Here is a 143,578-nt window from a genome sequence, read left to right on the forward strand (position 1 = left end):
CTTAATTGACTTAGATTTGTCCTGTCGGTCTCGAGAACCAGACACACCACCACCACCTCCAACTTCTGAATTTATTATAATATTATTATTTTTTGACGAACATTGTTTCTGACTTATTGCTGCTTATGCTGGTGGAGTGGGAGTGGGAGTGGGAGAAGGTTGTTTTCTACTAACGGTTATATTAAAATAATTCAATGCATCTACAATTTCATTCACCAACCATTGGTGTTTATACCTCGCCATACTTTCAAATTGGAGACGCGCTCGTCTTCTCTTCGTTTTGTTTTATAGGCTACTTGGTCAACGTCATTATCTCGATTCATTAATCTGATTTATTAAAGTGCACACGTACTCTCTCTCATTTGATGTAAATGTCATTCTTTTATTTTTATTTTGTATATGTTTGTTTTCAATTTTGTCCATGAAATGACCTTGAATTTGAAAGATCAGGATGTCAACCAATCAAGTCACCGAACCTGGCTGAGAAATTTAGATTACAATGTATTTTACATCAACTTGTTCGTTGTATATTGATAAGCACCCAAAACTGTAATATTAAACCCCGAGAGACATAGCATTTTGGTCGATTATGTGTTTAATAATCATGTAATAATTATATTTTCGTACTTTTGCAGGTTTCCGCAATTAAAATGAATATAGTGATAAAACATGCATCAAAGTACAGGAATACGAGAATATTTGGAGTTTCCCACTCGACCCCATAAAGCCGAAGTTTCCAAAAGAACAGAACCAGTGCGGAATGGGCCCACATATGAAGAAGCAGCAATTTTCCGAAGCTCAAATCGGATAAATCTAGATGCCGACGTTGGCTAGTGAAGCTCGCCAAGTACAAGAATTCGAATATTTGGAATTCCCCGCCAATCCCCCGTAAAGCCCAACAAAGCCCCGACTAGAGCCGAAGTTTCCAAAAGAACGTAACCGCGAAGACAAGACGGGCCCACATATAAAGAGGCGGGGAACTTCCCAAGCTCAAATCGGATAAATCTAGGTGCCGACGTTGGCTAGTGAAGGCTGCCATAGCGAATTCGGCAAACTAACTCGCAAGAAGGACAAAAGTCGTAAAAACGCCTAATTTCAACAATTTAATCGATCTGGACACACTCAAGGGCCCGTAAGGCATGATGAAAGATAGGCAGTGTGGAGAATGGTTTCAAATTGATGCCACCTTGCAAATGAGAGAAGACGCACTGTTCAAGATGGAAATGAAATTAAGCAAAGGGACAAATATAAAATAAGCGATTAAACATTAAATAAGTTTTGTTTCAAAACAAAACTTGGTCACGCGTGAAAACAAAACCTCGACATTCAAAGTTTTGAATGTCTCAAATGGAGTAAATGTAAACCAAAACCGAATTAAATCATCCTCCAGGACATCCGCCTATATATATGAGGGTTCGCGCTTCATTATAAGGCCTTCAAAGATATTAATGCTTTTAGCTACGCTTTAGTTTTTCTTCAAGACTTACCTTCCGCCATTTTTATTTCAGCCATTTTAATACGATAAGTTATTTTACCCTTAATAATGATTTCATTTTTTTCTTGTTTAATTTATCATTCCGCATTTATTTACTTAATGTATACAAAGAAGTTTTATTATTCCTCGCTATGATGATGAAGTTAATCACCCCTTCGTGGGAGGGTTATGCCGCCAGGTGAAAATCCTGATTGACCGTTAATATTCTAGAATCACTACTTTAGAATTAGGCATAGAATTAACATCCGGTCCCAAAATGGTCGAGATCGCATAAAGTTGAGGCCGATGCTCCAGAACAGCTTCGCTACGATCTAAAATGTCTCGCTACACTCTCAGTGTCGACACGACTCTCCAATTCGGCCCGGTTGATGTGAACTTGTGCCGGGGAGCGGAGATAATATACCAGAGATGCGGTATTATTAAAACTCCTTATGCTAGTGAAATGCGACCTAGAGATGTGGGCATGCACTAGGGATCAATATCGACGCCGTCTCCTAAAATGAGACTAACTAGAGATGTAGTGATTTGGTAATAAAACTGTTGAAAAATGATTCTTGCATGAGCATGATTAACTCTCTCCCCTCGCTTATCTACATTTTGTTTACCTATATATAATCACCGTAGTAATTTATTTTATTTGCATTACCGCTATTTTAATTAGAAAAAACCAACTAAAAAAGAAACCTAAAAATCCTACTCACTTAAAGTGTAACTCCGGGGTTTGTGAACCTATCCGAGCCCTAAGGTTTGGACGATCCCTTACTCGACCTATCCTACCAATCCCTAATGAGTAAGGTAACTTGACTAAAACGCACGACTATAACGGACGTTGGACTTTGACTTTGACTTGACTGTGGACCTCGGACTTTGATCGTGGACCTCGGACTTAAGGAAATAAGTGGCGAAAACCAATAAACGTGTGTAAATTTGTGTTTTTATCAAATGTACGCCATTTGCCGGGAAGGACTCGACTTAACGTAATAACCGGAATACATCTATAAAAACCCTCCCTTACCTCATCATCTTTTTAATTTTCATTTCATTTACAATACTAACTCTTTACCGTAATTTTTCTACTAACAAATAACCGCGGAGCCAAGTTGTTTATTTTCATTAGCACAGTCTAAGTAATTCAGTGTAGAATTTGAAGTACTAAATAGACAAAAGAGTCTCGGACGAGACCTGAATTAGTAAGCAAAGTTTAAACTAACCCGAGTATCAACACTCCGGTTTTCGTGTACGTGCCACTTTCCTTTTCAAGACTCTTTTGGGCTCTTTGGTCTTTTTTTTTCTAGTAAGCATAAGCTTGGGAGTAGTCGATCGCTATACGAGGAATCGGGGACGCCGTGTTTCAAACTCTTAAACTCCTCAAACTTTGTCGAGGATATTATTTGCTATAACCTCGCTTTTTACCTCGTGATATTTGTATGTTGGCATGAGAACTCGCGGCATGTAAAGGTGGTTCGCCATCATATATTCACGTAACACAATTAATATGATTGAATATATTTTGATATATGAAGGCCAAACCACCTGCTTAGAATATTTTTGTATGTGTATGTTACATCAATTCATCGCGACGCTGTATTCAATTGCATGAGTTCGTTCTCTCGACATTCCCCTAGCTCACGATAACTTACACATAGTTGCACGATATAGGTAATATAGATTTGCATGGGTAGACTTTTTCATGAAACTAGTATATGTTAGTTAGTTTCTATTTTAGCATCTATCGCTTTTAATTGCATATTTCGTAATCACGCTCCATAATACACTAATTACGTAAATTAAAAAAAAAAAAAAAAAAATAAAAAAATAAAAAAAAAAAAAATCATAGTAATTAAAAATTTCATCTAAATCATCTTAATAACACCCCGCGATAATACACCATCATAAATCATCATCTTATTCCATCGATTGCCTAGGAAACTTGAGAAAAAAAATTGAGGTAGCCTAATTAAGGAACGCATATTTTAACAACCTCCCTCTCTCTGTAACCCGCTGCTGGAATATTCACATCGCTATCCTAGCTTCCCCGCCGAAGTTAGCAACATTTCGAAGAAGACGGCTTCAACTCCCTCCTTCCTAACTTCTAAAAACTCCGGTCATTATTCATTCCTTATGAGCACTAAATTAAAATTCATATTTGTATGAGACTACGGTCCGGTAAACATAAGGAATTAGAACTTACATATCATCGCCGAAAATACAAGAAACAACTGCTTATGTTATCTCCTAGGCATAGTTCCTCCTCCGTAGAATCAACCTCGTCAAACATCTCCGTTTCCATTATCTCCTTTAATTATGGTCAAGAAAATCTCACAAATGGAGAAACCCCTTCGATTTCTATATCGCCTTTACAGAAGGACCTCGCTTCCCGCATTAAACTCGACGCGCATTGTAGGTGATTTTCAGATTCGCCAAACATTTTCGGTTTGTTACCTGTTTACCATGGTTTGACCATGAAAACCCAGATAATCATCTTCGCCGGATGCAACAAGTAGTCACCACTTTCCGCCATCCGACCGCTACCAACTAACAAGTCTTGCTTAGGTTGTTTCCCCTTCACCTTAGTTGATAAAGCTTCAGTTTGGCTCACGGACAAGCGCCGCAATCCATTGATACATGGGCCAAACTTGTTCAAGCATTCATGATAAAGTTCTATACTTTAAGAAAACTACGTAAATGCTTCAAAAGATTCAATTCTTTTCACCAAAGACCCCGTGAATCCTTTTCGGAAGTGCGGAGCAGATTTATCGATCTACTACGAATGTCCCCATCATCAACTCGACACCGGCCAGATTAGTCCGTTTCATTCTTTAATGGTCTCTCCGACCATCTAAAGGAAACATTAGATATCATGAACGGCGGTTGTTTCATGGACAAGGGCGCCATGGAAGCATACACTTTTTTGAGAAACAGCCTCAATGGCACCTATCGGGGAAACATCGATTCTTCTAAATCTTCTAAAGACACTCCTACCAAAGTTACGCCTATGTTTGAGGTCAAACCCGATCCGAATTAAAAACTTTAATCGAGTCCCTAAACAAAAGGTTGATGCTCTTTCAAGACAAGTAAATGAACAAAACCCAAACAGTCATGGCCGCCAACGCTTCCCCATGCCCCTCTTTGCTTAAGTCCCGAAAGCACGCCGATTCTTATTGTCCCTTGGTATACGAGTGTCCTCCCCAACCTTCTGAAGAGGTTTGTGCTTTCAACATCCCTAATACACCTTGGCGACAACATCCGAATTTAGCTTGGGCACCCCCTGTCCAACAACAAGCTACTTCAGGTGGCAACAACGTTCCTGTACGACCACCCGCGAACTACAATTCCTATCGTCAAGGAAATCCTCCACAATTTCAGCAAGGGCAAAGTAATTTTCCCAACAACGCAAATATGGGATACCAAAACAACCGAAACCTTGTTCCCACTAACCAAGGATATGGCTACCAAAATCAACCCGCGGAATAACAACCGCGGAACTAGTTCCCCGCCGCTCCTTTAGTATAATCCACAGCCGATAAAACGGTGAAACTTTCCCCGACATACATGAATCAACAGAATCAAATCCTAGCTTCTATCCAACAGTCTCTTCACCGTTAGCTCGGGATAAAGTCAAAGCGGCGGTTCCCCGCCAAGCAGTTCCAAACCCTAAGCCTACAAACACGCCTTTGAACTCAACAATGCACGTGACCTAGTAATCCAAGCCGAGGGTGAGGTAAATGCCATTACGACTCTTCGCTCGGGCGAACCATTGATAAAACGCTTTTACACACGTTTATTTGGTTTTCGCCATTTATTTCTTAAGTCCGAGGTCCACAACCCAAAGTCCGAGGTCCACAGTCCAAGTCCAAAGTCCAAAGTCCAACGTCCCGTGATAGTCAGACGCTTTTAGTCAAGTTACCTTACTCACGGGATTGGTAGGATAGGTCGAAAGTAAGGGATCGCCCAAACCTTAGTGGCACGGATAGGTTCACAACCGGAGTTACAACTTTAGGTGAGTAGGATTTTTAGGTTTCTTTTAGTTGGTTTTAATTAAAATAACGGTAATGCAAATAATATAAATTACTACTACGATTATATGTAGGTAAATAAAAGTAGAGAAACAGGGGAGAGAGTTAATCATACTCATGCAAGAATCATTTTTCAACAGCTTTTATTACTAAATCACTACATCTCTAGTTCGCCTCGCTTCGAGACGACGCCGAGTATTGATCCCTAGTGCATGCCCACATCTCTAGGTCGATTTCACTAGCATAAGGAGTTTCGATAATACCTCATCTCTCGTATATTATTTCGCTTCCCCGCACAGTTCACATCACCGGACGAATTGGAGAGTCATTCGACACTGCAGAGTCGCTACAGACATTTTTGTCGCTACAGACCGGCCCCGAGCATCAAGATCTAACTTTTTGCCTCTCACCATTTTGGGACCGGATGTTAATTCTATGTCTAATTCCTAAGTAGTGATTCTAGAATATTAACGAAGTCAATCCGATTTTACACGAAGCAAAGATAACCCCCCCGGTGGGGATTAGCTCATCATCATAGAGGAATAATAAAACTTGTCAGATACATTAAGTAAATAAATGCAGGACGTAAATTAAACAAGGAAAGAAATGATGTTATTAAGGGTAAAATAACTTTATCAGATTAAGCTGCTTTGAAATAAAAATGACGTAATGTAAGCATCGAAAAGAAACTAAATCGAAGGAAGCTAAAGCATGAAAATGCCGAAGGGGGTAATAATGAAGGCTACCCCTCATATATATATAAAGCGGAAGACCCTTCACGCGGAAATCCTAACAATTAATCAGTTTGTTTGTTACCTAATTGAAAGTTCAAAACTTTGAGAATCAAAGTTTTGTTTTAACCGTGATTAAATTTTGTCCTTTTAGCTTATAAGGTTTTGTCTTTATATGTTTTATTTTCGTTTTTAGCCCAATTCAATTCAAACATCAATTGGTACGCGGTCTTTCCTCTTGCAAGGTGGCACCAAATTGAACTCATCACTTGCCACCTGCCTATGCTGACTCATCATGCCTTCTGGGCCCGCAGAGTGTGTCCACTTAGTGTGTCCAAGGTGGCTACCAAAATTGGCGCTTTTACTACTTTTGTCCTGGCGCAGAGTACGTCCGCCTCGGGTCGCCATAGCAGCCTTCACTAGCCAACGCCGGCACCTAGATTTATCCGATTTGAGCTTCGAAATTTCCCCGCCTTTTATGTGTGGGCCCTTCCTCGCGACCGGTTCTCGTTTCTTTTGGAAACTTCGGCTCTAGTCAGGCTTTTGTTGGGCTTTACGGAGATTGAGCGGGAATTCCAAATATTCCCGTATTCTTGTACTTTGTAGCTTCACTAGCCAACGCCGGCACCTAGATTTATCCGATTTGAGCATCGGAAGTTCCGCTTCTTCATATGTGGGCCCGCCCCGCGACCGGTTCTCGTTTTTTTGAAACTTCGGCTTCACGGGTCGAGTGGGAAACTCCAAATATTCCCCGATTCCTCAGACTTTGATGCACGTTTTGTCACTATATTCATTTAAATTGCGGAAACCCGCAAAAGTACGTAAAAATATAATTATTACATGATTATTAAACACATAATCGACCAAAATGCTATGTCTCTGGTTTAATATTACAGTTTTGGGTGCTTATCACACCACCCCTAAACAAAGACTTTGCTTGTCCTCAAGCAAAAAGAAGAGACATTAAAACGATAAGTGATCAAAAATGTGTTGTCCTAAGCTAAATCTCATTTCGCAGAGTGGGTCAGATCGACCGTGATGCAACAAGGCCTTGAACCGCTAGGAATTCCCTAGTGGACGAAGTTATAGCCTCGTGAGAGTTTTCAGAGAAGATACTCACAAACTTCATTTTATACTACAACGACTTAGTAACAAATGCTTGTTTCCTTTAATTAATCTCGTGTATCTAGTCATCTCTAAAGGGAAACAAGGATTTTATTCTTTTCAAATTCAAGTTAATATACATACAATAATCAAACATCTACGTATGAGCATGCATGCAAGTTGATCTAATAATGAAATGTACGAAAGTGGCCGCTTCTTCGATCCTTTTGATAGCGCCCTTAAGTAGGTTCTCATGTGTATGTGTCGTAAAACACAATTTCTCTCTTATTTTTCCACTCAAGCTTTGCTATCTCCAAAGGTAAAAATGGGTACACGCTTCCTCACATACTCAATGACAAATGAGGAGCCGAGGTCGAGAAGTCACAACTACTACTTATTATCACACTATCCTATTCCTAATTGAGCTAGAGGTCTTTATTAGGTGTTATGGGGCTTAGGTGGTAGTGTAGAAGAAAATGGAATGGAAGTTCAAAAAAAAAATGATAAGTATGAGAGAATAAGGTCTTCGAGATATTTATACTAGAGAAATCCTTTTTTTTTTTCCCCGCTTCCAACATGGTTTCCATACTTGGATTTTTCAAGCTTTTGTATTCCCTTTGATTTGATCTTTGGGGAAATTCTAACCTTGATATTTCTTTTGATTTTTGGAAACATATTTCTATTTTTATTTTATTTTTCTTTTCTTCAAAAACAGTAACCGATTTTGATTTGTGACAAGGTTTTTCTCTTCATTTTTCTCAAGACTTCATCCTATTTTCATACTCATCATCTAGGTAGGCTTATTTATTTGTGGTTACTAGATGGGTAATGATTTTATTGGTGAAGTAGAAAGGATTAATGAAAGGTTCAAATGGGCAACTAGCGTAAAAAAAAAATTTTTTACAGTGCTAATTTTTGGCTATATCGATCCAAAGAAGGCCTAAATTTCGCTAGGATTTGGGTAGTGATCAAGTAAGTAGACGGTGAACTTCTATCTATTCGAAGAACTACTCCTCTCCGTGGTCATTACTCATATATCATACATTTTGAGGCTTTTGGTTAGATTCTTACAGATATGGAAACTAAGTTGTCTAACCGTGGGTCCCGTAAACTTATCACTGTGGTACATTTAATGATAGTCGTGCATGAATGCTCATGAAAAGATGTAAAAACTATTGCATAATGATTAATTTAAGTTTCTAAGAACAAGTCCTAATTTTGATGCTAGGGTGAGATTTCTAAATATTTTTTTCATCATATAAAGAGAAACGAGAATTTGTCACTAAACACGCTTTATTTAGACATTAAGTAACCATGTACAACTATGCATGCCTAATTTTTGCAAAAGGTTCTCACCACCCCCAAACAATGGACAATCGCGGTCCTCAAAGTGTTAAGAGGAAGAAAGAGTATACCGGAGAGGCTTTGAGCAAAAATAAAGTCGACATCTTTCACGTAAATTTATTGTAACACACTATATATTATACATCATAAAAGTAGAAGCACAATCGTTAGAGTAGCACATCGTTAGGTCACTTATTTATTTCACATCAAAACATAAAACAAATATGTACAAGCATCAACTCACATTGCCCCCAACCTTGACTGGGGATAGTCCTTCCTTGCCTCGCCCTTGTAGAAATGCCATTCCTTCATCCCGCCAATCTATCATAGCTTTCAGACTTCACTCCACTTCCTCTTCTTTGCATTGTCTAGATATGCCTCCACGGTATCTTCTAAAGATATGCGAAAAAGTGGATGAAGTGTGGATGAGAAGAATGGGGCATGTGACAAGTAGTGCCCCTTTGTTTGTTTTTGTTTGTTTGTTTGTTTTTTTTTTTAACGTAAGTAGAAGGACAAGGAAAATGTAGATATACTATCACAATAGGATGTAAGAACGCATAAATGGTATGGAAACACAACATAATGATAACGATGACTTAACTACAAACCTAAATATTAGATAGAATTATATGCCACATTAACAACATGACTATAATAAAACAACCGAAAGCATGAAAACTTGAGTAGCATATTCAAGCCGCGCCGCTTCAAACTTTTCTAGTGCATCCATGAATCTTGAACTTGGAGTGATCTAAAAACGCTTTTTAGAATAAGAAGTGTAGAGGGAAGAATAAGAAATGAGTGAATATGGAGGAAGAGTTGAACTTATTTAGAAAGAAAATTGCCGCTTTTCAATCGCTTTTCCTCGACCGTTTTCTAGATGTGGTCATGACCGCTTTTCGTGGTTCAACCGCTTTTTAGATGTGGTTCATGACCGCTTTGGTTCGACCGCTTTTTAGATGCTTTCATTATTGGTTTCTGAACGTGTTAGTTACGTTAAAATTTGTTGTTTAAGTATGACATATGAAATATGTTTATATATATATGTATATAATTTATTATTACTAATATATGTTCCTACCTATATACTATAATATTAGATATAGCTAATATATATAAAAATATTTTAGGAACCATCTCTATTAAGCTAGAAAGTACAAACACGTGAAATAAAATGTCCGATATAATATTATACAAGACCGAAAAAATAAAACTAGCTACCGATGATCCTCTCCTCGTGTCAGAAAGCGTAATCCTCTGGGGCCGCAGAAGAAGAACTGTGAGTCCCGCGACGCCGCGGCAAAGACGAAGCTCCCCCGTGGAGGCTAATCGCCCCGATATCACCAAGAGTATCCATCACCGAAGCTCGAAATCGATGTCCGCTCGCCATGAACATTCGCTGAAACCGGTTCCGCGAGTAAGCATACCGCCCCGGAAATGTAGTCATGGAGGCTCTCATCTCCTCGCTGAATTCACCCATGTCGTTCGCCATCGACTCGCGTGGCGAAAGTGGTCATATCTGTCCTTAACTCGCCCAAGGTACGCCTCATCGACACCGGGCGAAAGTGTACATGTCTCTCGCATTAATCGCTTCATCGCACGTAGGGCCTCTATGGGTGGGTGATCTTACTCATGGCGCCTCATCAAAGTATGGTGGGTGAGAGGATCCTACGCTTAGCGCGTTCGGCTGCCCTAGGTGCCGTGGGTTCCCAAGGGTCTTGTATGCATTTCTTAAACACCAAAGATATTCTCATATTGTGGTATGGGAGTAGGGGTGGCGCATAAAAATCCCAGATTAATCATGACTTGGCGCTATTAGAACGGCAAGGGGGGGCAATTCCAAGAGTGGCATGTGTGATAATATCAAAAAGAAAGGTAACGATGCGGTTACCCTTTCGCCCCGGAGGATCCAAAGAAGGTGGAGGAAGGTCTTGTTGATGTCGGAAGGCTTCGAGGTGCCAATGACGCTCAGTCCCCACCCATCGAAGTTATCAAGTAGCCGGTTTCGTCGCGACCGAAAGCCGATACGCCGCGATTTTCCGCCGATGTTGTACTCTCCCTCGATAAGCGCGGTCGAAAGCATTAGGTCGAAGTCCCGGGTACACGGATCGCCGCCGAAGTCAAACCGCGGGTCGCACCGCTGGAATGCCCGCGGATCCCGAGAGCAACACCGTGTGACTTCGCGGTCGCGACACCCTCGACGGTGATCCAAAATGGTCGCCATTAAAGCTTCCATTGTCGAGAATTTCATCACCAAATCCTTAGAATAAAGCCCTCCATTGGCATATAACAAACTCTCCCATCCTCTAGAGTGAATTTCGCGGATCAAAGAATGGAGCAAACATCCCGCTTTCAAACAAATTTCCAAAATTTTTTCCACACAAACCGGCCTCGCTTTCCAGCCATTGCTGATCTAAGAGGGAGGATGGCTATGGATTATTGATGAGGGGAGAATTGGGATGATCCGGACGGAAGGAAATTTTGATCGAGCTGCTGGAGGGTCTCGCCACGAGACCGGTTTTAGTGTGGGCCTATCTCGCATGGCAGACCGATGCGAGAGGGGCAAGATCCGGTTTTTTAGGAGACGAATCGCGGAATAGTGACGCTGCGGTTATCGGGTTGGTTTGGTTTAAATGGGCCGAGAAATCGATATTTGGGTTGGGCCAAAAATTTTCGAAGCCCAAATCGCCTAAAGCCCGATTTAAACCTAAAAATCTAAATGCGCATCCATGACTCGTTTGGGGTCTCAATCGACTAATGAGATATCGAAAACGATCGGCAGACGAAAAATTCTATCCAATTGTATGAGTCATTCTTGAAAGTCATTTTTTTTTTTTTTTTTTTTTAGAAGGAAAGTGTAAGGGTTTTATTTACATACAAGGGAGATATAATGGAAAACACCGAATGTCCGTGGAGTCACCATCTTAAATCATAGACAACTGTCATGTCGGCTCGAGATTTAACCCAATCCAAATGATCGCGGGCTTCACCTCTATGTATTATGGGTTAGGGGCAGGACGGTACCATCCTCGACCGCGGCGCGCTACGGCCTATTAAAATTGCCCTTTTACATACCGGCTATCCTCAAACCGCCCCAAAAGGGACTCAAAGTAACCAATTCTAGGGTTGGTCCGGTGGAATCCATTGCCCGCTTGTGTTCCAAGTATGCAACATCCGAGGTTTGATTAATTAATCCCTTTGTGCAAAACTTAATGCAAAGGGAAAAGGTAACAAAATAAACATATTTACAAGGTGAGTCTTTTAACGCCGATCCTCAAGACGAACCGAGTCTTTTAACGCCGATTCTCAAGACAAATCGAAGTCTTTTATCGCCGATTCTCAAGACTTAATCCCAACCCGTGGGGAGAAACGGCGCCGGGCGACGAAGATTATCCCGCGAAACCGGTGTTAGACAAAAGTATACTTTAAACGGGCTAGTATCGGATAGGAAGTCGAGCCTAGACATGTAGGGTGTTTGGCAATGCATACACCAGCCCATCCATCCTTCAAGACGCCGCTTACGAAAGCAAAAGAACTACGCACCATTCCCTATTCGCGGATGAGTGAGACTTACACCAAATGATTAGCTGAAGTTCGCGAGGTAGAGAGTAGAAAAGGGAAGAAAAGGAAGGAGGTGAAATTTTAGGTACCCATCGCATCGAAAAGCACGCTTGCTCGCGGTTGCGTATCACATTTATAATTCGCTCAGAAAAGAGTTTTCGTGGACTAAGGTTCCGGCGCTTGCAACCACACACTTCAAAGAACTTTGGAGATCATAAGATAGAAGATGGCCCGGCTACCAAAATGGCGCACTTCTATAGAAACAAGATTGAGTACGCCAAACTAAAACATCTAGTCGTGTATAATCGGGATTCTCAAGAAGAGTCCGCTCAACATCCGTGAGCGAATTGTGGTAATGTTTTAGGCGCTTGTCCATCGACTTGAAATTCATCGTTATCTTTTGATTAAGCAAAGAGATTGCCCCATAATGTTTCACAACCGACACAAATGAAAGGACCGCACTCATCGTGTTTTCAATTTACCGTGAAAGATGTGTAACCGGAGTTGTACAAAGAAAACTTTTGGCCAATTTTGAAATCCTTACGCAAAATGTGCTTGTCGCGGCACTCTTTTCATATTAGCTTTGTAGGATTTCGGAGAGATCATAAGCATCAATCTCAATCTCCTCAAGCTCATTTAATTGTAGTTTTTCGCTTCTCACCGCCTCGATGATATTGTAATTGAGGCTTTGATGGCCCAAAAGGCACGATGCTCAAGTTCAACCGCGATGACAAGGTTTTCCAAAACAACGCGTAAGGAGACATCCCTATAGGTGTCTTAAATGTCGCTCGGTATGCCCACAAGGCATCCGATAAGCCGGAGAGACCAGTCCTTTCTTGACGGGTTGACAGCTTTTCCGTAATAGACTTTATCTCTCGCTTGAGACTTCCACTTGGCCACTCGCTTGTGGGTGGTATGGAGTAGCAACCTTGTGAGTAACTCCATATTTCTTCATTAAAACCCAAAAATTTTGTTACAAAATGTGTACCCCCATCACCGATGATAGCTTTGGGAACACCAAAACGAGAAAATGTTTCTTTTACAAATCTCACGACAGCCTTATGGTCATTCGAGCGACATACGCGAAAGTGCCTCAATCCATTTGGACACATAGTCTACAGCCTTAACTAAAATGTATAGAAAACCTTGAGAAATAGGGAAGGGTCCCATAAAATCAATGCCCCAAACATCAAAAATTTCCACAATCAAGATAGGATTTAGGGGCATCATATTTCGCTTTGGTAATTCGACCTAGGTGTTGATAACGAATGCAAGCTACGAATGTTCGCGGTGCATCGCGAAAAAAGGGTAGGCCAAGAAAACCACATTGTAACACCTTTGGCCGCAGTTTTTTTCCATAAAATGACCTCCGCAAGATTGTTCATGGCAAAAAGGATAATACGCCGGTGTGTTCCCAACCGGAATGCAGCCAAATTTAATGAGTTGGTCGGAACAATACTTAAAGAGGTAGGGTTCATCCCTTAAATAATATTTTACAAAGATAAGAACTTTTATGATCGACGCGACCAAAAAAGGAGGGACTTCCTCAAGAATTCAGGTAGTTAACGATATCCCGCATCATGGAGATGAGAAAATAGAGTACAAGTATTCGTCTGGGAAGGAATCACCGATAGCTTCGTAATCACTATCGATGTCACCAACCAGCCTTTGATAAATGGTCGGCTATTTACATTTTCGGTTCCTTTCTTTTGTCTTTGATTTCCGTGGTGAATTCTTGTAAGAGAAGGATCCAGCAGAATAATCGTTGTTTTAAGGCCCTTTTTTCGCGAAAGTAAGTACCGAATGCGTGCATGGTCAAGATATACTATGGTCGATGTTCCAACTAGGTAGGGCTTAAACTTATCCAAAGCATAGACAACAGCTAGGAACTCTTTCGGGCTTGTGGTATAATTACGCTGAGCGCCGTTAAGAGTTTTACTAGCTTAATAAATGACAACGGGTTTGTCGTCACGCCGCTGGCCTAGCACGCACCAATAGCAAAGTCGCTTAGCCACACATCACCAATGGTTGAGACCAATCGGGTCAATTGAATAATAGAGCCGTAGTCGAGCGTTGTTTTAGTGTATCAAAAGCTTGTTTGCAATTGAAATTGAAGTCGAATATCGTGATCCTTAAGCAGGAGATTGGTTAATGGTCGAAAGCAACTTTAGAGAAATCCTCGAATGAATCTCCTCAGAAAAATGGCCTAAAAAGGCACGGATATCCCGAATCGCGGCGCGGAAGGGTAGCTAAGAAATTTTAACAATTTTAGCTTTATCAACCTCTATCCCGCCTTTTGAAACAATATGACCTAGAACAAGTCCTTTGGTAACCATGAAATGACACTTCTCCCAATCGAGTACCAGATTTTTCCTTCGCAACGCTGCTAAGACTTTGGAAAGGTTGGATAAACAATCGTTAAAGGAATTTCCGAAATGGAAAAGTCGCCCATGAAGACTTCCATATAACGCTCCACCATATCACTAAAAATGTGAAGCATGCAGCCATTGAAAGTGCCCCGGGCATTACAAAGACCAAAAGGCATTCGCCTCAGAAGCAAAGGTTCCAAAGGGACACGGAAAGTTGTCTTTTCTTGATCGGGCGGATCGATGACAATTTGGAAGTATCCGAATAGCCATCAAGAAAAACAAGAGTAAGCATGACCGCTAAACGCTCTAGCATCCGGGTCAATGAATGGGAGAGGAAAATGATCTTTACTGGTTCCGCATTAAGTTTGGCGATAGTCAATGCAAATTCTCCATTTCAAAGGAATGCGAAAGTGGAGATGCATTCACCATTTTCATTTTGCACAACTTGAATGCCGGACTTTTTGGGAACAACGCGGGACAGACTAACCCAACCACTATCCGAGATAGGTATATGATACCCGCGATCAAGTAAACGTGAGAACTTCCTCTCTCACTACTTCCTTCATAGCGGGATTAAGCGCGCTTGTGGTTCTCGTGGATGTCTTTGTGCCGCCATCAAGATGTATAATGACGCGCATATGCTAGGGTCTATTCCCTTGATATCATCTAAGGACCATCCGATAATGGAGCGGTGTTCACTTAATGACATGAATCAAACGCGGTTCTTCGCCCTCAGAGTCAAGTGAGCAGAAATTATTATAGGGTGACTACCATCGGGATCGAGATGTAACGCATTTCAAATCAGGGGTAGAGGTTTTAAACCGAGTCGAGGATCGGGGATCAAGGATTCGCGGAGGGATCATCTCTTCAATGGAAAAGAGCTTAATCCGGTTCTTCAATTAGTTTGCACCGACGATTAGTGGTCAATAGTGGTACCGACTCTAATAATGCATGGACATCCCTTATGTACGAAGCCATCGCCAAACCCGGATTATCAAAAGAAAGAAATTGGTGTATCTCGGCCCGGGGAAAAGAGTTTTTGAAATAATCATGTTCCGCACTATCAACCAAGCTAATCTCGCCTCCATTATAGGATCGAAAACTGTTTCATTATTTTGAACACGCTGAGTTCGACGTAAAGGTTCCCGAAAAGACAATGTCATTGAACCATCCCGACAATTTATGAGAGCGTTAGCAGCGCAAGGAAAGGAAAGGACGCCCCAAGATGATAGGGATGGAGTCACAAGCTACTTCAAGATCTAGAATGACAAAATCAACCGGATAGTAAAAAATCTTGACCTTTACTATAACGCTCTCTACTATGCCTTTGGGTAATTTGATGGAGCCGATCCGCGAAGTTGCAGAGTCATATTGGTAGGTTTCAATTCATGAAGACCTAACCGCTTAAATAAGTAGTAGTGGAAGTAGGTTAACACCGCACCTAGGTCTAAAAGTGCAAGAAGTGATAATTTGTCGCCTAACGCATGGTACCTTGGTCGAATTCGGTCCTTGTCAGAATTTTACCACACCATTGGTAGTGGTAATCGAGGGAAACCGCCGCTGAGGAACGCTTTGTCGAGGTACATTTGACGCCGCTTGGTGGTGCACATGTCCTTCAAAAACTTGGCATGCTTTGGGCAAATGCTTTAGCGCATCTAGGAAAGGTAAGTTTATGGTCAAATTTTTGAAGGTTTCACGGATCTCATCAAAATGTTCGCCATGTTTGTTCTTTACCAAACGGGCAGTGGAACGGAGCTTTTGGACGGAATCGCGATAAGGATCAATGGTATCTTTTCCTAGGGACGAGGTGTAGATTTTGATGGTACAACTTCGTCCGCTATAGGTCATGGAGGTATGAGTTGGAAGGACGTTAGTCGCGGCTTCCGCCGATTCCTCGCCCGCATAATGATATTATTGTCGATGGTTCGCCGTAACTAAGAGTGGTAATGGCATTTACCCCACCCCGGGCTTGGATTACTAGGTCCCGGGTGCATTGTCGAAGTTCAAAGGCAAAGGTTTGGAGCAGAGCTTAGGGTTTGAACCGCTTTGGCCGTGGAACACGCTTTTGACTTTTATCCCGAGCTAACAAAAAGAGAGACCATTGATAGAAGCTAGGATTTGATTCTCGTTGATTCATGTATGTCAGAGTTTCACCCGCTTTATCTACCGTGGGATTGTACCAAAGGAGCAGCAGAACTAGTTCACGGTTATTATTTACGGGTTGATTTTGGTAGCCATATCCTTGGTTACCGGGAACAAGGTTGGGTTGTTTTGGTATCCCATATTTGGCGCTTGTTGGGAAAATTACTTTGCCCTTGCTGAAATTGTGGAGGATTTCCTTGACGATAGGAATTGTAATTCGGGTGGTCGACAGAACGCTGTTGCCACCGAGGAGCTTGTTGTTTGACGGGGGTGCCCAAGCTAAAATCGGATGTTGTCGCCAAGGTGCATTAGGGATGTTGAAAGCACAAGCCTCTTCGTAAGGTTGGGGAGGACACTCATGATACCAAAGGACAATAAGAATCGGGCGCGGCAGGACTTAAGCAAAGAGGGCATGGGGAAGTCGCCGCGCCATGACCCGTTTGGGTTTTTGTTCATTTACTTGTACCGAAAGAGCATCGACCTTTTTGTTTTAAGGTCTCGATTAGAGTTTTTAATTCGATCGGGTTTGACCTCAACATAGACGTAACTTTGGTAGGAGTGTCTTTAGAAGATCTAGAAGAATCGCGTTTTCCCCAACGGGTGCTTCGCGGAGGCCTCGCTTCTCAAGAAAAGTGTATGCTTCAAGAATACTTTGTCCATGAAACAACCGCCGCTCATGATGTCTAATGTTTCCTTTTGATGGTCGAGAGACCATTAAAAAATGAACTAACTAATACAAAGCGTGTCGAAGCCGATGATGGGGACATTCGAGAAGTAGATCAAGAATCCGCTCCACGCCCAAAAGGATTCCCGGGGTGCCGGGCGAAAAGAATTGAATCTTTTGAAGCATTTCTGTAGTTTTTTTCGAGTATAGAACTTTATCATGAATGCTTGAACAAGTTTGGCCCATGTGTCAATGGATTGGGGCGCTTTGTCCGGGCGAGCCAAACCGAAGCTTTATCGCCTAAGGTGAAGCGGAAACAACCTAAGCAAGACTTGTTCGTTGGTAACGGCCGGATGGCGGAAAGTGGTGACTACTTGTTGCATCCGACGAAGATGATTCAGACGGTTTTTCATGGTCTAAACCATGGTAAAAACAGGTAACAAACCGAAAAATGTTTATGGAATACTAAAATCACCTACAATCGCGATCGAAGTTTAATGCAGAAGCAGTGTCCTTCCCCAGAAGGCAAAGATAGAACCGAAAAGGGTTTCTCGACCGTGAGATTTTCTTCACCCATAATTAAAGGAGATAATGGAAACGAGATGTTTGACGAGGTTGATTTACGAGGAGGAACTATGCCTAGGAGATAACATAAACAGCTTGTTTCTTGTATTTTCGACGATGATATGTAAGTTCTAATTCCTTATGTTTACCGTGATCGTAGTCTCATACAAATATGAATTTTAATTTAGTGCTCATAAGGAACTAATAATGACCGGAGTTTTTTAGAAGTTAAGAAGGAGGAAGTTGAAACACGCCTTCCCCGAAATGTTGCTAACTCGAAAGCAGGGGAAGCTAGGATAACGGTGAATATTCCAGCCAGCCTGTGTACTCCGAGAGAATCGAGGGAGGTTGTTCGTAAGGCTAGCACGCTCCTTTAATTAGGCAACCTCAATTTTTTTTTCAAGTTTCCTAGGGCCGATGGAATAGGATGATGATTTATGATGGTGTATTACGCGGGTGTTATTAAGATGATTTAGATGAAAATTTTAATTACTATGATTTTTAATTTTTAATTTTTTTAATTTTTTAATTTTTTTTTTTTTTTTTAATTTACGGAATTAGTGTATTATGGAGACTTGATTACTTAAATATGCAATTAAAAACGATAGATGCCAAAATAGAAACTAACTAACATATACTAGTTTACGCAGAAAAAGTCTACCCATGCAAATCTATATTACCTATAATGCGCAACTATGTGTAAGTTATAATGCGGAGCTGGGAATGTCAAGAACTAACTCATGCAATTGAATACCGCGGTAATGTGAATTGATGTTACATACACATACAAAAATATTTAAGCAGGTGGTTTGATGCTACGATATATCAAAATATATTCGAATCATATTAATTGTGTTACGTGAATATGTGATGACTAACCACCTTTACATGCAATGAAGTTCTCATGTTAACATACAAATATATGAGGTAAAAAAAGTTATAGCTTAATAATATCCTCGACAAAGTTTGAGGAGTTTAAGAGTTTGAAACCCAAGGCCCCGCGATTCCTCAGATAGCGATCGACTACTCCCAAGCTTATGCTACTAGAAAAAAACAGACCAAAGAGCCCAAAAGAGTAATCGAAAAGGAAAGTGGCTCAGACTGAAAACCGGAGTGTTGATACTCCGTGTTAGTTTCGCGGTTTTATTAATTCAGCCTCGCCCGAGACTCTTTTGTCCGCTTAGTACTTCAAATTCTACGGAGTACTTAGATCGTGGTTAATGAAGATAAACAAAACTTGGCTCACGCTATTTGTTAGTAGAAAAAAAAAAATTACGTAGAAAGAGTTAGTATTGTAAACGTAAAATGAAAATTAAAAAAGATGATGAGGTAAAGGGAGGGTTTTATGGATGTATTCCAGCTTATTATGTTAAGTCCAGAGTCCTTCTGCGCAAATGGCGCCATTTGATAAAACGCTATTTTAGGCACATTTATTGGTTTCGCCATTTATTTTCTTAAGTCCGGAGGTCCACAATCAAAGTCCGAGGTCCACACCCAAGTCCAAAGTCCAAAGTCCAACGTCCGTGATAGTCGACGCTTTTAGTCAAGTTACCTTACTCACGCTGGATTGGTAGGATAGGTCGAGTAAGGGATCGCCCAAACCTTAGTGGCACGGATAGGTTCACAACCGAGTTACAACTTTAGGTGAGTAGATTTTTTAGGTTTCTTTTTAGTTGGTTTTAATTAAAATAACGGTAATGCAAATAATATAAATTACTACGGTGATTATATATAGGTAAATAAAAGTAGAGAAACAGTGGAGAGAGTTAATCATGCTCATGCAAGAATCATTTTTCAACAGCTTTTATTACTAAATCACTACATCTCTAGTTCGCCTCGCTTCGAGACGACGCCGAAAGTATTGATCCCTAGTGCATGCCCACATCTCTAGGTCGATTTCACTAGCATAAGGAGTTTCGATAATACCTCATCTCTCGTATATTATTTCGCCCCCGCACAAGTTCACATCACCGATTTAAATTGGAGAGTCGTTCGACACTGCAGAGTCGCTACAGACATTTTGTCGCTACAGAGACGCCCCGAGCATCAAAGATCTAACTTTGTACAGCCTCACCATTTTGGGACCGGATGTTAATTCTATGTCTAATTCCTAAGTAGTGATTCTAGAATATTAACGAAGTCAATCCGATTTTACACGAAGCAAAGATAACCTCCCCTCGGTGGGGATTAGCTCATCATCATAGGAGGAATAATAAAACTTGTCAGATACATTAAGTAAATAATTGCGTGACGTAAATTAAACAAGAAAAGAAATGATCGTTATTAAGGGTAAAATAACTTATCAGATTAAGTGGCCTGAAATAAAAAATGACGTAAGGTAAGCATCGAAGAAAGAAACTAAACGTGAAGCTAAAGCATGAAAATGTCAAGGGGTAATAATGAAGGCTACCCCTCATATATATATATAGGCGAATGTCCCTTCACGCGGAAATCCTAACAATTAATCGGTTTTGTTTGTTACCTAATTGAATGGTTCAAAACTTTGAGAATCAAAGTTTGTTTTAACCGATTAAATTTTGTCATTTTTGCTTATAAGGTTTTGTCTTTATATGTTTTATTTTCGTTTTATGCCCAATTCAATTCAAACATTGAATTGGTACGCGTCTTTTTCTCTTGCAAGGTGGCATCAAATTGAAACCATCATTGCCACCGCCTATGCCGACTCATCATGCCTTCGGGCCCGCAGAGTGTGTCCACTTAGTGTGTCCAGCTGGCGGCTACCGAAATTGGCGCTTTTACTATTTTTGTCCTTTAGCAGAGTTCGCCGCCCGTCGCCATATGCAGCCTTTCACTAGCCAACGCCGCACCTAGATTTACCCGATTGAGCTCGGAAATTTCCGCCTCTTTATATGTGGGCCCTTCCCGCGACCGGGTTCTCGTTTCTTTTGGAAACTTCGCCTCTAGTCGCTTTTTTGTCATTTTTTACTTGAGATTGAGCGGAATTCCAAATATTCCCAGATTCTTGTACTTGGCAGCTTTCACTAGCCAACGCCGGCACCTAGATTTATCCGATTTGAGCTTCGGAAGTTCCGCCGCTTCTTCATATGTGGGCCCGCCCCGACCGGTTCTCGTTTCTTTTGGAAACTTCGGCTTCACGGGTCGAGTGGGAAACTCCAAATATTCCCCAGATTCCTCAGACTTTGATGCACGCTTTGTCACTATATTCATTTAAATTGCGGAAAACCCGCAAAAGTATTTAAAAATATAATTATTACATGATTATTAAACACATAATCCACCAAAATGCTATGGAAACCTTCAAAAATTTGACCATAAACTTACCTTTCCAAGACGCGCTTAAAGCATTTGCCCAAGCATGCCAAGTTTTTGAAGGATGTGTACCACCAAACGACGCATTTAATGTACCTCAACAAGCGTTCTCATCGAAAGCAGTTTCCTTCGACACCACTACCAATGGTGTGGTAAAGTACAAGGACCTGTGTCGACTAACCGTATACCATGCACGTTAGGGCGACAAGTATACCGCTACGCACTTTTAGACCTAGGTGCCGGTGTTAACCTACTTCCCTACTACTTATTTAAGCAGTTAGGTCTTCATGAATTGAAACCTACCAATATGACTCTCGCGAACTCGCGGATCGCCTCCATCAAATACCCAAAAGGCATAGTAGAGAACGCTATAGTAAAGGTCCAAGATTTTTACTACCCAGTTGATTTTGTCATTCTAGATCTTTGAAGTAGCTCCGCGGACTCCATCCCTATCATCTTAGGACATCCTTTCCTTGCAACCGCCAACGCTCTTATAAATTGTCGGACGGGTTCAATGACATTGTCTTTCGAACCTTTCATCGAACTCAACGTGTTCAAATTAATGAAACAGTTTCCCGATCCTATAATGGAGGGCTTAGATTAGCTTGGTCGATAGTCCGGAACATGATTATTTCGCAAACTCTTTTCCCCCACAGATACACCAATTTCTTTCTTTTGATAATCCGAGTTTGACGATGACTCGCACATAAGGGAGGTCCATGTATTATTAGAGTCAATTACCACTATTTGACCCTAATGCTTCGTGCAAACTAATTAGAAGAACCGATTCGCTTTTTCCATTGAAGAGATGATCCTCACTTAATCCTTGATCCCCAATCCTCCAACCCGGATTTAAAACCTTTACCCCGATTTGAAGTACGCGGCATCTCGATCCCGATGGTAGTCACCCTATAATAATTTCGCTCACTTGACTACGCACGTAAGAGGCACGCTTTGATTCATGTCATTAAGGAACACCGCCCGCCTATCGGATGGTCCTTAGATGATATCAAGGAATAGACCCTAGCATATGCACGATCGTGATACATCTTGATGACGCACAAAGACATCACGAGAACCACAATGCCGCCTTTAATCTCGCCATGAAGGAAGTAGAGAGAGGAAGTTCTACGTTTACTTGATGCTGGTATCATATACCCTATCTCGATAGTGATTGGGTTAGTCCGGCCCACGTTGTTCCCAAAAAAAGTCCGCATTCAAGTTGTGCAAAATGAAAGTGGTGAGTGCATCTCCACTCGCGATTCCTTTGAAATGGAGAATTTGTATTGACTATCGCAAACTTAATGCCGTAACCCATAAAGATCACTTCCCTCTCCCATTCATTGACCAGATGCTAGAACGTTTAGCGGTCATGCCTACTACTATTTTTTCTTGATGGCTATTCCGATACTTCCAAATTGTCATCGATCCCACGATCAAGAAAAAGACAACTTTCACGGTCCCTTTGGAACCTTTGCATACGCATCTAATGCCTTTTGGTCTTTGTAATGCCCCTGCACTTTCCAACGCTGCATGCTTCACATTTTTAGTGATATGGTGGAACGTTATATGGAAGTCTTCATGGACTACTTTTCCATTTTACGGAAATTCCTTTGATCTAATCGTTTATCCAACCTTTCTAAAGTATTAACGCTGGCGTTGTAAGAGAAAAATCGATACTCAATTGGGAGAAGTGTCATTTTATGGTTACCAAAGGACTTGTTCTAGGTCATATTGTTTCAAAAAGACGGATAGAGGTTGATAAAGCTAAAATTGTTAAAATTTCTTATTTACCCTTCCCACGCATACTTCGATATCCGTGCCTTTTAGGCCACCGGGTTTTACAGAGATTCATTCAGATTTTTCTAAAGTTGCTCGATCTCTTTAACCAATCTCCTACTTAAGGATGCAAGATTCGATTTCAATTTCAATTGCAAACAAGCTTTTGATACTCTAAAACCGCCTCGACTACCGCTCCTATCATTCAACCCCGATTGGTCTCAACCATTCGAACTGATGTGTGACACTAGCGACTTTGCTATTGGTGCCGTGCTAGGCCAACGGACGACAAAACCCGTTGTCATTTACTACGCTAGTAAAACTCTTTAACGACGCTCAACGTAATTATACCACAACCGAGAAAGAGTTCCTAGCTGTTGTCTATGCTTTGATAAGTTTTGCCCCTACCTAGTTGGAACATCGACCATAGTATATACCTAATTCATGCCGCAATTCGGGTACTTACCTCTAAAAAGGGACGAAAACAACGATTGTTCATTTGGATCCTTCTCTTACAAGAATTCACCCCGAAATCAAAGACAAGAAAGGAACCAAAATGTCGTGAGCCGACCATTTATTAAGGCCGGTTGGTGACATCGATAGTGATTCTCGGGTTATCGGTGATTCCTTCCTGCATCTAATACTTGGTTTCTATTTTTCATCCCCATGGTAGCGGATATCGTTAACTACCTAGTTACTAGGAAGTCCCTCCTTTTGGTCACGCCCCGATCATAAAAAGTTCTTATCCACTGTAAAAATATTATTTCGATGAAACCTACCTCTTTAAGTATTGTTCCTAACCAACTCATTCATAGATTTGCATTCCCCGCAGGAACACACCGACGCTTTATCCTTTTGCCATGAACAATCTTCATGGAGGTCATTTCAGTGGAAAGAAAACTCGCGGCCAAGGTGTTACAATGTGGTTTTATCGCCTACCCTTTTTCGCGATGCACACCTAACATTGGGCGAGCTTTGCATTCGTTGTCAACACCTAGGTCGAATTACCAAACGAAATATGATGCCCCTAAATCCTATCTTGATTGTGGAAATTTTGATGTTTGGGGCATTGATTTTATGGGACCCTTCCCTATTTCTCAAGGTTTTCTATACATTTTAGTCATTTTGTAGACTATGTGTCCAAATGGATTGAGGCACTCGTGATGTCGCTTCAAATGACCATAAGACTGTCGCGGAGATTTGTAAAGAAAACATTTTCTCGCTTTGGTGTTCCCAAAGCTATCATCGCTGATGGGGGTACACATTTTGTAACAAAAATTTTGGGTTTTTTAATGAAGAAATATGGAGTTACTCACAAGGTTGTTACTCCATACCACCCACAAACGAAAGTGGCCAAGTGGAAGTCTCCAACAGAGAGATAAAGTCTATTCGAGAAAAACTGCCAACCCATCAAGAAAGGATGGTCTCTCCACTTATCGGATGCCTTTTGGGCATACCGAACAAAGATTTAAGACAGACTGTAGGAATGTCTCCCTTACCGCATTGTTTTGAAAACCTTGTCATCCGCCGGTTGAACTTGAGCACCGGCCTTTTGGGCCATCAAAAGCCTCAATTACAATATCATCGAGGCAGCAGAAGTTTAAAACTGCAATTAAATGAGCGGAGGAGATTCGAGTGATCCTTATGATCTCTCAAATCCTACAAAGCTAATATGAAAAGAGTGCACGACAAGCACATTTTGCGTAAGGATTTCAAAATTGGCCAAAAAGTTTTTATCAGATACTCCGTGATTACACATCTTTCCCCGTAAATTGAAAACACGATGGTCCGGTCCTTTCATTGCGGTCACCGTGAAACATTATGGGGCAATCTCTTTGCTTAATCCAAAAGATAACAGCGAATTTCAAGTCAATGGACAATGCCTAAAACATTACCACTTAATTACGCCACCGATGTTGAATGAGACTTCTTCGTAATCCAGCTTTTTAATCGACTAGATGTTTCATTTTGGCGTGCTCAATCTTGTTTCTATAGAGGGTAACGCCATTTTGGTAGCCGGGCCATCTTCTATCTTATGATCTCCAAAGTTCTTTTGAAGTGTGTGGTTGCAAGTAGGAACCTTTAGTCCACGAAAACTCTTTTTTAACCGAAGTATAAATGTCTTCTCAGAACACGAAAGCAAACGTGCTTTTCGGGTAAACGATGGGTACCTAAATTTCACCTCCTTCCTTCTCTTTCCTTTTCTACTCTCTACCTCGCGAACTTCAGCTAATCATTTGGTGTAAGTCTCACTCATCACTTAATAGGAAATGGTCGAAGTTCTTTTGCTCGTAGAACGGCGCTTGGAAGGATGGGGCGGTGTATGCATTGCAACACTTTCCCCTTCAGGCCGGACTTCTATCCGATACTAGCCGGTTTAAGGTATACTTTTGTTCTAACACCACCGCGCAGATAATCTTCGTCGCCGCCGTTTCTCCCCCACGGGATGGGATTCGCCTTGAGAATGACCGACGTTAAAAGACTCGATTCGCCTTGAGGATCGGACGTTAAAAGACTCCACCTTGTACATATGTTTATTTTGTTACCTTTTCCCTTTGCATTAAGTTTTGCACAAGGGATTCGTGGTCAAACCTCGGATGTTGCATACTTGGAACACAAACGGCAATGGATTCCACCCGCATCAACCCTAGAATTGGTTACTTTGAGTCCCTTTGGGGCGGTTTGAGGATAGCCGTATGTAAAGGGCAATATTATTAGACCATGGCCGCGACGGTCCGATGATGGTAGTACAATCCCGCCCCTAACCCCATAATACATAGAGGTGAAGCCAACCGGCTGTATTGGGTTCGCCTCCAGAGCCGACATGACAATTGTCTATGATTTAAGATGGTGACTTCGACATCCGGTTTTTTTTCACGTGATATCTCCCTTTGTATGTAAATAAAACCTTTACACTTTCCTTATCTTAAAAAAAAAAAAAAAATTGTGACTTTCAAGAATGACTCATACAATTGATAGAATTTTTTGTGCCGATCGTTTCGATATCTCATTCGTCCAATTCGGAGTCCAAACGAGTTGTGGGTACACATTTAGATTTTTAGGTTTAAATCAGGCTTTAGGCTTGATTTGGGCTTCGAGAAAATTTTAGGCCCAACCAAAATATCAATTTCTCGGCCCATTTAAACCCAAACAACCCGATAACACGCGTCACAAATCCACGATTCGTCTTCCTAAAACCGGATCTTGCCCCTCTCGAACGGGTCTCGTGACGACAGGCCATTACACTAAAACAGGTCTCGCGAGACCCGCCACCCCCTCTCGATCAAGATTTCCTTCCGTCCGATCATCCCCAATTCTCCCCTCATCAATAATCAATAGCTATCCTCCCTCTTAGATCGAAGAATGGCTGGAAACAGACGGATTTGTGTGGAAATTTTTGGAAATTTGTTTGAAAAGCGGGATGTTTGCTCCATTCTTTGATCGCGAAATTCACTCTAGAGGATGGGAGAGTTTGTTATATGCCAATGGGGCTTTTTATTCTAAGGATTTGGTGATGAAATTCTACGACAATGGAAGCTTTAATGGCGACTCATTTTGGGTCATCAGGAGGGTGTGCGCCACGGTCACACCGGTGTTGCTTTCCGGGATCACGGCATTCCACGGGGTCCATTCACGTGATCGATTTCAAAGAAGAGTCCGTCTACCCACGGACTTACGACCTAATGCTCGACACGCTTTATCGAGGAGAGTACAACATCAACGGAAATGCGCCGTATCAATGGGTAAAAAGCGACGCGAACCCACTTTAGGTGACTCAATGGCTGGGGATCGAACGCCATTGGCACCTCTCAAGCCTTCCGACATCAACAAGACCTTCCTCCACCTTCTGCGGATCCTCCAGAGCGAAAAGGGTAACTCTCGTGATTACCTTTCTTTTGATATTATCACACATGCCACTCTTAGGTCCCTTTGCCGCTCTAGTAATGCAAGTCATGATTAATCTGGGATTTAAATGCGCCACCCTTTACTCCCTATACCACAATATGAGAATATGTTGGTCTTTAAGAAATGCATACAAGACCCTTGGGGGAACCCAAAGCACCTAGGAAGGCTGCCGAAAGCACGCTTAGCGTAAGATCTCTCACCCACCATACTTTGATGAGATCGCCATGAGTAAGATCACCTAACCCATAGAGGCCCTACGTGCGTGGAACGCGGTGGTCCGAGAGGTATCGATGAGACGTAATTTTGGGCGAAGTTAAGGATGATATGACCACTCGCCACGAAGTCGATGACAGATAGCATGGGTGAATTCCAACAGAGATGAGAGCCTCCATGACTCAGATTTCAAGACAATATGCTTACTCCGCCGTAACCAGTTCAAATGAATGATCATGGCGAGCAAAGATCGGGATTTGTTCGTGATGGATACTTGGTGATATCCAGAGCAGTTAGCCTCCACGGGAGCTCGTGATGCGACGACGTCGCGGGACCTCGGTTCTTCTCGCGTGACCCGAGGACTCTACTACTCTGACACTGTGAGGATCATCGTGAGCTAGTTTTATTTTTTCTGGTCTTGTATAATATTTATATCGATATTTTATTTTACGATTTGCACTTTCTAGCTTAATAGTAGATGGTTCCTAAATATTTTTTATCTTGATATATTAGCTATATCTAATAGTATATAGGTAGGAACATATATTGCTAATAATAAATTATATACATACATATATATATAAATATATTTCATATGTCATACTTAAACAACAAATTTTAACGTAACTAATAACGCTCGTAAAACCGATAATGAAAACATAAAAAAAAAAAAAACGGTTAGGAAAATGGTCATGAACCACATTTAAAAACGGTCATGAACCACAACTAAAAAACGTTAAAACGGTCATGACCACATCTAGAAAACAATCGAAAAACGGCAATTTTTCTTTCTATAAATAAGTTCACCTCTTCCTCCATATTCACTCATTTCTTATTCTTCCCTCTACACTTCTTATTCTAAAAACGCGTTTTTAGATCACTCCAAGTTCAAGATTCATGGATGCACTAGAAAAGTTTGGAGCAAAAGAAGATTTTTGAATATGCTACTCAAGTTTTCATGCTAGGTTGTTTTGTTATAGTCATGTTGTTAATGTGGCATATTATTCTATCTAATATTTAGGTTTGTAGTTAAGTCATCGATCATTATGTTGTGTTTCCATACCATTGTGCGTTCTTACATCCTATTGTGATAGTATATCTACATTTTCCTTTGTCCTTCTACTTACGTAAAAAAAAAAAAAAAAAAAAAAAAAAAAAGGGCCTCCTTGTCACATGCCCCATTCTTCTCATCCACACTTCATCCACTTTTGCACATATCTCGGAAGATACCGCGTGGTATAACTACCCTGTGATACCTCAAAGCGTATTTTTACACCTCAAACGTATTTTTACATTTTGGATGGGTGACTATTTATACCAAGGATAGACACCTCAAAATATTTAACTTCCCTTTTCCAAAATAATTTTTTCACCACTCCATCTTTAATGGCCCTCACCGAAGTTTCAGGCTCGAGCAAAATTTTATGGAAAATTTTCAAAATGGTCTTTTTCATCCTTTTTTGACATCGAAATATTACGCTGCGAGGATGGTACCCTCTTTACACCATAAGCAAACATTTTATTCCGAGAGAATTGGTCTTGTTATTCTATAAAAGCGGTTATTTCCAAAACGGACAATTCTTTGTCCGTACTAACGGATGCAGCATGAATTGACTATGGAAATCATCTCTGAGGTACTTCAAATTCCTATTACAAAACCAAGGAGTTCACCCCGGGGATTCACCTTCGATAATATCCGCATCGATGTTTGCAACTATCCTTCACGGCGAATACAACCGAAAAACCGTATTGTTTATCGAGATCTTTACAAAAGAACCAATTATCTGCGGATCCAATGGGTAGCTCATAATGTCCTAGGCACGTCTAAGACTTCGAAATAACCAAACCCTCCTCCATTTACTCGGGTGTTGCAGACTAACTGCAATGATTTTTGCATTATTAAATTTCTGCGGAATGCGATCGCGACGCGGGAAAAAGGCAGCCCCTTTACCAACCATTGTGACACTTATCATGATACATTGGGTTTTTCTAGTACTTCTCCTCACACACCTCTTCGAATAGCTAACATTCTTACCATTCACTCAGTATGTAGGAACGGATTCTGGAACCCCGACGTTGCAAAGAACCATGTCGGTGCAGGAACCAACGAAGATTGTTCCACCGACAACATCTTTCATGAAAATGCATTATGCAAACGTATTTAATCCCATGGAAGGGCTTCGCTTAATTCAACAAGGACTGATGACATTATTCAAACGTCGAACATTATTATCACCCGGCCTTCTTGAATTTCGGGACTGCGGACAATAAACGAAGAGGAACAAGCACAATTCTTGCACAGCCACAACCAATTCTTGGCAAATCACACTCTCATAATGGAAAACCACGCCAAGATTTACCGCATTGCAAAAATGTTTGCAACATTTAATTGCGGACGGCATAGAAAAATCTTATAAACGGATCCCTCCCACAAAAGGATCCTCACCACGTTATTTGGGCCAATGAAACCATTTATATTTTGCAATTTTATATTATTTATCATTTTCTTTTTAGTTTTTAATTTTCGTGATGGTAATTTGTTTTACTTAATTATTCTCATCATGCTCTAATAGTTGTTTATCCCTTGTCTAAACAGTCACAATTTTTCACACAATGGAAGCTCCAAAGATGATTCGAACAATCTTTCCATTCTTTGCTAAATTCTAGGCATATGGACATCTTTTCAGAGACTACATCACTCAGGAGTTGGATGGAACTCTCTCATTCTACACCCGGAGCGGCATACTCCCCGGGTTTGGCAAACTTATTTTATAATAACATGGAAGATCTACCAACCTGTCCGGGGTTTCCCTTTGAATGGGTTTTACACTCACGTATTGGTAACACCCGACACGCCTTTATGAGCCAACGGTGGCTATGGCTCTAGACCTTCCTCCTCTTCAGCCAGATCTCCCCATCCAATACATGATAGAGAATGACCTTAATGACTACTCTAGGGAAGATTTTGCTGCCCGCTGTATGGCGGCCTTGCCTTACGTCAAAGAACGTGCCGGCCGGCCGATGGCCGAATTCACCATTCCACTAGCCAAGATGACCATAAATGTTGAACTTTAAATCGAAACAAACCTTAGTTTTATTTTTTAAAAAATTGCAAAAATAGGGGTGCAACACAAAGACTTCCCAATAGGTCACCCATCCTAGAACTACTCTCGCCCAAGCACACTTAACTACGGAGTTCTGATGGGATCCGGTGGTGCATTAGTGCTTTGTATGATCGCATCCCAAATATAAGGGTTTTATTTGTATTTGACCCAACTCTTTGTTTGAACTTATTCTCATTTTAAAATCAAAACAAACCTCTATTTTTCTTTTTACAAAAATAAAGAAAAAAAAATTGGAAATAAGGGGTGCAACACGATGACTTTCCAGGAGGTCACCCATCCTAGTACTACTCTCGCCCAAGCACGATTAACTGCAGAGTTTTGATGGGATCCGGTGCATTAGTCTTTGGTATGATCGCACGCGCCAAGTATTAGGGTTTTATTTGTATTTGACCTAACTCATGTTGAACTTACTTCATTTTTAAATCGAAACAAACCTGGGTTTTCATTTTACAAAAAAAAAAAAAATAAAAATAAAAAAATTGCAAAAGGGTGCAACACGAGGATTTCCTTTGGAGGTCACCCATCCTAGTACTACTCTCCCTCCAATATACTTCACTTTGCCAGTTGATGGGGATCCGTGGTGCATTAGCATCTTTAGCGGTGATATCAACCTAGCATTTTTCAATTTAATATTTTGCAACTGTATGTTGATGAAAACACAAAAAACACTAAACCAAACACCAAATCACCAATATTTGGTTCGTATTTATTCTTTTTTTTAATCACTCACGCGGTTTGCCCAAAACGCGGTCACACCTTTTTTTCCAAAATTAGAACTATGGTGCATAGAACTTGAAAAATTATGAGTTGGATGCATAGAAGTTAAGAAATTAACAATTGTATTATTGAAGAAATTAAAATTGTAATTCAAAATCAAAAAATTAAAAAAATTAAAAACCTATGATTATGATTATGCGAACAAAAATCGGCGATTATGATATAATCATATAATATCAAAAATAATCCAAAACCCGTCATATTACATCAAATTTATTTAGCTCTCTTCTTACGCCCCTTACCACTCGATCCTCAAACCTCTATTTGGGGCGCTTTCGCCTTCCTCTAAGTTCCTAATCCGAGAATTATGATCTTCTCTCATTGCCGCGGGAGGTTAACTATTAGAAGTTCCTCATATCCGATGTTGTTTGGGTGTACACTTGCCGCATATCCTCATACGCTCGAAACCATCATAATTTAACTATTTTTTATATTCCGGTGAATATGCCTCCTCTCTTTCTTGGCTATAATGATCTTAATAGTCCTCATCCCATCAAACATAAGAACACGGTTCTCATATCTTTCTAGAACCTCACTTAAAATCCAAGAAAATACAGTGTGAGTACATATTATATATATAATGAAGAAGATAAATAAAACAATTAAACTCACCATGGTATTAAATCAATACCTTTTTTCTAACTTCAAAAAAACGAAAGCATGAGGCACCTAGGAATGGAAATATAAGTAGGCTCCCCCATCCTAGTCCACACACTACAAAATATCCCGGGGATTCTTGGAGTTGATGGGATCGATGCATTGAAAGGTTGTGGGTTGTAAAATGTGGCAGATTTAATACATAGCTCACGCCTCATCCCTTCTAGGCCCAAAACTCGGGTTGCTAGCCCCACTTCGGAGGTATCAACAATCGACCCATGGAGACACGGCCTCCACCATCTATAATACTTTTATGGATTTTTATCAACAACAAAGAAGACGATCCGCCAAGGACCACCAGGGGTTTGAACTTCATGAACTTGAATTCTACCCCACAACTTTTACATCGTAACATCTGGCATGGGAGCACATGGAACTCCATAACGATCCAACATTCGCCCAACATGCGTTGCCCGCAGTTACCAAACCCGACATACGCCCGTGTGGCAAAACAACTCTGTGACGTGACAACACACAAGCATGTTGTTATAACCGGGATCATCAAAGGTAGTAGACAAACGTTTTTTTCTCCACTCGATAGATGACAATGATCTAATATCAATCGAAAGCACGAGCCATACGGATATTATTCCTAATCTGCCTCTCTACTTCAAGTGAGGCCCTGACCAACTAGCAAATCTAGGGCGCAGTATCGAGAATCATGTCTATGTTGGGACAAAGACATCGAAAGTATTATAAAACCAAATCTCTAAAAGTCCTGAATCCACGCACCGAGGACTTCTACTTCGAATGTCTATGAAGCTTTATCTAACGCCCGATATCAATGTAGCATATCTTTCGAAGCTACCAAGGTCATAATCTCATAGTATGCAAATCGGATACATAAGCATAATATCCCTAAAATACCATAGAATGACCATTTAGGGAAACAAAACATGCCCAATAAAAAACATAAAAAGCCCTAACATACCGGAGGACCCTCACTACCTCTTAGCTGGTCAAAGCTAACTCCACTTGTGTATCGGGATCAAGAGGGGTTCCATATATCTTTTTAATATGAGATAGCTTAATCCCGGAAGAATCATAAGCATTCGCGACCCAAAAGGAAAAACTCATAAGCATACTATCCATATTCTCATAATTTGTATGAAAAGGTATCGGGTTGGCCTATACCGATACTCGACCCAAAATTATAGTGAAGTCTTTGGTGTGACCCTAACTCCGCATAGCAGGAAAATGAAATGTATGAGTTCTACTCCACCATCTTTCTACTAAAGCTATGACCTTTGCCCCCAATCAGCCTTCTCATAATCCGTTCAATCAAAAATACCCAAAGGTGTATACAAAATACTTTCTCTAATATGTACAAACTCATCCAAACTCCTAATAACCTTCCACCACTCTCTAACACCAAGTAAAGCTGATCTAACTTCGGTTTTCAACAACATGCTGATATTAAAAAAAAAAATATCATTTTAAGATAAATAATTAATCGGTCCAACTCAACTAATTAATATTCAAAATATTTAATAAAAACTAATTAATTACCTGAGTATTAGCCAATCGCGACCGACATGTGTTTTTGTATCATGTGTGGAAGACACAACTCCATATCAAGTTTCTCCGGTGCCCATTGCCAATCGAAGTCGTTCATCCGATACTCCGATTACATTGTGGATGTCATCCATCGCGGCGACATCCTCGGGTTCTTCTTCCCTACCGCCTTCTCCCCACCATATTCTACTTCCTCGGGTTCTTCTCCCTCATCGCCAATGTCGCCTGTGTAATGCCAATCATCACCCGTCGAAGGTTCAAAAGGATCCATATCAAATTTTAAAGAGTTTAGGTAGGTTTTGTTTTTTTTAACTAAGGAGAGGGTTTTATAATTGTGAGGAAAGAGGTGAAAGTGAACCGAACAGCGCGGCTTTGGAGCTGTTTTATATAGAAGTAGCACGTTATTACGATAACACGCGCGATGTTTTTGGGGCCAAAAACCGCGTGGGCTTGGGCACCGCCATTTGAGCTTTAGTGGCACGGTTTGGCAAAACCGTGTGGGTTTATATGGCGGTTTTTTGGAAACCGCCTTGGTTTCTTTTTGTTTTTTTTGATGTTGTTCCTAAAGTTGCTTGGTGTTTTTTTGATGTTGTTCCTAAAGTTGGTTGGTGTTTTTTTGGTTAGGTGTTTTTTTGGTTCAAAATTTTGGTGTTTTTGGTTGCTCTCCTAAAGATGCTCTTAGTGCTGGTATGATCGCACCCATAACTATTGTGGATTTATTTGTATTTGACCCAACTCATGTTTGAACTTACTCTCATTTTTAAATTGAAACATTCATTTGTTTTATTTTTATAAAAAAATAAAAAAAAAATTGAAAAAGAGGGGTGCAACATGAGCACTTCCCAAGAGGTCACCCATCCTAGTACTACTCTCACCCAAGCAGGCTTAACTGCGGAGTTCTTATGGGATCCGATGCATTTGTGATGGTATGATTGCACCTGAAAATATTGGGGTTTTATTTGTATTTGTCATAACTCGTGTTCGAACTTACTGCCTATTTAAAATTGAAACAAACCACGGTTTTCATTTTTTAAAAATAAAAATTTATTTTTTCGGTTTAAAACGAGGACTTTTCCGAGGTCACCCAACTTAGTACTTCTCTCACCGTTCAAGCACGCCCGCTTAATCATGGAGTTCGATGGGATCCGGTCATTAGTGCTGGTATATGATCGCACCGAAAGTATTGGTGTTTTACATGTATTTGACCCAACTCATGTTCGAACTTACTCTCATTTTTAAATCGAAACAAACCTAGGTTTTTTTTTTATTTATTTTTTTAAAAAATTGCAAAAAGGGGTGCAAGGCAAGGACTTCCCAGGAGGTCACCCATCCTAGTACTACTCTACCCAAAGCATGCTTAACTACAAAGTTACGATGGGATCCGATGCATTAGTCTTTGATATGATCGCACCCGAAAATATTATGGTTTTATTTATATTTGACCCAACTCGTGTTGAACTTACTCTGATTTTAAATCGAAACAAACCTCGGCATTTTTTTTTTTTTTTTTTTAAAAAAATAAAAAAATATCAAAAGGGAGTGCAACAGCGAGGACTTCCCGGAGGTCACCCATCCTAGTACTACTCTGCCAAACGCGATTAAATACGGAGTTCTGATGGGATCCGGTGCATTAGTCTATTGGTATGATCGCACCCGAAAGTATTGCGGTTTTATTTGTATTTGACCTAACTCATGTTCGAACTTACTCCTATTTTTAAATCGAAACAAACCGGCATTTTTATTTTTACAAATTAAAAAAAAAAAATTGCAAAATAGGGTGCAACTTGAGGACTTCGAGGAGGTCACCCATCCTAGTACTACTCTCCCCAAGCGCGATTCAACTGCGGAGTTCGATGGGATCCGGTGCCTTAGTGTTGGTATGATCGCACCCATAAATAAAAGGGGTTTTATTTATATTTGGCCCAACTCATGTTTGAACTTACTCTCATTTTTAAATCGAAACAAACCTTGGTTTTATTTTTTTTTAAAATTTTTTAAAAAAAAATTGCAAAATAGGGGTGCAACAAGAGGACTTCCCAGGAGGTCACCCATCCTAGTACTACTCTCTTTGGCAGCTTAAGCTGCGGAGTTCGATGGGATCCGGTGCATTAGTGCTGGTATGATCGCACCGAAAAATATTGGCGGTTTTATTTATATTTGACCTAACTTCGTGTTCGAACTTACTCCTATTTTAAATCGAAACAAACCTCGGTTTTTATTTTTTTTTTTTTTAAAAAAAAAATTGCAAAATAGGGGTGCAACAACGAGGACTTCCCAGGAGGTCACCCATCCTAGTACTACTCTCGCCCAAAAACGCTTAACTGCGGAGTTCTGATGGGATCCGGTGCATTAGTGCTGGTATGATCGCACCGAAAATATAGCGGTTTTATTTATATTTGACCAAAAGTGTGTTCGAACTTACTTTCATTTTAAATCGAAACAAACCTCGGTTTTTTTTTTTTTTTTTTTTTTTTTAAATTGCAAAATAGGGGTGCAACACGAGGACTTCCAGGAGGTCACCCATCCTAGTACTACTCTCATTTGAAACTTAATCTGCTGAGTTTGATGGGATCCGAGTGCATTAGTCTTTGGTATGATCACACCGAAAATAAAGCGGTTTTATTTATATTTGACCCAACTCATGTTCCGAACTTACTCCTTCATTTTTTAAATCGAAACAAACCTCGGTTTTTTTTTTTTTTTTTTTTAAAAAAATTGCAAAAAAGGGGATGCAACGCGAGGAATTCCAAAATGGTCACCCATCCTAGTACTACTCTCCCCACGCACGCGGCTTAATGCGGAGTTATGATGGGATCCGGTGCATTAGTGCTATGGATGCACGCCGAAAAATAAAAGGTTTTATTTGTATTTGACTTAACTCGTATTCAAACTTACTTTCTTTTTAAATCGAAACAAACCTCGGCATTTTTTATTTTTTTTTAAAAAAAAATTGCAAAAAGATGTTCAACACGAGGACTTCCTTGGAGTTCACCTATCCTAGTACTACTCTCCCCAAAGCACGCTTAATACGGAGTTCGATGGGATCCGGTGCCTTAGTCTTTGGTATGATCGCACCCATAAATATTGGGGTTTTATTTGTATTTGACTAACTCGTGTTTTGAACTTACTCCTATTTTTAAATCGAAACAAACCTTTGTTTCATTTTTTTTCTTTTTTTTTTTTTAAAAATAAAAAAATTGCAAAATAGGGGTGCAACACGAGGACTTCCAAGGAGGTCACCCATCCTAGTACTACTTCACTTAGCCCAAACGGCGGCTTAATCTGGAGTTTTGATGGGATCCGGTGCATTATTAATGGTATGATCGCACCGAAAATATTGTGGTTTTATTTGTATTTGACCCGAACTCATGTTCGAACTTACTTTTATTTTAAATTGAAACAAACCTCGGTTTTTTTATTTTTAAAAATTTTTTAAATAAAAATTGCAAAATATGGTGTAACACGAGGACTTCCAGGAGGTCACCCATCTAGTACTACTCTCGCCCATGCACACTTAATAGCGGAGTTCGATGGGATCCGGTGCATTAGTATTTGGTATGATTGCACCCGAAAATATTGCGGTTTTATTTGTATTTGACCCTTAAACCGGTATTTGAACTTACTCTCATTTTTAAATTAAAACAAACCTTGCATTTTTATTTTTTTTTTTTTTTTTTTATAAATTGCAAAATAGGGTGCAACAACGAGGACTTCCGAGGAGGTCAACCATCCTAGTACTACTCCTCCCCAAACGCGATTAAGCTGCGGAGTTACGATGGGATCCGGTTCATTAGTCTTTGGTATGATCACACCGAAAATAAAGCGGTTTTATTTATATTTGACTTAACTTCGTTTTGAACATACTTTCAATTTTAAATCGAAACAAACCTCGGCATTTTTATTTTTTTTTTTTTTAAAAAAAAAAAATTGCAAAATAAAGGTGCAACAACGAGGACTTCGGGAGGTCACCCATCCTAGTACTACTCTCCCCCCAGCTTCGCTTTAACTCATGGAGTTCGATGGGATCCGGTGCATTAGTGTTTGGTATGATCGCTTTTTAGAAAATAAAGGGTTTTATTTGTATTTGATTAAACTCATGTTCGAACTTACTCCTATTTTTAATTCGAAATAAACCTCGGTTTATTTTTTTTCTTTATTTTTTGTTTTTTTTTAAAAAAAAAAATAATTGGCAACGAGGGGAGCAACTCGAGGACTTCCTTGGAGGTCACCCATCCTAGTACTACTCTCGCCCAAGCACGCTTAATCATGAGTTCGATGGGATCCGGTTCCTTAGTCTTTGGTATGATCCACCCAAAATATTGGGGTTTTATTTATATTTGACCTAACTCATGTTTGAACTTACTCTCATTTTTTAAATCGAAACAAACCTTGGTTTTTTTTTTTTTAAAAATTTTTTTTTTTTTTAAATTGCAAAATAGAGGTGCAACCGAGGACTTCCCAGGGAGGTCACCCATCCTAGTACTACTTACTCTACATGAAGCGGCAACCCTTAAGCTGGAGTTGATGGGATCCGTTGCATTAGTGCTTGGTATGATCGCACCCAGAAAATATTGGGGTTTTATTTATATTTGACTTAAACTCATGTTCGAACTTACTCTATTTTTTAAATCGAAACAAACCTCGGCATTTTTATTTTTTTTTTTTTTTTTTAAAAATTGCAAAATAGGGGTGCAACATGAGGACTTCGGGGAGGTCAACCATCCTAGTACTAATCTCGCCCAAGCACGGCAAAGCTGTGGAGTTCGATGGGATCCGGTGCATTAGTCTTTGGTATGATCGCTTTTCGGAAATATAAGCGGTTTTATTTATATTTGACCCAACTCATGTTTGAACTTACTCTCATATTTTTTAAATCGAAACAAACCTCGGCATTTTATTTTTTATTTTTTTTTTTTGTAAAAAATTGCAAAATAAAGGTGCAACACGAGGACTTCCCAGGAGGTCACCCATCCTAATACTACTCTCGTCCCAAGCACACTTAACTGCGGAGTTCTAATGGGATCCGGTGCATTAGTCTTTGGTATGATCGCACCGAAAATAAAGGGGTTTTATTTATATTTGAAACTTAACTCATGTTCGAACTTACTCTCATTTTTAAATCGAAACAAACCTCGGCATTTTTATTTTTATTTTTTTTTTTTTTTGCAAAATAGGGTGTGTAACCACGAGGACTTCCCAGGAGGTCCCCTATCCTAGTACTACTCCCGCCCAAGCATGTTAACTGTGGAGTTACGATGGGATCCGGTGCATTAGTCTTTGGTATGATCGCACCTTTGAAAATATTACGGTTTTATTTTTATTTGACTTAACTCATGTTCGAACTTACCCCAATTTTTAAATCGAAACAAACCTCGGCTCCCTCTATTTTTATTTTTTATTTTTTTTAAAAATTAAAATTGCAAAATAGGGGTGCAACACGAGGACTTCCCAAGAGGTCACCCATCCTAGTACTACTCTTGCCCAAAAGCACTTTAATGCGGAGTTCTGATGGGATCCGGTGCATTAGTGCTGGTATGATCGCACCCGAAAGTATTGCGGTTTTATTTGTATTTGACCCAACTCATGTTCGAACTTACTCCTATTTTTAAATCGAAACAAACCTCGGTTTTTTTTTTTTTTTTTTTTAAAAAAAAAATTGCAAAATAGGGGTGCAACCACATGGACTTCGGGAGGTCACCCATTCTAGTACTACTCTCTCCAAAACATACATAATCTGCGGAGTTTTTGATGGGATCCGTGCATTAGTCTTTGGTATGATCGCACCAAAAATATTAAGGTTTTATTTATATTTGACCAAACTCGTGTTGAACTTACTCTCATTTTTAAATCGAAACAAACCTCGGCATTTTTTTTTTTATTTTTTTAAAAAAAAATTGCAAAATAGGGGTGCAACACGAGGACTTCCCAGGAGGTCACCCATCCTAGTACTACTCTTGCCCAAACCCGCTTAACTGCGGAGTTCTGATGGGATCCGGTGCATTAGTGCTGGTATGATCGCACCCGAAAATATAGCGGTTTTATTTATATTTGGCTTAACTCATGTTCGAACTTACTTCAATTTTTAAATCGAAACAAACCTCGGCATTTTTTATTTTTTTATTTTTTTTTTTAAATAAAAAAAAAATTTGCAAAATAGGGGTGCAACACGAGGACTTCGGAGGTCCCCATCCTAGTACTACTCTCCCCAAACACACTTCAAGCTGCTGGGAGTTCGATGGGATCCGGTGCATTAGTCTTTGGTATGATCGCACCCATAAAATATTGCGGTTTATTTATATTTGACCTTAACTCGTTTTGAACTTACTCTCATTTTTTTAATCGAAACAAACCTCGGGTTTTTTTTTTTTTTATTTTTTTTTTTTAAAAAATTGCAAAATAGGGGTGCAACACGAGGACTTCCCAGGAGGTCACCCATCCTAGTACTACTCTCACACAAGCACGCTTAACTGCGGAGTTCTGATGGGATCCGGTGCATTAGTCTTTGGTATGATCGTATCCAAAATATAAAGCGGTTTTATTTGTATTTGACCCAACTCATGTTCGAACTTACTCCAATTTTTAAATCGAAACAAACCTCGGTTTTTTTTTTTTTTTTTTTTTAAAAAAAATTGCAAAATAGGGTGCAACACGAGGACTTCCCAGGAGGTCACCCATCCTAGTACTACTCTCGCCCAAGCACGCTTAACTGCGGAGTTCTGATGGGATCCGTGCATTAGTCTGGTATGATCGCACCCGAAAATAAAGCGGTTTTATTTATATTTGGCTTAACTCATGTTCGAACTTACTCTATTTTTAAATCGAAACAAACCATTTTATTTTTTTTATTTTTTTTTTTTTAAAAAAATTGCAAAAATAGGGGTGCAACACGAGGACTTCTAAGGAGGTCACCCGTCCCTCTTACTACTATAGCCCGCTTAATTAACTGCGCGGAGTTTTGATGGGATCCGGTGCATTAGTCTTTGTATGATCGCACCTCCGAAAATATAAGCGGTTTTATTTATATTTTACCCAACTCGTGTTTGAACTTACTCTTATTTTAAATCGAAACAAACCTCGGCATTTTTTATTTTTTTATTTTTTTTTTAAAAAAAAATTGCAAAATAGGGGTGCAACACGAGGACTTCCCAGGAGGTCACCCATCCTAGTACTACTCTCGCCCAAGCACGCTTAACTGCGGAGTTCTGATGGGATCCGGTGCATTAGTGCTGGTATGATCGCACCCGAAATATTTGGGTTTTATTTGTATTTGACCCAACTCATGTTCGAACTTACTCCCTATTTTTAAATCGAAACAAACCTCGGGCATTTTTTTTTTTTTTATTTAAAAAAAAAAATTGCAAAATAGGGGTGCAACACGAGGACTTCCCTGGAGGTCACCCATCCTAGTACTAGTCTGGCCCAAGCACGGCTTAACTACGGAGTTCTGATGGGATCTGGTGCATCAGTGCTGGTATGATCACACCCGAAAGTATTTCGGTTTTATTTGTATTTGACCCAACTCATGTTCGAACTTACTCCTATTTTTAAATCGAAACAAACCTCGGCATTTTTTATTTTTTTATTTTTTTTTAAAAAAAATTGCAAAATATGGTGCAACACGAGGACTTCCCAGGAGATCACCCATCCTAGTACTACTCTCGCCCAAGCACGCTTAACTGCGGTGTTCTGATGGGATCCGGTGCATTAGTGCTGGTATGATCGCACCCGAAAATATAGCGGTTTTATTTATATTTTACCAAAACCGTGTTCGAACTTACTCTCATTTTAAATCGAAACAAACCTCGGCATTTTTTTATTTTTTTTTTAATTTTTTTAAAAAAAATTGCAAAATAAAATGCAACAACGAGGACTTCCCGGAGGTCAACCATCCTAGTAGTACTACTCTGCGCGCCAAAGCACGATTAACTGCGGTGTTCTGATGGGATCCGGTGCATTAGTCTGCTATGATCACACCCGAAAATAAAGCGGTTTTATTTATATTTGGCTTAACTTCGTGTTTGAACATACTTTCAATTTTAAATCGAAACAAACCTTTATTTATTTTTTTTTTTACAAAAAAAAAAAAAATGCAAAAAGGTGCAAACGCGAGGACTTCCACCGAGGTCACCCATCCTAGTACTACTCTCCCCAAGCTCGCTTTAATCTGCGGAGTTACGATGGGATCCGGTTGCATTAGTGTTTGGTATGATCACACCCAGAAATATTAGGGTTTTATTTATATTTGATTCAACTCGTGTTCGAACTTACTTTCATTTTTAAATCGAAACAAACCTCGGTTTTACCTTTTTTTTTTTTTAAAAAAAAAAATTGCAAAATAGGGGTGCAACACGAGGATTTCCTTGGAGGTCACCCATCCTAGTACTACTCTCCCCCCAAACACGCTTCACTTCGGAGTTACGATGGGATCCGGTGCATTAGTTAGTCTTTGGTATGATCGCACCCATAAGTATTGTGGTTTTATTTATATTTGACCTAACTTCGTGTTTGAACTTACTCTCATTTTTAAATTGAAACAAACATTGGTTTTTTTTTTTTTTAAAAATAAAAAAATTTTGCACAAGAGGGGAGTAATACGAGGACTTCCCAGGAGGTCACCCATCCTAATCTTATCCTAGTACTTTCTTAAATCATGCGGAGTTCTGATGGGATCCGGTACATTAGTGCTGGTATGATCGCACCGAAAATATTGGGGTTTTATTTGTATTTGACGCAAACCATGTTCAAACTTACTCTCATTTTTAAATTGAAACAAACCTCGGTTTTTTTTTTTTTTTTTTTTTTTTAAAAATATATTGCAAAATAGGGGTGCAACCGCGAGGACTTATCGGAGGTCAACCATTCTAGTACTACTATCGCCCAAGCACGATTAAGCTGGGAGTTCGATGGGATTCGGTGCATTAGTGGTGGTATGATCACACCCGAAATATTTGCGGTTTTATTTGTATTTGACCTAACTCGTGTTTGAACTTACTCTCAGTTTTAAATCGAAACAAACCTCGGTTTTATTTTTTAAAAAATAAAATAAAAATTTCAAAAGAAGGGTGCAACACGAGGACTTCCCAATAGGTCACCCATCGTAGTACTACTCTCTCCCAAGCACACTTAATTGCGGAGTTCTGATGGGATCCTGTACATTAGTGCTGATATGATCACACCCGAAAGTATTGGGGTTTTATTTGTATTTAATCCAATTCATGTTCGAACTTACTCTCATTTTAAATCGAAAAAAATTGATTTTTTTTTTTTTTTTTTTTTTTTAAAAAAATTGCAAAATAGGGGTGTAACAGGGAGGACTTCCCAGGAGGTCACCCATCCTAGTACTACTCTCGCCCATGCATGTTTAACTACGGAGTTCTGATGGGATCCGGTGCATTAGTGTTGGTATGATCGCACCCGAAAATATTGGGGTTTTATTTTTAATTGACTTAACTTGTGTGTTAACTTTCCCTCATTTTTAAATCGAAACAAACCGCTGTTTTCTTTTTCGAAAAAAATAAAAATGAAATTGCAAAAGTGGGGTGCAACACGAGGACTTCCCAAGATGTCACCCATCCTAGTACTACTCTTGCCCAAGTACCGCCCAACTACGGAGTTACGATGGGATCCGTTGCATTAGTCTTTGGTATGATCGCACCGAAAAGTCTTAGGGGTTTATTTGTATTTGACCCAACTCATGTTCGAACTTACTCTCATTTTTAAATAGAAACAAACCTTGGTTTTTATTTTTTTTTTAAAAAAAAAAAAAAAAAAAAAAAAAAAGGGGTGCAACACGATGACTTCCCAGGAGGTCACCCATCCTAGTACTACTCTCGCCCAAGCACGATTAACTGCGGAGTTCTGATGGGATCTGGTGCATTAGTACTGGTATGATTGCTCCAAAAAGTATTAAGGTTTTATTTGTATTTGACCTAATTCGTGTTCGAATTTACTTTCATTTTTAAATCGAAACAAACCTCGGTTTTCTTTTTACAAAAAAAAATAAATAAAAATAAATAAATAAATAAATAAATAAAAAAGTTGCAAAAGAGGGATGCAACACGAGGATTTCCTTGGAGGTCACCCATCCTAGAGCGATAGAGAAAGAGCAAAAGAGATTACATGTTCCTACTATTGATAGGAATTTGGGAGAACCTGCTCTTAATGTTGTTGTTGGTTAAGGACCACCTAAGGTAATTTTTAACTTGTTTTTTTTAGCTTGGAATTTTGAAATTTCAGTGTAGGCCATTCATTGTTTGGATGATAGGTTTTGAGTTTGGGGTCTTTGAATGTAGCTCTTGTTGAAGTTACATATTTGACTATCATTTGAAATTTTGTGGAAGTTGAGAAATGGGTTTAGTTATTATGATTTTGATGATTGGTTGTAGGTTGGGAAATCACTTTTGATAAAGTCTCTTGTAAAGCATTACATGAAACAAAACCTTCCCGAAGTTTGAGGTCTAATTACAATCATGTCGTCTTCGATACTTAACCATACTCTAAATACCATAATTGAGTGACGTTTAGTTGTATTATTTAGAATTCAATATTTTTCTTTTTTAGGTCTTTGCTTGGTTGTACTTTGCTTACACATACTCTAAATAACTTGACCAACCGGGCTGGAATTACTATTTCGGGAAGCAGAGGGTTGCAGTTTGTGGAGGTCCAAATGATATTAGTGGCATGATTGTTTGCGGCAAAGTTTTCGGCTGATATCGCATTGCTACTTATTGATGGAAGTTATGGATTCAAAATGGTTAGTCACAGTTTGTGTATCATTTTGTCCCTTCAGATGTCATCATCTATCTAGGCAATACGCATAAATCCAATATTAAATCATGCCTTACCCATCAATCCAATATGCACTATCATTAGTCTACAATGTCAAATAGATAAAACAAGAAAAGACTGAACTTCGGACATAATCATGATCAAACTAGGCAAGCAGTACATAAGGCTTATGATAAAACAAAGGACAACATGGATTATTCAGTGCAAGATATCAGCTGTCATAACAAGTCCATTATTTAGTAGAGAACACATACTCGTAACTATAACATAATATATGTATATATTTTTTCATTAACTTTTATCTTCAAATGATTAAGCTAATATTGAACACCATAACTATTTTCATGTTTCCATCATTCAAAAAAATTATGAATATGGATGTATCTTTGAAGAGGAGAGACTATACAAAACAAACCTGAATTGTGGTTACATTTCCTTGCTGCATGAATTGTGATTTGAGGACCTGAAGCATGCTTTAGAACAAATTTTGTGAATAAGAAAAAGTCCAAATCAATGGAATAAAACTTAGAAAAATACCCAAAACCAAAATTAATTGGCTATCAAACTAATTATTCCAAAATCCAATAGTTAAAGACCTAATCCAGACTTTTACCCGAAAGCATAAACAACAACAAACAAATATCGGAATCAATAATTCAATGATCAATTTATCCGACTCCAAAACATTAATTGCCTGTTTTCATATGACATCGATAAATTCATGACAGAGAGAAGAACTTTTAACACTTACAGTCATAAACTAAAACACGATTTCGGATTTAATGATGAAAGACTGCTGGAGAGTTTTGTGAGCATGAGAGATGAGAGGGAGACTGCACTTGCACTTGGGTTGAGAGTTGAGACAGGATGAACAGATGGGAAGAGAGTTTAGATTAGTTCAGGAGATGAGGAGCTGCCTGCTTCGAGAGAGAGATCTCCACCCTACTACATTTACTACATTCCTTACTTACCCTATAAATATTTAGCCTAGAATGTAACTGTTTTTTATTTATGAATCAGAAAAAACCGAAAGCAAAGAAGTTTCGCAATGAAGGTTGTCCTAAGTACGAAAAGTTTGCTTTGATATTTGGAGAAACAGTGGTTGTTGATGAACATCTCCAAGGTGTAAGCAACCAAGATATGGAGGATATTACTTCTACGGATAGGGAGGACACATCTAATAATATTGCATCTAATAATGTCCATTGATAATGCACCAAGGGTTCATGAGCAAGACCAAAACCAAGTCTCTAATTAATAGTAGAAGTAGAGACACTGCATCATGTGAGAGAAGGATGTCCAATCTAGAGCAGCTTTAACAAATCAATACACGATATCAAAGTGTACACGTTTACCATTTTCTTTATCTATTACCATTTTCTTTAATATTACCATTTTCAAAATAATCCTTTTAAAGTTTAGTGTTTGTTAGAATATATTACACATCGATGAACATATATATATATATATTAGCGAAGGTTGCACAGACACTAGTTCACGGTTATTGGGATGATAGCCATAACTTGGATTGACTAGAACAAAGTCAGAGTTGTTTTGGTACTTTGGAATTGAATTGCTTGGACACTACTAGATCCAGGATGTCCGGGCTACCTTTGTTGAGGTTAGTGAAGCTTTTAACAAATTTAACAAATCAATACAATATCAAAGTGTACACGATATTACCATTTTCTTTATCTATTACCATTTTCTTTAATATTACCATTTTCAATTAATAATCCTTTTAAAGTTTAGTGTTTGTTAGAATATAATACACTCGATGAACATATATATATATATATATATATATATATATATATATATATATATATATATATATATATATATATATATATATATTATAGCGTAATGTGGTGCAACAGGAACTAGTTCACGATTATTGTTGACTGGCTGAGGATAATAGCCATAACTTAGATTGACTGGAACAAGGCTGCGGTTGTTTTGGTATTTAGGAATTGAATTGCTTGGAAACTAATGTTGACCTTGTTGGTATAGTGGATTATTCCCTTGACTTTTTTTAAAGAGTTTAGGTATGGAGTATAATTGGTAGATGGTCTAATAGGCGGATTGGCTTTTGGTATTTAGGAATTGAAACCCTTGAGGAGCCATCCCTGTTGGAGTATTTTGGTTTGTCATGCCTAATTGGTAGATGGTCTAAGTGCATTAGGGATGTTGAAAGTGCATGATTCTTCAGAGGGTTGTGAAATGGAATCATATAGCAGGGGACAATAAACATCAGGATGGTCAGGACTTAGGCAAAGAAGACATGGGGAAGTGTTAATGTTCATGACTTGTTTTGGTTTTGATCATTCACTTTCGAGGCTAGCGAGAGCATCTACCTTCTTTGTCGTGGATTTGATCAAGGTTTTTAATTCTGGATCGGGTTTTACCTCAAACATAGATGTAGCTTTGGGAACAGTGTCCTTAAATGATCTGGAAGAATTAGTGTTACCCCAATGAGTACCTCTCGTCGTTGCTTGCTTATCAAGAAAGTTGTATGCCTCGAGAGCTCCTTTGTCCATGAAACAACCGCCGCTCATGATATCAAGTGTTTCTTTTGGTGTTCGAAAGTCCATTAAAGAATGAATGAACGAGGACAAATGGTGTCGAAATGATGATGGGGTCATTCTAAAAGAAGATCGATGAATCGACTCCATACTTCCATAAAGGATTCATGAGGATGCCAAAAAAAGAATTGGATCTTCAAAGCATTTCAAGAGTTTTCTTTTGAGTGTAGAATTTGATCATGAATGATTGCACAAGTTTAACCCATGTGTTGAGAGATTGTGGCGTTTGACCTGCTAGCCAAATTGAAGCTTTATTAGCTAAGGTAAAAGGAAACAGCCTTAGCAAGACTTGTTCATTAGAGACAGATGGATGTTGGAATGTGGTGGCTACTTGCTGAATCCTATGAAGGTGATTGCACGGTTTCTCATGGTCTAAACCATAATAAACAGGTAACAATCCAAAAACGTTGGGCAGGATTCGAAAATCACCTTCAATATCCTCGAGTTTGATGCAGGAAGAAGGTCATTCTTATAAGGCAGTATAGAAGTCCAAAAGGGGCTTCTCAACTGGTGGAGTATCGTCGGCCATAGCTAATGGAGTTAATGGTGACAAAGGATTTTGATTATTTTTATTAACAGATGAAGAACTTTTCTTAGGTGAAAACTTACGCAATTGCCTATCGTATTTTCTCCTACGATAAGTATGTTCAAATTCCTTACTATGACCAGACCTTAATCTTATGTAAGCACAAAGTTGAAATTTAAGGCACAAAAAGGAACTTATTTTTACATGAATTTTATCATTTACGTAAGCATTAGAAGTGAACATCGTGGGCTCACGCTGCTTTGCTAATGTAGCAAAGATGAAGCGAGGAATATATGTGCATAAACCAATAGCCGTCACATGAGAGATATGAGAGAGGTTTTCCGTGCAAGCACGTTTTTTAATTAGAGAACCCCAATCTTCCAAGTTTCCAAGACACCAATGGAATATGTTTATTATTTATGATTTTTTTTTTAAGTGAAAATTTTATTGATAATGATAACGAGGTTTACAAATGATTAGGACAAGCGTGCAACAAGTTGCACTGCAAGTCCTTTCTGAATGGCAAATCCTATCCTCCTAAATACATACTAGTTACACCTAGTTGTTATTATTACGTTACTGTCCATAACTTTCTGCAATCTCTTAAGGAACTCAACAGACTGTTGCGCCAAGAAACCAAAAGTGTCGAAACTGAACATAATAAAACAATGCTGGTTAACCTTACAAACATCATTGTGTCTCTCAATTTTCCCTGCCGCTACTCTATTAGCTGCTTCTCCAACCTCAAAGACTCCATTCACAATCCCTACCAACGGAGAGGCTCCAGTTACATCAACACATGCATGCTTCCTTCGCATCCAACTATAGATCAATACATCCGCAGGCCGAAGTGTCGATCTTCCCTCATTCGGATCAGTGAGAAAATTGACAGGAGCCTCCTTTTTCACCTGTACCCCAGCCCTCCAAAATGCATCGCATAAAATGTCTCTGACATGATCATGTCGGTATTAGAAACCTGAAAAATATCGACAATGTGTTGCATGGTCCCCGAAAGCATCAAATCTACTCTTTTTGAAAGTAGGGCATAAACCACTGTCAGAGTACAAAGGAATCATAAGATGGTACCGGAGAATAGAACGATACTCCATCGGTGACATACGCTGTCCAAGTCCCTCCATTGGAATAGCAAGTAGAAAATCCTTTGCTTGTTCCGACTGCACACAAGCATCCCATGACTGCCTTTTGACGAACAGATAAATCAAACTCCCTCTTAAGACCAGCAACAATCCTACCATAGAACCCCTTCCGCCAAAATGTTTTGTGGTTTTAGGGGACGATAGCATTCACAACCAGGAAATTGAGGTCAAAATCGAGTAGGCATAGACTCAAGGCACTGCTAGCAACATCAAGAATCTTATCCAAAGGCACTGACCACAACTCCTAAGAATGTGGTTCTGAAGCTCAGAAGTCTGGAAATGGGATACCACAAAAGCAAATGTAGAGACATTAGTGGCACAATAAATACCTAAACCACCCAGACGTAATAGGAGTGTCGATAAACCCCACTACAAATCACCAAAGCCAGGACCATCAGAAACCACAATACCCTAGAGAACATTGCGTAGATGATGATCAAAAGTTTGAGCTGCCTATCTGAAAAAGGGTGGTGGACAAGTACGAATCACGAAGACCAACTTAGAGAGCCTAACATAAGCTCGTAAGAGCGCTGACTCACACTGTGGATCTTCTTATACAGCTAAACGGTCCATCAAAGTCACAGGCTTGTCAATACGCTTACGAGCAAGGCCCATGACAAAAGATGTGTCAGTGCTAACTGCACCTCCAAACAACCTGACCCCCCTACTGAGGATGGGACAAATCTAAAGGAAATAAACCGGGAGTAGAGCGATGTGTATCTAGTGATGGCCAAAATATCTCAATTTTAGCCACATTAAGAACCAACCCATAAGAAGGTCCTTCTTCCTGAATCATACCCAAAGTTGTCACCACCTATTTTATATCCCTGATCAGAGTCCCATTATCTAAGCACCAAGCCTGTAGCAATAACTCCACAATTGACCGATCCGTAGAATCGAGGATGCAACACCGGTGCAAATAGAAGGGGACCCAAAGGGTCGCCTTGCTGGACCCCATAGCGCACAATATGTAGCTATCCCCCACGATATAGCCTCACAAGTTGACAATACAAGTACTTGACCCAAGGGGCAATAGCGGGCATCGAATCACGAACCTCTCTCAACATGGTGGTCCGATTAACCATGTTAAAAGCATTTTGAAAATCTACCAAAGAACATAGAAAGAGAGGTATTGTCACTATTAGCATACACCATACGGTTGATAAATAAGCAAAATCACCTCTGCTCCACCGTAAAACACCCACCCCATCTTGCCGAAATCCCTGTAAGTACCCAACCACATCTCTGAAACTCCTTTCATTGCAATCTTCTAGATGAGGCGGCGCCAAAACTATGCCCACATCTATAGGATGAATATTATTATCCGGCTTAAGAAGTGGAGTAAGCGCGGCATTCGCTATGAATTCTGCTAACGATTGTGGACATCGCCCCTATAACCAATTATTCACCATAGGGGTTAATCGCCTAGTAAATCAAATGATATAGGCGCATCTGACACCACTCATGGCATCCAACAAGTGCTGAGCTCGAAAACCATCACGACCACAAGAAATACCTTTCAGAAATGACCTAATGCATGACAATAGGGTATCTCTCTCTACCAATAAAGGGGCCCAAAGAAAGGAAGTTTGGTCTCACAGGTGGTTGTCGCGTTGGGTGCTTCTCCTCTAATGTTTGAATAGTCTCCGCCAAGTTAGGGGCAACCCAACCCCGATGATGATAACACTTTTACCGTTCGGTAAAAAATGCCCATCAACAACTTTACGTAAAGCATTGACGCACATTCTAAGTTGAAACAAATCTCCGGGGTGGCCGGATTGAAGGAGGCTCTACTACTGCACTCTAAGAAAGCTTAAACAAATCCACTAGGCTCATTCTATATCGTCAAAGCATGGAGAATCTGTTTCTGCTGAAGGTTTTTCCTATTACCAGACCGACATTCCTGACGATTCTGTGGTTGAAAAACATGTAGAGTGCAACACGGAAGAAGGAGAAGATGAACCCATGACATAACTAAACTAGGATTAACCGTAATATCCCAGAGAGCAGACTTCAAAGCACCAGAAAAAGCCAAACGACTAGCACGTGGTATACTTTTCAAAGTGCGAAAGGGTATACGGAATGCCCTATCAAGTAACGTCTCATCAAGAGAGGGAACAACACCCAGAGGCCTCATGATAGCACTAGCGTCTCCTTGTAATGAGAGTGTAGGTTGCATAGTCATAGGGATGGGCGGTGGTTCTGGTATACCGACAATAAGACACCCTAACTCCCCATTATCAGTCATTTCCTGTGGTTTTGTGATGCCTCCTGAATGACGACATGGTATGGTTAATGCATGCATGCTGAGGCAATGGTCACATATCCATTTGTTCACCATTTTCAAAAAGTTAAGAAGAGATAAATATAAACTTATGTCCTCCTTAATTTTATCCCGCAGTCTATCTGTATATCCCTGGCCACTCAAGTGCTGCTTCTTAATGTGAGTTTCGATATACGAAACCGCAAAGACGCCAACACCATTCACCTCATCTTTGCACTTATCAAACTCATGAAAGGGGCAATGCACATGTTTCTTCGGAGAGAGCATGATGACGACACCTCTAACAAACCTAAAAATAGACAAAACTAAATCTAAACCACAACAAATAAGAGCGCTACCATAAATCAAACCCAAACAACAAACCTAGCATTGAAGTAAACCTAACTCCATCAAAACCAACAAATAACCATACTAGCTAATCAATTAACCAAACCAAAGTCAACAAAAACATAAACAAAACAGCCGGGAAGAAAAAACCAAACCATCATGACTTTTTTTTTTGTTGGGGGGAGGTGTCGGGGTGTTGAAGTTGTGGTTGTGAGGTCTGTTTCAGTATGGAAGGTGTCGGGGTCTGTTTTCGGTGGTTGGGGTATTTTTCTTTGTTGTGTACATGATTAGGGAAGGGGTGGGCAAATTGAGAGTATGTTATGTCGGTTAGTGGTGATGGGGGGAGATGGTGATGGCGGATTGGTGGAGAACGAATCACTGGTGGAGGCATATATATGTGGTGGTGGTGGTGGGAGGCGGTGGTTGGGGTCTGTTTTTTGGAGGAGAAGGTGTCGGGTGGTTTTGGGGGAAAAGCGTCGAAAGTGGTTTGTGGGGAAGGTGACGGGGTTTTGTAGTGGAGGTTCCGAGGTCGGGGTTTTGAAGTGATGGTTGGGGAAGGTGGTGGCGGTGGTGGTGGGGGGGTGGGGCAAAGGCGAGAAGAAAGTCACGGGTCTTGGCCGATGGTTGGGGAAATTGAGCTTTTTTTTTTTTTTTTTTTTTTTTTTTTTAATTATGGATAAGATAAATGCACAAAATATTTACTAGTATTATTATTATTATTATTATTTTATTATTTATTTATTTATTACAATTATGCATACAAAATATAAGCATGCGATATAAACATCTTGCTACACATGTGACGTATTTCATACCTAATAATGTATTATACTAATAGTATATATATACTAAACATGCAACGTGTTCCACTCATACGTATCTATATATGTTAGCAGGCAAAGATATATATATATATATATATATATATATATATATATATATATATATATATATATATATATATATATTTATTGATTAGGCAAAGACATATCACATAACGTAAAAGCTAAATATGCAACGATATTATATACATAATGATATAGTACTCTAAGCGACATATGTTTTGGATAATTATTTGATTTCTTCAATACTTCGATGAGATTAGAATGTCATATAGAGTCATAGAGAGCAGCTTTTTATCCCCGGGGGGCTTAGAAACAACTTACCCAACTCAGATTTTAACCCTTGTTAGAATGTTCTCCTCTTTCATGACAAAATCAAATTATTGAACAAAATAGTTCACTCTTGTGTAGATAGATGCTAATCATGCAACAACGCTCACCGATATGTATATATATACGCTACCATGTAATAGTAATATACAACATGGTAATATACGAGAAAAGGAGTGATAGGAGGTGAAACCCGAAGTGTCCTTGCTACGCTTTATAAATAGCGTCTTCAACAGCCTTGAAGCACATTTGTATGCTACTAGAACACGATATGAGTACTATTCCAGGTTCGAGAAATCGATTGTGAAGTCCTCAAAAAAACTAAACCTGTTCGGTATTTCTTGGAGCGCGAGAGTGCTCTGAAATAGGCAAACAATGGCGCGGGTGTGCTTGGTACTATTTGTATGCGGGCAGAAAATTTACTGGATCGAGAGCGGGAGGCGTGCTTTGGACATGCCAATCAAGGGTGCGGGGAGCGCTCTAAACTTTGAGTAGTCGGCTGCATTTTTTTCCGTCCTTTCAAAGTGGTTCCAGGAGTTGTTTTTTCAACTCTTATACAACCTGCAAGTGAAAATAAATCCACCTGCAGGGTTTACATGACAATCCTTATGAGCTCTTCAAGGGGACATCATCAACCCGACTTCTTGCGGGTCACGGATTCCTTCTATAATCAACAGCACACCTTACATATAATGTCATTACCCAATCCATCGAGTTTGTTGATTCACAAATGAATCTCAGACATTGATGATTTAAAGCAATGTACAATGCACGTAAGTGCCCGTTATTATATCCAGATTAAGAGGACAAGCATCCATAATAACAAAGGTGTTTGTTATCTTATATAGTCAGTATAAAGATAAACAACCTCACTTGGTCCTGTTCAATACACACAAAGTGTACTAGTGTAATCATGTAGTCAAGATAGACTAATACCAGATTATACTACAACCATACCAATGGTTTGTCCAAATCCATCTAGGTTGTGAACGCGTTTATTTATACTTTATAAGGTCTTCGATGATATGATCTTACGTGGTGTCACCACACACCATATCATCTACAATATAAAATATTAGACGATGCATATAACTAATAACATATATAATATGTATAACATTTGCCCATATAATTCTCATTCAAAATATAAAGAATTAGAGTTATTACAAAAGTAATGATTTTAGTATATAACCCTATCAATTTTGAGGGTCCGTACAATGGGTCTCTCATGCTTCGACCAGTGGCGGGTCCAAAATTTGACTTTTGACAAAGGGCCGCCTATGCATAGAGCTCATCGCACTGATCATTCTGATGGTTCACTTGCCGCCATTGGAATCCAGGTTCAAAAGATATGAGCTTCTGGAGTTTGATGATTTTCGGCACGTTCATCGTGGTCTGACTTGAAATTGTCCTTTTTGCTTCCCTGTGCTTTGGTTGGGCTTCATGTGGGCTAAATTGGAAAACTTCATGTAGACACCCTATTCTATACTATACTGGCTTTTATCCTTATTTTCACGTTAATTGCTCAAACCTGTAAAAGTACGAAAATACAATTAATTCATGATTATTAAAGGATTTTTTAGACTTTGGTACCACTTTTTAGACCGATATTAGGAAATAGTACCACTTTTTTTCTTGATCATCAGTTGACCAAGTTGACTACGGTCAAACTAGCAGTATTTTCAATATGGCAACATCACCCCTCCCGTGCCTCTCACGTGTATATAATTAGGTTTTGGTACCACTTTTTAAGTTGTCCTAGACAACACATGTTACAATCTTAGTGGCTAAGCCATGTATTGTAATCTTGGCCGTTATTTTGTTTTTTCGTTGATCCCGATGAATTAAGGGGGGAAATTTTATCAATAGCTTCAGTTTTTCATATTCTCTTTAGTCTCTATCGTTCAAGAAACAAACTTTGTAATAGAGTATATGAGCAAAGGGATTCAGTTAAGTTACTTAATAACTATCTAGGTGAGGGGCAAATGTTTGTGATGACATTTAAAGCAGTGCAATTTGAACGATTCTTGAGTTGGTAGATTGAGTTTAAAGTTTAAACCAAAAAAATTTGTTCCATTAATTAGATCCTCTTCCAGATAAAAGTTTTTGAGTGCTTTCAACTTTTCAATTATTCCTGGCGTGAATTCTAACTATGGATCTAGCCTGATTTTCTTTTTAGCTCCTTTCTTTTACACTGATATCACATTGGACAAGAGAATATGTTGAGACGGGGGAGTGGCTAAAATTATCAGATTGGCAATTACATCGATATCCGATATTAATTGAGATAATGTTAGGCATTTCGTCTCATGACACCATTCGACTTGTGCAGTTTAAGCTCTAATCGGGAGCAAGTCGCTCCAAGAGCTTATAACGATTAATCGGATTAATCAGAATTAATCGCCTTAGTTAACCTATAATACATATGTCATATATAAGTGATATAACAACCTAAAACAAAATAAAGTAAAAAAACTACAAGCCTGAGTGGGGGAGTGCTAGTTGGCCTAAAAGTTTTCTTTGGTGGTTTTTCACTTTTTACAGTTTTGATTATTTTTTTTCTCAATGAAGTGAAACATTTTCAATATATAGATTAAGTGGGCTTTTTCTTTTTGGGTTTTTGTGGACTTAATTTTTTTTTTTTTTTTTTAACCTGTAAACCTATTAATCGGCGCTTTTTTTATACCGATTTTCCTATTAATCGCTGATTAAGCAAAAGAAATAGCCCGCTTTATGGCACCCGCTCAAACCTCTAAATTTTTTTCTTGAGCCGGATCGGGTCGAGGGGTGCATAGCACTTATCTACCGATTAAAAGAATTAATAGGTGCTTAAACTACCCAAAGATACGACAAGCATGCCATTAACACACCGCAGTCCCCATTGAGATAACACGAAGTGGGTCAAAGAGAATGCCAACGTTCTCATCGGTTTCAACTACAAACCTATCATCATTCTTGCATAAAAGATTCTCAAATCTTCCAACTCAAACAAAAAAAGAGAACACCCAATAATAATAATACCATCTTCAAATGTAGAAAAATCACAAGTCCATCTAACCCATTTGTTAAACAATGTGTTAAACTTCGTTAAAGCTCTTCTTATCGTCACTCTCAAGCTTCTGTTCTTGTCGTTGATACTACCCCTATCAGGTACTTCAACTATTTCTCCTTTATTCTCCTTGCTTATGTGTTTTCAATGTTGTTGTAATTCGTAAAGAAGTTTCACTAAGAACAGCAATCAAGAATTTAAGCAAGATTAAGAACAAAGATTGAATTGAAATGTTTGTTTATTGATTGATAACAATGGTTGCAAGTTTTCTCTCTTTCTCTCTCTCTGCTCTGGTTTTGTTGTTTTTTTCCTAATGAACTTGGAATGAATCTTTTCTTCCCTCTTCCAATCTTTATATAGTGCTCCGATTATAGCTTTACCCAATCATTTAATGCCACATGTCCATTCTCTTCTCCTTCCTCCTTTTCCCGCTTTGGACCTGCAACATACAAACTATAGAGCGAAATATCGATAGTTACGTCGATATTTCTTATTAACAACGATATTTTGCCTGAAAATATCAGGGTGACGATATTTGCCCATGACAGTTGTAACTCAAAATGGCATGAAAATGCAAGCAGGGAAATAACAAGGTTTCAAGACTTGATAGAAGGGGCCCAATGTAATCCAATGTTTACTTCTACTTGACGGTCGTCGTTTCCCAAAGGACTAGATGATTCAACCTGCTCGTTGTTGTCCGTGTGAGCTCTATGGTTATGAAAAAACTTTGTGGGGTGCAATCAATTGATTGAATGTTTGATTTCGACGTGTTTTTGTGTTTTCCAACAATATTATTACCTACTCACGTGAAAACCACGTTGAGGGTATTGTGGACATTATAAAAATATAAAAAGATTGAAACAGTTTGACCTCGGTCAACTGACAAAAGTGGTACTATTTCCTAATTTTTTTGAAATTTGCTACTATTTCCTAAGATCGGTCTAAAAAGTGGTATCAAAGTCTAAAAAACCCATTATTAAACACATAATTAACCAAAATGCTATGTCTCTACGGAGTTTTATATTGCAGTTTTAGGTGCTTATCACAACGCTTTCAGAAAATGAAAAAACGCCGATGGTTATTCACTAATCGTGGTACTTTGGAAGACATTTTAGGTGTACTCAGTTTCCTTTTCTATTCATGAAGTTCACTTTTATTACATGTTTTTTTTCTTTTTTTTTAACAAATAAATAAACAAATAAATAAAATAAAAATAAATTGTTTCTACTTAAAACCATAAATCCATCTAACATTAACACATTCAAATTTCCAAACTTCTAAAATCCCCAAATGCACCAATTCAACAATTAATTACTCAAAATAAGCAAATGCTTAAATAATAATAAAAAATACCCGAAAAGTAGTTTTACTATCATCAACAAGAAGTCGACGAAATAGTGCAATCTCTTTTCCCACCACTACTTTTAACAAAGAGAGGAGTTATTGAGATGAAGGGTTGGAGATGGAGAATTGGAGACAAACTTTTGTTTTTGCAAGTTTTTTTTTTTTTTTTTTTTTTTTTAGAGATGGAGAATTGGAGACGAAGGGTTGGAGTTAGGATTTCAGGATATGGAGATTGAAAGGGCGTGGAGAGTGGAGAGGGAGGAGTTACTGGCAAAGAGAAGAAAGAATTGAGAAAACTGAGGACAGACAAATAGAAACCAAACAAACTACATTTTGGGTCACCCCTCCCGCCCTGGCCCAGAACGTTCGCTCCGCTCACTTGATAAGAAGTGGACATCTGCCAAGAGAATCTAGATAAGTTAAGCTTTTAAAGAGTTCCATATCTTGGAGTATAGCAAGATACTCTTTATAGAAATCACCTATGTGAGTGTAAAGTGAAGTGGAGCCGCTTCTATGAGAATTTGAGGGACAAATTTTCAAAAGCACTCGTGATACCAAGAGGTGTTCAAGGCCAAAACAAACATAGATGTGGAAACCAAATGTGTAGAGAAATTATTGTGTGGAGACAATTGTCTAGGTTTACACCAACGGCTGATAGTTCAAAGTTTTCTAATCATCAAAGTAAATCCAATTGTCTTTCATTAAGGCAAGTTCAAGGTCACCCATGATACTTGGGCTAATGTAATAACTTTTCAAGTTTACTCGAACATGTGTCTGCATATTTTCTGCATGTTGGAAAGCCAATTTTTACATTCATGTAGAGGCATGTTAGAAAAATAATTTTTCCTTATAGCCAAGTTCAACTTATGATATTCAATGCAAAAATGCCACACGGTATTCATACGGCAGGTAGGAACCAACTCTCCAATAACATTCTTAACTATCATGATACCTGACTTATAGGGAACTACCTAAACAAGACTCATCCATGCACTATCAGAGATGGGGTAAATGATACCCGCATCCAACAACTTGAGCACCTCGGATCTCACTACCTCTCTCATGTTAGGATTAAACCGTCACTGCATCTCACAATTTGGTTTTAGTTTTTACTCGAGATGAATATGATGTATACAATTAATGGGGTATATACCATTAGTATCAACAGTAGTCCCCCCCTAAAACTTTTTTATGCTCTCTAAGAACTCTTCAACACTTTACCCTCCTATTCACTATCTAGATTAGAAACAATAATAATAGGCAAGGTCTCATAAGTCCGATCCCAAAATCATTGTTCATTTTGGTTTTTGAATATTAGTGTATTGTTCATTTTTTTTGTCATGTAGAGACTTCTAAGTAATTTGCCATTTCTTCGTAATTTTCTTATGGCCGCGGGAAAAAAAAAACAGGGAGTGACTCTCAAGGACAAAACGGCCGAAAACGTAACTCTTAACACCACTTTTTGTTTTAATCCCTCACAATGATAGGGTAGATGAAAGGTCATATATACCCTTGACGCAAAATAAAAAACAGCTCGCCCAACTGAAACGACCCGGTGTATATAGTATGAACAATCATTGTTCATACCTCAACATAATGTATGATCAGTAAGAACACCTATTTGGGGTATGAATAATCACTATTCATACCTCAAATTTGAGTTATGAACAATCAATGTTCGATTGTTCATACCTATTTGGGGTATGAACAATCACTATTTATATATCAACATTGTTCGTACCTCAAACATGAGCTTTGAACAATCAATGTTGGTATGAACAATCATTGTTCGTATGAACATTAATAGTTCATACCTATTTGGGGTCATTGTTCATACCTCAACATGAGCTATAAACAATCATTATTCGTATGAACAATCACTGTTCGTATAAATAATCATTGTTCGTATTTCAACATGAGCTATATATGCACAATCACTGTTCATACCTCACCATAATGTATGATTAGTAAAAATACTTATTGGAGTATAAACAATCAATGTTTATACATATTTGGGTATGAATAATCATTGTTCATACAACAACATAGTGTATGAGGTATGTTCACCTATTTGGGTACCTAATAATTACCAAATTTCTTAGATTTATAAACATAACACGTAGGGGTGAAACCGGTATTTTAAAAAAAATAAAAATTTATATGTTTTATATCTATAATAACACGTAAAGGTAAAACTAGTATTTTTAAAAAAAAAAAACCAAACAAACTTATTTTGTTCTTGAGGGTTACTAAAATTGAAATTGTGGATTCGCTGGTTACTTAATGTTGTGAATTACTAAAAAAATCGCGGTCCTCCACAATTACTTTTTTCCAAAATTGGTCCTCTTGACTATTTTCTTGAAAAAAAAAAAAAAACCTAAAAGACCAACAAATAAAATTGAAAAGATTTGGTATAACCAAAAAAAAAAAAAAAAAATATTCTATATTTCCTAATCTCTTGTGCACTATTCCACTATTCTCTTTACAGATAATAGAAAATAATTATTACACCGCCCTAAAGCCACCGCTACTTAATTTGGTAACCCAAAAAAAAAATGAAATATCCCCATCTCTTCGTGCTCTCTCCCACTATTTTCTCTCTACAGATAATAGAATAGAATTATTACACCGCCCTCACTCCCACTGCTATGTTGTTTATCTAGTAATCATGACCTTTAATAGGATTTTTTCTACTTGGTAGCACCAACTTTTTTAGCATATTGTAATTGGCCATCTATCTATATATATAAAATCTCGCACCTGACATCTCTCTTCACCATATCGCTTTATTTTCCAAACCGAGTAATATTAGAGACTCCCAAAAAAAAAAAGGAGATGCTAATAATTAGTTAGACCTCCCTTCATTTGTTTAAATCTCCTTTCTCTATCAAGTAATTATATTTATCTCCCTTCCAAAAAAAACATTAAACCCCAAACTACTTGAGAAAAATGCAAACCCAAAAGTTAGAAACTCCAAAAAATGAAACCAAAAAGTTCCGTCTGTTAGCTGGCTGCTAACAAACCTCACCACCACTAAATCTCATCCTCCAAGAGATTATAGATTTAAGTTTTTTATTTTTTATTTTTGGGTAATACAAACGAGGTCCTTGATTTTTACGGGTAAAAGAAGATCGAAGGAGTGTTTTGTGTAATAATAACCCCAAGCGATTTTGTGAGTATTGCTATTCTTGGTACTAATTGTTACTACGGCATTTGTAATATCAAACAATGAGGAGCCAATGGAATTCATTCGGATTCCAGCTCCACAAGATGTTTTGTTTCGTTGTTTTGATTTTTCTCTTCAAAATCCACGAGTGTTGGTCCCTCAATCTTGAAGGTATGAGTCTTTGTTATGTTTTTATACTTTTACTAGTATTAGAACCTTATGGCTTTGTTTTAATGAATACAATTCACAATTCAATGGAATTGCAGGATCAGCATTGTTGGATTTTTAGGAACATGTGGATAGTGATCCATATGGTGTTTTTTCAAGTTAATTGTAGTTCACTACTTTCAGTAGGAAAATTTATTCTTTTAGATAATATAGTTTGTATAAGGATTTCTATTGAACGATATGTGTGTTTAGTGTTATGTTACACTTAGGTGCTTCAATCTTATGTTCTATAGGGATCTAAGTGGGCTGTCTTTGGGAGGAACATTATCGCCTGAGCTTGGGAAGCTTAGTCACTTGAAATCTATGTAAGTAATATAGTAGCATAGTCAACGAACTAAACGAAGTATTGACAAGAGAACTTGCTGAAGATGGTCACTCCCATGCGTACTGAAATCGAATTACCTCGATATGGTGTCTTCTAAGATTGAAACTCTTTGGATTCAGTTAGGGCCTGATACATCTGCTGGTACTTCTGGAACTGATGCATTATTGAATGGATTGGACATATTTAAGCTCGCTCAAAGAAGGGATCTTTCTTATCCATCAAAGCCGTCGTTCGGGTGGAAATGCATCGTGTGAAGGGTCGGCTCTTTGGGTGGGAATTGGATCGGGATTGCTTCCATTGCTCTTCTTGCATTTTTGTGTACTATGTTTTTCATTCGCGGGCCAAAGGGAAAAAAAAAGCTCCGCCAAAAAACAATCCACTGGATGGCCCTTTTTCACCATTGGAAATGGCACTACAAGTGCTCAAGGATCCAAATTCCCTGTTGGAACTTTAAACTTTACTAGGTCTATGACTAATAATAGAGTTGGCAAACATTTCGCATTAGCAGAATTTCGACTTGCTACAAATAACTTTGACGACTCTTTAGTGATCGGAGTTGGAGGTTTTGGTAAATTTTACAAGGGAGAGATTGACGATGGCTCCCTGGTCGCTGTCAAGCGGGCTCACCCACAATCACAGCAAGGCCTGAGAGAATTCGAGACTGAAATTGAGATGCTATCAAAACTCGATTAGACACCGCCATTTGGTCTCAATGATTAGGTTATGTGAGGAACAAAACGAGACGACCTTGGTGTACGAGTACATGGCCAATGGAACCCTCAGGGCTCACCTGTTTGGTAGTGATCTTCCTCTTTTGTCGTGGAGGCAAAGATTAGATGCATGTATAGGTGCTGCTCGGGGTCTCTATTACCTTCATACAGGGGCAAAGAGGCGGGGTTTAATTCACAGGAATGTTAAGACGACAAATATTCTATTAGATGAGAGTTTTGTTGCAAAGATGGTAGATTTCATGTGAGTACTGCAGTAAAGGGAAGCTTTGGATATCTTGATCCAGAATACTTCCGTAGGAAACAATTGACCGAGAAGTCTGATGTGTATTCATTTGGTGTGGTGCTGTTTGAAGTTATGTGGGCTTGACCTGTTATCAATCCAAGCCTACCGAAAGATTAGATAAACCTTGCAGAATGGGCATTCCGATGACAATGACAGGGAGAACTAGAAACAATTGTGGATCGATGTCTTGAAGGGTACTCACTTGATTCGTTGAAATTTTTTGGAGAAATAGCCGAGAAATGTCTTGCTGATGAGGGAAAGAATCAACCAACAATGGGTGAAATCCTGTGGCATACCCAAAACGTTCTCGGTAAATTAAATTAAAATAAAAATCTCATTTTTTCCAATATTTATATTTTGCTCATTGGGTTATTTGGTTTGTTAAATGTGAGAAGGGGAGGATTAGGAACTAACATCTATCGCTCAAAAAGGTTCAAATTTCCTAAAAACAATGTTGAGCTTTATGCTTTGAGAAGGTTAACAATAGGGTCTTTTGCTTATTGCTCAAATCTCTTCCATATAAGCTTCTCGGTGGCCTCATTGTTTGCGTGTATAATCTCATTTCTTTCATTAGAAATTAATATTGATTTTATGTCCGTGGACTTGAGTAGTATCTTGATTAGGTCATTATTACAACGCGTCTTTGTTATGTCTTTCAAAACTCAATGGAGCAAGTACCAATGAAAGCACCACCAAGTACCAAAAAAATTTACAACTTCTAATCAAAAATTTGTTGTTTAATTTTGCATGGTCTGCCTTTTCAATATCATTTTGATGACCGTGTTTTTTTATTACGCTTATTTTTATTTTCTTGCTTATTCAATATTTTATATTGGTTGTTTCTTTATTTATTTTTTTGAGTAATGAAACAATTTCAGTCAACTTGACATAATCCTTATCAAAGATATTATCATTAAGATTGTTGAATATTTATTTTTGGTATAATATATTTTACAAACTTATGTTTTTCATAACTTTTGATATAATATGATTTATTGTGGTATAATATGAGTAGAATTTCCACAATTTTTGTTGATTTCAAATGGATATCTCATTTTTCCTTTGGGTGGTCTCAAGTTCGTCTTCTATAAGTGTTTTTTTAGAAAAAAATAATAATAATAAGTGAAAGAATGTACTACTACTTAGTGAATGAACTTATTGTAAATTTTTTTATAAAGTATATGTTCAAGGTAAAATATAGATAGATTGTGAATTGTAAATAGCAAATAGATGTAGAAACCCTTCAAAGAGCATTATGTCGATCTTTAAGTGATGTGAATGATCTTAACATTTTCACGTTAAAGCTATATGAAGTCGATAAAATTAAAGGATCAAATTTTGTTACTATGTTTTTCATATTATTCTTATGTAGATGACCTATATATAGAAGAATAGCTCTCTTAGATTTTTTTTTTTTAAGAGACTAAGTTGTAAACCAGTCAGATTTAGGGAGGACATCCAATGACATACAATAGAGACTTGACAAACTTCTTATCATGCACTACTTATTGGCCGACCTACTATTTTGTCGATATTGTTATTATTGCTTGAACAGTTAAACACACTAATAGCTTTGTGACATAGTCATACCAAGAATGATGACCTTTTTTCTTTGTTCTTATAATTGGGCAACTCTTCACTTTGCCTCTGTCCACCAAGGAAATTAAGCTAATCAGAGAAATGGGATTCAAACTAAAAGTAGTGCAACTTGCTATTTGTAGTATTCTTGAATTTATGCAGTTTCACTGATCGAACGATATTTTGATACTAAGGTATTTATATTTTGTATTTGTAGTGATGCGCTCATTGAGAATTGGAAAGGTTCTCACTTTTTTTGTGATAATTTGAGATAGTTCTTCACAGTATGTTAATTCATTTTAATGCTAAGGTACTACTAAAACTTACTGATGACCTACAGGGAATGTAAACAATGAAAGATGATTTGAATGTCGCAAACTTGCACTGGAAGAACTTTCTAAGAGAAAAGGGAGTTTCTTATTGCAGGGTTTTAAGATGGTTTAGTTGATATAACACTCAAACTATTCATTACCATACTCATCTCATTGAAACTTAACTTGACTTGATTTTTTCTTTACTAAGTGTATGTTGGTATCTGTCTTGCAGATATTCCGCTAAATTAAACACCTGAATGTTTAGCTCGCGCACATTCTCTCTCCTCACCGTATCGCTCTATTTTCCAAACCCAGCAATATTAGTGCCTCCTAAAAAAAGGGAGGTGCTAATAATTAGTTAGACCTCCCCTTTGTTTGTTTAATTCTCCTTCTTTTATTTTTTTAAATTATAATCACCTCCCCATCACATCGAAATTTCACCCAATTTCAAACAATATCGGAAGAAATATTATAAGTTTTTGAAAAAATTTGGAAATAACAAAAGAAAACCCCACATTCTAATCTAATGAAAGATTATGGTCTAAACACCGAACAAGCTTCTCATTTTTGGTCGCCTCTATCTCTCACCCATATTCCAAATGATTTCTCCTTGAAGCCCTGCATATCAAAAGAAGGTATATTTTCCAACTAAGTTACTTTTATTTGTTTTAAGTTCATCAAAACCTTACTTTCTGACTTTTATCATTTTCAATTCTTTTTATGTAAACAAAACTATGTTGTGCTGATGAATTTTTTTATGTAAGTGTTATCGAATTGGTTTCTCCTCCTCAAGTGAATCTGTCTGATGTGTATTCGATGTTGCCCCTTTCTTCCGTAAAAGGTACTGCCAATTTCTTTGCAAAATCAACTGCTCCTAATGAATTGCTTCCTTTAAATCAATGTATGAGGATTAGGTTCAAATGCTTATGCGTCAAGGTATAATAACTCTCTTTCTTTCTCTTGGTGTTTGAATATTTGTCTATTTTTGGATAAAAATGATTGCCTTATGTTGTGTGTTTGAGTTGTTAGCTGCATTTGGATAGAAATGAGGAGACCCGTATTAAATCTAGATGTATTATGAGCTTTGGAACTGTTTTTAGATTGTAACGTTGATTGGGCATGTGATATTGTTACTTTGATTTTGAAGTTGTTATTATGGTAAAGCTTAAATTGGGCTTTTATATGATTTGTTGTAGATAATGGTAAATGAGATTAAGTTCCATGGTGTTTATTAGTTATACCCTTATTTGGTCATTTGTAAAGCCTCGCAAACATTTTATTGCTTCTACCTTTTGTTTCGATATGTACATGTATTTTTCATTTAGGTTCTGATGGTAATAATTATGCATCTCAATTATAGGTTCTCAATTACTTCAGCGACCATTGACACAATTAATTTGTTGCCATAAAGTTTGCGAGGCTTTACAAATGAGCAAAGAAGGGTATCCAAGGTATGCAAAAATAAGTCATAGTTCGGGCACTAAAATGAATTTTGATTTCCATGCCACTTGAACCTCTTTTGTCTATTTTCTCAATACTTGTTGAATTTTTTTTTTTTTTTCTGTTTTACCAAGTTTAATTGATGAGAGAAATTGACCTTTTTTTTTTCTTTTTTTAGGATATACTCCATGAGTGGGATGGTCATTGATACAAACCGTGAGAACTATGAAATTGGTTTACGAAAGTTGCTCATCACATTGATTTCAAAGGTGTATATATATAAATTTTTGGAGGTAAAATTTTTTTTGTCTAAGCATATAGTGTTGTGATTGTGAAAAATATGGTCAGTAACCCACTCTCCATGATATGATGAGTGGAGAAACAAAATAATGTGGTGAATGTTCTTACGAAAAAAAAATCACAAAAAAATGATATTTTAAATTATTTTTTCACAATACTCATGTTCTGCTTATTATTAGGGTAATTAACGTTAAGTTTATCATTAGAACTCTTCAATTCTTATTTGTCTTTTTTTTTCAAGCTTTTGATGTAATATGAGTTTGTTATATAATTCAAATAAAAATTCCACGGTTTTGTTAAAACTTCACCCATTATAATTGGATTGATTAAAATTCCAAAACTTTTGGTCTCTGTTGTAATAAACTTTATAAGCTGGATTTCTTTTGTAGAATAAATAGAAGAGCAGTGCTAGATCTTTATGGTGTTGGTGCTGGTGCTGATAAGCAGTCAAGACTAAGGCCAAGCATTATACCTCCTACCTCACGAAGGTTTGTGTGAAAGTAAGATGATATCCTTTGTTTACTTCCAATTTTCATTTACTCTATAACAGCTCAATTGGGTATGTACAAGGGAGTAAGTAGTAAGGGACAACACAGTAGAAAAACTATGACTCAGTATATGGGAGTCAAAGGTTTATTGTCGACTGTTATCTACTATTACTATTTTAATCCTTTATGGCATTTTCATGCACTTCTTGGAGTTCAATGAAGAATAGAGTTAGTTTTTCAGGTTATTGGAGTACCTTATAATGAGACTTCCCAAAAACCCCTAAACTAGATATTGATGGGTAAGAGCACACTATCTGCAAATTAATACTATTTGAATGTTTCCTTTTTTTTTTCTTCATGTTGGGTTGCTACTGAAATAAATCAAAAAATGAATAAACGTAGAGGCTCAAACTTTTAGAATTGTCACTTCAAAACCTTGCGGCATAATATCTCCATTGTAGTATAATGAATTTGTTTGCAAGTGAAGACAATATTTCCTTGAAGAATTTAAAAATGCATTCAACATCATGATCAAAGTACATCTGAGCATTAGAGTGAGTTACAGGGAAAAATGATGGTTCTTAATCATTTGTTTGCATTAGAGTGAGTTACAGAGAAAAAAGAGGAAACTGGCGAATGTGATAGGCCAGATTTGGATAAAGACAACAGTGGAAGGCCTTCTTTTTCTTCAATAGAGAAATCGTTTGGTTTCCTAGACAAGGAACTTGAGGCCGTGGATTTACCGTAAAAGAACCAGGGAAGAAATAGAGAAGGTTTTGACTGGAACAAATGAGATTGATAATGAGTCTGATGATAGCGAGTCTGATGTTGACACTGAGGATGAAAGATACATTGAAGTTGGCATCAAGAATATGGGTTCCTTGAATTTGGGGGATCAAGAATTAATTGTGAGTACCAAAAACAAGGAAAGGAGCGAGGATAAGCATTTATGTAATGCTAATGTCAACAATGGACCGGAGACATTGCAAGCAAGTGAGAAGGATGAAACTAGCGAGGATAAATTTGTTGAAAGCATTGGACATGAGCCATTACAAGCAAGTGAGAGGTATTACTTGAGCCGTCCTTTTATGTTACTTATTATAATATTCTTTTTTTGCTCTTGAGTGAAGACATTAATACTTTTCCATTGGGAGGGTAATCAGGACCCAAACTACTAACCGACACTAACCGACATCGCAAAGCGTTTGCACAAGCAGACGGCATGCAATTGCAAAGAACTCATGGGAGGCGGAGGCCAATTGCCTCGAGAAATACCTATAAGGACAAGGGTGGCAAGAGTTCTAATAGTTCCAAAGTTCAGAAACAAATGGGCATTTGGTGATGAAAATATTAGATTCACCTGCATTGATCCTGTTTCATTGGTGTGCATTCACGATGTTTCATTAGGTGTGCATTCACCGATGTTGAAGCTTTTTTCATATGGTTAGCAAGAGACAGTTTTTAAAAGTTGTAACCATTTATTTGATGTTGATTCTTCTTTTCAATTTAAGTTATTCCGAAAAAATTTTGAAACCCAGTTTAAATAGCGTGAAGAACCATTTATCATAAAATAAATAAATAAATAGAAAGAAAATGTGTAATCATTTTGACGGAAAACCACCAATTACGAAAGGCAGCTACTTCATGAATCAGCAATCGCCTCCCATGTTGTACTTCTTTTAGGAATGTGGATGAGCAATATTCTAGGGGTGGAATGCAATATTACAAGTTTTATGCTGGAACGCTTTTTTGTACTTTTTTCTTATTTATGCCATATTCGTAACTATGGCTTGGTTGCAAGCCGTATGGAAAAATTTAGTTTCATTTCAATATTTTATTGAGCGCTTTGCGTTTATTCTGCAAAATAGACTAATACCAAATTGTTTATTTATTCTTTTTTTTTTCTTACTATGACCAAACGCCCCAGAAAGGGGTGATGTATCTTGGATTACAAACCTACAATAAAAGGTCTGTTTTCCTTTCCTGGAAAAAAAAAAAAACAAAAAAAAAAAAACAAACGATATTCCCATGGCATCCACATTCCCCAAGTATCTCTCATTTCCATTTCTCTACAACGTCAATGGTTAGAGACAACAATTTTTTAAGGATCTTTCATATTTGTGAAACTGGATTGTGTCCGTGATTAGGGTTATGATAATTATGGGATTAGGGTTTAATAGTTTCATACTCATTTTTAATATAAAAGTTATTGTTTGTTTTTCTATTGAGCAAGGCTCAGTTCAAGTACGGTATGAAATTCAAGGACTACAACAAATTTTAAACTTTTTAGATGTGATGAGTCTTTTATAAAATATGGCTATCTATATATGGTGGTTGCATTGAAAGACTATAGAGGTGTGCAAATGGACCTAAGTATTGTCACTATTATTTCTTATAGACCATTAAGGAAATTGAATGGTTTCAATATTTTTCTACAATTCCGAGGGTTCTATCCATTTAGTATGTTATTCAAGATTATGCTCACATTTCTACCGAGGTGTACGTCTATTGTGAATGGTTTTTGTGATGAAACCTTTAGTGGTTGGTTCTATTCATTTTTCTAAAACCACGGGATTTCTATTCATCCCTCCTTCACCAAGATGAATACACAACTATTTGATCTCTTTTGTATTTGGGAAAAAGGTAGCACGTTAAAGATTAGAAGAACAATGAATCTAAGTCCTCAAGATCCCGAGTAATTAAGTAGAATGCAACATGTGCCTCATCTTAAATAGTTTAATTGTTAAGAATACGAGATGTGGATCTAAGTTTGTGGTATAATAAGAAGGAGAAGAAGAAGGATATGTGAGTTTGTGTTTCACCCTATTGTTGCTATAGGTTAGAAGTACCCATGCAATATTGAACTCCTTCTCTCTCAAAGCAATCAGGTGAAATTGGTGATTTTCAGTGTTTGCGATCATCATTGTTTTCATTGTTTGCATTTTTAGGTCGTAAGATTATGAAAAAGTTTGAAATCATCATTGTTTTCAATGTTTGCATTTTCAGGTTAAAGTAAAAGAGGAAGAATGTCGCCGAAAAACAAACAAAATGGGCAAAGGAATCTTAAGTTTACCAACGGTAAGTGCAATTTTTTAAGTGTATATTGGTACTTATATAAAGAAGTGATTTTGGGCCTAAGTGGTGGATTGATTATCTTACGACAATGAACTGATTATTATATTTGAGACAACAAGCTAAGTTCTTCAATATTACTCTGACAGTCCAGTCTATTACTATATGATTATAATGAGATTATGACATGTAAATTTCTACTAAGAGAGATGCACTGCATCATTATATGTCAAAGAATAGATGAATGTAGGGAGATATAATGTTCATAGATTAAGACTTAGAGAGTGGTGACATAGATGTTTGTTAGGACCAATAAGAGAGCTCAGTAATTAGGAGTGATTTTTTTTTCCTTCTAAAAAGCATGAATGTGTGATACGTACAAGAGAACCGTAAGGGTATTGTTGATGGTGAGCCATTTTTTTGTCTTTGATTTGAATATACTTTAGTAGTTTCTGTTACATGGGTCAAAGGGTTAACAAGTTTATGACTACAGTAAAGGTATTTTATTTCATATATATGCATCGGTGGGTTAATAATGATATGGCTTCGGTAGTGTGTAAACCTAAGTGCTTTCTTTATTGCATATGCGTGCAATAATGTGCTTAGTGACAACTTTTGCCTACGTGATTTTTTTCTTTAAAATATGAGCTAATACTGACCAAAGCAATGCATTTGCAAATAAAACTATTAACTAAGTGGGAATTGTATATGAGTTGATGAAATATATTGAACAAATAAAGACCACTAATCATGCTAGAAGTCCATATATTTCAAGCTAAATAGTTTTCGTATATAGAATTTTATCTTAATTTCCTATATAGATTCTCAATTTTCCATAAATTTTAAGAAATTCACAATAAGAAAATGGCAAGTAGTGTGTTGTGCTTGGTTATTATTTACGTGTCCTCATAGGGTTAGCAAGAAGAAAAAATGGTAGTGGCACTTTCGAGATAGTTGCTCGATTAATTTCAATTTATCCATCTATCTTTTGGTTGACATAATGCAGGTCCAAGTATAACAGTCCCTAGGACTCTTGAGTTGTTGCTCCACAAGTTATTCTTTGAACTCAACTTGGTGTTGTCAATGATTTTTCAGGCAACTGTTGAGAAAGGCATTGTAGTTGGTGGAGGGTGCACCCTATTGAGACTTGCAGCATAGATTGACGTTATCAGGGATACTCTTGATAACGAGGAGCAAAAGGTATATGTCGACATATACTTCTTTTGGACTTGAATAACTTTAGTTTACTTTTTCTTTTTCTGTGAGAGAATTATGTATTGTTTTGTTATATTACTTTGCCCGGTGTTCATTATCATGGGCGGATGGCAACTATTGTTAAAAGAGCCATGAGCTATCCACTAAAGCTAATTGCTAAAAATTCTGGTGACAATGGAAGTGTGGTCATGGAGAGGGTAAGCATTTCACCGGGTAAACTGAACAAGGATTTTATTATTGGTTTTGAATTTTAGTGGGTTTAATAAAAGCCTGCACCTGATCTCTCTCCTCATTAGATGCCTTTGTTTTCTTAACCGAGTATTTTGGGAGACTCCTAAAAAGTAGTCACTTGAAAAAATTAGAAACACCTCCCTAAATTTGTTAGTTTCTCCTTTATTTATTCTTTAATTACTATGACCTCCTTCTTTAATTCCTATGGGCTCCTAAAACTAAAATAATTCACTCGAATTACACGCTAAAAAAAAAGGGTGTTACTTAGGGGTATTATGGTATTACAAAAAAAAAAAGGAAGAAATACGAAGAAAGAGGAGAGAAAAATGGAAGTTCACTTGAGAAAAAAACACTCAAAAAATGGAAAAAAATTCCCTCCGTGCGTCCCTTCCTCTAATTTCCTATCCTTCTCTCTCACCCTCTTCAATCTCAGTTTATTACAAACAACAACAATACCCAACTCCCCATTATCCTTATCAGAAGAAGAAGAAGATGAAGAAAGGGCCTATCAGTCAAACGAGAAAGTAGTAATATCCGGAACAGACGAATTTATTATTCCCGGTGAACAATTAAGACTACACAACAACAACCCCACCATTCTCATGGAAAAAACTATGGTTATTCACAGACCCGGGTTTTCTAATGAGTATAGCTTTTTTAGATCCAGGAAATTTAGAAAGGGATTTACAATCAGGTGCAATTGCTGGATACTCTTTGTTGTGGTTATTAATGTGGGCTACTATAATGGGTTTGTTGATTCAATTGTTGTCTGCTAGATTGGGTGTTGCTACGGGGAAACACTTGGCTGAACTTTGTAGAGATGAGTATCCTAAATGGGCTAGGTATTTGTTGTGGATTATGGCTGAGTTGGCTTTAATTGGTGCTGATATTCAAGAAGTTATTGGTAGTGCAATTGCTATTCAGATTTTGAGTCATGGCTATTTGCCACTTTGGGCTGGTGTTCTCATCACTGCCATTGATTAGTAAGAATTAAAAGTTTTCATCTTTTTTTGTTTGATTTTATGCTTTTTAGTGTAATCATATATGTTTTAGCAGGATGAGTTTGAGTGCATTAGTGTGATCATAGAAAGAAATAATTTAATACTCTTTACATGTCAAACTGATAACCTTTTGTACAATTCATTGATCCCGCATTTTCTGATCGTATTTCATATTGTTATGATTCTCTAAACAAATTTTTATTTAAATGATTATCATTGCAGGAGAGGAAGTGGAGGCTGTGGTTTTATCAGTGGTGCTGGAGAAACCGATGAAGGTGTGCAACATGCTTTTATTTGAGCAATTAATCCTATAAACTCTAGCAGCTTGATGGGCATATGCCTTCCTATGTATGCTGTCAACATGAATGAAGTAATATATTGATGGTTAAATACTTCAAAGGTGTGTGAAGAAGAAGCACCCTTCAATCTTTTATTTGTCATAAAAGATTTTATATGATATCATTCGTTTGTGGTGGATGTCACCCTACTTCTCTAATCTCCTTGATAGGATCGATTTTGAGTTGGAGCTTCAGGGATCAGGAGTTGAGTACCTTTCATTGTTGCATTTATGTTAGACAAACTGAAAAGTGGTTGAATAGTACTTGAGATTGCACCCAATTCAGGTAGCCTTGCAGGTTGATTTTCCCTAGGTGGATGGTGGTGTGCATCCTATATTTTTGTCTTGACGTGATCTAAGAACAGGTGAATGCAGCTTCTTCTCCTGTTATCTAATTCTATGATAATGACTTCTAATTCTCATCCTCATCATTTAACATGATTTTGTCCCTTAATGCCTCAATGGTCAGACCTGGAAAAGAAAGATCATATCCATCTCAAGGCTGATCACTACTTACTATTAGCTCTTTTACTACTGCCACGACATCACCTTCCCCAACAATGGTTTGCAAACCCTGATCACTATCCCCCGTCTCCTGGCCTACCCCCTGTTGTCGTTTTCTGCTGTCATGGGCAAAATTCATACCAGAACTCGCTCGCCTGTCTGTGTGTTGTCTCATCCTCACCTTAGGAACCAAAACAGTATCCACCATCCATCTCCGGCCTGTAATTCCCACATTATGGGTATCCTCTTTTATTACTAGATCCACATCAAACAAGAAAGTACTCTTATTCCAAAACAGTTTCACTGCACTTGGAATCATGTCTCGGATATGCTATATGAATTTAAAGTTGAAGACCTTCTAGAAAAGGCTTTTGCTATAGTCAACTAGAACTCTACAAACACTTACGTTTTGTTATTTGCTTATGAATTTCAGCACTTAAACGCACTCTTGCAGATAAGGATATGGACAAACATGTGTAGCACTGGTACGTGAAATTGTGTTTATATATATATAAAAGCTCGCACCTGACATCTCTCCTCACCATATCACTTTATTTTCCAAACCGAGTAATATTAGAGACTCCTAAAAAAAAGGAGGTGCTAATAATTAGTTAGACCTCCCTTCATTTGTTTAAATCTCCTTTCTCTATCAAGTAATTATATTTATCTCCTTGCCAAAAAAACATTAAACCCCAAACTACTTTAGAAAAATGGAAACCCAAAAGTTAGAAACTCCGGAAAATGATCAAAGCTAAAACCTCAAAAACCCTGCGATTTAAACCAAAAAAACAAAAACAAAAAAAAACACTTTGATACATAAAAATCCTTCATACGATCCGGCCTCCCAACTTCTCTTTCTCATCGGATTCTGAATGTTATGTATTGAAATGACCAGTTTTATGCTCTAGACAATGTGGGAGCAGTTTTTGCATTTGATCTAAATCATTATCTTTTCCCCAAGGTATCAATAGTCTCACCAACACCACCTAGAAGTAGTTACTCTCTAGGGACCAAGAACCACACAAGCGCACATCTGAAGGCATGTCAACATACCTTAAACTACTTGAAAGACATAAGAAAAGTCGACGAGCTTTCAAGGAGGACGACATGGGCTTTGATAATCCTATCTGGGACAATGGAACAAACATGCGTCTGAGTTATGTTTCTGATTGCAATATCTCAAGTGACGCCGAGACTTCTTTTTTCCCTGAAATAATGTTTCCAAAGCAGATCACAGATTCCACAAAGGCACTCCCTTCTTCAAAAAGAAAGATAAGATAGAGTGCTATGGTGTTCTTGATAGCCTACCACATGTAATGACTCAAGTCCCGCAATGCATGAGAGATTCGAATAAGGCCGTAATACTTGAGAATTGGACTTGAAGTAAATATAGAGGGAAGAATGGACTTGAAGGGAATGGGAGATATCTTGGCCAAGAGCAAAGGTTCCGGATATCTCAAAGAAGTTTATTGTTCGCTTGGTCGCAAAGGTGGGGTTTGGTACGCATGTAACTTCCAGGTTGAAGTTCTTTCAAGTTTCTCAAAGTCATGTCTCAGAACCGGGGTAGTATCTTGAAAGTTCTAACTGATAACTACAGAAAGCAATGTTCAGCTATAGAAATACTGAAAATGTTCCTTCAAACAGTGGGATACGGGTTAGTGAATACTTTGAATTTCAGCTTTTAATCTTTTTTAATCATATTTTTTTCGAATTGCTTTTTTCGAAATATTTTAGATGTATCTTCTCTATATTATTATCTTCCCCTTGAGTAAATCTCGATGAGTAGAATTCTTTGGTTGAATGATTTGGCAAAATGATGTCCATGATGTAGTTCAGTACTGGTTTTGCACATCGTGACTACAACTACTTTGAGCATGTTAATATCTTATAGCGCTATCTATCGTACATGACTTTAGCAGCAGTAATAGCTTATTCCATTGATGTAGGGAGTAATGTAGGACAAGGACACTAAACATCACTTGTAGGATTTGGTGTAGGATGAAAGAAGGGCATACTAACATTACTTGATTCGAGCTTGCTGTGATACCAATTAATTACCTTATTAATTATGAATTGGCCACTTAATTTATCAATGGAACAGTATTGCTTAATTATCCCTAATCTATTCTTAATTTTCTATAACCTCCCCAAATCCCAATTTAATTACCGAATCCAAAATTACCAAAAAGAAAATTAAGAAAAGAAAAGGCACATGGCGTCTCTTCTTCAACTCCTTTCTCGCTTCCTCCATCCAATCAAAACAAGAGGAAGAAAGAAGATGTTCGTTACCCACATTTTCTCTGTCAAGCAAATTCGGCCTGGTAACAACAAGCTACAGAGAAACCACCAATAAACACCGATCAACAAACACCCACTCTTCTCCACCGATCCAAAAACCAAATCCCCAACGAAGCAACAAAGTTCCATATTGTAAACAATTATTCGTCCTTACTTACTATTGTCTTCTCAAAAACTCCAAACAAATTAATCGAAAGAAGCAAAAATAAATTACCAATAGCTACAGGTAATAAAATTGGTTCTTTAATTTCTTCTTTTGGTGTTGATGTTGATGTTGATTATTTTGTTGTTGTTGCTGTTAAATTAGTTGTTGTAGATTATTCTTTTGTTCCACAAAAAAATCGTTCTTACTTGGTTTTTGTTCTTACTACATTGATAAACCAAAATCGAAAGAAGGTAATTTTTTAAATGATAAGTGTATAGTATCAATATTCCAATATTATATTGAATTTTTTTTTCTGAAAAACTATTTCAACGTCTGCTAAACAAATTATAATGATTTAGGTTCTATGAAATAAGAAATGGGTAACATGATTTCTAATGCTGAGAAGAGGAGTTGTGTTGGTAATTTTAACATCCTCGCAGTTGCACTCATATTCCCCTGTGTTGATTTGTTCATTTGTTTTTGTGTTAGTTACTCATGACAACTTTCACACTTCGGTGTAAGTAGTTACTATGAATTCCCATTTTGGTTACTTTTATGTTTATAATCGTGTATGGTCTATAGCGTTTTGCAACAGCTTTGATCAAGTTTAGTTACAATGCTTTGTAGGAAAGGAAAACTTCATGACTCAAACTTCTTAGACACTTTCATAAAATATTTATTTTTTAGTGGACCCTTATATAAATAGTTAGCTTAATCCAAATGCACTTAATAAAGTTTTCCTACCCTACGAAATTGCTAACATCAGCATCGGCACTAGAGATTAACTTTTTCAAGCCTATCTTGCCAAACTCTGGGAAAAGTGGAGAAACCGCGAGTTGTGCTCTTAGAGAATTTGTTCTGCTTTCCCATTTTAGTACTTCCAGGTCAAGTGCTTACACCCTATAATAGAGCAAGTAAGAAATAACATTTGAATTTTTGTGTGAAAGTTTCACGGAATCAATTTTGTCTATGATCTTTACTAATTAACATTTTCCTATTTGCTGCTTTATTCAAAGAACACTATAGCGTTTTCTTAAGTCGTACACTACCTCTAGCAGCTTTCGTAGAATTAGTGGCAATTTTGGTTCTACTAATGCATTGGTTCAAGCCACCTCTTAATCCATTTTCTTCAGGCTTTAGTTCTTGGCACATAGGTCATAGCCTTCTTTTAAAGCTTTCCTTTACTAAGAATTGTTAGAATTCAACTAAGAGTGGTTGTTAAATCAATTTTCTTCCGTTTTGTGTTTTACTAATTATGTTTCCCTTATTTCACTTATTGTTTGATGTTAGGATTGCCTACTAAAGTCGTCTATTCTCGGAGATCTTTATTCCAAGAAATATGCCCAATACTTGGTATGCATGTTCCATTCTCTTTTGTAGATAAATATGCTCTTTTTATTCTTATCAAAATCGTTTAAATTTTTCAAGACATTCGATAGTTGTTTTTAAAGTTTCAGAATTATAGATTTCACCTTATAGGAATGCTTGGTCGTTAAATGGATTTTTGTTATTTCTTTCATTATTGGTATCTTTCCATGAAATATATTGTTTGTTTTAGGGCTTTAATTTGGTACCATGGTGCTTTAATGGTATTTAGGCGCAGTTACTGCTAGAGATTAGATGTCGTTTTTAAAGTTTAGCCCTTATTTCATTTTTTTTTTTCCATTTTTTCTTTTTTAAATTATTGTTTCATTTTTTCCCTGGGAATAGAACCGTTGAGCTCAATTTCAATGGGATTCGTCAAAGGGGCCACAGTTGAAGTCTTTTATAGGGAGCATAGTTTAAGCTTTTAGTTTCTCCACTCTCTAGAACCACCTAGCACAAATTCGTATTTTTTTTCCCCAACAAAAATAAACAAATTCATGATTTGGGTGTCATGAGTGGCTGTGGATACCCTATCAGTACCAATGGAAAGAAGTGTAATTTAATTGAAGGTAAGCATACGCAGGGGAGTCATTATTGTATGAGCCACTACCTAGACACATTAGAAACATGCCTCGAAAGACCTTCATTACATGCTTTCACTACTACTTTCTTTATCACATATTTTTTAAATGGCCGCTGTCAAATTGGCCTTTAAACTCTAATTGTTTAGTTGCAAATTGATTCATTTCATGCTATGGTTGCATAACTTCATTTCACCCAGCTGATGAGTTATATTCATCCCCTTTCAACGTGTTTTCTGCCTAAACCAGTCCTTTTGAAGATAGTAGTGTAAGGTCATAGAGATGATGGTGAATGTTGAGGGTGGATTTACGACTGATGCAATAGAAAAAATTATAGAGTGGTTAGATATTGTGAATAAGATTTAAACATGAGGTACCATTCTACATGAAAACATCCATATAAAGAAAAAGAAAACTAATATTATTTGTATCTCTAAAACAAGCAGTCTTACTTACATTGAGAAACAAACTGGAGGTGAAAAGCCGGAACATTTTTGCTGATTCTTCTATAGTACTTGAATTTGTTGGTGGGTAAGGGTTCTTGATTGTTACTTTATATCTATCTTTGTTCCTTCCACAAATATTATCTACTATGGATATGGAACTTATGGCTTCTGGATCAAAGAGAACCTCTAATTCCGAACGAGTTAAATCAAAATAGAATTGCCTCTCTCCTTTCAAATTGCCAAGCATGCCTTCCAAAATCTGCAAATCCATTTCAGTGCATATTCCAGATACTCCTAATATTATTTTGTCCTGCTCACTGCTTTGTACAAAAGAACCTTCAAAACCAGCATCTTCAAATGCAACAACAATCTCTTCCTTACTAATTGAAGTAGGTTCATATTCGACTTACCCCAATGATGTAGATAAGGCAACAATTGGTCTTTTGACACCGGCAAGTTTTCTCAAAATACCTTCGACAGAGTTTACACATGCTACACAGGTCGTACCCCCTTTCCTGACCTGTCCTGTTAATGTACCCTGTGATTTCGGTTGAATAGAATCGGATTCTGAAACCACCTCTGCATCAAACCATGCATCCTCAATTGCAAGTTTGATATCCTCTCCCTGCATAAAAATAGTCAAAAAAAACGAGCAATACAAAACTTTTAGCTTGAGGAAAGAAACCCTCGAATCATCGAAGGCCATTTACCACTTTAATATTACATGTTAGCTGTTTGTACTAATTAAAATATAATAAAATAGATACCGTGGTTGACAAAAATGTACAATATAGAACTTAAGCATCATATCCTTTTAGTTTGATGTTAAACCTAAGTTGCATTGACATGGACATATGTGTCCACACTTCGAATCCGTGTCGCTCTTTGAGGTTTAAAAACTTCTTATATATATATATATATATATATATATATATATATATATATATATATATATAATCGATTGTATATATATATCGATTGCCTAAAATCTTCATTGCATGATAAAACAAAGTGAATTGATTTGAACCCCGCCCAAGACAAAACTAGCTCTCCATGGTTTTTCTTTTGAGGTTTTGCTTTGGTTTGATATATTAGCACAATTGGTTAATGTGGGTTTTATCTGGCGGGTGTATTTTTCAGATCGATAAGGTAGTGCAATGTCACTTGGCGCTTGGCACCAATAACAATTGAGGCAAAGATTGACGAGACAAGTGGTCGCCATTATTGTCGATCCTTTATACTTGCTTTTTTTCATTGGTTTCGTGTATATATCGCCCTTGCTCTTTATTCCTTATGCACATTTGTCCGGTAAGAAGTCGGGTTGTAAGCGTCCTCTAAATATTGGTTCATTGTGACTTTAGACCTAAGGCTTATAGAGTATTGGTACATTTGTAAGTCGTTATTCCTTTGACTATTCGTTTCGAAATCAAAGTATCTTATTTTACAAGTATCAAATAACTGAGGTTAATTACTATCCTAATTTGATATTCATTACAAAATAAGTCATTACTATTAACTAATTTATTAGATGGTAAATAAGGTTAATTACATAAAATCAGTATAAGCAAATAGTTAATGAAACACGAAAAACTAAATATTTAGATATTTAGTATTTGCTTAAATCTGTCAGCTTTGTTTCAGATCCAAAAGAGAACACATCAATTTCTATCATTTTTAATGGTGTTGAATAACGAAGAATTGATAAGTTGTGAAGTATGCTCAGGATTGGTTTTTCTTATGAAATCTTCTTTACTTAGCTTAGATTAAAATCATCATACCAGTAAGTTCAATCAAATTAAGAAAGAATGAATGTAGTTTGTGATTCCTCTTTCTGTTCTTCGCTTATCTACACCGGTTTACAATGCCCATTTCCTTCATGGATCTAGGAGTAAGTCTTACGAATAATGGCTAGCGGGATTTTGCATTCAATCAGAGTTGCCTTAGTTGCCTTAGTTGGTTTCTGAAGGGAAGTGGAAGGTACTCAAGACTCTTTATAGCCGTTTATGCCCTTATTTGGCTTCAAGAAGCATTCCTTAATACGAGTAAAACAAGCTCACAAGCTAATTAAGTTATGAGAATGATAATGCATGATGCAACGTTTTTAGGATACAACAGCAATAGTTTTTTAGAATGCCGCCCATTGTATCTTATGACAATATTTTTTGTCTAATGCTATATGTGTCAGATGGGCATTTGAGAAGAGGTCATCTTATCGGTGAGATAGACTTTACGTTGAGATGATGGAAATACGTTCGGTTAAGTAGATTTTCACCTTATTTTCCTATTAGTTCTGCATTGTAATTCGTGACCGCCTATATGTAATAGAAGAAAAAGGATAAAGAAGCTACCTTCGATATTCGGATTGATTTAGAATTTCTCATATTTTTTGCACTGTTCTAAATATAATTTATTACTTTATTTATATGAGCTTTGTTACTTATTTTCATTATGCTCTAGGATGAATTGGTCATGAGGTTTGTTGGCCATATTGGTTCATATGACATGGACATGTAGTGAGGTCAAAATCTGTATGAAACTCACTTACTCTTTCGAAGAGTAATCGTGTTTCTAATTGGTCTATTCAATTGTGATAGCAAAACTGGTACACACATTGGTAAATAGATTTGTGATGCTCCCTATAATAATTAGCAGAGAGAAATGGGTCGTGAGAAACTAATAAAGGTCTTTTTGCATGAATGAGATGGAACTGTTTTTTATTTTTATTTTTTTATTTTTATTATTTTTTTTTTTGACAACTTTCACTAACGAGATATATCTACCAAAAGACCCATTTTGAAAGCTTAGTTGCATTTAAGTTGTTTCAGTGAACCCAACAAATAGAGCCTCTAATAACTTATAGCAAAGAGTGTGTAGTCAATTATTTATTGGTTTCTTTGTCCATCAAGGAAGTAGGAACTCGCCCTCGAGTGTAACCAATCAAGAGGTTGTTGTGAACATATTATGTGAATTGAACCACCCAATTTTTATACTTGAGAGGTATAATATTGTCAGAACTTAACAAGCCTTTTAAGACTTGCATTTTTGTATCGTAAGATTCTCACCTTCATTATTGCTCCTTAGTATCTACTGCTACCAATTGGTATAATCTTAAGACTTCTATTATTGTTATAATTTTTTTTCTTCTAACTAAGCATTTAGTGTGATCTCATTAGATGTTGTTTGCATTAGATTAAAATTATTTACAAGTACTCACTGTCAGCTTGATTGAGGCATGGATTTTGAGATCAGTTCTTGATCTAATGTTGTTCAAGTCAACAAAAAAGTTAAAATGGAGATAACTTCTTATAATATTAAGATTGGTATATAGTAAAATTGGTATTATTGTTTTCAATATGGCTTCAAGATTGACAATATACTAATATTGGTACATATCTTATAGCTTTCGCGACTTTAAGATTGATAATACATATCTTATAGTTTTCGCAACTTTAAGATTGATAATACATATCTTATAGCTTCCGCGGCTTTAAGATTGATAATACATATCTTATAGCTTTCGCAACTTTAAGATTGATAATATACTAATATTGGTACATATCTTATAGATTCCACTTCCATGGCATCCTTCTCTGTGCAAATGACAAATCTACCACATTTTTTTAGTTCAAAAGAGAAAGTCCGCAACCACGCATATAATTATTTTATTATGTTCGCAATCGCGTTGTATCCTTCCAAAAGGTTTTTGTTCAATTCTGAGGTGGCGAGATAAACATCTCTTTCGACATTTAAGGTAATGAAGAGTTGTGTGTGGATTTCTTTAATGTCATGCTAACCCAATGATTTTGCTCTTGGTCAATGATTGCAATTTTGTTTTAACCAAATGCAGGCCATGACGACAATCACAACTACATGTTTAGCTTTTCATCCTCGAGACATTACTATTGAGGTAAACATGGATAATTCTATTGTATAGATGTAAATTGTTCACATGAAAGAGGTCTTTCGTTATGCCATAAGACACATCTTAGAGACTAAATTGACACTCTTTCATGCAGGTGAAAATCTAGCTGAAAAGCATATTTCAAACAAAATGATTTTTCAACATACGTCATAAAGATGGTGTTACCGCGGTAGCAAGCTGATGTCTGCTTCAAAAACATGTGATTTCATAGTGTTTAATTTGTAATACAATTTATTTATGAAGGTTGTCACTATGTAGTCCAGCTTAAATTTGTAATACCATCCCACTCTGTTTTAAGACAGAATGACTTCGAAAGTTTGAAGACCTTGACATTTTCAGAATTTTATAGAAAAAGAACTTGGGGTTTGGCAATCAGGGTTTGGTTACTTCAATCTTTTTGGGTGGAATAAACATTTGATGTATTGCTCTAGAACATGCTAGGCAAATAATTTGCCAAATGTGACTGAATTAAGATTTGAAAGAAATCTTAATTTTTATTTGCTTGGTCGGTGGCAAATAAGAGTAGGATGGTGGGATGATGAATGAAGTTTTAGTACTTTTGGATAATTGTCATTTTGTGCGTTTTCTTTTCTTTTTGTGAATGTGGGAGAGCGTTAGTTCATATGTGTTTTCCAGTTCCAGCTCTCAAAGTGGCAATTTTTTTACTGTGTTTTACAATTCCAATTCTAAAAGTGGCAATTTTTTAAAGATTATTTAGTCATCACTTTGTGAGGCAGGTCAGGTGATCATATTTTAACGTTTTCTAAATTCATCTTCTATTTTTTGGATATCTATCTATTATTAGGGTATAGTTCCATATTGTTTTTGCAATCCGCTCTCAAAGGCTAATATGAACGGTAAGACATAATTTCATTAAACAATTTTTTTTTTTTTTAGAAATTGCAGTATTACGTTCATATAGTCTTCAATATGATTTTCTTTTGTTATCCACGTTTGATTTTCAATGTCGAGATTCTACTTTTGAGATGTATGTTTATTTATTGGTGTCTTATAGCTTTATTATAATTTTGTTAAGCTACCATTGTATCATGTAGAAAAATACAGGTTATGATTTTTTTTTTTTTTTTAGTAAGTTTAATTATTAGTATGTTGAGATTGACTTTACTTATTAATTTGTGGCATGTATTGTATATCGGTGACTGTTATTGGATTTGTGTATGTTGGATTCCAAGCTTATGATTTGGCTTATGATTTGAAAAGAATTTTAATCTACCTACGAACAGCAAAGGCAGGGTTGATATCAACAAATTAATGGGTGCGAGCTGTCTTTGCCAATTACCAAAAAGGTATATGTTAAATGATTGATGCTCCCCTACTATATATTTCCTACTATATATGTTTGGTGCTAAGTACTAGATGCATGCTTACCACATTTGTGTCTGTTGAATATAAGAGAATTGAACCAAGGTGGTCTGTCATGGGTGTTTCATGCTTGCTTATCAAAAGTTAGAATGTGTATTCAATTTTTTTCATTGTTGAATCTATTGAGAGAAGTATGTTGTAAATCAAATTATTCAATAGAACTGAGAAGAAGATAATAGTTTGGTTAATAATCTAGGTAGAACATGTGTTCACGAAAGTATCCATACTTAAGTTCTTATTTGTATAATTTCATTTTGTTGTTTGTTGAATTTTTTTTAAGACAACTGTTTAGTGGCCTATTTAATCTCATGTGCAGTCTTAGGCTGTGTTAAATTTTAGGTATTCTATATTCATGATACTTATTGTTCTATGACTTCTATCTATATGGGATTATTGGACGTGTTAAATTTTTCTTGGTTGGTAACTTGGTTCTTTAAAGTACTTTGAGCTGAATTGGTCGTGTTTACAATATGTAGCTGGTAATATATTTTTTGCTCTACTTTTCATATTTGTTTGGGCTATGTTATATTTGTTTAGCATGCTCAATTTTGGTTTTAACCACTTTATTTGTCATTTTGCCGGGGTATATAAGAATATGGGTATATCATCTGATTGGATATATGTGATAATTCATTGGCATAATGTTACTAAATAATGATACATGTTTATCCATGTTTACTTCTCACAGTCCTTGATCAAATTTCAATGGCATGGGAGCCATGTTACCATGATAATTCCACTAAACACATTCTCACAGTCCTCTGTGTTTCTTGGGGGTTTCGAAAGGATGTCACCAAATAGAAGTCAAACCAAACGGGACCAAATAAATATCGATTCCTTTTCATAATTGATTTATTTTCTTAAAACAATGTCATTTATGACCAACATTCCTCATATTGTCGTTCTAAAAGTTAAATTAAGCTTGGATATTGAATGATGATGACTCCGTTAGCAGAGCTACTAAGGGGAATATATAAATGGTTGGCTATGGATAGTTGGGAAAATACTTACGTAAGGTAATTACATCAATTAACTGGGCAACCTTATGCCTTTTTATTTTAATAGGTTTTAATTTGCAAATTAGGATGTGATTCTATGCACATTCGATCCACGATATTAACTCATTATCTTTGTTCTGATCCGGCCTTTAGTAGTAGAGTATCTTCTTCTTTGAAGCTACTATTTTAGCATATTGTTCATGATTGCTTAGAAGCTTCTTACCATTTTATTTCTATGCAATTTTAAAAGTTGGAGTTCTGTATCATAGCATATTGTTAGAAGCTTCTTACAATTTTATTTCTATGCAATTTTAAAAGTTGGGGTTTTGTTTTTTCTTTTTCTTTTTCCTTTTAAAAAAAAATTTGGTATTTGGACTCAAGTTTGTGTAGATTGTTTAATTTCGTTGGCACTCATAGGCCACGTTATTATCCATGAGCATGGTTTTCAACACGTAAAAAATTATATAATGAGACGAGATTAACAAATTATGGAGGCAACCGGAGGATATGAATATAAGCTGTTGAGGTACAGTCATGAATTATCAATGTAAGTTCTATCAATAAAATTTACCAAATATTTGTAGGGAGCCATTTATAATCTACTTTCATTGTAGTAACAACAACCTTCTTGAATTGCTATTAATAATATTTCTTTGTAGAACGCTTCCTCTAAAAATGGGCACTTCTCCTCTTTAAGTCGGAGAAAGCTTTTAGAAAACCTATCAAGAGCTGATCAACGCAATAATGAGTGCATATGATGCTTTTAATTTGTTTTGATTCCAATTGGAGGTGGAAAGAGCCTTACTTACCAAGTAACAACAATGGTTTAGAGCATCTTTATAGAATTGCTAATTAGGATTATATTCAAAGAACAGTGAATATTTTGGAAAATTTGTTTATATAGATAATTAATTAACTTGCAGTTCAATTTTCTTTTACATTTTGTTTAATAAATAATACTCTAACCAAGGACACGATTATGGGCCAAAGCTTGGACTTTCGTAAAGTACATACATAATTAGAAGACTTTGGGCTTTTCACGTTGTTCATACATTTTTTTTGCTAGATACGCTGTTCGTTTTCACTATCAACTCCACATACGTTGATAAATAGTAGCAAATAAATAATAGTTCGGTTAATACGAATTTTATCGTTCCAATTCGTTGATTCTTCTTCCATCACAACTTAACGATTCAATATGTAAGTGCAAGTTTATACATAAACAAAAAGTTCTTAATAAATACTCTGACCAAGGATACGACTATGGGCCACAATTTGGGCATTTGTAAAATACATACATAATTAAAAGACTTTGGACGCAAGTTTATACATGAACAAAAAATTCTTCATAAATAATACTCTGACTAAAGACACGACTATGGGCCAAAGTTTGGGCTTTCGTAAAATACATACATAATTAGAAGACTTTGGGCTTTTCAAGATATGCAGATTATCTTTCAGACCGTTGATCATGAAACAGCGTATGGAAAAGACAGGCTTGAAGAAGATGATAACGCGTTCGAAAACCTGGTTGAACAACTAACAAAATATCACATTTAATCATAGAATGAATGGGATTCCGTTTATTTCTTCACTTCTAATTCTAATCTCACTAATTATTCTTCTTCTTCCAGCTATTTATTATTCTTAATTCACATCCATCATATATAAAGATTATCTTCAAAGCATATTGTAGTACAAAACACTTCCTCCTCTTGCTAAAGTTTGCCTACATTGTAACATAAAATATAACACAAAATGTTGCACAATGTAGCAACTACCACGAGCATGTTAAATTTTTTTTTCTTAATAAGGTGCATTGTAACTCAAATGTGTTGTTCAAATATGTAATTTCTTTCCTTTACTAAAGTTGAAAAAGTATGTAGTTGATTTCTTCATGCCTTCACGTCTATTTTGTGTTTTGACATTAGCACTCAAGTTGAAAAAGTGTTACGTGCATTAGAAAGAATGAAGCAATAGTCCTTAATATCGAACTCTGGTATACCACATTCGGAATTCAAATGTAAATGAAGTCAACGTCCTCAATTACACGGTGGCTCGGGGAAACAAAATTAGGTAATGACCCCGAGAATTCAAAAAAAGTACTTCTTAAAATCAGACCATGCGAAGAAGGTTATAAAGCTGAGAACTCAATTTGCAGAAGTTTACAAGCCGATCAAGTTCATTATTCATAACAAGAGCTTATTCAATGGCTATATCAGATATCCAATTGCCTTATTTTTTGTCTGTAAAAAAATTATTGTTTTACTGCATAATTAATTGAATGCAAAACACTAATGTAGTGTTTTTCCTATAATCCTTGGAGTATCTAACTTCATAATACAAATTATAATAAATGAAATATATTTGAAATGCCGAGTTATAAATTATGATTTTCATATAACTGGACTTCCTAAGAAGAAACAAAACATCTCAAAAAAATTCATGGAGTTCACAATTGGAATTCATGTGATATCCCGTCACAATGTGATTACCACTATATTATTTCCAGCGCAACAACACTCCCAAACTGCAACATACTATCATACTATCAATTTTCAAATGTTTAAAATGATGGCTTATTATTCACCACATATGTTTTGAGTCATTAAGAACAATCTATTGCAACAAATGGCACACATCAATTACCAGGTTATATCTTCTTTGTTTAATTTGATGTCATATGCTCATTGCCAAATTTTAGATCAACCTATTTGTCGTTCTTTATATTAATAATTAAGTAAATGTTATGGATATTTATCTACTCATAGATAACTCCATTATTAATGCGTACATGAAAACAATCCCCGTTCGTTGAACGGGCTCAAAAACTAGTGTAAGCAAATAATTGTACCTATTCAAATTTGTAATGTAACCCGAACCCACTGCTATGTGAAAGTATCAAGAAGCGCCATGATCAAAAGTGTTTGAACACCAGATGGTTATAAATAACCCGAACACAACACATAGAAATAGATAAAAGTTCCCGATTAACTGAACATAATAAATAGAAAATATTAATTCTAGGCGGAAGCATCTCATGCATGACTTGTGGTTTTCAACTAATTAGTAGAACATGTCCCAAATTCCCCACATGCATGGTCAGATTTCCCTGCAACAAATTCCACTGAATCAGAAACTCAAGTGATCAGAAGTATACTTCAAAATCATCAAAGACAGAATTTTATGCACTTTGAAGCATAATATACTAGTGATTATCAAAGTTGGGAAATAATAGAATTACTACACAGGGACAGTATTACTAGTGGTTATAGGGGAAAAAAAAACCCAAAGCCACAATAGAAGCCTCCACTTCTTCTAAAAAAGTTCCTTTTATGGAGAGGAGCAAGAAAGGAGAATGCTTTAGAAGACTAAACAGGATTTACTAGAGTCGAGTAGTTTTGATTTAATCCGTCGGTGGACCTTTAATTGAATCAAATGGCCATGATCTGTTAGATTTATTGGAGACTTCAACTGTGTTTCTATTATAAAGAAGAAAGGAGCAGGCCGCCTAACCAACTCACAGTAAAGAATTTCATCACAATGCTATGAACGCTACCCTAGTAGAAGTTCAAAATTGTGGGACTTGGGCTGACTTGGTGTAATGAGCACTAACCAGTTAGGTGGGGGTAGATTAGCTTCAAAAATTGACAGAGCATTATCAACATTAGGAACACGAAGAATGGAAATATGGAATATAAAATTTACTAATCGAAAGTAAAAAAATTCCAGCAAGTGCTCCTTCTAGATTCAACACTTGTTGGGCATCAGATCCAACTTTCTTAGACGTGGTGAAAACAATTGGCAAAAGGAACTTGGAGCTCCTGCATAGGTTATGTTAATGAAACAGATACAAAGGCTACTAAGGCAAGACCTTAACTTTTGGAGAAGGGATCTATGGCAATATCGAGAAGGCACTCTTGTTGAAGATCTCATTAAAGCTAAGAATAATGTTGATGAAGATCCGGATAACAATGCACTGGTAACAACTGTTCTTCAGAAAGAACTAGACTTGAAGAAGGCTCTAACTACTTCCATGCAAACAAATAACTACTGAGGAGAGCTGGGAAGTGAGAGAACCACTAACTACTTCCATGAACAAAATGAAGCAAGGATTATTTCTACTTACAGAAGTGCACACCAAGGGTGGGAGTGTTCTTAATTATGAAGATGCCATTCAAGACCACATTCTTCAGTTTTATTAGAAGAGAATCCAATTTCAACAGGTCTAAACTTGTATCCCAAAGCTACTTTTCTACTGATGAAAAAAATTCAAACAACGGTATTTGAATTAAACCATGAAAGCTCACCAGGGCTTGATAGATTTATAGGGTATTCTTTCCGCATTGTTGGAATATTGTAAGTACTGATGTATGTTTTTTCATATCAGTCTTACTTTATCAAATCCTAATGTACCTACTATCTTTAACTCTGTAACTTTGAATCACTTTCAAAGAAAAAAATATTCTCATAATTCTCGTAATAAAACAATGAGCCCGCTATCCCTGGGATATCATAGCTGGGATATCCTCATAGGGATGAGCTACTGATGCTGTTAGATTTACTCGTATCCCGAGACTTCATTAACTGACCAAAACAGATGGCAAAGTGACGAAAATGTACATGCTTGTGTGCTCGTCTTCTTCCCAAGTTAACCTCTCTCTAATTCTCTTTAACATCAATCAAAATTGCTAGCATAAGATCTAGCCATCCATACCCACATATACTTCGAATATTACCAAGTTAGACTGTAGAATTGAAATATATGTTTCATTAATTTGAAGAAATTAATCACTGCTAGAGTCCTAGATCCCTGTCAAACAGTCAATATGTAATGTCAACTCCAAATCAGCAACCCACCAATCTGCTTCCTCTTCTTCCAAATGAGAGCAAGTGACCAACCACTCAACTAACCAAACCGATCATATGTTACCTGTAGCTTCATTGCACTTCCCAATTTTGATTTCTCTCTCTAATTTTGATTGATGTTAACATGGTAATTCACGTTGATACTTACTTCTCTAGCCTAAAGTTCTTGATACTTAAAAAAAGCTTCCTTGGGATTCCATAATCTATGTGAATCATAGTTTTGTTTTAATAAGAATTGGAAAAGGAAAAAGAAACAAAAAAAAAAAAAACAAAAAACCAAAACCAAAAGGGATTCCACTAGCGAGGTATGCAAAGAGCAAAAGATGAATTAGAGGACGAACAATTTTTTTTTTTTTTTTTGCTTTTGCTCATCAGTTTTTCTCTATATTTTCTACCTTTTTTTTCCGTCAGTTTTTTTTTTTTTAACTTTTTTTTAGTTGTATGATCAATGTTGAGATTTGTGGATCTTCCAGTCAGAGTAGCTCGTCCCTATGAGGATATCCCTGGGATAGCCGCGCTCTAAAACAATTATTAAAAACCAATCTCATAAGTTATCACACAGATGAAAACACACAAAAGAATCAATCAAGCTAAAGATAAAGACTCTAATAATCTTAAGCAGTTCAGAACTTACCTAATCTAGAAGCCTCAGCTACTGCCAAATCAACAATTTTTCCTTCTGTTTTCTTCACCCAAGAGTCAACCATATCACGCAAAATGTTAAATTTTTCCTCAGCACTTATCTTTTTGCCTTTCTTTCCTTTTTTTTTGATAGATTCTTTCATGCATTTCTCGGCATATGTACAAATAGCGGTAACATCTTCCACCGGGCAAACAAGAATATCAAATGCTTTCTTGACGTTCTTATAAACCACTATCCCCTCCTTAAAAGACCAATCTTCACGCTTGAGAATTTTCTTCAAAAACGCATGGAGTGTTGTTAGCAAAGCGAAATTATACTGAGCAATGATTAATGTATAACAACTTGGATCTCTTTTACATAATTGTATCAGTATCTCCTTGCGCTTTGCTAACAACTCCTCATCATTAAGCTCAAAATAAGTCAGTCGTGGGAAATAATCATCACCTGTCATAAAAAAAACTCAGAATTATAAAAAAAATTACCACTACTAAATGAAACCAACAGAAGACGATATCACATAAAACTGGAACATAGAAAGGTTCAAGTGGAGTGTAGATGTGTCCAACTAGTTATTGCATTAAGTACTAGATTAAGAAGAAAATCCTACTAAGACTGCTAGATCGGAAAGGACATCCAACAGAAACTTGGTTGATCCAATATTAAGAAAAACCAACAATATCAGTTTAGACTTTAGAGTAATGCGTATATATTATCAACTTGCAAATGGTTCTCGAAAAGTAATACCCATTAGATATTGGTTGAGTTTCAGATGTTTCTTGAAACCCAAAATGATATATGAGCTATATCGTGGTAACTTGATACTGTTAATTAAATTTTATATTACATGATTATATTGTATAATCTCACAACTACATGGCTGACATTTAATCTAGTTCGGTTCGATTACAATTGGATTGAACACATTTTGTTTTTTCTTAAAAGGTTTTGAATTAGATTGGATGCAAGTATTCTGGACTGATCCACTGGCAGAGCCTATAACAACAAACTACAGACAGAAGCTCCATTTTATTTTCAACATGGAGAATGCAACAAACATATGCTCATGCAGACTCACAAACGCATTACACAGCGCACATTTTATTACTAAAAAACCTCCATATAATAGGCCCGGTGTCATAAAGCCATGCGGCACCGTCAATCACCCAGTATATCACTAGGTTAAAAGATCCAGCAATCACCCAGTATATCACTGGCAAGTTCATTATACCAGTGAAGTGAAAATTATAACTGCATTAGTCTTTCTTTCTTTTCTTTTGGATGTTGAAAGCAATTTCCGGATTGCGTTATATAGGTGAAGGCATGGTCATGCAACATTTCACCTTCGCATTGAAAAACAAGATCCATTTGGCAATGAAAACACAAACTTTAACCCATGCAAGGCACTTTAAGGGGGAAAAAAAGATAAATAAATAAAATTGGTGTCCAACAGACACTACACACATTACACGTTGATGCAGACAAAAATATTTTTCACAAGAAGTATATAAAGTATATTGTAGTAACAAAGGTAGGTCACAATTCAATATGAATTAATCAACTAGAACGAGAAAGAACACAAGAATAAAGAATTTACTTACCAGGAAAAAAATTCATAAGTGCAGGGAAGAAAAATACATAATCTGGAAATCCATCATCCCATTCGGGGAGGTCATACGCAACACTTGCTATAATACACAGGAAAAAGAAGCAATTGTGTATACATTGGAAAAATTGAAGATATAACAAAACAAAAGACATAAAATATACAACTAGTAGAAATTTGAGTACCTGAGGAAGAATCCTCCATATGAGAATCCGAATCACCTAGATATGGAAATAAAAAATAAAAAACTCGATGGAATTAACGAATAAAAGTGATTACTTGAGGAAGAAAAGAAGTGATTACTTGAGGAGTAAGTCAAGTAGTCAAGACTTGAGGAAGACGGGTCATCTCGATTATCTGGATCTGGACATGGTGAGAGAAAAAATATAAATAAATAAAAGGAAATGGACTTTTGGTGGAAAAGAAAATAAATAAACCTCTGTGAGAAATTTGGTCTGCGATCTCCCTCAAGTGAGCTTCGTCACGAATTTCCATTGCGATCATCTTCAATTTCCTTCTTTTCTTTCCTACTTGTTCTAGGGTTTAATCAACAAACATCTTATGGATACCACTGTTAAATGTGTTGGGCTGGATTTTAAAACTTTTGGGCTTTAATTATTAGAAGCCCAAATAATAGTTGTTTTTTTTAGAAGCACATGATATCTATCACGTCTCTCTATAGTCTATGGGTCCGCCTGTTTCCAAAACTGGCCGGTGCAAATTTAGAAAAGTTTGGGTGGAAACTTTTGTTAAGCAAAATTTTGCATAATAAAGTTTTCCCCAATTTTTCAGGTGCTTGGTTCGCTCTTTGTGCAATTTTTTTTTGGCTAAATCTACCTCTTGGCCGGGGTGCGCTAATGAATTCACAGCCACTCATACCAGTGGTGTGCGTGTGTATTAGCGTGGTGAAGTCTTCAATCCAAAGGCTCACATTACTTGCGCAAGCGATCACGACTTGCGTATTGAAGACCAACTCTTTTTTATCATCGATTCAAAACGTTGAAAATAAATTGATAAGAGGAGCTCAAGAAGCTCACACGGGGAGAAATTTTAATTTCTACCCAAATAAAATCAGCCACATAAAGAGCTTGCACAAATGACATATGAGCGGCGCTTACTCTAATATCAACTTAACAAAGCAGGGTTGTTTCCTCACTTTCTTTACTCGCGGCTGGGATTCAATCTAAGGGTATATAAATCAACGATTGGGACGAGTGCCATGATGGCAGTGTAAATTAATTAGGCCATTAAACAAAAAAACCCTTCGTTTCTCCAGACTTAAACCACAATTGGAAGACTTGGAGACCGTGTTTTGTGGGATTAGAAAACCTTTTGGTTCTCTTCGTTCTCTGTCCCTCTACAACTTCATCTAACAAAAAAAAAACACTTTTCTCCTTGCACGCTCAATACAATCGCAGCTTTAGGTTCCACACCATTCATCAAAAGGGTACAATGAATTTATACATCTTTTTTGAAGAAATTAATTATATCATTTTCTTATAATTTTTTTTTCCTCTTAGGATGTGTTTGGTTCAACGAATTTTGATTCTCAAAGAAAGAGAAAATCCAGAAACTAATTTGCGAGAATCCATTTTTGAGGAATGTGTTTTCTAGTTGTTTGGTTCACAATTTTAAAACCGGGTCCAATCGGATCAAACCCCACCTAAAACTCGATAACCTCGATAACTCTATACACGAAAGTGATTTTCTAGTTCCTCTAGAGCTTAATTTAAGATGGAATAACTTCAAATCTCGGCCGACGCACAAAAGGAAAAGCAACTTCTCTCATTTTAAAAAGGATGTTGTTTTCCCCAATAGTGGCCCCTGAATGGAAAATGTTTTCTCTCGCTTATCATTTTCCGTGGTCTACCAAACACCTAATAGAATTTAGAATCCAGGAAAACATTTTCTTTTCTCCCATTTTCCGTGAACCAAACGCAGCCTTAATGTACAGAAAGAATTGGGTGGTCTCTTCTTTCTCTTCAACTTCGTTTCACATTCAAAGATGTTCAGTTATGGCACCGACCCAATCTCAATGCCCACCTTCAGTTCTCATTTTCATTTCTCATCGTTGAAGAATTCGATTCCAATTTCTTCCAGGTATATTGTTTTTTTTTCGATTATTTTAAGTTTTAATCTAATTTCGATTATTTGTTTTTTCTATGTTTTGGTACTAATGTATTTTTTTTTTTGCTCTACGTAACTTTTTTTTTGGGTATGCGTTGTTTTGTTGTTACTGCCATTTACATTTAGAATGTATTGGAAATTGTTATTGATATGCGCTAACTCATTAGCACCTTAAATTATGTTGTTAGGGAAGAGGAGCACATACCCTTCTCTTCTACCGTAGCTTAGTCGTTGGGTGTCATCATTGTGAATATAGGAGTTATGTAATGGTAGATATTTCAATCAGTAGCCGTCTTGATGGCTCTTTCACAAATGCTATCCTGGTAGCTCTTTTACAAACATGATAGATTTCAGCGTGGTGATTGATTGGCTATATATAGTCATACATGTCATTTTTAAGTACTTAATCCAGACTTTTACCCAAAGTTGTATACAATGTAATGGTACCTAATCCAGACTTTTACCCGAAAGCATAAACAACAACAACAAACAAATATCGGAATCAATAATTCAATGATCAATTTATCCGACTCCAAAACATTAATTGCCTGTTTTCAGATGACATCGATAAATTCATGACAGAGAGAAGAACTTTTAACACTTACAGTCATAAACTAAAACACGATTTCGGATTTGATGATGAAAGACTACTGGAGAGTTTAAAGAGCATGAGAGATGAGAGGGAGACTGCACTTGCACTTGGGTTGAGAGTTGAGACAGCATGAACAGATGGGAAGAGAGTTTAGATCAGTTCAGGAGATGAGGAGCTGCCTGTTGAGAGAGAGAGATCTCCACCCTACTACATTTACTACATTCCGTACTTCCCCTATAAATATTTAGCCTAGAATGTAACTGTTTTTTATTTATGAATCAGAAAAATCCGAAAGCAAAGAAGTTTCGCAATGAAGGTTGTCCTAAGTACGAAAAGTTTGCTTTGATATTTGGAGAAACAATGGTTGTTGATGAACATCTCCAAGGTGTAAGCAACCAAGATATGGAGGATATCACTTCTACGGATAGGGAGGACACTTCTAATAATATTGCATCGGGGCCTTCTCACATTGCGCAAATGAGAAGGATGTCCACTGATAATGCACCAAGGGTTCATGAGCAAGACTAACAACCAAGTCACTCGCGGAGTCCAATTAATAGTAGAAGTAGAGACACTGCTGGATCTGGGATGTCTGAAACACTGTTGAGGTTAGCTGAAGCTTCTCAAGCTAGAGCAGCTTTAACAAATCAATACACGATATCAAAGTGTACACGATATTACCATTTTCTTTATCTATTACCATTTTCTTTAATATTACCATTTTCAATTAATCATCCTTTTAAAGTTTAGTGTTTGTTAGAATATATATATATATATATAGCAGAAGGTTGTGCACAGGTGGTGCAACATGAACTAGTTCATAGTTATTGTTGACGAGCTGAGGATGATAGCCATAACTTGGATTGACTGGAACAAGGCTGCGGTTATTTTGGTAGTTAGGAATTGAATTGCTTGGAAACTGATGCTGACATTGTTGGTACTGCGTATTATTCCCTTGACGGTATGGAGTATAATTGGTAGATGGTCTAATAGGCGGATTGGCAAAACCTGGAGGAGCCATCTGTTGTGTATTTGGTTGCCAAGCGAAATTCGGGTTTTGTCTCTAAAGTGCATTAGGGGTGTTGAAAGCGCAAACTTCTTTAGAGGGTTGTGAAATGGAATCATATAGCAGGGGATGTTTCGACTCCCACCTACGTGGGGAACGTCCATTGGTAGGAATCTCCACTTTATTCGTTTAATCGACAGGGCTAATGCCCAATTTGCTACCATGGATCAATGTATAGGCCCATTAACTCATGTGTCTAAGGCTGAATCTTAGCCACATGGCTTGCCACTAATGTACATTGATTTATGTCCAAATTCATTTCTTATCAAAGAGATAATTATCAGTTAACAGTTATATTCTATCACAATTACTCAAGCAACAAGATTACTTGAGCTACAAGGACTCTCTACTCTACCTATATAAATACCACATTATTTTTTATAAGGAACTACGTTGAAACTTGATCCCTAGAGAATAGATCTTGGGTACGTAGGCAGCCATTATTTGGTTCAGTTTCATCTCCCTCAACATCAAATTCCTCTGTTTCTTAGTGTGTTCTTTACCATTGCTCTCGTTGTGTTGAAGCGGTTTATTGCCAAAACATAATTGCATGGCCTCGTGGGGAATTTAGAATTCATTATCACGTGAAACAATCAAGATGGTAAGCACAAGAAGCAGACCAAATAGTTAACATATTCCTCCTGCTAATAGGAATTGCAACCCTCGAAATTCAAATCAGCCAATGCAAGAACTGTTGAACAATCAAGTTACTCCTAGTGGTAAGATCAATTCTCAACATCCAACCGTAGCAGCGCCACCGCCACCACCACCACCACCGCCTCCGCTACCGCCACTCCTAATACGGTTGAGCGTGAGTTATGACAAGTCAAAAATTTAAAATAGGAACTTGAGAAGGAAGCTGGCAAAGAGGCAAAGGCCGGTGGACGAGGCTGCAAATTCAACAACATTAGGCGACCACGAAGGGACGCAGCCCATTCCAGTGTATGGGACCATCTTGAAGATCCACTTCATCGTCCTCAACAACGTGTTATTTCTCAAACACAATCAACCAGTGCACACTCTAAGAGTAATGACCCTATTACCCGTACTTATGGGGAGAATCGGATTGGCAGGGATAACTACTACCCTAGACATGTCCGATCTCAAATAGAAGATTTACCTTTGAGAAGCAATTTCAGGGAAGACTGCCATCCGAGATATGTGTCCGACATGACTAGAAGGCGGCATCCCGCAACAAAACAACAAAACATGGAGAAGTGGTATAATTATACCGACCACTCGGCCAAGGGTGACTATCGACCTAGACAGGCTAGTTACAGGGATAGACAAAGACAATCACCGGTCGGAGCTGATCGTGCGTACCGCTAAAGATCTTTAACTCCAATAAGAGATAATGGAAGGTATCCTTCTCCACATGGGCACGACCGGGGGCGTCCAGTTGTTCGAGCCAATACTTTAACTCTAACAGAACAATAGTTGAAAGAGTTGATTGCAAAAGAACTTAACGATAGAGAGTCAAGGGATGTAAGAATGAAAAACTTGACAGTCAATGATGGCGTACTTGATAAGTTTTAAAACCGACATTCGGGAAGCTTACCACCATCCCGACTTCAAACAACCCGATTTTGAACTTTATGATGAGTCGGAAGGAGATACTGGCTTGCATGTTCTATCGTTCAAAAATAAGTTGGTGTTATGGGGTGGAGATGATCCGCTCATATGTAAGCTCTTTCCATCAACTCTAAAGGGAGAAACATTACGCTGGTTTAGTGAGTTGCCTTCAAGATCAATTCACCAATACAATGAACTAGAAAATCAGTTTGTTAATCGTTTTCGCCACAATTGCAAGACGCCAAAGGATGTCGACTCACTTTTGAACATCAAGCAACAACGTGATGAAAAGTTACGTACTTTTGTTACTAGGTTCCGGAAAGCAGCAGCACCGCCGCCGCCGCTACCGCAAACAGCGATACAAACACCTCCGAAAGAAGGCGTCGCGGAAGAAAGTATAAGGAAAAACTTCATCCTAGATTGGACCGACCTGACAGGGAAGGCCGACCTCGCAGATTTGCGGAAAATCGCCATCCTAGACAGTCCGTCCAGACAGGGAAAAAAGGCGTCACGGAAGAAAGTATAAGGAAAAACTTCATCCCAGACTAGACCGACCTGACAGGGAAGGCCGACCTCGCAGATTTGTGGAAAATCGCCATCCTAGATAGGTCCATCCAGACAGGGAAAAAAGGTGTCACGGAAGAAAGTATAATGAAAACCTTCATCCTAGACTGGACCGACCTGACAGGGAAGGCCGACCTCGCAGATTTGAGAAAAATTGTCATCCCAGACAGGTTCGACTAGGCAGGGATGAAGGTGTCATAGAAGCAACTAGAGGGAAGACCACAATCCCAGACAAACTACCGACCTAGATAGGTTGGTTACACGCAAAGAAAAAGACAATCTCCAGTCGGACCCGAAAGTGTGTACCGCCTAAAATCTCTAACTCTTGTAAGAGGTAATGGCAGGTGTCATCTTCCACATAGGCTCGACCGGGGGCGTCTGTCTGTTTAAATCTTCTAGGTGAAATGGATTTCACTCTTTAATACAATTTTTTATGATCTGCTGGGAAAAATAATGGAGGCTTATATCGATGATATAGTCGTTAAATCGAAGGATACTGAGACTTTAAAGAGGGCGGCAACTTGGAACATTGATTGTAAGATGGCATTGCAACAACTGAAGAAATACTTGGCCAGTCCTCCTATATTGACAAGTCCTTCAACGGGTCAACCTAGTGGCATATACCTGGCAGCTACAACTCAAGCTGTTAGTGACGTTCTTTTCATTGATGGTTGTAGACCCGTCTTTTTTTATCAGAATCAAGTAGATTAGCCGAATGGGAAAGTTATCTTAATGCATATAACATTGTCTTTGAAAGTCGTACTACTGAAAAAGGACATGTTCTGGCTTCTTTGGTAGCTGATTTTCCGATTGATGATTCTCCTATTGACGATTTTTTGCGCCAGGAAGAATCTATGGAAGACATTCTGCCGCCAATAACTGGGGGCGATGAAGACCAACTTGAAAACGCAATTCCTAAACCCATTGACCTATGTATTGTTTACTCAGATGGCTCCCATAGTAAATCTGGGTCGGGAATTGGATGTGTTTTTGTTAAACCCGGCGGAGAAAAGATTGGGAAATCTGTGCGACTTGGCTTCGCCGCTTCAAATAACGAAGTCGAGTATGAGGATGCCATTTGTGCCTTGAGAACGGCTTTGATGACAGGGGCCGAAGCTCCAGTTATACACGGATTCTCGCCATGTTGCAAATCAGTTTGGTGGGTCTTTTGAAGCAAAAGATGAGCGTATGACAGCTTATCTTAGTTTGATACATAGTCTTGTTCGACAATTTGATAGCATCTCTATCACTCAAAGACCCCGAAATGACTTATGTCATGCAGATTCATTGGCTTATCTCTCTGCCGCCGTTAGAAGTGAAGGACTTGACACATCACTTTTGCAGTCATCTTTTCGTCAGTCTAAGTTTGAACGCTTTTACGTTCGCTTAGTTCATTACTATCATTATGAAAAAAATCTGACGAAGTTACCACATTTAGCTTTGTCAGTCTAAGTTTGAACGCTTTTTACGCTCGCTTACTCATTACTATCATTACGAAAAAAAAATCCGACGAAGTTACCACATTTAGCTTTGTCAGTCTAAGTTTGAACGCTTTTGACGCTCGCTTACTCATTACTATCGCTACGACAAAATCTGACGAAGTTACTACGTTTAACTTCGCTAGTCTAAGTTTGAACGCTTTTACGCCGCTTTAGTTCGTTAATATCGTTATTTACAAAATCGGCGAAGTTATCGCGATTTAACTTTGTCGGGTCCTAAGTTTGAACGCTTTTACGTTCAGCTTAGTCCATTACTATCGTTCGACAAAAATCGATAAGGTTACCACGTTTAGCTTCGTCGGCCTTAAGTTTGAACGCTTTTATGCTCGCTTTAGCCTAATTTTGCAAAGTTAAGCACGCATTGGGGCGCTTTTCTCTACATAGGGCGCCTCGTTCTATTTCATTTCAATTACATAAATCTACAACATTGTCGGTATTTCGCGGGTATGTTATCCGACACAACAACAATATTCAATAGCAAACCCATTTTATTTATTTTTCATCAAAAGAAGTTTTAGCTCTATGGTATTACATTCACACAATTACCTAATCAATTGTCTCCTCAATTATCTTACGGTCGCCGAGTAAATCTTCGTTTTCTTCTTGAAATCTGCATTCCTTTAAACAGCACTTTCGGTTAACTATCTTCCGCGATTCATTGTTTTTCTAAGGCATTGTGTTTTCTCTTTTTCTACGAAAAATTTTCCCGGCGAAAAATTTTCACAAATTTCATTATTTTTCTAAGGCATTGTGCCGATCTTTTCTACCTAAAAATTTTCCGAGTGAAAATTTTCGTCAAATTTCCATTATTTTTTAAGGCATTGTGTCGATCTTTCTCACTGAAAAAATTTCCGGCGAAAATTTTTCAAAACATTATTTTTCTATGGCATTATGTCGATCTTTCTCTTAAAAATTTTTCGAAAATTTTTAATTTTCGCACTTCATTATTTTTTTCTAAGACATTGTGCCGATCTTTTTCTACTTAAAAATTTTCCGAAATTAAAATTTTTCGTCGGCTTCATTATTTTTTCTACGGCATTGTGCCGATCTTTCTCTGAAAAATTTTCCGGCGAAAATTTTCGGCTACGGGCCATTATTTTTCTATGGCATTGTGTTGATCTTTCTCCTAAAAATTTTCCAAGCAGCGAAAATTTTCGTCAAGATCATTATTTTTCTAAGGCATTCGCGATCTTTCTACTTTTGAAATTTACCAAGTGAAATTTTTGACAGCTTTCATTATTTTTTCTAAGGCATTAAGCCGAACTTTCGAGCGAAACTTTCGAGGCTCGTATTAACCGCATTTTATCCGTCGCGGCAAAATTCGCATTACGTTAACTTTCTAAGCGAAAACTTTATTCAGCTTATTTATTTATTTCTCTACGGCATTGTGATCTTTCCGTTCAAAATTTTTCGTCAATATCTTTTGCTCGTAATTCGCCGTTTCAACCTACGAAGAAAATACGAATCTTTTCGTTAGTCTTTCAGACTTAACCAAAATTTGAAGCTAAATGTAAAAAAATACTAACATACCTGTTTCATGTTGTCGAATTTTTTTGCCACCGCTTTGTCATATTCTCCGAACTTTTCTCCATCTTCTTCGGCAGCCCAAAATAACTCAATAATTGCGCAATTTCTTTGTTTAATGGAATTGCACTCCCGCAACTTAATTGTGAGTAAGTCGTTACTACTTCATCTTCTTCGACTTTCGTTTCAAATGCATACACTTCATCCATCTCAAATTTCTCGAGTACTAGTATTTTTTGTATTTCCTTAAGCGACCATCGACGCGGTTTCAGGTAGTCGCTGTATCTGTCACCTTCTTTCCACCTCTTAAACTCTATCATCGTCATATGACTCGTGTATAACGTTTTATATACTTCGTAATATTCTTTGTTCGATTCTCTACTGTGTATTATAGATCTATCGATTTGTTCACTCTCCTTTGATATTGGTTAAGTTTAATTCCTCTTGGTTTCGGTTTATAAATGCTCAAATTCTTAACCAATTTATAGTTCGCATCCAATTCGCGATCTTCGGCTCTTAGTGCAGGTGTCTTTCTCTGACCAGCTCTTTCTCCAATACACCTCATAGACGGAACTTCTTCCTCGCTGTCGAGATGGGTCCTGCTTGTTCGAGTAGTAAGAGAAGAGGAGCTCTTTCCTTTTTGCATGCACGTATAGTGGGTATGTGGCTTTCTAGGAAGCCTGATGGTACTGAATAGATTTTACAATAAGAGTTGCAGCGCTAACAGCAACATCAAGCTTACCTTGGCAATTTTGTTCAAGTTTCAATAGCTTAGCTTCCTTTTCCTTAGCTTCGCTTTCCTTGGTCTTGATATCTGGATTTTGTACTTGTTGATCTGATGATGCAAACTTCTCCAATGGTGACGAATGTCATGATAAACAGATTGCCATAACTTCCAAACTGCACCAAACCTGATATAATCCTTGGCATCGACCAATTTACGCCCAATTTCATAGAAAATATGGTCAGGAAATCACATGGGGTATTGGGCAGGACAAGAGCCGCACTTCCAACGCATGTTGTCTCTCCATCCATCTCTTGTGATCACGAGATTCAGCTTGCTCAAGATCCAAATCGTCAGCATGAGGAATCTCTATTGCAAACCAAACCATTACACTTCGTTGTTTATTCATATACAGCCAAAACGAGTTTTTTGGTCAACGTGTTTCTTTCAATTTTCTACTTAAACAAGAACCCATGCTAACTGACTTATTGGGGCCGCCTGTTAGGGTCCGATCGACCCTAAACACTAGTCAACCAAATCGATAACAGGCTACAGTCGAATTTATCCTCAATCTTTCAGCCATGTTCACTAAACAAGTTAAATACTACTACTATTTATGGGGTGTCCATAGCTATTAAACAAATATACATGTGAAATACTGCAACCATTTGGGGTGATAATGCGATATTTGTATTTTGCACAATTGTAGTACAAACCAGAAGACATTATTTCAGTTAACTGCCTACTTGCCTTGTCTGCTGCTGTTGCTCGTCATTGTATGGCTCAATGTGCTGTGTTTGCAGTACCTCTTTCCATTCATGTACTTACTGGTACTGCTTAGTGCACCTAATTGTCAAACAGTGACATATTTTACTTGAACATCTACACCAATGTAGAGGACTTGAGTACTTGAGTCCACCACATGTCGATACCTGTTATATTAACAGTCTCCTTCTCTACATTGCATTGAGTTTTTATACGCACAACAAACTTATCATAGGACTTAAATGTTGATAAGTTTAATGTAAAACAGACAAAATTAACATTCACCATGTTTTCTTTGCAAAGCATCAATCTTCTTTACAGTGCAATAGATAGATAATTTGCCTTTTAAGCTATATATATTACACCATATTCTCTTCCTATACACCTCGATAATTAGAAAACCATAAAAAACTCTCTGCAAATTCCTCGGATATATTTTCGGAATACAATCCAAAGTTCACTAAATTGATCGTTCATCAAAGAATGGCCTAATTTAGTAATCTGGGCTTCAGCACTTAGTTCAATATACATGCTTACTGTTTGCTATCAGGAAGGTCTGAAAGGCACCCATGGAATGGTAGTGAAACATCCACGATTCCTTGGACCTCCTCTTGCCAGGCCAATTACGGACAAATAGCACCTTACTTCGTCACTTGGGGAAGCTCGCCGTCCACCGCCACCACCACCTATTGTTGCATTCTGGCTGTTATCCATCCATTCTGTATGAGGAAAAGAAATAAAACATATGACAGAAAATCGAGTACTAAAAAATAATTAAAACAATCTATAGCTGGTCTGAAACGGATTAGCTTTTACTTTGCAATCTCTAACATGCGATCTAGAAACTAGTTTTGTTTGGTCTAGCTCCATATTTTCTTCTGGAAACCATCTCTTAGCGCAGTAGGCTCTCAAACAAAGAGCTTTGAGGGCTCCTCCTAGCAGTAATTTGGACCACTGTACTAATTTTAATATCTCTTAATGAAATGTCTATTATTGAAATAAACGAAAGCAAAGAAAAAAAACATGGCCACAAAAATTATGAAATAATTAAGTTAAGAAATAACCTGATTTTGATTGGTTCTGTGGACATCTCCCAATCTTTCTTCTGCAACCTATTTTACAGATATATTATGTAGGTCAGAAAATGGAGAAATACTATATCTAATATTTTTGTGTGTGTCTGGGTGCGTTCTAAAATCCCAAGCACCAAAATAGGAATTAATAGAAGGAGAACAAACCTGTAAATATTCTGCAAGACGAGCACTATCTGGGTCCAACTGCAGAGCTGCACAAATGAGATAGCTAGTCAGCAACCGTTTGCCTTAATCATTATGTCTAAGAAGAGAGTGTAGTAGAATTGCATACATTAAATAAGAAATAGTCTACAAATGCAAGTACGCAAAACTCAACACAATGCAGTGACCACAACATTAGTTCAATCCCTTGACTTCGTCGAACTTAATCGAATGTATGATTTTTTTTCTGGGTGAAAGCAGTAAACCCAACCAGTAGCCCAAGTTACTAAACAAATGTAAGTAGTCTTAAACTGACTTTGAGCTAGTAGTACCATGAAATTTGTGTGAATAGAATGTCATGCCATTACAAACCTTTCGTAAGTCCTTTGTCAATAGCATCACGATATTTCCCTTGTGCAAAATAGCCGAAACCAAGATATGAGTATGGCCTGCTGCAATTTGGATCAATTTCAATGAATTTCTTAGTCTCTAATAGCTTCCACATATTTGTAGATCTTGTAAAACGTGATTGCCCTGATAAAAATGCATTGTAGTAAATCACATTACTGTTACAGTTCAGAAAAGTATAAGAGATGCACTATACAAGGTAATCAAAGAGAAAGCATGTGATATTCCAAGCGCAAAGCCCAACAACTTGAGTAGGATATCCAACCAACCAAGTTGGAAATTAAAGACTGCCACTTTTAGAGGCTAGTAATGCTTAAGTTGGACGGGTAAGTTCGACAGGGCATGTGCTACTCCACTCGGATGAGCTAGTGAGATAAGCGAGCTTTTGTAATTTGGGAAGAAGCAGTTTGAGTGAGGTCTAGTAGTCATTATTGCTTTCACTGTAGAACATTGTAATCTCTTTATCATTTTATATTAATAAAAGAAAGTGAATTTTACTGACAATAGTAAGTAACTTTTCTTTTTCAAAAAAGGTTAGAAATGGTTATATTAACAGAGGATACAAAAGAAAAACAATTGTATCAGCAGAACTTAAGAGTTAAAACTGTAGAACTGCAAACAATCACTTTCTATTCTTTTTTATCAATAACTGTAAACAAGAGCCAGAAGCTTAGAAACTCCAAAAGAAGTTGTACAAAAGTTTCCTAGATAATAGTTCAGCGAAAATTGATTAAGGCTCAATATGGCTATTGCTATGGAAGTTATGTTCCTTGCAACATTGGCTCCAAACATGCAACGCCAAGTTCTGGTCTTGCATCATAGCATATCAGCAATCTACACTAACACTAACCTGTTACAGTAGCAGACGCAATTTCTGTCACAAAGTTTAATAGCATAGCTATACAGTTCGATTGCATCAGAAAACAACTTAGATTGCATGGCGGTGTTACCTACGGAAAGAAAGAGAACAAATTTTTAGGATATATAACCAAAAGATGGATACAACCACTAAGGGGGTGTTTGGCAACTAATAAAAAGTCATAAGCTACCAAGCTAAAAAGTCCTTATTTGATTTTTCACTTAATGTAAAGTATAAGTACGTTTGTCAAAAACACAATTTCTAAAGCCAAAAAGATGAAATTGAAAAACCAAGAAGTTAAAAGTTTGTTTGGTGTAAACAAAATTTCAAAATGCTTCAAAATCAACATTTTTTAAAATGAATTCCGTTTGTCTTTATCCAGGTTATAGATATTATAGTATCTCATTACTAACAGATGAATTAAAGGAGTATAGTGGAGAATAGCCACTAGTTTAGGCGCTAGCATCAGTGTTGGTCCCGGGTTCGAAACTAGCTATGCACACTTTAAGTTTTTATAACCAGATTTAATCATATAAGTGGAAATTTAGGAAAAAAGAAATAAAAGAAACTTGTTAGAGGGAGGAGTCGAACATGTGACCTATGGAAGGCGGAACGGCTGGTTGATTCCCGGGTAGACAATAACACTTGTGTGCGGACCCAATTTCACAATAAAAAGCCACAAAGCCCAAAGGAAAAAGCCTAAAAAATAGGCTACATAGAAAGCAATTATTGGTCTTCTCAAAAAGCTATATTTTTGCCTTCTTAACTTGATGGTTTCTTGACTTTGGGACATTACCAAACGAACTTTTGTCTTTTATCCTCTTAGAAAGCCACAAAGTGGCTTTTAGAGGTGTTGCCAAACGCCCTCTAAGCAAGCAAATTGTAAATAATTCAATTTCCATAAGAAGATCCAAAGAGCACTAAAAAAAGAGGAATTAAGAAAATCCATAGACAGTGAATCTGTTACTCTTTTTTGTGTTCTGTTTTTGCTGCTATATAAATACATTAGGAATTATTGATCAACCATATAAGTTTCAGAAAATCTAATAAAAAGTTGTTTTCCGATAAGACATGCAGAGCCTAAAGAAAGTTTATAAAGCATTGTAATTCAGATTTCAGAGCACGGCGTACATAGATTTATTTTTCTATTCGGTATTTCGGTAAAAGTAGAACTTTATCAAAAAGCAATCAATCAAGAGAACATAGGGTGAGCTATCCTCTAATGCAAGAAACAACAAAATAAATAAATAAATAACTCTACATATCCCAACCGCACAGTTAGAACATTATGGCATCCCATCTACAAACAAGATATTCAAAGGGCTTGTAGTAGCAGTCCTTATATATCGTATTAACAATCTAAATATGGTGGAAAGAAAAGAAAAGAAAAAAATCTCTATTAGATGGGAATTCTTCCTACACCTATGAATTCCATTGGACCCAAAAATGATACATTGGAAGAATCTTTTGGGTCTTCCAATATCAATAGGTTGATTATTTCGCTCACACGTCCTTTATCTTCTCATTCACCTTCGACAGAAAGAACAAAGGGCCTTTAATCCTCAAAAACAACCTCCTCCAAATACCCTTATACTCCTGCATAACGTCTACTATTACTTTCCAACCACAAACCCCTCAAGATTTTGAAAGGAAATTTTCTCCATAGACGTAACCCTTCCAAGAATGAACATTCATATTCCAAGAAGCTAAGAATGTCTTCACCGAGCTTAGGTAAATCCACTGAACACCAGACAGAAATAAAGTATATACCAGACTCACCACAAGAAACGACATGATAGTGAGGGTATGATCCAGTGACTTGCCACCATAAACACAATGAACAGACATTAACCGACTGATAGCAAAGCACTGACGCACCCAAAAAAAACATGGTGTCTAAGTCGCCGAGCTTCATATCCACAATTTATTTTACTTGTTATGAAACTTCGACTCCAAATAATTCAAAACTTTTAGATGACTAATGGAAAAGTGTTGAAAAAAGACCAAGTTGAAAATAAAGATGGAAAGACAAGAAATATACTTTTCAAGATTTGGAGCAACAAGTTTCTTGTCGTCCCAATACAAAAGCCAAGGGAAAGTAGATTTATTCTAAAATGGGAAAAATGATGTAGGACATAGGGAGATGTAATTCAGAAAAAAAAATTTATAGTTATAATCAGAATGACTTTTGTATTATTGTCGCTACATTGTAATTAGGATTTGCTATGAAGTCCAATCAAGTTTTTGTTATGCTCCTTAGGATACAGGTAGCTTTAAATTTGGAGTTTCATGAGAGTTTAGAGAATAGTTTCTATGTCCGCATGCCTTCATATGCAATGAAATACCCACTGATAATAAAATAAATAAATAAAATATAATGTACAAGGAATGACAACAGTATCAAGAATTTAAGGCATTAAAATTTAGAATGTCATGAATCAGAGATGAATTGTGTTGTTTTTTAATCCACAACTTGAACCTTCCCCTTGGGTTATGAAGGTTTTCTTAAATTGCTTCTGCTATGTTAAGTATATCACACGGTAAATACAAGGCCCAAACAGACATTACAAAATAATATACAACAAACAAGTTGATGTAAAATACATTGTAATCTAAATTTCTCAGCCAGGTTCGGCGACTTGATTGGTTGACATCCTGATCTTTCAAATTCCTGATAAGGCCAAATTTATGTCAACCAAGGCATCTCAAAGAAAAGATGGAGAAAGAAATGGACAAAATTGAGAACGAACATATACAAATAACTCTCTCTCTCCGCAGTTCCGCTCACTCCCCACTGCATTGCAGTATTCTAGTAGTAAGTCAGGTGACAGCATATGACAACAAAATAAGTCCCAATTCCCAACAGTATTACTGGACCCAAATCAAGACTTGCAATGTACTTTCATGAGTAGCATACACCATACAGATATGATAAGCCAAAAGAAAAGTAGTGTACCTTGATAAGAGCAGCATATCTAGAGTTGAATGAGCAAGGTGGTTTTTTAGGCTGGTCATCACCAAGCCTGATAATTTTATCGAGTCAATCCCTGCTGCAATACTTTATACTCATAAGAGAACAAACCCCCTAGGGCAACCGTAGGATTGAGTAGAATATTCGATGATGAAGGTGGTGGCTTATTTTGAGTCTCCCTCCTGACCCTACACTCCACTGCCAGTCTGCCAGTGGACTAGTGTTTCTATCAACAAAGGTGACCGAAAAACGTGCTTCTTCAAAAAACCTCTCAATCATATGTTTTATTACTCTTTCCAACATATTATTGAACCATCTACCAATCATTGCGAGAATGTAATGACGTTGACAGAAACAAAATAATGAGCAGACAAGGGTGTTTTGGGTTTTGTGGAGTGAAACGGTGAAAGTTAAAAAGGGAAAATTCTGTTCCGGCTGACGTCAGGAGTTGCAAAGAGTATTGATTTTTTTTAAGGTTGACCATATAGGGACGTTGACCAAGTAGCCTATAAAACAAAGCGAAGAGAAGACGAGCGGCGTCTCCAATATATATTTGAAAGTATGGCGAGGTATAAACACCAATGGTTGGTGGTTGGTGAATGAAATTGCATATGCATTTAATTATATATTTGAAGATGCACGTTTTAATATAACCGTTAGTAGAAATCAACCTTCTCCTGCAACAGCAGAAGCAATAAGTCAGAAACAATGTTCGTCACAGAATAATAATAATATTATAATAAATTCGGCAGTTGGAGGTGGGATTGTAGCTCTGCTATTTATTGTATCTAAATTCTTCCGTAGAGGAGGTGGTGGTGGGTCTGGTTCTCGAGACCGACAGGACATATCTAAGTAAATAATTAAGTCTAGGCCTGCTGATGTTATAAAGGTTAGAAAGTTGTTTTTTTCTTCTAGATTTCATTGTTTCTATTATATCCTCTCCTTTGAGCTTGCTTGCCTGAACAATAACAGGATTTGGAAAGATCTGGATGTCAAACAATCAGTTCCTTGAACCTGGCTGAGACCTTTAATTCTCAAGGTATCTTCATCAAAAAATTTATTGTGTAATTTGTTTGGGACTTTGTAGTTTAAACTTTAAACTGCATGATATTGTCCACACAGAAGCAATCTGTATAAAAGCCCTGGTAAGCTTTTCGTCCTGAATTAGAAAATATAAATTATAATAAAATAATCTTTTCACCCTTACGGATACTCTTAAAATGCCATTGCACCCGTATCGGTCGGGTACCCATACGGGTACTGGAATCCCTGAAATAGACCTAATCCTATTCCATTGAAATGTAAATTGTTCTTGAGGCTTCAAGTTGTATTGACTTTGTCATGTGTTATAATAGTTTTTCACATGTTCCTTACTAACTTTACTCAAAGAACTACTAACATAATTTTCAGAATACACATATTTTAAAATTTTCATATTAATTAGCCGTACCTGTATCCTAATATTTCACAAAAAAACGTATCGTACCCCGTATCAGTGTCGCCGTATCGGTACCTGTACCCGTATCCATGCATCATAGTTTTCACCAATTCGGCCTGCTATGATTTGTAATGCTTTAGAACCTCTTTGTACGTGCTAAGTCTATGTGCATATCTTTTTATGTATGGGTGTAATTATTATCCATATAGTATACCAAAACAGAAATTATTTTATAAGCTCTAGTTATACACCAAATTAAAGATCAATTGCTTCCTAAGAGATTGATCGTGAAGGAAGATGGGAGAACTTGGAAATGGGACAAAAGGTGTTTTCAGTGGAATCTATATATGGGGTGCTTGACGGAAAAAATAAAAATAAATAAATAAAAATGCAGCACAAGAGGAACTAGTGTGTGGAGCATGAAATCGTAATATGGGCGACTTCTATCCCGTTCCGAGTGGCATTCTTTACTTGGATGGCATATCTAAGGCACATCCAAACGATCGATGAGTAGAAGACTAGAAGCACTAAATGAAAGAAGGAGGGCTACTCATAGTGTTTGCTCACTTTGTAAAGAGGTGGAGGAGGATCTCAATTACCTTCTAGTTCTTTGTCCGGTGGCTAAGCAAGTATTATATTTGCTTTTCCCATTTTCGAAAAAACCTTGGATTTCTCCGGATGAGATTATGGAGGCTCTTGGTGGAAATATCTTCATGGAAGCTCTTCCTCCAAGAGCCAAGTGGTTAGCAGATCATTTTTCAAAGGCTATGGTGGGGGCTTTGGTTAGAACGTAATTGAAGAGTGTTTGAGAACAAGGAGAATGAAAAGCATAAGATTGGTGAATGTCGAAGTGATATTGTATGATTGATCAATGAATGTTTCCATTTTGGGAGTTAAGATTTCAGGGGTTTATTTGTATTTGGGATGCTTTTATTTATTTGTATCTGGCCATGATGTTGGATGGTATTTAGCTGTTCTTAGAACCTTCGTAAGATTGGCTATCTTGTTTGCAACAGTTCTGCTGGAAATGGAATATAAATTTTAACGTTAAAAAATAGGAAATAATAGAAAATTATTTGGATTTAATTAGTTTTAAAAGACTACCAGTCTTTCTAATTTATTTGTATAGCAAAAACTGAATTAGTTGTTTTTATTGTATATAGTAAACGTCCATCTCTCTACTTTTCATAGGAGAATATCTCCTTATGTACTATGTCATTCTCCTTTGTAGAATAACTCATCCTCGAGTTTTGCTGGTGAATGACAAGATATTTGATAAACATATTTTCATTGTCTTTCCATATTTATATTCAAACTTCCTCTTCCAATGCTTCTCATTTCCCTTAAAAAATGTTTGAACTTTGAACAAAACTAAAGACGAAATTTCGTTACAAGAAAAGGCAATCGTGGGAGCCAAACCGTGAGAGACAACTTCCTTTTGGGTGAACACACAAAAGGGTTGTGGAAAAGTGAAGTGGTTTATGGAACTTAACATCCTTGGATTCCATTCCGATGGTAATAGGTGAGTTACTGGACAACAGCCAACTTGAGAGAGAAGATATTTTGGCCAACTTGGTCATCACTGGCTATTAGCTCTTTTTTAATGGTGCAAGTGTGGGAAGCTGGTAGAGTCGAAATAATTTGTGATGGGATTAGGGGAGACTAAGCGGAGGGAGGGGTGGAGATGGGATCTTCCATAGGAAGTGTACGTTGATACTTAATGTGGATGTGAGTGTTTGAAGAAGATTGGGTGGTTTGGAGATTGTTGATTACTACTTGAGCGCCTGAGTGGCATGTTTGGTGTTGGTAGATGCAATTTGTGTTGGAGGCCAAGCATAAGCATTGGCGATGTTTGCTGTGAGTCAAAAGACTGCATCTCCACTTTTCACCTTTTTCTCCTCATCTCCAAGATTGGGAGAGTTCGGGGATGAATTCTAATCTATTTCCATTGAAACTAGGGTCAATACGCTGCTCTGACACCATATTGACTGAATGGAAGCAAACAACACCCATTAAGTCATGCAACAGGAGTAAGTCCAGTGCTTTCACGTTGATATGGTGCACTTAAGGTGCAAAGGCTGCTATCGCCCTGCGATGCATGCAGTAAAAATGGTGTGCCCCTAGTTTGTATGGTGCAAATCTTTTACATAAAAGTTATTAATTTTAAAAAAAAAGTATCATAATTCCTAAATGAAGAATCTAAAATTAATACATATTTTTTATTGTGTGGAAGAAACTAAATAGTTAGTTAATTCAGTTGGCATAAAACTGTATTAACTACTTAACTCAGATATCAAAAACTGTACCAAAACAAAATATAACCAAGAAAATCATTAAGTTAACAGTTTAAGCAACAACATAATTTATTAAGTTACTAGTAAAGATACTGTACTGAATAACCATGCATAAGCATTAAAGTTGTCGCTGTATCCATTTGTTTGTTTGTTTATGTTAAAAGCTTGTTCTCGTTCTTTTTCTAGGTAACACCGCCATGCAATCAAAGTTGTACTCGGATGCAATCGAGCTGTATACCTACGCTATTGCACTTTGTGAAAGTAATTCGGTGTACTACTGTAGCAGATACGTATTAATTTGGAGTATTAAATATTTAAATGTTATACGCTTGGGATACTTCTTGTAGGTCATGTAGCTTCTTGTTACATGGCATATTTCTTGTATTAGTATTACTTTGATCTACTAATGAATTTATATAAACCGATAAAAAAGATGATGATTTATATGCTATGAACTTATGATGCAAATCCAAAGCTTAGGATTGCATGTATGCAGCTGATGGTGAAACATGCTTAATATGTAGAGTAAGTGAGGAACAGCATATTGAGAATTTCGCATTACTAATCTCTTAAAGTTCAGTCTTTAATATGCAACTTGTTTGTAAGGATACCCTTCTACTTAAGATGTTTTGCTTTGCAGCTTGTGATAGCACACTGTTTTCTCTTGTTAAGCTTTTCTCTTCTTTTCTCTTTAATCATAAAGCTATTGTGACTTATTGTGATACATGTTTGTCAGGGGAGTCACTTATACAGAGATCTACAAATATGCTTGGGCTATTAGAGACTATAAAAAATCCATTGAAATTGATCCAAACTATAGCAAGGCATACCCCTGTCTTGGTTTTGCATATTATTCAGAAGGGAATTATCGCAATGCTATTGATGAAGGATATGTGAAAGGTTTGTATGACTGTGTGTTATTTACGAAAAAATTATGGTAACACTAGCTCAGACTCACACATTAGAAAGTTTAATTCGGAAAACGTTCAAAAAGGTCGTACTTTTCAATGATACGGAATCATTCATTAATTCGGCAAGGAATCATTAATTCTCGAATAATTAATCCCCGCATTGATTCCATAGTTAGCAATTCGGTGAATAATTTGCGAATTATTCGCGAATTTATCGTATTTTCACTATAAGTCTGCTAAGTCTGCTGTCAAATTTTCTCGTATTTTTTTATTTTTAGCTTCGTATTATACTCGAATTACTTATGAACTGAACTTTTTTCGTTTCCGTTTTTTTAATCCGAATTGGAAAAACGAATTCTTATCGAAGCTCGAATTTTATTCGAATACTTTCCATATCGAATTTTTGCCGCATTACGAATTGCTAACTATGGCTTAGAGTCGGCAAACACAACTTACTTTGTTTTAGTGAGTTGGGCAAATATTTGGGTTTACCATTTTCATTGAACATATGAGCAGAATCACACATTAGATTAAGTCCAACAAAATTAACGGTTGAACTAAAGGTGTGGTCATTGTATTGCATTGAGTATTGCCTACTTGCGTTTGTGGAAAATTCTTGTCATTTGTGTATGCTGATGCATTATATTATTTTGTTGCAGATAATTATGATTAGAAATGCACTTGGTTGTTGACTAAAATCCCATTTTTGCAGCTCTGCAGTTGGAACCAGATAACGCGTCTCTTAAAGAAAAAATTCGGGTTTGTTCTTCGAATCCATCTATTCGTCTAGCTTAACGGTTGAGATTTTGTAACGTTTTGCTTATACATATATTGAACCTAACCTATAAGTTTTCCATATTGGTGACCTGTATATATTTTTGAAATAGGTTACAGAGCAAAAACTGAGAGACGCTCAACTATGCCAGGTTGTTTCTTAACTTGTTATGTTTCATATTTTATGGATTTGGGATTACATTTTTAAAGAAATATATTTGATCTTAAAATTGGTGATTGCACATTAAGACAAAATAAAGCACTTCACAACAATTATATATACTATATTGTGGATATGATCTTTATAGTGGTAAGATCATAGCCACAAAGTATTAGACTGTAGTTCAACTTATAAAAGGGTGTTGTATAAAAAGTGTTGTATATGGTTCTTCCCCTATATATACATATATATATTAGACGGAGACCTTCAAACATTTCCATAAGTTTTGTAAAATGTGAAGTCCTATTGAACATCCCAGATATATTGATGTGTATCTTAATGTGCACTCCCATGGGCGTGTTAAATTTGTTCTAATACAAACTTATCATCTCTTTTCTCCTTAGGGATCTAGATGTAACAAAACTTTGCTACCCTGCTCTCTCTCTTAAGATTTAGTTTGGCTAGTTTACGTCACTTCAACTGGCGATGGTGAAGTGGAAGTGGAAGTGGAAGTACTAAATTCTGTTCACCGAGGGAATTTCCTCATTCCCTTCTGGTTGTTGGCGAATGAGTTAATTTTTTTGTTGTTCAAGTCAAAGTTAGTTGGTGGAAAATCTTCGGTCAGTCTTAAAGTTGCCTGTCTTAGAGGAGAAAAGAGATACAGTGTATGGTATCAAATAGCAAATTGACAATGAAAAGTTCCTGGCCGTTGCTCAGGACGTTAGTAGGCTCGGTCAATTGAAGATATTTATACTTTTAGCTTTGTTTAAAGTGGTTCAAACACATTCCTTTAACCACGGGTACTTCCACTAACCAACAATCAGATCTTCGCCACTGAATCTTGATTGCTTAGCAGGTGCCAACTAGCAAAGTAGGTAAAACTTTTGGGTGATGATACCAGAGGTCTGGGGCTCGACCCCGCCAGCATCAAAGAGTTATTGATCTCATTTAAAACAGGCTTGCCAATAAAAAAAAATCTTGATTGCTTAGCGTTTTAAACCGTGGCTCTCATATCAAATGCCACTGGTTATGAAGCATAGGCGTATCACAGGCAAGGCTTCTAGTGTTCCTAATAGGACTCTGCCCAGCCATGACAGCTTAGTGAATCACTGATTGACCAATGCAAGAGTTACTTGGGTGTTCTTAGCCGTCGTGTTATTTTGTCATGATGAAAGGTTGATATAAAGGCACTAATTCAATCAGAAGTCAAATAAAGCTAACTGTAGTGGATGTTCATGTTATTTTCCAATACGTGTAGCTATGGATATCCTTCGGCTGGCCTCGCTGTTCATGGTAGATGCTTTTTGGGCATTTCTAGAGTATTTTGGAGAATATAATCTGTTATCTTTTTTTTTGGTAACTATATAATTTGTTTTCTTCCTTAAGTTCAAACTATACAGGAGCAGCTATATGCCTGTGTTGTTTTTATTATTCTTCTGTATGTTATTTGATTCTTCTTATATTTACGACCTTCGATTGTTCTCGCTCATGCAGAATAGGAGGATAACATTGAACGGTAATGATATAGCAAACATCCTCAGTAACGTGTTTGGCCAGCATCATCAACATTGAAGCAAAATTCAGCACCGTCCGTAAGAACTGTTTGGTGAACATCAGATGTTATCCACAGTACCGGAAACTTTGAAAGTATTTTCTGTTTTGTAGCCGTATGGCAACCATTATAAGTAAACTCAATTATGTTTTCAAAATTAGTTTTAATATAATTACTTGTACAGCTCGCCTACTACGAATCTGAATCATCTGTGGCTGGCTGCTAAAGCAAGCTGCTTCGTAACGTTGACACGGAATGAGTTCTGTGTCAAACAAAAGCACACGTTTACGCAATTTATATATCTCCTTTCGTTGGCTTGTTTCTTCACTTTTACTACAAACCTATGTTTCCATTATTTTTTAAAACTCAATTTTAATCACTAATACTAATTTTTCAATGTTGAAATAAATATAATGTGAAATGCAAGACGGAGTGGAGTTTGTTATATGGTTTGTGTCCTTTTTCATATTTTAAGATTTTTGTCAGGTCATTAGATACGACTAGTTTTTGAATTTGTCTTACAAACGGGTGTCATTATATTAAATTATTCTAAAAAATATTAGCAATTATACATAGCTATGAGATATGAAAATTATTTTAATCACTCATTCAAATTAAAAGGAAAGCAGCAGACATTGATAAAACCCATTAGTTAATCTTTGATTTTATTTTTGTAATATACATGATGATTAGAGCAATTTATCTGTTCAAAGATATCTGTCATTCTTTCCTTGTGGTTTGATGATCGGGGATAGCTCTTAAACTCCATTTGTACACAAAACCTTGGCTAAAAAATGATTACATTTATTACTAAAAATATGATTCCATATATGTAAAAATGTCTGATAAGTCATCTCATCTCCAAGATCGAACAGATAATTACGTAGAGAGAATCATAACTCTACCATTCCCTTTTTATAATTGCCTTTTGATAGTCAATATCTTCTTTCAAACTCTGAATTTCTTCTTCCTGAATTTGTATGCACTGATTTCTAAGTATGTCGTTCTTTTCTGCAATCTCAAGTTTGTTGCAAATTTCTTCTATTTCTTCGTAGTTATAGTCTACTATTTCAAAGCCTATCTCACTGCGTAGAAAATCAATTGCTTTCTTCGATGCTGAATTTTCTAAAGCAGACACATAAAACTTACTTTTTCATGTTTTTTAAAGGTGCAAAGTTTGGTCACTGCCGGGAAGCCCAAAGATTCCAAGTTTACAACAACGAGTACCTCATATGCTTTTTCTTGTTTTCTTTGATTTTTCATTATTCATAGTCAATTCTTCCAACCTAAACTTTATAAAGTTAGTGATATATAACATATGAAAAATCATATTAAATAAAAAAACTTGCATCTATTCATTGTTTGATATTCATTAATTTCTCGAGGAATTCGATTATTTCTTGTTGTTCTTTGAAGAACTTTCGCTTGATTTTCAACTCCTTAAAGTTGTAGTCAACAACTTCGAATTCATTAACTTTTTGTGTAAATTCAATTGCCCATCTTGCTGCAGTATTTTCAGTCTCTTCAAAGGATTTTGATGGTACTCCTTTAAAACTTATGATTTCAGACGCAACTTCCACACTAACTACACCATTTCTCACCCTAACGCTTGCATTGTACATTTTGTTATGTAATGAACTTTCGTAAACAGGTTGATCCAGATTTAGCTTTTTCATTATTTCTTCGAGCATAGGTTTGAATGACACTTCAATCCTTCCTGAATATTGCTCTGTTCTCATCTCTATAGTGATCATTTTATGTGTTTTTGTATAAGATAGCCAAAAAAAAATGTTATGTTCACATTGTAGTAAGTAGAAGATTATTTTTTTAATCGAAATAACTAAATGTAGCAATACACATTCAGAAAAAAAAAAAAAAAAGATACTTGTTTTAAAAAATCGTACCTTTTATGCTTTTTGTTGATCCATATTTAGAACAATATATCAACTTATTAGACATGATATGGGAGAATTATAAAAATTTGATAGACAATATTATAAAACTTTATTTGATTCATGTATTGGTAAAACTACTCTGCTTTATAGATGTGGCATTTGTAGTAAAAATGAATGGGTGACCATATTGTTATTGCCTTTGAAGCTAATTCTAATTTGTTTTGGGCTGAAAGCTAAGGTATGGCAACAAAACATTGGGTATGAATGATTTATTGGTTAAATATTGTGGGATTAGTGAAATTTGGGTATGACTATTTTATTTTCTGCTTATTGCGCTCACTGGTATTCTTGCCATTGTGTTTTTACCTACGGATAGAATATCGATGATGCAATTGGTTCAACCTATTCATACAACTATCTGTTCGAACATTTATGCTTAATTCATGGATTAAAATAACACATGTTAACTAATATTATTTAAAAATCTAATAAGATTGAATTTTTTTTATTGGAATGTGTACTTTTTTTTTGTAGTAGCTATGAATCCTTGTTTATGATGATAAGTTTTCTTAAAATTATTTTACTTGAGGCATTGTTATGGTGTATTTATAGGTTTAAATTGATTAGGGTTCCCTATTTGATAATTTGAAGTTTAGTTTGTGTATTATTCTAACTTATGTACATCTATAATTGTACTATTCGGCTAATGTCGCAAATATGGTTTGGTGTCTTTAACTTGGGCTTAAGCCCATTATATTTTTCACGTATAGACTTGAGGATTTTCTTTTCTTTTTTCATGTTTTAGGTTGGTTATTTCAACATACCACTTGATTTCACGTCTAAATCTCTTAAATTAAATACAGATGTGGATATGGACTGTGTTGCTGGAAACGAAGGTGAAGCTCTTGTATTTGCTTTGTAATTATAACACAGATATGAAATTATTTTTGCCGTTTCTCATCTAGTTGGAACATACCGTAGTGCAATTCTTCGTATTCTATACCATCTAGTGAAAGTGTTGAACTCATCTCTAAATTTTAGCAACTTCTAGTACTATGTACTTGTTTAATCTATTTGTGAGATCTTGTTTAACAGTAAGAACAATCTTAAGGTTAGAACAGATGAGTGCATGAGGCATAACTAATATATATATATATATATATATATATATATATATATATATATATATATATATATATATATATATGGGGGTAGGTTCCGTTTACAACACTTTTTTATACAACGTTTTATACAACACCTTTTGAAAATATGAATTAAGCATTGATTCCTTGTAGATATGATCTCCACACCATGGAGATCATCTCCACAAAAATTCAGCTCATTTGAAAACTCCTAACCATGAGAAAATTTGTTCTCAACCTATGAATTTTTATCAACGGTTTAGAAATATCGATTTTGTAACTTTTTTTTGGCAAACTTAGAAATGTTCAAATGACCCAATTTTTTGTGGAGATTATATCCATAGTGAGAACATCTTATCTACAAAAAATTAGCCCTTAAAACATCTTGAAGGGTCCGTTGGGGGGTATTGTATAAAACGTTGTATAAAAAGTGTTGTAAACGGAACCTACCCCCTATATATATATATATATATATATATATATATATATATATATTTTTTTTTTAATTTTTTTATTATTTTTTTTTTATTATTTTTTTTATTAATATGTTTATATCATTTTCAGAATTGTTTTTTGTGCATGTCAAGTTGGTGTGATTGGGAATTTGGTCCACTCATCCCCAAACATAAAAAAAGATGTTCGTCGGAGCTTTACAAACTGTAATTGGATTACTAAGGTACTTCTTCATTGCTATACAGAAAGACATTTTTTCAACATAGATAGCTAACTTGGAATATGGAAAATCACATATTTAAAGATTCTTTGCTTATGCTGTTATATGCGGAGTGTGATCACATTTTAGTCGTGCATGTGGGCTTACCTCCCTTAGTACCTTGCTAAGGGTGTTGGTGGTCTAGTACTTGGGCTCCATTCCATGCAAATCATTGACAAATGATACGGGTAATCAAATGACGTAAACAACTTTAGCATCATCACATGAAAGTAAATACTCAATTAATAAAGCATATAAAGAAGAAGGACAAAAGTGACAATTGAGAAAACTGATGGAATTTACATATAAAGCAAAGAATCTCTCCACACACCAACCCTCACCAAGGTGAAGTGAAGGTGGCAAGTGGCAAGTGGCAAGTGGCTCATTATGGTACTACTTTTCTTCTGCAGGCCTTAACCACTAAAAAAATGCAAAAGACTCAACCGATACTCAGAAACAAACAGAAGGAAAGGACAGAATATAAGAGGTCAGCTAAGAGTAAATTGCCTTCATAAATTTTGTCAGTTCAGTTCAGAAAGAAAGGGACACAGAGAGAAAGAAGCATCAGTTTTATTTTCTCCCTATTATTTGTTGTTTCTGTGTTGGCATGGTTAATGAGAATAGTTGAAAGATATGGGGAAGGCAGGAAAATGGATTAAAAACTTCTTGACGTGAAAGAAAGAGAATGGTAAGTCGTAATCAACATTGTTCATATTCAGCTGAGTTCCCTACGGTACCCGTTGCTCCCACCACCCCTAAAGAGAAGCGGAGATGGAGTTTTCGAAGATCAGCAATGACATCCAGGGATTTCAGTTCTATGGACTTAATTGCTACCACTCTGCAATCAGTAGTGCAGTCTATGTTGGAAACGGAGAATGACCGGAGGCTGAGTTCAGTGAGCATTTTTGGGGCTTCGGTAGTGTCCTGTAATGACGCAGTCATGGCAGTTGGACAGCCGGCGCCTGCCGTTACCCAATTAGGTTCAGTTTCAAGAAGAAGAACAAGTGCAATTCAAGAGGCTGCTTCAATCAGGATTCAGGCATTCTTCCGTGGGTATCTGGTATACTTTTCAAAACAATCACCATTTGTCAATATAAAGATTACCAATTAGAAGTCTCGTGTTAGATAAATTAACTCTCTGTATCTTCCATTGCAACAGGCAAGGAAAGCGCCTTTGTGCACTGAAAGGACTGGTGAAGTTGCAAGCACTTGTAAGGAGTTACCTTGTGAGAAAACAGGCTGCTAGGACCTTCCGGTGTATGCAATCCTGTGTTAAACATTTCTATATAAATAAAATTACCACATGCATCCTACTGAAAATAGTTTGCACTACTTAAGAGCATATCCACTATTATGATGGGAGAATCTCTCTTATAAATGAAAGCAATACAAATTCTTCACCCTTTAATTTGCAATCTGATTTTTCTGCATGTAGATAGATAGACACATTGAAGACAATGTCAAGGTTGTGGAAATGGATTTTGGGCAATCTAGAGGGAGTACAAAGAGCAGGAATGGCTATTTAACCAACAATCATGTTGAAAAGGCAGATCAAAGATATTCACCACATCATTACGCAAAACTAAAGCAAAACTGTCTCTGGCACATGTTATTAGCAAAGATGAGCCCTAATGCCTGCAGTGAGTACAGAACAGAGCAGCTCCTGTCACAACTCAAGTGTGTCAAAACCTGATCCAAGTTTATTAAGTATCTTTCAGTTTTGGTCAAAGCTATTGTAATAAGGATGTTTTCTAGCTTATCCGGAAAATAAACATTGTTTTGATATTGAAATTATATATCTAAAGCTAATATAGTTGATATGGTAATTCCATTGATTTGTATTTGTGTTTAATTTTTCTGTTTGTAAACTTTCAGCCCCTAAGCCAGGCTTACATGTTGTTCTGTACTCATGTAAAATATCAAAACAAACCTTAATCCCACAAAATATAATTTTGATTTCCTACCATGTGTTTTCCTCCTCCATTTACATCCAAAAAATTTAATATGGATATGTTATCTTTCCTTGGCATTGTTATCAGGCACATTGCAGTTGAGTGTTCCACCAAGTCATTGTGCTGGAATTGTCGTGAGCCTGGCCACATGGGCAGTGACTTCCAAAATGAGGTGATATGCCATACTTTCGGTAAGACTGGTCACATTGCCAGAGATTTCGCGGCGCCTTCTCTACCACCTGGTGACCTCAGGGTTTGCAACAACTGCTATAAGACTGGCCATATAGGTGTTTACTGCACAAATGATAATGCATACAACAATTGTAGGAAGACTGGCCACCTAGGTCGTGACTGTCCGAATGAGTCATGTGGCTAGGTAGTGCCCAAAATCTGAATATGCCCAAAATCTGAATATACCCAAAATCTAGATATTAATTTTCTTGGTGTTTTTTTTTGACGTAGTAATGGTAGATCTTCTTGATCGTGCTGGACACTTGGAAGAAGCCTTAAACCTTGCAGCGATGATGCCTATTGAGGCGTGTGTGGAGCACTCTTTGGTGCTTATCGGATCCATTGAAATCCTGATTAGAGAAAAAGGAGTCAGAAAGAACCCTGGCTGCAGCTTGATGGAAGCAGAGGATGGGATTATACATGAGTTATTTGCTGGTGACATTACGCACCCAAAGTCAAAAGAGATCAAGGAAGCACTGGATGATCTTTTACAGACATCATTTGGACTATTTACTACGACTGCTGGAATCCCCATTAGGATTGTAAAGAACCTCAGAGTGTGTGAGGATTTCCACACTGCGATGTGTGGTGCGTCTCTGATTATGAGGAGAGAGATTGTTGAGGGATAACATGAGGTTTCACCATTTTCATAATCGATTGTGCTCTTGTGGTAATTTGTGGTGATTTAGGAGTGTTTATATAATGGAGTTGCAAAACTGCCCCGATAATACTAATGTTGCTGACTGCCTAATTCTTTCGCACTCCTAATGGTTTTTTTTTTAAAGATCATCTGGTATTTGACATTAGAATATTGAAGGAGGAACTCACTATCTCATTAATATTTGGAAGACACTATCTAGTATTTACATTGTTGATTGTTCAGGGCATCCACTTATTTACAATTACTCACTTCTTTTTTAGAAGGTCAGCAAACGAAACAATGCTATGATACGAATACCTACTCCAAAGGTGACAAATGACTTATATTTTTTTCGATATCGAACACATTATAACTTGAAGTAGTCGAATTGGAAAAGTAAGCGTGTTAATAATATAAATTTAAACTAAAAATTAACGGACTCAATAGTGACAAACTTTCATAAATAAGAAGCGTTAAACCTCGGCCATTAAAAAAATACTATGTGACTAACATAATAAAGTTTTGGTATTAAAGTACTAATCCTCATGGTTTTCTTTTCTTTATTATGGAACTCTCCATGTCCTTCATTCATTTAATTTTTTCTTCGAGATAATATATTTTATCTTTGTTGTGTTTATCATCAACCAAACAATCTAGCATAATATTTTTGAGGATGTCGAGTTGATTCTGTTTCTCTTCAACTTCTATTTTTTCTTCATAAGTTCTTTGAAATTGAAGTCTTCAATTTTCATAACACGTTCATCCTTTATAAACTGTATTGTGTGAAAAGTTGTTGAATCCTCTGCTTTTGCAACAGAATATGTTGGGCTTCCATCAATTTCTTTAACTATGACGCCTTTCACTGTTAAAGAATAAGTCTTTTTGTACCTTTAATGTCACAGGTGCTTTTGAATCGTCCGGCTCTCTAATTACGTGTTATAGGACCGATCTTGTTGAATGTTAAGTCCTGCTTCTAGAATTTCCTTTAGCATTTTTTTTACATAAGCTGTAATTTTCATACGCCATTATCTGTAATATACATAATAAAATGAAGTTAATAAATAATTGTAAATAATAGAGAAGAGGAAGAAAATTGGCTACTTGGTTTTTCGATATGTGTAGTTAAATTGTTTTTTTTTAGGTTAATAAATTATGTTTTACTAAGTGATTGGAAGTTCAATTTTTGTAGGTTTTTAGTTTTGTATATCTCTTAAATTTTGATATTTTGGAACAGTGAGCTTCTCCTTTTTTGCAGCCTTCACTCTATCAGGAGCATGGATTATGACACGTGTCGGGTATTTTGAAATTTGGATTTTGAGTTTTATGGTGTGGGCACGTGCAAAACGTGTGAGGGGTAGTTGTTGCATTTTGAAAGGGCATAACACCAGACACACCACAATAGACGGTCAAACTTGGTAAATGAATTGTTAACTAACGATAGGGTTACTTAAAGCTAAGAAACGTAAAACTTTGGGTCCAATGCAAATACCCATATTATTGGGACGACCTAAAGCTAAATCACCTTATTTTAAATTAGATTTTTTTTTTAATTAGGTAGAAGCTATTGGGTTTAGAAACCTATAAGTATACTATTATTGTTGGGCCTGGGCCCAACAAATTATAACATATGTTTTAAGCGGGTATTGTATCTCAAATTCAATTCAAATTTGAATTGCTACCTCTTTTTCCCACGCAGCTTCCTTTCACACTAAATTGCTCCAATCTTCATGGTAAGATATGTATTTGATTATGTGGATGTTACTGACACTTCAAAATCTTGGACGTTTCTTGATTCAATGGCAGAGGAGCAAAACAATAGTGATCACTTTTCAAGGGTTTATGATATTGACAAAGATTTAACCAAGAATGCTTCCACCCCAGCAGTTTGATGATGATGCAGCTTCGATGGATTCAGTGCTATGTGTTTCCAGATCTAGGCTACTTAAGAAAGGTTTCACACAGAATGATTGCACAGGTTAGTATCTTTTTTCGCATTATTAATTTGCTTTCTTGATTATAATTTCTTAATTAGGGTTTAATTTGCATTGTATGTTCTAGAAAAGTATATAATTGAGTAATGTTGAGCATTCTTTTTTTGGCCTCAGTTATTTGACTGGTACACTTGTTAGAATATTTTTGTTGAATTGTCGCAGTTATGTAATATACTTGTATATTATGTTATGGCAACAAAATGCAAATGATTGGAAAAGAGAGTTGCATTATTGAGGTTAGAAACACTAAATTTGAGGGATCATAATTTTGCTTCTGGATACACCTCTAGTTAAAGAATTAATGTAAAGGGCATACCATTAGTAAAAGAGAATGATCCTAGAATATTCAACTATCCACAGTTTGTGCTCAAGAGTCTTTATCACTTTTATTAACTAAGAAGTTGTATTCTTTGGGGTCTGTCAATTTAAAAGGCTTTATTGAGGACATATATAGTATACTATGTTACTCTACAATTAGGTTGGGTTGGAGGAGAAAGTGGTTTTTGTCCGTAATTGTCGGGTAACGTGGGTGCTGATTGTGCGTAGTTTTGAGAGGTGTATCTATTGAAAGAATCCATTGATTGTAAAAGTTTGATACAAATTTTTTTGGAGATGGAATCTAGGATTAGGGTGGTTTTGACTTTTGAGAGGTGGTAAAAAGCTGATGAAACCGTTTGTGAGGTGTTAGTTTCGAATGTTACCTACTTTTTTTTTTTGCTGATGATATAACTATGCTATTTCTTCTCATATTGAGCTGTTTCCATTTCTTGTGATATGATTCCTCTGAGTATTGTTTGAACTGTGTAGCTCGAGCAATGTCTTTCCCCAACCCCTCAGCTTAAACTTCTGTGGTTGCAGGATACGTATTTGTGACCATTGAAACCCACTTAACAAAATGCATATGCCTTAACAATAGGTTTCCTTTCAATTTGGTCTTACTCTCGATCTATACTTGAGAGAGTGAGTGTGTTCCTTTACAAATTTACCTAGCAGTGTTCGCCCTTGTAGAAATATCCAAAGAGAGTGCTTGCTAGTTTACGTATTCTTCACTGTCAGATTTTCTATTTCCTTTCTCGTTGGGTTTTATCTACACAACGTTCTCTACTTTGGTCGAGTCTAGTTTAATCAATAATGTTGCCACTCTGTCATATTCTCTTCTTATTGTTGTTTGACTTTTGATTCTTGTGACTTTTGATCTGTTATTGACACACTTAATACTTGTCGTCCATCACAGAGGCACTGCTGTATATGTCTTAAAATAAATATTTCATTAAGTTATGATGAACTATAGATAATTCAAATTGAAAAAACAAAAACATAAATTTGATGGATCTAACACTGTGCTAATCCTCATCCAATATAGAATTCAGCTTGAAAAACACTACATTAATCCTCATCCAAATCTGATGAATTATTTGGGATGCTTAGGTAGTCCATATCCCAATTTGGTCCTCCTATAAGCAATGCTTCATTTATTGACTTCAAATAGGCTTTTTCTTTTCTCAAGTTTTCAATATATTGATGAAGTTGTTTTTCTCTAGTATTTGCTTCATATAGCAGCTTCATATAGCACTTCACGTTTAGTAATGACTTCTTTGTGGTTGACGTCTAAAACCTCAAATTTGTATATCTGCTGTAGAAAGTGGATAGCGTTTCCTGCAGCCGCATTTTATGAGTCCACTTTCTTAGTTTGATACATCCCCGGAAATGATTGGCTTATAGGATAATTCGGATTTTTGAAGATTTCTCTCATTATCGGTAAATCTATTATGACATCTGCAGCGTATAAGTTGTTTTCAATCTTTGATATGTAAACTGGTTCTCCCTGAATTTTTTCCTTGATTAGAATTTCCCTCAACGCTGTCTTGAGTGAAATTTTGTGTTTGGTTTCATACTCCATGAGCTGCATTTTAAAAATTACATTAGTTTATATTATCCAGAAATATACAGTCTCACCATTGTCAGGGCATATAGTAATTTGGTATTTTTAGAACATGCAAATTTTAGGTTTTGTTTTATTGATGGATCTTTTACTGTTTTGTAGGCTTTGTGGGAGGATACCAAATGTGTGTCAAAGTGGGCTATAGTGAATAAGTGCAGGTATATATATACCACTAACCTTGGTTCCAGCATTACATAATTTTGATATAAAACATGCATTTTCTTATACTCTAGTTACATATATATACTATACCGTACCTTATACACACACACACCTTTCCCCCTTGAAATAATTTAAAGCATATGGATGATTTGAAAGTTGATATGGTCGCCTTAGGTCTGCTCTTATATTTCATATAATTTCATCAATAATTGTCGTGTTGGATTGATTGACTCAATAGCTTCAACTCGAGACTTGTCTCTCCCACAGTCCCACTGATTTCACAATATTGAGAAGAATTATAAAGAGGAGGGGTAAGAGGGGTTCCAGGAATAGTTAATAGTGAGTGGTTGTTACACTAATACAGGTCTTAAGTTCAATATGGTTCAATATAATTTTGAATTAAAAGAATCATAAAAAACAAACCGTTACAGGCTTACGCTAATATATCATGTGTTTAAACTTTATTATTATTATTATTATTGTTTTTTTATCATCAGTTGAATCATAAAAGAGAAATCAACAAAATTATTAAATAAGATACTGGAAAAGAAATAGTTTACCTTATCCATTTTTGTTAACTCTTTCTGAAGTCTTGATTGAATATCTTCTATTGTATGTAATGAAAAAAAGAAAAAGAACTCAGTTATATATGTAAAACTAATGTAAATCAGACTAAAAGAAAAAACTGAAAGTTTACCTTTGTTTTTTGTTTTGTGTTAGGAGGATCGTGGGGTTTTTTTTTTTTTTTTATATATATAGGTTTAATTTGTTTAGGTTTTCTTATGTCATTAGTAGTTTAGTATTAATAGGATTCTTATTAGATATGTTTGTTTAGGAAGTTAAGTATAAATATGATTCTTTTAGTAGAAGAAGTCCTTATGTAGGCCTGGGAATTAGACCGTATACTTCCTTGCTAGTCCAGGAGATCTTCCTCATGCAGTGAAGTTCGGGTACAATCATGAATCCAAACCCAAGATGCTTCTTGAAGTAGGATCATCCCATATCAAAAGCAGCACCCTCACACCTTCCTGCGACTTGGACTTGAGAAAATCCTCTATAGTGACATCTGATCCAGAAGCAACATCTCGAACTAATCAGACTTTGTGGTACACTGTCCAACCAATAATATAAATCAAGCGCCGGGCTTGACTAATTGCATTGAATATGTCATACCAATATTTCCCGTACTCATAAGGCACCCCACCTTCGAGCTTCAAAGCTGGAAGGTAACCGTCAGGAACATGGGCATCTTGGTATAATGTTAGCTTCCCTCCTTGCCTGAGGGAAGTATGTACCTAGAACTCCTGTGTAATTGGGGCGCACTCAACTCCATGATGGTAAGCAGTCAGTCTCTCAATTGGTATGTATTGAATAGATATCTTCAATACAGCTCCAGGGTTACATGGCTTCCTGTTTGACATATTAAGGACTTGAAAAGATCCTTCAATTTTGTTTCCTGATATTATATTTTCTACTGTGATTGCCACGACTCCAATCCAATAACTTGGGACCCCACAATATCACTGTCCTTAACAACAAAATGCGCTTCTGCAGCGTGATGCGCAACATGACCACTAAAATGTTGTGTCCAAACTGGATTATCGTTATTACTAATAACGTAAGTTCTGTTGACGACAGCATTGGCCACTCAAACAGTGACATAGGGATCACTGTTTACCTTTGATACATGCCCTTCAATTTTGTTTGTAACATTCCCAAGCCGCTACGCAAACATATTGGTTAAGGTCTTATGAAACATATCCATGTTGGGTAGGTTTTTCGGCTCATAGACCCCAAATATTCAAATTCCCATGTAAGAGCATAACCTTCAAAGATCCTTTAGACGATGGAACTGGCACAATCTGTAAAGACTGACCATGGCACAATCACAGAAATAATTTACAAAAGCCCAAAAGCCAAATATTAGAAGTGATCCATTAGCCAAGTTGTAATTAAAGTCCAAAGCACTCACATATTATGGTGCATCAATAAGGGGCCATAACCCTCTGTATTGAAAAAATGTAACAGCCTTATGAAGTGGCAAGCTGTAAATAATTTAAAATTTGTATATTGAATTCACCCACTACTCTGTGTTGTACTTTTGGGGTGCACTAAGAGGATTAGCGTTTTGATGCCCCCCTCCATGTATGAACTTTCTAAGTTGTATTACCGTGGTTATCTCAACCACTTTTCCATTTGCATTTATCAACATTTGCATCTTTACGTATCAAACAAATATCAGGTATAATACTTTGTTCTTTAATGTACTATCCTACTTGGCTACCCTATTGTTTATAAGAGACAGTAGTTGAAAAGGGTCGGTACATTTTTTGTTTTGTAGTATATTATTTTGAATGGTATACTTGGGGTATGGCTGCACGTATCATTATTCTTTCTAGTGAGTTGTGATCACCGACCAATATGATACCACTTATTGTGTTTGGCACAAAATGGAGATATAGAAGCATCAAATGCGGGATGTTGTCTTGTGATATACAAAAATATCTAAAGTAAAGAAAATAAAAGGAAAGAAGAAAGAATCCATGCATCAGGCAAAATGAATGTCTAGTATGTGCAAAAACAACACCGATACTCTAAAAGCACCAAGCTTATTATTAGATAGGCAAAAATCATAATAAGAAAGTCTCTCATAATTTGGTCCTAGGCGTAGTCATGTTTCTTAATATTATGTTGTGATTTTTGCTGCCTAGGTTTACTGTTGATGAGTGTGGCCAAAGGATGTCTGTTGCTCAATACTTCCATGATAAGTATGATGCCAAGCTGCGGTATGGTCATTGGCCAGCCCTTCAAGCGGGAAGTGATTCAAAGCCATCATACTTTCCTATGGAGGTTCCTTTTTTTTACTCAAGTCCTTTATGTTTGTTTTGCTTGCTCATTTATTAAGGTTCTTGAATTATTTTATTTCAATTCTAGGTTTGCAAGATTGTCGAGGGGCAGAGATATTCTAAAAAGTTGAATGTGAAGCAGGTTACTAACATGCTAAGAGCATCTTGTTAGCGTCCCAAGCAAAGGGAGGACAATATCAAAACGGTATGCACCACACTAAGTTTGATAACAATCAAACTTTTCGTTGGTACTCATCTCTTCCTTTTGTTCCCTACATGTCATATACATGATTCTGTAATCCTATGTTTCCCAATTGCCTTGGTGCTTCTAATTCAGAAGTGTGTTTGGATGATTTTCATCATCAGTAACCATTGATAGTAATTAAAATTATCCTTAACTTTGTGGGGGAATTATTGTATGATGATAATATCTATACTTCCTGAGATGGTTAAAATAGCTCTCTTACAACCTAATCTGAAGTACATAATAGAATCAGGGATATTAGACAGTAATTAGAATGATTCTAGTTTTTTCCCTCAAATCAAATTTCTATCAATAACATAATTAGACTTATGGTTCGCTCTCTTACATGTACCGGTCCTGTCAGATATTGGAATGTATTATGAAGCAAGAATTTTGGCTTACTGATTAATTTTGTTGAGAAGGTCTCCCCTTTTGCTTGTTACTTCTAAGCCAAAGCTTAGATGCAAGTATGCACACATAAGTGTTTAATCTTTGCATTATGAACTCGAGAATTACACCAACTAAATGGACATTTATTTTTATTCATTTATTTCTTTTACAGGTTTCTTGGTGGGCAGTGCAATGTCTTGTGTATTTGACTTGATATCTGTAGGAACCTATTAAAGAAGCTGGGATTCAAGGGACATAATGGAATCAAAGAAACTTGTCTTCGTGTCCGATGGCATTTGATTTACTCCAACATTCTTGACACTAAATTTGAATTGTGGATTCATCAAATTAGTTCATATACATGTTACCACCGCCCGATGACTAAATAAATTGTCTTTTCCTTAGTGGTGCTCTATGCTTTTGCTATCACATCATTCGCTCGGTATATGGATTCTTATATCTTTTTAGATTTGAGGTGCACATCTTGGTCTCAAGCGATACAATTTGGTCATGCCCGTGAATTATCCTTTCAACATCCAATCAAATTGTACTTTGGTAAGAGTGCACTTCTACTGTTTGTTTCCAAGTAAACTTAAAATAGTTGTATTTCTTAGTTGTTCCTGTATAGATTTTATATGGCACAACAATCTCCTAGACTCCTCGCATATCTGTCATAGAAATCACTCGTCGGTTTTAGCATGTCTCTAGGTGACTTTATTGTACACGAAACCTGTTCTGTAATATAGGCTAACTTTGTAGATTTCATACATAATTTTCTTTTATTGAAATAACTTTGTAGTTTGTATGTTCAAGTGGTCAGCTAGGCCATCTTTTTGGAAATCACTATCCTAACAACTTCTTGTAGTGTACTCATTCCAACCATGATTTTTTTTTTCCTATGTTCATATTTTATCAACTTTTAGGGACGTTGGGTTGTACAAAAAGATGCTACTGAGACAAACAAATGTTGCATTTTGCGGGTTTATGTGAATGTGGCTTTTTCAAAGAAAACCATTTAGAAAGGTACCTCGTTACCCAATCTTAGATGCCACAACGTTTTTTGCCAAAAGAGCTTTATCGGCAATTGCCGAGTTTACTGATGGCATCTTGTCTGTGTAGCCACCTTGGTTAGGCTAATACTAATGAAGTTCGCTTGACATTCGTTTGCAATCATCTTCACTAACAGAGTTTTACCACAGCCTGGAGGTCCATAGAAAAGCACTCCTTTTGAAGGAGACATATTTACCACACTTTTCAAACTTCTCAGGATGCTCCACTGGATATTGCACAGTCTCTTTAAGTTCCCTCTTAACGTTCCCAACCCCCCCTATATCCTCGTAGGTTACGTTAGGCACTTCAACAACCGTCTCGCGCAGAGCAGAGGGATTGATGGTTCCAAGGGCAGTTGTAAAGTGCTGATTTGTAATAGCCATAAAATTAAGTATCTCGACATCTATAGATTCATCTTCCAAATCAATCAAGTACATTTTTTTCTCTGATGTACTGTGAATTCACATTCTCAGGGAACTGAAAAGTTGGATAGAGCGAGAGACAGCACAGAAGCTTCCATGTGGTCCTTCGTCCCTACCACCCACCACCAAAGGAGGCGCTGAATTGCAGATACCGGTTGCTCGATTATTTATTGGGAATGTACTTATACCAAAGATTTTATACCATGCAACTTAATCGTGTCCTTGCAAAACATGGTGTGAAGTAATCGTAAGTCGTAACAACAATAACAATAGGTAGCTCTTCTTTTCTATCCTCATTTTTGTGGTTGGCTTCTCCGGGTTCTCATAGTTTACTTTGGGTTTCAGAAGAGAAAGAAATCCATTGAAAGAGCGACGGGGATATGAAAGAATGAAACAAAATAAATGAGGAACTTAGACTGATTTAATGTCTCTTAGTGACCACGACTTAATTAAGTATCTATTTTTTCTCAAATGATGACTTGCTATTTATTAGATTTATGAATTCAATTATCCGGATGAGTGCGTAAAGCAAGCTCATGGAACTTGAAATTGAGAAGTCTGAAGAGGAGCTTTTAAAGTATAAAAATAGGCGAGGCAACCTTGATGCCAATGCCAAGGCAACCGGATGACTTAGACAACATAAAGAGAGTCAAAGAAGAGTCGGGTTTTTAACCTCGAGAGAGCACAAAGGGAAGAATAGCAAGCAAAACAGGACTCGAACTTGCTAATCTAAGGGTAAAGGAGATGCACCAAGGGATAGGTGATGAAGCAAGTGCTGCGCGACCAATGCACGCATTCGAAGTGGCCCAAGAAAGACATCTTTCTTTGCAGCGGCGTAACCGAAATCTGTGAAAGATGAGTTGCAAATATTGTGGGTCGAGTATTCTTCTTTGGATTTGGAGAAAGAGATGGCTTTGAAGAGAGCAGAGGAAGCTGTTTCCGCATCTATAGAAGTAGAGAATACAGTGGAGGAGCTAACTCTTAAGCTAATTGTGGTTAAGGGATCGTTAGAATCTACACATGCTGCACATTTGGAGGCAGAGGAGAAAAGGATCAAAGCAGAAATAGCGAAGGAGCAGGATGCTTCCAATTGGGAGAAACAACTAAGAGTTTGAAGCTTGCACTCACATCACTGAACTCAGAACTTGAAAGAGAAAAATCCGCAATATCCACCCTAAAACACTGAGATGAAGTATAGCATCAGTAACAGTTGCATCTCTTGAAGCCAATCTTAACAATGTGTTGTCAGAAATAGTACTAATTCAGATGGAGAAAGGGGGGAAAGGAGAGAAAGAAGGGAAAGAAAAGATGGTGGAGGCGCCAAATCAACTACATCATGCAGCTCAGGACACTGAACAAATCAAGTCATTGGCTTTATTAGCCCATGAAGCGATGTTAAAGGCAAAGGAAGACGGAGAGCTATTGAAGGTAGGTGCATTTACCATGGATAAAAGATTGCATGCAACTTAGAAGGAGATAGAAGCTTCCCTAGCATCAGAAAGGTTAGCTCTGGTAGCAGTCATGACCTTAGAAAAAAAATGAACTGGCTGGAAGTGGTAGTAATGAAAATGCACCAAATGGGGTGACATTCTCTCTAGAGGAGTACTACACACTGAGCAAAAAGGCTCACAACGTGGAGGAGCAAACAAACCTAAAAGTGCCAGCTGCCATCTCTCAGATAGAAGAGGCCAAGGAATCTGAGTTAAGAACTCTACAGAGATTAAAAGAAGTGGAATTGGAGAAGGTTGTAAAGTTGGAAGAGAGGAGAATTGCAATGGAGAAGGATGAGATGGCCAAGGAAGGTAAGCTAGCAATTGAGCAGGAGTTGAGGAAGTGGAGGACTGACAACAAACAATGAGCAAGTGATGTTGGTCATGGGGCCAAAGATGAGCCAAATTCGCATTCTCAGGGAATTGAAAAGTCGGATAGAGCTAGAGACAGGGCAGAAGCTTCCATGTGGTCTTTCAGAGAAACTATCTCCCACTGCCCAAAGGAGGCGCTGAACTGCAGATACCAGTTTCTGTTAGAATTATTTATTGGCAATGTACTTAAGTGTAACATAGCTGTGTAGATTGGACTCGAGAGATACACTGACCTGTGAGTGACTGTTTTGTTCCTTCGCTCAGAACCGATTGACTGATTAGAGACGATAGTTTTATCATTGTATGCAAACTTTGTATTTTCAAGCTGGAACTGGTACTATGAAGTCACTTTTATTTGCTTGAGACATTGGTTATCTAGAGTAGTTATTTTGAAGCTTCCTTGTGTTTCTCAGTAAACTTTATTGGAACCTTTTCCAGAAAATCATGTTAATAATTTGCCATGACACAACTCATGGTATGCAGCAATTGCAAGATGTAAGACTTGTGTACACAAACTTGGACAAATAACTTACCCTAAAGATTTCAAATTGAACTCACAAATTTCAGATTGAATTAATGAATTAAAGTAAATTAATCCAAAGACACTACTAAATACCTCAAATAGTTTAAAACCTAAACATCATTAATGTATCTCAAAGTACAGATGTTGTTGATGAAATATGAATAAATCATAATAGAATTTCTAGTAATCTTCCATCCTAAGGCGATATTTTTCATCCTTTGATCTCTTTGTTGTCCTCATTTTCCTCTGTTTTTGAATCATTACGGGGTTTTTTTGATGGACGATTTTCTTCAACAGAGTCTTCATCGTCTTCTAATATATCCGTAATGCTGAATGAAGGGAACTTTTCTTTTATACTATACTCATTCAGCTTAACTTTGAAAATATACTCCTTCCCCGCATTCTTTTCAAGCTTTTCCTTAATTTCTTCAGTACTTTTTCCCTGCTTTTTGACAAAATAAATTTAGGTACGGTTCAATTATGAACTTTGTATCATTCTATAAAATAATTTTTCGTATTAAGTCATGTACTTGCCTCAGAAGTTAGCTCCATTATTTTTTGGATAGGAAACACGACTATTTTCTGCGCCTTTTTACCAAAGACGACAAAAGCTGTTTGATCTCCACTCTCATCTTGTACACATAGTTTAAGTAGGTACCTGTTGATGTTTTAAAGTTGGAATTAGTAATGAATTATAAAACCGAAGATGTAGTATTTATTAGTGATTTCTTTACCTGTCTTGTGGAGCCTTGTATGTTGTTTCATAATTAGTGCAAAAAGGTTCCAATCCTTTGTCAACATGCTTATAAGTGCAGTTCTCGCATGATTTGTAGCTCCATTGGTTTCCAAATATCTTCACAAACTTTGCCTTGCAAGTGAATTGCTTTCCCTGCAAAAAATATGTTTATTAGTTCAGTTTTTATTAATTTCAGCACGGTATTATTTAGGCATTTAGTTGGTATACCTGATTGTGTGTTTCTTTTCCTAGTGAAATTAGCTCCGAAATTGAGACTCTATCTTGATTCATTAGTTCCTTCATTGAAGTAGGTTCGTCTGTCACTGCTTGTTCAATTTGAACTATTGTATTTCTAATTTGATATCTACGAAAAACAAATTAGGGATAAGTCATATTTGTTAATGCTTTTGTGAGTAATAGTAATGCTTTTGTTAACGAATATCACCTGTTTCTCATCTGGTCAACGTGGCCAAAATGTTTCAAATTCAAGTACAACTTTGTCGCAGATGTTAAACAAAGTTTGTATTCGTCTGTAAAATATGAAAATTCAAAACATTAGATTTGTACTTACTTCCATTATATATGTTTAATGTCTATATAAACTGATGATTAAGAATTGTTGTTTACTTCCAATCATTTTCGTGGTATAATGATGTGATGATGAGCATCATATCTTCTTCTTGATTGCTGATATTTGCCAGTCTATCAGAGTTGTCACCCCATAAAGCTATAGTAAGCTCACTTCCCCTGATTACGTATTTACATAGTTAGCTATGTAAGAAATTAAGTTAAAAAATAATTTATGTAGATTTTGTTTACCTTTCGTTTTGTATTGTGATTTCCTTAAATCCTTGAGGTTTCTTTGGCCCGACTCTGATAAGTTTTCCTATGAAATCTGATTTGTAGACATTGTTAGAAATTAGTTATAATAAACAATAGGGTATGTATAGTATAAAGAACTCACCTTTGGTATGAAAAACTGAGATATCCTTTGTTTTCATAAGATCTTCAAATTCTACGAATGAAAAATTATATCTGTTGAATGTCGTCCCAATTTCTTTCGAAGGAGATACTATAGTATCTTTTGTGAAAGAAATAGTGTACTTAGATCTTATTAGACGATATCTTCCGGTTGTTTCTTTGACTTCAAATTTATCAATTATAAATATGTCTCCTTCTATCAGTTTCTTTTCAAACATATGTTGGATTCTTGGTGAAATCTTTGCATGAATTTGATTCGACTGCACAATGTAATATAAGTGGATTAAAATTCAAAAATTCTTTTGATATAAAAGAAGTAATTTTTGAGTCCGTTTCTACCTTTTTCGTCAAAGTAGCAGCATGTGTAGACCATATGATTGTGTCTTGTCTTGTAGATTAACAGCTTCCCACATTCTGCTTATGCGTGCTCGAACCTTCCAACTGTCAGATTTGTAGTTCACCTCATCGAAAAAATTGAATTTTCCAGTCATAATGTTTTGTTATAGTATATCCAGCTATTAGAATTACAATTCTTATCATAATTATGATGAATATACAACCGTTTTGCTATGTATGCATGGACAGATGTATTATTTATGCTGAGTTCATGGATTAAAATAACAACAGTTTACTAATACTATTAAAAAATCTAATAAGATTGAAAAAGAAATTATTGTCATGTGTACCTTTTCTATGTAGTAGCTCTATAGTTTTCTGTAAATTATATTAATCGGTTGTGTTGTATTTATAAGTTTCGAAGGTGTTGTTCTAGTTTTAGAAGTATACCTGCTTTGGACTTGTACCGTATGTATAAGTTGAATTAAGCAATACTTATCTAAATATGAAACTGAACGTAGGTAGAAGTTGAATTAAGGAATACTTATCTGAATTAGAAACGGATAAGTATATAAAATAGAATTGATTTTAGTATGGTAAAGGCCGGACCAATCCAAGTTTGGCCCATTCTATATAGTATTTAGTGTAAATCTAACTGAGTTAACAACAATTTAAACTTGTACAGAGATTCGCTAGAACAGCTCAAACTCTAGGTGCTCTTCAGTGTTCTTAAAGTCAGGACACTTGGCCTCTTCTTGCTGGCAGGCCATTACCATATCAACTGGCAAGTTTTACCTACTCTATATAGTATTTAGTGCAAATACTCCACCAGGCATCCCCTTACCAAATCTATTTGTGTGATCATTCTTGGACATTAAGTAATAGACACGCATGATAATTCTGGCTTGATGCATTGTCCTCCTGCATTATCAGGAAACCAAAGTATTCTAGATCAAATTGATAACTCGTCATTCCAGTGCCCCATTGTAAATCCAACCATAAGGACCCACATTCTAGTAAAGCCACAATAGTTTGCCTCGATGGTTTCTCAAATGTTCAGTCATAGTACTCATCGTATATTCTAGATAAAACTTTTGGTGTGGATTCTGTCCTGAGACCTCTCGCAGAGAATTTGCTAACAATGGGTGCTCTCCCATGGAAGGAATTAACTCTTCTTTTGCCTATTGATGCTCGACCCTTGTATATGGTTCCACCTTGGCGTCTTTGGGATCCGGCCTTCAAGAGAATTATTTTTAAGATTAAGAACTTGAAGGCTAGACATTTGGTAGAGGAACTTTGGCTATTCTCCGATTATATTGTTGTTATGGAGATCGAGGTGCTCGAGTTCGCTCAGGTTTCTAAGATTCTGAGGTAAGGGAGCTGAAAACTCATTTTGACCTAATGCACGTATCTTTGTTCCTAATGCAAAGTTTACTGGAACCTCACCAGACAATCTGTTGGAAGAGACGTCTCCATAAGCAAGTAAAGCATCTGGAACAAAGCTTGGGAATGTGTTACCAGAAAATTTGTTTTGTGACAGGTCTAACAATAGTAGTCGATAAATTTTTGAGATCATCTTAGGAATGGTACCTGAAAAGTTGTTGCTGGCCAACATATGTATCATGACGGAAGTTATATCTCCCATGTTTCTAGACAATTTGCTAGAGAAATAATTTCTTGACAAAGCAAGTACTGACAAATTTAGAGACTAAAACAGAGGAGGTGGCAGAGAACCTGTGAGCTTGTTATCTGATAGAATTATAGTTTCGATATTGTGTTAAGCAAGCCATTCAAGGAAGTTTCCATCGAGCTTATTCTCCCTTAGATCAACGAGTTCGACGACATGACCTCAAAGATAATTGAGACAACATGCACTTTGGAGTTACATTAGCATTGCTGTTCCAAGTAAGGTTGTTTCCTCTAAGGTTGAAAACCCTCAGCGCCTTGATATCCATTAACTATATCTTGTTCAAATTCTGTAATGACAAAGGGATTCCACCAGTCAACTGGTTCTTGCTTAAGGCTATAGTTGAAATATTGGACAAAGTTCCAGTGTTGGTAGGAATTTGCATTGATGGAGAGTTGTTGCTCAAATCCAAGACTTGGAGCTCAGTTAAATGCAAAAGTGAATTTGAAAGCCCACCGTTTGAATCTATTCGAGACGGGGTTTACAATTGCCGCAAAGTTCTGTGTTAGATTTCCAATTTCCATAGGAATCTCTCCATAGAGGAAATTTTCAGCTAAGTTCAGTACTCTCAAGTTCCAAAGGGCTCCTACTTCTTGACTCAGGATTCCATTTAACATATTACTACTCATATCAAGGTATTGTAGCCTTTGTAAACGGAACAATTTAGTAGGAATGGATCCATTGAAGCTATTTTCCCTCAAGTCGAGGTGAAGTAACTTGATAAAGTTGGCAATCCCATTTGTTGGGAGTTCACCTTGTATATAATTGGAGGAGATGTCAAGCTTCGTCAAGGTTGTTATACGAAACAATGGTGCTAACACTGCTGATTTTACAACAACGACCTCTGGAGCCAGTGAAGTAACAAATGAGTAAATATCAAGCACGACAACATTTCTTGAAGGTGAGTGGGGTTGTAGGTGATCAAGTCCTATTGACAACAATCTAAACTTGAATTCCATGACTCTATTCCACCAAAAACTGTCTCTAATGATGAGTTGCTATTGGTTTCATTGATGAGTTTTTTGTCTGTTTATGTTGTAACAATGAATTACTGAAAATGGGAACTTCAGATACACTCCATGTTTAGCCTTAGTCCTCTACTCTTTGTTTCAGCCTTTCAGGTGACCTAATTCGTTTCAATTACCTCAAAGGAAAAAAAAAAAAAAAAAAAAAATGCTTGGAAGGATTACAAAGTTGTATGAGTTTTGCTCAGCGACAATTAATGTCCCTTGTTTAATAAGAAATTGGCTAACCAATTAGTAAATACCATGCAATCAAGAAGATGGCAAAATCATTTGCATTGTAGACCACAACCTTAAATACTAAGGCAAACACCTATCTCTACACTATATTGACTGTCAAATGCTACTTGATGTTAATATAATCTTACTTATAAGGACTTGTACTATCACCAAGATGACTCCATCATAATAGGTGTTTATGTGAAGCATAAATTCATACTTATTAGATCTTTAATGTATGCAAGAACAATATGGATAAGACGCACTGAGTGTAGGTTGCACCTCTTCACCTCTAGTGAACTGACGTTTCTAGCGAGGGCAATAAATAAGATGATGATCTACTCCACTCTCCTCGTTTGCAGATGGGACACCATACGTAATTCTTGCCCATCTACCACAGGTTGGATGACATTTTCAGTAACCAAGCAAAAAAATCGAGTCAAGCCATTATGTCGTAAAAACACGTAGTTCTTCATCCAACATTCTCAATATCTAGCCTGTAGTTTTTTCACATATGCATATTATTATTTATTGAGATGTTTTGTCCGACATTGTAACTGTTAAGACACGCATAATTTTTATCGTTTAGAAACTGATGTTGAGGAGTTTTCTAGGGAAGGCCGTTATTTTTTATAGAAGTGTCTCAAGTTCTGCTATCAAGACACAAAAATTCACAGCCCTATTCTATGCAATGTAGTTGAAACAATAAGAGTTGTGAATGCAAGAAAAGAACTTAGAAGAAGTAGTGGTTACAGAAGATCTGAATTAATCTGTTCCGAAAGGTAAGTCTAACATCACAACTTTTTATTTGCTCCTTTTCATCAGTATTTCATCTTCTTCTCCCTATTATTCTTCAAAATTCTTCTTTTCTGTTTTTTTTTCTAAACGATCTCCCCGGATTTTATTTTTCACTTCATCTGTCAATCCTTTGTAGTCTTCATAATAAATAGTATTCTTGTGTATCTTATAATAACAGAGTCTGTTTTGCTCAATTATAATCCACGGATCACTTAATTTTTAAGTAATCATCATTCCATTACAGTTGAAACTATTTTTGTCAACATCTATGCTATCCATGTGGTTTACCTGCATTATTTGATCGAATTTTAGTCACAATTAATATAAAATTTGATTCATATATAACAGAAAATATGAATATGATACTGAGCTATCTTTTTCTTATTATTCAAAATTTTTTTTAACCGTATTAGCTTGTAAAACATGGACTATTATTTCTATTGCTAAGAACAAATGCAGCGAATAAATACCATGGTAGATTATGAAATTACCTCATAGATGATCTTATCTCTTATTAATAATCTGCAAAAGAAAATAAAAATTGTGTAAGTTTTAAAAAAAAAATTACTACGATACTTATGATAAGCTTGTATAAAAATTGTCAGTATAATTTTTTTTTTTTTTTTACCTTCTGCTACTGCATTGTGGTATACGGGAAGGTGTGTTGTTAAATTTATAAGGATCTATTATGATATGGTTTTAGAAGTTTGGTTAAACTCATCTTTATAGTGTTTCTCTTTTATGAAAACTCTAAGTAGGAGTCCATTTGATATGTAGTCTTCGGTGAAAGGTGTAAATGGGTCTACCGAAGATACTTCATGGCAATTACAGAGTCTTTTGTTAGAGTTGGTCACTATGCATTAGTGTTTTGAGTCTTGTGTAGTTGTCTTTATTCCCAGAGAAATGATTCAGCATGCACACTCATTATATGAACTCCTTGCTATTCCTTCATGAGCTTTGGCAGTCCAATTGACTCCTGTTAGCCCATAGCCAATATTACGTTTAGATCGCGATGATGACCATGTCTGGAAATAACACTGATAAACACTAGAACAGAGGACGTACCACTACTTTGAAAGTGCTCTATGTTTGGCAATATCTATTAGCCCAGCCTTACCATGTTAAAGATCATTTGCACAAAAAAAAAAAACAAAAACAGGTGAGCCTTAAAGTCAGAAGTTTAGGGCCTGTTTGTAATCAAAAGTTAAAATGTATGGAAGTTCCGCTCATTTTTGTTCAGGGTCATATTGGATTGAATCGTGGTTTCTAACATATTTCTATGTTTTTAAGAGTTCCAATTCTTGATTTTCCGAAGTTCAACTTGATACAAATAAGCGATATGTTCCAACTCCTTAAATAGACAAATAGGTGGAGCAAAGTTGGAACTGCGAGAAGTTTAAGATTGTTATATGGATGTTGGCGAGCGAGCTTCCAAAGAGTAGAACCTTAGTTTAAAGCCCCTTTAAACAATCGTAAATACAGTCAAAACAGAAAATATCACTGACTGTAATTGGCCGAGTTCATGAGCATGAATACAGAAAATATCCACAACCACGTCTGAGAATGGGGTTTTTCTCGATGCTAGAATCAAATATGTTTACTCCTCCTACCATTAATGAAGCTTGTACATCAGAAAAAAATTCAGCTAGAGATAGGAGCCTATGCCATCGAAACAGTAGCTGTTGGAAGAGAAATATCCTTCTCCACCTCAGGGACTATTAGTTGGCGTTGCATGGTCTGGCTGGCTTCTTGAAGTGTTTCAGTAACCACTACTGCCCCATCTCCCTGACATTGTGACTTTGTTATAGGCTCCATTCGATTTGCTTCACTTTCAACCCCACTGGTGCCCTTTTTTTCTTCAGCATCATTGTCACCGCCTTTTCCTTATATTCCAAGTCCACGAAGTCCACCAAGGGGACAAAGTCACCATTTGGCGCAAGCTCAGGCAACCAGCAAAGTCGGGACTTGTTTGCCTCTAGTAGAGCCTTTGCACCTAGTTTGATACTCCTCAAAAGACAGCCCAAAGAAAAAGAAAATGTGCATCTTACGGATGATTGAATTGCAAGGGGCTTCTATTGAGCCGATTTCTTCTCATATCGCTCCTCGAGGCACGCTACTTCTTTTTAGCATGAGCATCTTCCCCGGTCCTTCTTCTTGCGTAGCGATTGATGGAACTTGTTATATAGTGCCTTGTTCTTCCGACATTCCTCATTATATTTCTGGTCAATCAATTTAAATTGCTCATTCTTCTCTTCCAAATTCTTTTTATCCGTCTCTCGGCGCAACTTTAGTGCGTTAAAGGCGGTGAGTCCGATTAGCAATCTTCTCCTTTTGTTTGTGAGTGCTCATACCTTGGTTGCCTAGAGCTCCAAATGAGTCGCGAGTTAGATCGTTTTCAAGCTTACTCGGGGAAGAGTGTAGTTTTTCCATCTCGAGCATGCGGGGACCGGACCTTTACAACCGCGGTTGTTAAGCTCTGCGATGTCGCTCCAATAACTTGCGATGAGAAACGAAAAAAAATCAGAAGGACAAAGAAAGATAGAACTAAATACATGCATAACAATAGTAAATAGGAAAACAGAAAAGCCTCACCCCGATAAGCATCCGCTATGTGGGTGTAAAGCTGTGATGCATCCCTCAGATTGGGTGAAGTATGCAATGTCGGTGGGGGAGCAGAGCTCCATGAACTAACCCAAGAGCAACGTCATCCATGAAAGTAGATTGGTCACTTTCAAGGGTCCCTTTTCGAGGATTTCCACCAATGAAAACTTCGGGGCTCAAAACGGTAGGACCTTGAAGAGGTAAGTTTCCAATACTTCGAGTATTGGTATCATCCCTCCCCGCATGGTTGTAACCTCTCCAACTGCTACTCCGGTTGCCTCTCCAATTCTTTGCTGTGGCTGGAAAGGCATTGAGCGCAGAATCCTTCTTTGTGGCCACCCTTTCTGCCTCAATACCCTTTGCAACCAATGTTCTTTCTTCTCTTGTTTGTCGGATATGCTTGTAGCATCGGTTTCCAACTCTACAATCTCAGCAGAGGTCGAAGATGAAACTTTAACTTTCTTGAATGTATCAGTCCTAGCATCCCCCTTTCGCTTGGATCCAGAAGTCGATAATACCTCGGTTCGATCGATTTTTTCGGTGATCCAAAAACTGGTGCGCGACTTGGTAAGGGTGAGGTAATTAAACCTATAATCCATTCTTTACACTCTATTTTGTACTAAATAGAAGATTGTGTAGAGTGTAGACTGCTTGTTAGCTCAAACATAGGCGATATTCTATCTTCTTGACACCAGAAGTAGTGTGTTCTGCATAAAATTAAGTAAACCTTGTGAACAATCTTACTATAAACATAAATAGATATGTTTAGTGTGTGGCAGGGTTTTGCCGAACTTGAATATGGGATGCTGCGTTACATGGGAGCTATTGATGACACAACTCTAGTTGTCACTTCTGCTAAGGATTCTGACTTGTAAGTTGTAATCCTTTCATGTATAGCTATTTTATTTTAGCAAATAAAATAAAATAAGGCAATCAATTATGTTGGAAACCTTTTGGTACTCGTAACACTGCAAGTATAAGGTTACTCATTACTGTTAACTTTCACTTCTTGAGCCATTTAGTTAATCAATAATATGAAAGACGCATCACATTAAACTTTCTCGGCTTGTATTATTGTTTCTTTGCTAACTGGCTGGTATAGGTTTTGATCGGGATGAGACACCTTTTCTTTACTGGCTGACACTCGACCCACCAATGATTTATCAAGACTGTGCCAAAGGTACCCAAGGGGACATTTTTTTTTTTTTTTTTTTTTTTTTTTTAAATTGAGTGTTGTTTCCGGAGGGGTGGCAAGGTTCCCACTTGGGAAGCCGATTACCTCGCCTTCCCCTAACAACATAGGCACCAAATAAGTCTTGAACTCTGAAAAGAACCACTTCCCATTCAATACATAACTTAGCCCAATTGAAGAGTGGTATTTAATAGGCAAATTCCAAAATGGGATTCTTCACATCGGAAAAAATCGATTTGATTTTCTATTACTGACTCGAAGGATAAGGCCACTGCAAGAAATTAGATAGATCCAGAGTGGACTTCTCTTTCTTAACAAAAATCCCAGTTTCAATTTTCAAAAATAAAAAACTAATATGTATAGCAATGTGATGACAGCTTGGTTCCTATGACTATGTTTAACTTAGGGTACACTGCGACACAAACCAACATAATTAGAGCTGTGTCAGGTCTATTTTAATATCAAAAGTATAATAGTCATTAGTTTTAGAAAATACCTTTAGTGTTAAAACCTTCAGATGGAATTGAACACTTCTTTATAGACAATGTTTTGTGTGTGTCCTTTAGGCTTGTTCCCATTCCTTTTGATAAAAAACTTCAGTCCTTCTCGTGATGTTGTTCTTGAAACTGCAACATATAACTGTCCATGTGTGAAAACTGGTGTTGGCAAATATATTCCAACTTTTTCGAAAGTTTGTCCTTGGCTTTTGTTTATGGTCATAGCAAAACAAACTTTTACAGGGAATTTCTTCCTTCTGAATACAAACGGCCATTTCGTATTGCTTGGTGACAATACTGTTCTTGGAATGAAAACTGGATCTCCTACTTTATTCCCTGTAATAATATTTGCATATATCACTTTCGAAGCCAATTTTGTGACGATCATCCTAGTACCATTGCATAGTCCTTGACTCTGATTAATGTTTCTCATTAACATAATAGGAACACCAAGTTTTAAATCCAGTTTGTGGTTTGGTATGCCAGAAAATTCAAGAGTGTTTAAGAATTCTGTCGGGTATAGAACATCTTGTTCAGCATGTTTACCTTCAATTGGACTTAGTGAGTCTGCACTTAAGTATGTCTTCAGTTCTGTTGGGAGTTTTGAAATTATTGTAGAGTTAATTTCATCAACCGTTTCGTTCCTCGGGGCTAGAATGCTTCTTTCTTTGAGATACTGAACATCTGTATATTTGTTGACCAAATCCGGATATATGCATGACACAATATCTTCTCTTTGGTCATCACTCTCGTGAATAAGCAAGTCTTGAGAATTTTGATCCAAGTTGATTCCACTTCATCACTCAATCTAGAAGCGAGCAGATTTCCATCTCCAAGGTCTAAAACCCATTTGCTAAACTCTTAAATAGAGTTTGTTGTAGTGAAGTCTATATTTCCAATCTTGATCATGTTCTTCGGTTAAGTGAAAAACTTTGCAGTTTTTCCATAATTTTGACTTGTTGATAGAAGCATCAACAACATCAGTTCTTGCACCCCTTGGAATGATCGGCAATATCTCATGCGAAATCTCCGCCCATCGGAATGTTTTACCACCAAAATCTTTGCCTTGTGGTTTCAAAAGATCCTCAAGTTAATGCGGTTTCAAATTTCAAATCCATGTCGTGAGTCATTGGTGCTTCATCCCACACTATTAGATCAGCCTGCCTGATAAGGTTGTGTAATAATGTCTCATGAGAGATGTCACAATTGGCGTTTTCACTGGTCGGAATAACAATCTTAAACCTAGAGTGAGCTGTCCTTCCACCTGGAAGTAGAAGTGCAGCTATCCCAGATGATGCAACAGGAAAAATAATTTTTCCTTCAGACTGAAGTTTAGAAATTATTGTTTTGTAAAGATATGTTTTACCAGTTCCTCCGCATCCGTATACAAAAAAAACACCTCCTGATTGAGACTGAACTGCATCAGTAACAGAGTTGAATACCTCACGCTGCTTAGTATTCATTCCGCTCTGAAGAATCTCGTATTCCTTTTGCAACTCCTTGCAGTTGTAGTCTAATTCTTCAGCAATCAATCTGTTTTCTGTGGAGAACCTTGAAGACATATCAAATTTTGGGAAATCAAGAATGTTTGTGAGATATAATCCTTTTTCAGCCATAATTTGTTCAATTTCATAGAGAGTCTCATTTCTAATCTGGTCTTCAGTTAGTTGGAGCTTCTCATTATTGTTTTTCTTTCTGTATCGAAACAAAATATCATCTCCGAGGTGCTTTTGATGTTTCTCAAAAAGTTTATCAGGATAAGTCACCCCACAAAGCAGTATCAAAGTGACGAACAATTGTCTTAAAGATTTTGGAAGTTGCCAATGGCTTGCTTCTTCCATAGCATCATCCCATTCGCTGTCGTCCTCTAGAAGTCCATGCTCCTTGATATAAGAATTTAACAAAATGATACATTAGAATTTGAATATACAAAATATAAATTAGTTGGTAATTTCAATTTTTTATTTTGATACAGTGAATATCTTTGATAGTAATTTTTTGGCTAATTATTACCTTGATAAACTTGGTTTTTTAATTTTCAGGTAATCCACCCTATTCATGAGCTGTAGTTTTTCTTGGACGAATATGGTAAGTGAATGCCTCTTTATCTTTGCTAGGGAAATCCTATAAAAACTATATATTTGATACTTGATGGTTACTTTTTCCAGTTTTTGAACCTTGAATGTCTCAAACGGCAGGATGTAGTCATCAAGTTAGAAATTGTCAGGTTTGTATATATCCCATAAAGTGAACTTTAGCTATCATAAAATCATCTATTTCTGGACTCGATAATAGAAATGAAAGCTTATCTTAGTGTGACATGAACGTAGGCTCTATGCATGACTTTCCTTTAAGTGATGCTAATAAGGGGTGTCGCAGTTCTTGGAGGCCTATGCTCCAGAGCATCCCTGAGGAGCTATAAGCTGTTGAACTAACTTTTCATATCCATTATTTCGTAGGAATTAGCAATCCCATTCTTTTGTATCTATCCCCTAGTGCCTATAAAGATAACTATTTAT

The 143,578-nt window shown here is 36.9% G+C and overlaps 7 protein-coding genes, 3 long non-coding RNA genes, 4 other non-coding genes and 12 pseudogenes across 30 annotated transcripts in view; 7 read left to right on the top strand and 19 right to left on the bottom strand.

The window, feature by feature from the left end:
- Window positions 1–30,299: 30,299 nt before the first annotated feature.
- LOC147480516 (5S ribosomal RNA) lies at window positions 30,300–30,422 on the bottom strand (annotated as a pseudogene).
- Window positions 30,423–30,544: 122 nt separating this feature from the next.
- Window positions 30,545–30,664, bottom strand: LOC147480517 (5S ribosomal RNA; annotated as a pseudogene).
- A 3,410-nt stretch (window positions 30,665–34,074) lies between these two features.
- LOC147480518 (5S ribosomal RNA) lies at window positions 34,075–34,193 on the bottom strand (annotated as a pseudogene).
- A 1,312-nt stretch (window positions 34,194–35,505) lies between these two features.
- LOC147480519 (5S ribosomal RNA) lies at window positions 35,506–35,625 on the bottom strand. The gene has a single exon (XR_015207122.1). It is a non-coding gene; the product is annotated as a 5S ribosomal RNA (ribosomal RNA).
- A 2,562-nt stretch (window positions 35,626–38,187) lies between these two features.
- Window positions 38,188–38,308, bottom strand: LOC147480520 (5S ribosomal RNA; annotated as a pseudogene).
- A 372-nt stretch (window positions 38,309–38,680) lies between these two features.
- On the bottom strand, window positions 38,681–38,799 carry LOC147480521 (5S ribosomal RNA; annotated as a pseudogene).
- Window positions 38,800–39,157: 358 nt separating this feature from the next.
- LOC147480522 (5S ribosomal RNA) lies at window positions 39,158–39,276 on the bottom strand. Its single transcript, XR_015207130.1, has one exon. It is a non-coding gene; the product is annotated as a 5S ribosomal RNA (ribosomal RNA).
- Window positions 39,277–39,652: 376 nt separating this feature from the next.
- On the bottom strand, window positions 39,653–39,772 carry LOC147480523 (5S ribosomal RNA; annotated as a pseudogene).
- A 119-nt stretch (window positions 39,773–39,891) lies between these two features.
- LOC147480524 (5S ribosomal RNA) lies at window positions 39,892–40,008 on the bottom strand (annotated as a pseudogene).
- Window positions 40,009–40,377: 369 nt separating this feature from the next.
- Window positions 40,378–40,496, bottom strand: LOC147480525 (5S ribosomal RNA). The gene has a single exon (XR_015207115.1). It is a non-coding gene; the product is annotated as a 5S ribosomal RNA (ribosomal RNA).
- Window positions 40,497–40,618: 122 nt separating this feature from the next.
- LOC147480526 (5S ribosomal RNA) lies at window positions 40,619–40,738 on the bottom strand (annotated as a pseudogene).
- A 123-nt stretch (window positions 40,739–40,861) lies between these two features.
- Window positions 40,862–40,980, bottom strand: LOC147480527 (5S ribosomal RNA). The gene has a single exon (XR_015207136.1). It is a non-coding gene; the product is annotated as a 5S ribosomal RNA (ribosomal RNA).
- Window positions 40,981–42,312: 1,332 nt separating this feature from the next.
- On the bottom strand, window positions 42,313–42,431 carry LOC147480528 (5S ribosomal RNA; annotated as a pseudogene).
- Window positions 42,432–42,549: 118 nt separating this feature from the next.
- On the bottom strand, window positions 42,550–42,669 carry LOC147480529 (5S ribosomal RNA; annotated as a pseudogene).
- A 364-nt stretch (window positions 42,670–43,033) lies between these two features.
- Window positions 43,034–43,152, bottom strand: LOC147480530 (5S ribosomal RNA; annotated as a pseudogene).
- Window positions 43,153–51,256: 8,104 nt separating this feature from the next.
- LOC147480531 (putative receptor-like protein kinase At1g30570 pseudogene) lies at window positions 51,257–61,542 on the top strand (annotated as a pseudogene).
- Window positions 61,543–64,013: 2,471 nt separating this feature from the next.
- LOC147480532 (uncharacterized) lies at window positions 64,014–64,819 on the top strand. The gene is made up of 2 exons (XR_015206684.1): window positions 64,014–64,561; window positions 64,729–64,819. It is a non-coding gene; the product is annotated as an uncharacterized LOC147480532 (long non-coding RNA).
- A 5,344-nt stretch (window positions 64,820–70,163) lies between these two features.
- LOC147480533 (uncharacterized) lies at window positions 70,164–80,827 on the top strand. 9 transcript variants are annotated; one of them, XR_015204677.1, is made up of 7 exons: window positions 70,164–70,839; window positions 71,080–71,257; window positions 71,366–71,559; window positions 72,132–72,183; window positions 75,432–75,494; window positions 76,534–76,618; window positions 77,674–77,795. XR_015204677.1 is itself a non-coding variant. In XM_086577589.1 (6 exons), the coding sequence occupies exons 1-6, from the start codon at window positions 70,791–70,793 to the stop codon at window positions 77,684–77,686; spliced, it is 315 nt and encodes a 104-aa protein (XP_086433715.1). In that variant the 5' UTR covers window positions 70,651–70,790; the 3' UTR covers window positions 77,687–77,795. The 9 variants fall into 9 exon arrangements, 2 of the variants coding, with proteins under 2 accessions (XP_086433715.1, XP_086433716.1); XR_015204674.1 differs by lacking the exons at window positions 71,366–71,559; window positions 76,534–76,618; window positions 77,674–77,795 and adding exons at window positions 80,100–80,284; window positions 80,381–80,440; window positions 80,550–80,827 and having other exon boundaries at window positions 70,651–70,839; window positions 71,080–71,132; XR_015204676.1 differs by lacking the exon at window positions 76,534–76,618 and having other exon boundaries at window positions 77,674–78,510.
- Window positions 80,828–85,673: 4,846 nt separating this feature from the next.
- Window positions 85,674–90,546, bottom strand: LOC147480534 (uncharacterized). 3 transcript variants are annotated; one of them, XM_086576460.1, is made up of 6 exons: window positions 90,389–90,546; window positions 90,255–90,314; window positions 90,137–90,172; window positions 89,947–90,033; window positions 88,340–88,792; window positions 85,674–85,948 (listed from the first exon to the last, which is right to left on the bottom strand). In XM_086576460.1, the coding sequence occupies exons 1-6, from the start codon at window positions 90,453–90,455 to the stop codon at window positions 85,899–85,901; spliced, it is 753 nt and encodes a 250-aa protein (XP_086432586.1). In that variant the 5' UTR covers window positions 90,456–90,546; the 3' UTR covers window positions 85,674–85,898. The 3 variants fall into 3 exon arrangements, with proteins under 3 accessions (XP_086432586.1, XP_086432587.1, XP_086432588.1); XM_086576461.1 differs by lacking the exon at window positions 90,137–90,172 and having other exon boundaries at window positions 90,389–90,541; XM_086576462.1 differs by lacking the exon at window positions 89,947–90,033 and having other exon boundaries at window positions 90,389–90,541.
- Window positions 90,547–91,910: 1,364 nt separating this feature from the next.
- On the top strand, window positions 91,911–93,419 carry LOC147480535 (uncharacterized). Its single transcript, XR_015206957.1, has 2 exons — window positions 91,911–92,051; window positions 92,953–93,419. It is a non-coding gene; the product is annotated as an uncharacterized LOC147480535 (long non-coding RNA).
- Window positions 93,420–100,658: 7,239 nt separating this feature from the next.
- On the bottom strand, window positions 100,659–106,252 carry LOC147480536 (uncharacterized). Of its 3 annotated transcripts, XM_086577863.1 has the most exons (8): window positions 105,843–106,169; window positions 105,491–105,557; window positions 102,878–102,977; window positions 101,992–102,153; window positions 101,623–101,669; window positions 101,449–101,496; window positions 101,201–101,338; window positions 100,659–101,103 (listed from the first exon to the last, which is right to left on the bottom strand). In XM_086577863.1, exons 1-8 carry the CDS (start codon window positions 105,899–105,901, stop codon window positions 101,071–101,073), a joined length of 654 nt encoding a protein of 217 aa, XP_086433989.1. In that variant the 5' UTR covers window positions 105,902–106,169; the 3' UTR covers window positions 100,659–101,070. The 3 variants fall into 3 exon arrangements, with proteins under 3 accessions (XP_086433989.1, XP_086433990.1, XP_086433988.1); XM_086577864.1 differs by lacking the exon at window positions 101,201–101,338 and having other exon boundaries at window positions 105,843–106,252; XM_086577862.1 differs by having other exon boundaries at window positions 100,659–101,338.
- Window positions 106,253–106,400: 148 nt separating this feature from the next.
- Window positions 106,401–113,169, top strand: LOC147480537 (small glutamine-rich tetratricopeptide repeat-containing protein 2-like). Of its 3 annotated transcripts, XR_015204885.1 has the most exons (7): window positions 106,401–106,746; window positions 106,830–106,896; window positions 109,776–109,850; window positions 110,326–110,489; window positions 111,213–111,259; window positions 111,388–111,426; window positions 112,929–113,169. XR_015204885.1 is itself a non-coding variant. In XM_086577865.1 (6 exons), exons 3-6 carry the CDS (start codon window positions 110,315–110,317, stop codon window positions 113,004–113,006), a joined length of 339 nt encoding a protein of 112 aa, XP_086433991.1. In that variant the 5' UTR covers window positions 106,401–106,746; window positions 106,830–106,896; window positions 109,776–110,314; the 3' UTR covers window positions 113,007–113,169. The 3 variants fall into 3 exon arrangements, 1 of the variants encoding a protein (XP_086433991.1); XR_015204886.1 differs by lacking the exon at window positions 109,776–109,850; XM_086577865.1 differs by having other exon boundaries at window positions 109,776–110,489.
- A 4,054-nt stretch (window positions 113,170–117,223) lies between these two features.
- Window positions 117,224–118,008, bottom strand: LOC147480538 (uncharacterized). The gene is made up of 2 exons (XR_015206432.1): window positions 117,959–118,008; window positions 117,224–117,792 (listed from the first exon to the last, which is right to left on the bottom strand). It is a non-coding gene; the product is annotated as an uncharacterized LOC147480538 (long non-coding RNA).
- LOC147480539 (uncharacterized) lies at window positions 117,421–118,698 on the top strand. 3 transcript variants are annotated; one of them, XM_086580968.1, is made up of 3 exons: window positions 117,421–117,795; window positions 117,895–117,992; window positions 118,171–118,698. In XM_086580968.1, the coding sequence occupies exons 1-2, from the start codon at window positions 117,421–117,423 to the stop codon at window positions 117,979–117,981; spliced, it is 462 nt and encodes a 153-aa protein (XP_086437094.1). In that variant the 3' UTR covers window positions 117,982–117,992; window positions 118,171–118,698. The 3 variants fall into 3 exon arrangements, with proteins under 3 accessions (XP_086437094.1, XP_086437092.1, XP_086437093.1); XM_086580966.1 differs by having other exon boundaries at window positions 118,175–118,698; XM_086580967.1 differs by having other exon boundaries at window positions 117,895–117,946.
- A 453-nt stretch (window positions 118,699–119,151) lies between these two features.
- On the top strand, window positions 119,152–119,547 carry LOC147480540 (pentatricopeptide repeat-containing protein At5g48910-like). The gene has a single exon (XM_086578685.1). The coding sequence runs from the start codon at window positions 119,152–119,154 to the stop codon at window positions 119,545–119,547; it is 396 nt and encodes a 131-aa protein (XP_086434811.1).
- Window positions 119,548–142,144: 22,597 nt separating this feature from the next.
- The window catches only part of LOC147480541 (uncharacterized), a 3,351-nt gene continuing 1,917 nt past the window's right edge, over window positions 142,145–143,578 (bottom strand). Inside the window, exon 4 of the mRNA XM_086578686.1 lies at window positions 142,145–142,942. Coding sequence (XP_086434812.1) covers window positions 142,145–142,942 — 798 coding nt within the window. The remainder of the gene's footprint in view (window positions 142,943–143,578) is intronic.

The sequence above is a fragment of the Coptis chinensis genome, chromosome 8 (genome assembly GCF_015680905.1).
Source record: "Coptis chinensis isolate HL-2020 chromosome 8, ASM1568090v1, whole genome shotgun sequence".
Classification (NCBI taxonomy): Eukaryota; Viridiplantae; Streptophyta; class Magnoliopsida; order Ranunculales; family Ranunculaceae; genus Coptis; species Coptis chinensis.

What these genes read in the sequence shown, in the direction of transcription:
- LOC147480533 (XM_086577589.1), top strand. Translation starts at nt 70,791, where the DNA reads ATGGCTATTTGCCACTTTGGGCTGGTGTTCTCATCACTGCCATTGATT. An exon ending in CTCATCACTGCCATTGATTA is followed by an intron (nt 70,840 to 71,079) that starts GTAAGAATTAAA and finishes TTATCATTGCAG; the next exon opens with GAGAGGAAGTGGAGGCTGTG. An exon ending in AGAAATATGCCCAATACTTG is followed by an intron (nt 75,495 to 76,533) that starts GTATGCATGTTC and finishes TAAAACAAGCAG; the next exon opens with TCTTACTTACATTGAGAAAC.
- LOC147480534 (XM_086576460.1), bottom strand. Translation starts at nt 90,455, where the DNA reads ATGATCGCAATGGAAATTCGTGACGAAGCTCACTTGAGGGAGATCGCA. An exon ending in AGACCAAATTTCTCACAGAG is followed by an intron (nt 90,315 to 90,388) that starts GTTTATTTATTT and finishes CACCATGTCCAG; the next exon opens with ATCCAGATAATCGAGATGAC. An exon ending in TATGGAGGATTCTTCCTCAG is followed by an intron (nt 90,034 to 90,136) that starts GTACTCAAATTT and finishes TGTGTATTATAG; the next exon opens with CAAGTGTTGCGTATGACCTC.
- LOC147480536 (XM_086577862.1), bottom strand. Translation starts at nt 105,901, where the DNA reads ATGACCAGCCTAAAAAACCACCTTGCTCATTCAACTCTAGATATGCTG. An exon ending in GATATGCTGCTCTTATCAAG is followed by an intron (nt 105,558 to 105,842) that starts GTACACTACTTT and finishes TGGCCTTATCAG; the next exon opens with GAATTTGAAAGATCAGGATG. An exon ending in TGAGAAATTTAGATTACAAT is followed by an intron (nt 102,978 to 105,490) that starts GTATTTTACATC and finishes TTCTTTCCGTAG; the next exon opens with GTAACACCGCCATGCAATCT.
- LOC147480537 (XM_086577865.1), top strand. Translation starts at nt 110,315, where the DNA reads ATGTTTGTCAGGGGAGTCACTTATACAGAGATCTACAAATATGCTTGG. An exon ending in TGATGAAGGATATGTGAAAG is followed by an intron (nt 110,490 to 111,212) that starts GTTTGTATGACT and finishes CCATTTTTGCAG; the next exon opens with CTCTGCAGTTGGAACCAGAT. An exon ending in GAGACGCTCAACTATGCCAG is followed by an intron (nt 111,427 to 112,928) that starts GTTGTTTCTTAA and finishes TCGCTCATGCAG; the next exon opens with AATAGGAGGATAACATTGAA.
- LOC147480539 (XM_086580968.1), top strand. Translation starts at nt 117,421, where the DNA reads ATGGTAAGTCGTAATCAACATTGTTCATATTCAGCTGAGTTCCCTACG. An exon ending in CATTCTTCCGTGGGTATCTG is followed by an intron (nt 117,796 to 117,894) that starts GTATACTTTTCA and finishes CCATTGCAACAG; the next exon opens with GCAAGGAAAGCGCCTTTGTG.
- LOC147480540 (XM_086578685.1), top strand. Translation starts at nt 119,152, where the DNA reads ATGGTAGATCTTCTTGATCGTGCTGGACACTTGGAAGAAGCCTTAAAC.